General features: G+C 44.0%; 3 protein-coding genes across 6 annotated transcripts; 1 reads left to right on the top strand and 2 right to left on the bottom strand.

Moving 5' to 3' along the window:
- Positions 1-24,616: 24,616 nt before the first annotated feature.
- WDR83OS (WD repeat domain 83 opposite strand) lies at positions 24,617-35,140 on the bottom strand. The gene is made up of 4 exons (XM_063449595.1): positions 35,033-35,140; positions 27,983-28,088; positions 25,010-25,107; positions 24,617-24,826 (listed from the first exon to the last, which is right to left on the bottom strand). Exons 1-4 carry the CDS (start codon positions 35,080-35,082, stop codon positions 24,760-24,762), a joined length of 321 nt encoding a protein of 106 aa, XP_063305665.1. The 5' UTR covers positions 35,083-35,140; the 3' UTR covers positions 24,617-24,759.
- Positions 35,141-35,148: 8 nt separating this feature from the next.
- WDR83 (WD repeat domain 83) lies at positions 35,149-69,075 on the top strand. The gene is made up of 10 exons (XM_063449594.1): positions 35,149-35,225; positions 50,628-50,784; positions 52,945-53,065; positions 59,933-60,038; positions 60,121-60,169; positions 60,340-60,466; positions 61,451-61,518; positions 62,186-62,294; positions 67,619-67,733; positions 68,824-69,075. The coding sequence occupies exons 2-10, from the start codon at positions 50,682-50,684 to the stop codon at positions 68,992-68,994; spliced, it is 969 nt and encodes a 322-aa protein (XP_063305664.1). The 5' UTR covers positions 35,149-35,225; positions 50,628-50,681; the 3' UTR covers positions 68,995-69,075.
- A 7-nt stretch (positions 69,076-69,082) lies between these two features.
- On the bottom strand, positions 69,083-81,985 carry DHPS (deoxyhypusine synthase). Of its 4 annotated transcripts, none has more exons than XM_063449592.1 (11): positions 81,911-81,985; positions 77,243-77,270; positions 76,514-76,723; positions 75,755-75,868; positions 72,436-72,557; positions 71,386-71,482; positions 71,208-71,294; positions 70,625-70,730; positions 70,202-70,305; positions 69,955-70,080; positions 69,083-69,610 (listed from the first exon to the last, which is right to left on the bottom strand). In XM_063449592.1, exons 2-11 carry the CDS (start codon positions 77,243-77,245, stop codon positions 69,512-69,514), a joined length of 1,068 nt encoding a protein of 355 aa, XP_063305662.1. In that variant the 5' UTR covers positions 77,246-77,270; positions 81,911-81,985; the 3' UTR covers positions 69,083-69,511. The 4 variants fall into 4 exon arrangements, with proteins under 4 accessions (XP_063305662.1, XP_063305661.1, XP_063305663.1 ...); XM_063449591.1 differs by lacking the exon at positions 81,911-81,985 and adding an exon at positions 78,416-78,506; XM_063449593.1 differs by lacking the exon at positions 77,243-77,270 and having other exon boundaries at positions 81,911-81,976.
- Positions 81,986-135,908: the final 53,923 nt, after the last annotated feature.

Genomic DNA, 135,908 nt, shown 5'->3' with positions numbered 1-135,908 from the left:
CCGCAATGTGCGCTCTGGTTGCGGCATGTGCTTGCCGCCATAGCGCCCCGATGTCCATGCTCTGCCGGGGTTTGTCAGCTTTCGCTTTTTTAGTTTTTCGACCCATTGAGGTTGTGTGGGTCTCGATGGGTATCTGGAGCGGGTTTGGGTCGTGTCTGCTCGCTCGTATAAGGGGTTTGTTGGCTCAATTGTCGGGAGCCCCGCAACCATGCGACCGTCTGCTTTGACCGCTAAGCTCCGCCTCATTTTATATTCTTGATACTAATAGAGTTTAATCTGCTATCTATTAATGGTTGTATCAACACATATCTTCTAATTAGACAAATTACTCTATGAATTAATATCTATTTTCCCCTTTGATACATGGAGGTTACTCATTTTTATATTTTGGGGCAAACCTTTGTATGTTCCAATCATCAACCCATTTATGTATCTTAACCTGATTTGTACGCCTCTTATATATAGGTTTGGGCTATCATACCCCTTATGTTATGGAGTGGCATTGTTATGGTTAACCTACCTTGAATCTGGTCTCCTTGCTACATTTTATGTGCCTTACTGTAGGAATGCATTTGTACTGTGTGTATATTCACACACTAGTATTCTGCTTTCTATCCAGTCGGCACTGTCTGGACCACTGTACTTTAAAAATGTGTAATTACTATAATTATTACAAACATTGTGAGTTTACTTATTTTGACACCATTACTACTAACCCTCAGTGTTTATGTATTCGACTTGGTTTATCCTATACGCCGTGATTTTACTCATCCGGCATATTTACATCTCACATGCAGTTTATTAATTTATTTAATTCTTCCGGACTCGATCGCGGTCGGTCTTGCTAGGGTTAACCTAATCTAATTTACTTCAAGCTGTGCAGTTATGAGATGATTTGACGATGATTATTGACGTCACGCTTAGGGGCGTAGCTCTAAGTAGCTTTAAAAAGAGGCGCCATTCATTCCGCAAATTGCTCTTGATAAAGGCGACTTGTTTTGCCGAAACGCGCGTTGGGCATCTATCTAAGCGGATGATTTTAGCTTAGGACCACCTTGGTTTTCGTTTGACTCATTTTTCATTTACTTTATGGAGTGATACACCTGATTACTAACTACATGCTAGGCACTCCTTCCCCCAAATCTCCTAAAGCATTATAGTTTATCTGCTACATTTGGGATGTTGGTTAATTTATTTTTCAATGTCACAAACTTATTGTGCTATTAACCTATTGGTGCACTTATCTATCTAGTTCTAGATTATATTTATTTTTGTACCTATTAGGTTTTCCAGTTTGTTACATTTATTTAACCTTATCCTTTTTGATCATAGATTCTTACTGTCTATTACCATATTTGGCAATTTTGTTGCATGATGCTTACAGTTATCTCCCTGATCATTTACTTTAGATGAGTCAGTAGATTATACCTGATGGTCCTATTTTAATCATTTATGTTTGTTTAGTTATTCTTGAGTTTTCCCCCAAGAGGGACTAATAAAGAGTCTTTTGTTTTTGCTCTCTGCGTTCCACTCTGATATTTATCATATAATTGCAGAGCAGCTCTCTCTCCATTAGGATACTAGGTCTTTTTGTGAGGCAGATTGTCTATATCTGCCACCCATTAGTCCAATTTTTTTCTTATTTCATACCTATTTAGATGGTGAGAAACCACAGACCACAGAAACAATTTAACTCTGGTTAGTTAACCCCCTAAGGACCAAACTTCTGGAATAAAAGGGAATCATGACATGTCCTTAAGGGGTTAATAGCACAGGCCTCCCAACTTTGGTAGGTCAGTCACAATTTTCATGTCCTGTCCCCTTGTCCTGACTTTGTTCCCTTGTGTCCCCGGCGTCATTCACAACAGGCTAGCATGTCAATTCTATGGGCGGACACAGTGATGCGAATCGCTACACTGGTCAACCACAGTTTTACTAAATGCTGAGACAGTTACCAAACTGAAGTGTTTTGCAAATAAGCCGAATTGTTCTGAGCTCTTACAAAGGGCAGTTGTGATGGCTTAATAGTTCAGACCTGATGTCACAGTTAATGCCCTTGTATTTCTTTGGAACTGCTTAAAGAGGAACTGTCATTTTTCTATTTTACTCTTTTAACAGTAGAAATGTAGTACCACAGTAGAAAATAAATAAATAATCATAATATCAGTGTTTGCCGGTTTGAAGAAGTAGAAATATTTTTTTCTTGTGCCCATGCATTGGGTAATGGGAGCTTCAATCATATGTGATTCAAAAGGTACAGATTGGCATTCATTACAAATTCCCCGCTCACTCCCATGATTCTCTTGGCACAACTTTCGTCGAGAATCATGGGAACAGACTCAACCATACATGCATCTAGGGAGCTGTAGTTCTGTAACCGCTGGGGATCTTTTGTTTTTGGCTGTCCCTTGTTTATACTAATAATATGAACAAGAACCTTTAACTGTCTAATTAATTTAGTTAAAGGAACACTATAGTCACCTAAATTACTTTAGCTAAATAAAGCAGTTTTAGTGTATAGATCATTCCCCAGCAAGTTCACTGCTCAGTTCACTGTCATTTGGAAGTTAAACGCTCCTCCTCTGTATTGCGTTGGCCGGTGGGCGAGACTGATCCCGCCCACCGGCCAAGGAGACCTAATGCGCATGCGCGCCAATTCCGCGTATGCGCATTAGCGCTCCCCATAGGAAAGCATTGAAAAATAATTTAAATGCTTTCCTATGGGGAAATGAGCGACGCTGGAGGTCCTCACACAGTGTGAGGACGTCCAGCGACGCTCTAGCACAGGTTTCCTGTGCTATGAAGGAGGAAGTGACCTCTAGTGGCTGTCTAGTAGACAGTCACTAGAGGTGGAGTTAACCCTGCAAGGTAATTATTGCAGTTTATAAAAAACTGCAATAATTACAGTTGCAGGGTTAGGAGTAGTGGGAGTTGGCACCCAGACCACTCCAATGGGCAGAAGTGGTCTGGGTGCCTGGAGTGTCCCTTTAAATAATTGTATCTCAATCTCTAAATTGAACTTTAATCACATACAGGAGGCTCTTGCAGGGTCTAGCAAGCTATTAACATAGCAGGGGATAAGAAAATCTTAATTAAACAGAACTTGCAATAAAGAAAGCCTAAATAGGGCTCTCTTTACAGGAAGTGTTTATGGAAGGCTGTTCAAGTCACATGCAGGGAGGTGTGACTAGGGTTCATAAACAAAGGGATTTAACTCCTAAATGGCAGAGGATTGAGCAGTGAGGCTGCAGGGGCACGTTCTATACACCAAAACTGCTTCATTAAGCTAAAGTTGTTCAGGTGACGGGGGGCGGGGCCGGGCCGCCGAGCTGAGCGGCAGCCATCCGAGCTAGCTCCGGCAATGAGCAGCATAAATATAAAGAAATAATGCTTTAAAAGCCCACCTGGACCCGAGACAAATATGGGCATCGAGTGTGAGGTGGAACGGGAACACATCAGCTGGATCATGATCAAAATATCCGCCCGACTTGCAGGTTAAGCCCACGGGGCCTACGCACATGTGGCGACGAGAGATAGCACGCAGAGGGAGAGAGGGGGACCCGGCCCCGCTCCCCCCCCTCAGGCCGGCGGGGGTGATTCCGGCCCACAAGTCACATCTCCGGAGCCTGGAGGCGAAGGGCCCACATAATGGGGAATCCTCCCCCATGAAGAGCCAAGATGGCCGCAGAATATGCTAGCTGCAGGAAGGTACGCGGGGTCGCCTAGGCCTCCGGGGTGGCGGATCCCACAGATAGACCCCTCCAGGCGGCAGAATGGATGGCGCGGAGCCGGCCCCTACCCCAGGATTTGGTGGTAGTCCAGGGAAGGATGCCCCCAACTTTGCGAGCCCTGTGTCGTTGGGGCGAGCTGGACCCCCGGCGTACCGGTGGCCGGGGAGACGAGCGCCAGTGACATGTATGTGACCGGAGAAGGGTGAGGCACCATGGGGCTGGAGCTCCGACGGGGTACTGCAGGAGTTGGGGAGGTGCAGGGGATGGGGGGCCGAGGACTTTTCAGGGGTGGGAGTCTGCCGGACTGCCGACATCCCTGAGTGCCCACAGCACTGCAGTGTTCCCAGTTGCACGACCAGAGCAGGCCTGGATGGAGAAATGGGGGGGACGGATACACCGGAGGTGCTGGGGAGACCCTGCAACGACCGACCGACAGGACACATAGGAGCACCCTTGGCATGAGCATACCAGAGGCCAAGGTGAGGAGCGGCCTGCACAGATGCACCATATCTTACCAGGCACTGCTATGCCACCTCCAGCGGAGAGACTTACCTATTGTTATTCGCTTCACCTGAGCACTGTCCCAAGCAAGGAATAAATATCGCAACGAAGGACAGATAAGGATAAAGGGACAGTATCAAGATAATACGTTTGAGAAACCGTTCTTTATGCAATTTTAGGTTTTCCTTGCTTTGATTATTTCAACATGATGTAAATTAAAATGCTAACATATCTTTATATGAAGACGCACGTACACGTGTAGCTGCACGTCAATAGCGATTCATATTTTGAAAGCCCCTATGGGCCCCCGCTAAAGGCAATTTATTCTTGTTGACTGGATAGCAAGACAGTTGTCAAACATGATGTAAGTTAAAATGCTAACATATCCCAATAGGAAGACGCACGTACACTTGTAGTTACGCGTCACCAGCTATTTATATTTTAAAAGCCCCCTAGGGCCCCCGTGTCAGGATCGGGACAGGGATCCAACACGCAGAGTACAAACAGGTGGTAGGTACGTATACCGGACCTTAGAATGGCCGGACTTAACGTAAGGAGTAAGTAGAGAATGGTCTAGGGACAAGCCGAGGTCGAGGGAACGAGAGGACAGGTAAGCGAGAGACAAGCCGAGTCAAAGGGTAACAGAGAAAAACAGGGTAGTACAAACAAGCCGGGTCAGAACCAAAGAGACAACTAGAATACAAGAGCACTGAGTGACTAGACAGGCTAGAACCACGACAGGGCAATGAGCAGATGCCGAAAGCCTTACTTTATACCTTGATTCTAGAGGGTAATCACGCCCCCGACGAGTCCTGATTAGTGCTCGGGAATTGACTGACAGGTCGACCCGGGTTGGCGTCATGACGTCGACTACTGAGCGTCGCGTCATATAAGGAAGTGGATCCCTCGCGGTCGGCTTGTAAATGGCCGAGAGGACCGCGAGGAACGGAAGAAACAATCCCTCTGGGAGGATAAACGTCTAAGTCTCTCACCTCCTCTGAGGTAGAGACTACAGGTACCCTGACAGTACCCCCCCTCTCAGAAACGCCCACCGGGCGGAAGGAACCGGGACGAGATGGAAAACGGGAGTGAAAAGCCCTGCGGAGGCGAGGAGCATGTACATCCTCCTGAGGTACCCAAGTCCTCTCCTCAGGACCATATCCCTTCCAGTCAATAAGATATTGTAACTTCCCCCGGGAGATTCGAGAATCGATGATGGAGTTGATTTCATACTCCTCCTGACCCTCAACCTGAACAGAGCGAGGAGAGGATATAGTGGAGGAAAATCTGTTACAGACTAACGGTTTCAGTAAGGAAACATGAAAGGAGTTAGGAATGCGTAAGGCAGCTGGAAGAGCTAGGCGATACGCAACTGGGTTAATTCGAGTCAGAACCCTGTAAGGGCCAATGTAACGAGGAGCGAATTTCATAGAAGGAACCTTTAAACTAATGTTTCTTGTACTCAACCATACCCTATCACCTGGAACAAACACCGGAGCCGCCCTTCTGTGCTTATCAGCGTGTTTCTTGAACAACATGGAATTATGTAGGAGAATTTGTCGAGTCTGATCCCACAACTTCATCAAATTGGCAACATGAACATCAACCGACGGTACCCCTTGGGAAGGAGAAACCGAGGGAAGAATGGAAGGATGAAAGCCATAATTCATGAAGAAGGGGCTGGAACGAGTAGAATCACAAACGAGATTATTGTGTGCAAACTCCGCCCAAGGAATCAAACCGACCCAATCGTCCTGGTGTTCAGAAACAAAACAACGCAAATATTGTTCAATCTTTTGATTGGTACGTTCAGCAGCTCCGTTAGACTGAGGGTGATAGGCAGAAGAAAAATTCAATTTGATGCCAAGTTGAGAACAGAAGGATCTCCAAAAACGTGAAACAAATTGGGAACCTCTATCGGAAACAATTTCGGAAGGTATCCCATGTAAGCGAAAAATCTCTCTCGCAAATATCTCCGCCAATTCAGGAGAAGTCGGGAGTTTAGTTAAGGGCACGAAATGAGCCATCTTAGTAAACCTATCAACCACCGTGAGGATCACAGTCTGTTTTTTAGAAACAGGCAAATCTACAATGAAGTCCATAGCCAAACAGGACCATGGTCTCTCTGGAATGTTCAAGGGATGTAACAAACCACATGGAAGCGTATGAGGTTGCTTAGTCTTCATACAGACCTCACATGCTCCGATGAAATCCCTAATATCCTTCCGTAAAGAAGGCCACCAGAAATCTTTAGAGATCAAGGAATATGTCTTGCGAATACCCGGATGCCCAGCCGCCTTACTGTTGTGAAAACACTGTAAGAGTTCCAGTTGCAGTTCAGGAGGAACGAAATGCCTTGCCCCAGGAGTCTGTCTAGGCGCCAGATGCTGCAACTTCATGATCTGACCAAGCAACGGAGAGTGAATCTTAAGACTCGTGTTGGCGATAATATTGCACCTGGGTACTATAGAAGACAAAACCGGCTCAGATATCGCAGAAGGTTCATATTGGCGAGACAAAGCATCGGCTTTAGAATTCTTAGAACCAGGTCTATAAGTGAGCACGTAATTGAAATGCGTGAGGAATAAAGACCAACGAGCTTGCCTGGAGGACAAGCGCTTGGCCTCCCCAATATAGGACAAGTTCTTGTGGTCTGTCAAAATAGTAACAGGATGTAAGGTGCCCTCCAATAAATGTCTCCACTCCTTTAAAGCCATGATAACTGCTAGTAGTTCCCTGTCACCAATGTCATATCTGCTCTCAGGACCTGATAGTTTCTTGGAAAAAAAGCCACATGGATTTAAGGGCTTATCCACACCTAACCTTTGGGACAGGATAGCACCTATACCTGTCTCTGAGGCGTCTACCTCGAGTAGGAAAGGCAGAGTCGTATCAGGGTGAACTAAAATTGGTGCAGAAGCAAACAGTTCCTTGAGTGTTTTGAAGGCAAGAAGGGCTTCAGTAGACCAGTTCTTAGTGTCAGCCCCCTGTCTGGTCATATTGGTAATAGGAGCTATAATTGAAGAGTATCCCTTAATGAAGCGCCTATAATAGTTGGAGAATCCAATAAACCTCTGAATGGCCTTGAGGCCCCTGGGTAAAGGCCAATCCAAAATGGACTGGAGCTTATCCGGGTCCATCTTAACCCCTTAAGGACCAAACTTCTGGAATAAAAGGGAATCATGACATGTCACACATGTCATGTGTCCTTAAGGGGTTAAACCCTTCCCCAGAAATCACATAACCAAGAAAGTTTATCTGGGATTGGTCAAAGCTGCATTTCTCCAATTTGCAGTACAGGCCATGTTGAAGAAGCTTGCGCAATACCCTTCTGACTTGTCTGTGGTGAGTCTCAATCTCTCTAGAGTGTATAAGTATATCATCCAGATATACAATAACGCAGTCATGTTGAAATTCCCTAAGAACTTCATTGATCAGGTCCTGAAATACTGCCGGTGCATTACAGAGACCAAAAGGCATTACTGTGTATTCATAGTGCCCATAACGGGTATTGAACGCCGTCATCCACTCGTGTCCCTGCTGAATTCTCACCAAGTTATACGCCCCTCTGAGATCTAACTTGGTGAAAATCTTGGAGCCTTTTAGATGATCAAAGAGCTCGGTAATCAAAGGAATTGGGTAGGCATTTCTAATGGTTATTTTGTTCAAACCTCGATAATCAATGCAAGGTCTTAGTGTACCATCCTTCTTCTTAACAAAAAAAAACCCAGCCCCGGCAGGGGAGGAGGATCTCCTAATGAATCCTTTTTCAAGGTTCTCACGAATATACTCCTCTAAGACTAAGTTCTCTTTAGTGGACAAAGGATATACATTACCCCTGGGAGGCATAGTACCAGGTAGTAGATTAATCTTACAATCAAAAGACCTGTGTGGAGGTAAAGTATCAGCATTCTTTTTGTCAAATACTGCCTTTAAATCCAGGTACAGGGGCGGTATTTGTACCTCTGTAGAGTAGGTAGAATTAATCGGTGTGTTAACTGCGCAAAGCGGTGACACTGTCCGTAAGCACCTGTCCTGACAACCCTGACCCCATGAGACTATCTCCCCTAATTCCCAATCAATAATAGGGTTATGTTCTTTTAACCAAGGATACCCCAGGACTATGGGAACAGAAGGAGACGAAATAAGCAATAAAGATATGTCTTCCTCGTGTAAGATACCAACAGTTAATTTAACGGGTATGGTTTCACGAAAAATAACAGGCTCAACTAAAGGTCTACCATCTATGGCCTCAACGGCCAAGGATGTCTCCCTTAACTGGGTGTCAGGGTACCTGAGGTCTCTACCTCTAAGGGAGGTAGAGATTTGGTGGTTTGCCCGTCCAGGCGAGCTGTTTCCTTCGTTCCTCGCGGTTCATCCAGTCACTTAAACACCGGCCGCGAGGAATCCACGTCCTTTTCTAGCAGGACGCTCAATACGTGACGTCATGACGCTATCACGAGCGACCTGTCACTCAAGTGTCCGATATCCAATCGGTACTTGTCAGAGGCGTGATTACCATCCAGAGCCAGGGTATTTAAGCTTACTTCTCTCTTCAGCTCATTGCCCTGTCGTGGTTCTAGCTTGTCTAGTCACTCAGTGCTCTGGTATTCTAGTTTACTCTATTTGGTTTTGACTCGGCTTGTTGTACTACCCTGCTTCTCTGTTCTCCCTTGACCCGGCTTGTCTCTCGCTTATCTGTCTTCCCGTTCCCTCGACTTCGGCTTGTCTCTGACTATTCTCTATTACTCTCGGTACGTTAGTCCGGCCATTCTAAGGCCCGGTATACGTACCTTTCCACTCTTTGTACTCTGCGTGTTGGATCCCTGTCCCGATCCTGACATTACGACAGGGCCAATGGATCCTGCAGGTACAAACAGTCAGCTTGGTTCTTCTGATCCCAGGTTTGACGCCATGGAGCATAGGATGGATCAGATGGCTCTAGCACTACAGGCACTTTTGTCTCGTGCTAGTAACCCATCTGAGGAGACACGTACTCCTTCTATTTCTCCTGCAGTCTCAGGTCTAGAGGTAGCCACTGTAGGTGCTTCTTCCCGTATTACCCCACCAGTACGTTATGGCGGGTCACCGGAGAAGTGCCGTGGTTTTCTGAACCAGATCAGCATCCATTTCGAATTACAACCCCGCTCTTATCCTACAGATAGAGCGAAGGTTGGATTTGTTATTACTTTACTCATTGAGAAAGCTCTGAGATGGGCCAATCCTTTATGGGAGAATGATAATCCACTAGTCTATAATTATAATGCCTTTGTAGCTGCATTTAGAAGAACTTTTGACCCTCCTGGTAGAAAGGTCAATGCAGCTAGATTACTGTTGCGCCTTAGACAGGACAATCAAACACTTGTGGACTATGCACTAGAGTTCAGGTCCTTGGCGGCAGAAGTTAAGTGGAACGAACAGGCTTATATAGATGTGTTTCTGAATGGGTTATCAGATGTAATTCTTGACGAGGTCGCTACTAGAGAACTCCCTGAGAATTTGGAGGATTTAATTTCTTTTATATCTCGTATTGATGAACGCATAAGAGAGAGGCAGAACACTCGAGATAGGACCCGTAGACCCTCCTTTAAACTAGCGCCTACCTTTCAAAATTCTGAGTTCGAGGACTTACGTATTTCTGAACCTATGCAGATAGGCAGTACTCATCTCACAGAGAGAGAGAGACAGTACAGAAGAAGGGAGGGTTTATGTATGTATTGTGGAGTCAGAGGACATTTACGCCTAAATTGTCCTAATCGTTCGGGAAACGCTCGCACCTAAGTTTCTCTAGAGGACAGGCCTTGGGTGTTTCTACTTTGTCCTCTATTCACAACTACAAAGAGTTCAGGCTTCTGTTACCCGTTTCTTTGAGGTGGGAGAAGGGAGTAGTAAAGACTATGGCACTAATCGATTCTGGAGCTGCTGAGAGCTTTATAGATCAGGGTTTTGTTGCCAAGCATGCTATCCCATCCCAGTTAAAAGAGACACCACTGGCTGTTGAGGCCATCGATGGTAGACCGTTACTTGAGCCTGTTATTTTCCATGAGACCATACCGATTAACTTAACTGTTGGCATCCTACATAAAGAGGATATATCCTTAATGCTCATTTCTTCTCCGTCTATTCCCATAGTCCTGGGGTACTCCTGGTTGAGGAGACACAACCCTATTATTAATTGGGAGTCAGGGGAGATAGTTTCGTGGGGAAAGAATTGTCAAGAAAAATGCTTGCGGAAGGTCTTACCTCTCGGATTAACTAACACATCGACTACCTCTGACAATCCTACAGAGACACAAATTCCGCCTCAGTATCTAGATTTAAAGGCAGTATTTGACAAAAAGAAAGCCGATACCTTACCCCCACACAGGTCCTTTGATTGCAAAATTAACCTACTCCCTGGTACCATGCCTCCCAGAGGTCATGTATACCCATTATCTACGAAAGAGAACTCAGTTCTAGAGGAGTATATTCACGAGAATTTAGACAAGGGATTCATCAGGAGGTCCTCCTCCCCTGCCGGGGCTGGATTTTTTTTTGTTAAAAAGAAAGATGGTTCTTTGAGACCTTGTATTGATTATCGAGGCTTGAATAAGATAACCATTAAAAATGCCTACCCGATTCCCTTGATCACCGAACTCTTCGATCGTTTGAAGGGCTCTACAATTTTCACCAAGTTAGACCTCAGAGGGGCATATAACTTGGTGAGAATCCAGCAGGGACATGAGTGGATGACGGCATTCAATACTCGCTATGGTCACTATGAATATACGGTTATGCCTTTTGGGTTATGCAATGCACCAGCGGTATTCCAAGATCTGATTAATGAGGTTCTTAGGGAATTTCAGCAAGAGTGCGTCATTGTATACCTAGATGATATACTTATACATTCTAGTGAGATTGAGACTCATCACAAGCAAGTCAGGAGGGTTTTGCACAAGCTTCTTCAGCATGGTTTGTACTGCAAGTTGGAGAAATGTAGCTTTGATCAAACCCAGGTAACCTTTCTCGGCTATGTGATCTCTGGGGAGGGATTTAAGATGGATCCGGATAAACTCCAGTCCATTCTAGAGTGGCCTTTACCCAAAGGTCTTAAAGCCGTACAGAGATTTATTGGTTTTTCCAATTATTATAGGCGCTTTATTAAGGGCTATTCTTCAATTATCGCACCTATCACTAATATGACCAAACAGGGGGCTGATACTAAGAATTGGACTACTGAAGCTCTTCTTGCGTTCAAAACTCTCAAGGAGCTTTTCGCTTCCGCTCCAATTTTAGTTCACCCCGACACTTCCCTGCCTTTTCTGCTTGAGGTAGACGCATCAGAGACTGGTTTAGGTGCTGTCCTATCTCAAAGGTTGGGTGTTGATAAACCATTACATCCATGTGGATTTTTCTCTAAAAAATTGTCCGGTACTGAGAGCAGATATGACATTGGTGACAGAGAATTACTAGCGGTTATCAAAGCTTTGAAAGAGTGGAGACATTTATTGGAGGGTACTTTACATCCTGTTACCATTCTAACAGACCACAAAAATTTGTCTTATATCGGAGAGGCCAAGCGTCTGTCCTCCAGGCAGGCTCGTTGGTCATTGTTTCTTACCCATTTCAATTACGTTCTGACTTACAGACCTGGCTCAAAGAATTCTAAAGCCGATGCGCTATCTCGCCAATTTGAGCCTTCTGCTTCAGTTGAACCACTTGTGTCCTCCATTGTACCCAAATGCAATATTATTGCTAATACCAGTCTTAAAATTCATTCTCCGCTACTTGACCAGATCTTGAAGTCACAACATCTAGCTCCCGGAAACACTCCTGAGGGAAGAAACTTTGTTCCTCCTGAACTTCAACTGGAGCTCTTACAATGTTTTCACGAAAGTAAGATAGCTGGTCATCCTGGTATTCGCAAGACATACTCTCTGATATCCAAGGATTTCTGGTGGCCTTCACTTCGAAAAGATATTGAGGAGTTCGTCGCAGCTTGTGAGACTTGTGCCAAGACTAAACTACCTCATGCTTCTCCATGTGGCCTGTTACACCCCTTGGACGTTCCTGAGAAACCTTGGTCCTGTTTGTCCATAGACTTTATCGTTGATTTACCTGCTTCCAAGAGACATACTGTTATTCTCACGGTAGTGGATAGATTTACTAAGATGGCTCATTTCGTACCATTACCTAAACTTCCGACTTCTCCTGAATTGGCGGAGATTTTTGCGAGAGAGGTTTTTCGCCTACATGGGATTCCTTCGGAGATTGTTTCTGATAGAGGTTCTCAATTTGTCTCACGTTTCTGGAGATCCTTTTGTTCTCAGATGGGTATCAAATTGAACTTCTCCTCTGCCTATCACCCTCAGTCTAACGGAGCTGCTGAACGTACTAATCAAAAGATCGAACAGTATCTACGTTGCTTTGTTTCCGAACACCAGGACGATTGGGTCGGTCTGATTCCTTGGGCGGAGTTCGCACACAATAACCTTGTTTGTGATTCAACTCGCTCTAGCCCTTTCTTCATGAACTATGGCTTTCATCCTTCGATTTTTCCTTCGGTTTCCTCTTCTCAGGGGATACCGTCGGTTGATGATCATGTCGCCAACCTGAAGAGATTATGGGATCAGACTCGGCAAATTCTATTACATAGTTCTTCGTTGTTCAAGAAACACGCTGACAAGCATAGAAGAGCGGCTCCTGTTTTTGTTCCTGGGGATAGGGTATGGTTGAGTACTAAGAATATTCGCCTAAAAGTCCCATCTATGAAGTTTGCTCCTCGCTACATAGGTCCTTACAGGATTCTCACTCGTATCAACCCGGTTGCGTATCGCCTTGCTCTGCCACCTGCCTTACGCATTCCTAACTCTTTTCATGTCTCCTTGTTGAAACCTCTTATTTGCAACAAATTCTCCTCTAAGGTTTCCTCTCCTCGTCCTGTTCAGGTGGAGGGTCGGGAGGAGTACGAGGTCAGCTCCATCATTGATTCCAGAATTTCAAGGGGAAAATTGCAATATCTGGTCAACTGGAGGGGATATGGTCCTGAGGAGAGGAGTTGGGTACCTCAGGAGGACGTTCATGCGTCTCGCCTTCGCAGAGCATTTCACCTCCGCTTCCCATCTCGCCCCGGTTCCTTCCGCCCGGTGGGCGTATCTGAGAGGGGGGGTACTGTCAGGGTACCTGAGGTCTCTACCTCTAAGGGAGGTAGAGATTTGGTGGTTTGCCCGTCCAGGCGAGCTGTTTCCTTCGTTCCTCGCGGTTCATCCAGTCACTTAAACACCGGCCGCGAGGAATCCACGTCCTTTTCTAGCAGGACGCTCAATACGTGACGTCATGACGCTATCACGAGCGACCTGTCACTCAAGTGTCCGATATCCAATCGGTACTTGTCAGAGGCGTGATTACCATCCAGAGCCAGGGTATTTAAGCTTACTTCTCTCTTCAGCTCATTGCCCTGTCGTGGTTCTAGCTTGTCTAGTCACTCAGTGCTCTGGTATTCTAGTTTACTCTATTTGGTTTTGACTCGGCTTGTTGTACTACCCTGCTTCTCTGTTCTCCCTTGACCCGGCTTGTCTCTCGCTTATCTGTCTTCCCGTTCCCTCGACTTCGGCTTGTCTCTGACTATTCTCTATTACTCTCGGTACGTTAGTCCGGCCATTCTAAGGCCCGGTATACGTACCTTTCCACTCTTTGTACTCTGCGTGTTGGATCCCTGTCCCGATCCTGACACTGGGATGGGATAGCGTGTTTAGTAACAAAAACTTGGTCGATAAAGCTCTCAGCAGCTCCGGAATCTATCAATGCCATAGTTTCTAGTACTCCCTTCTCCCAAGTTAAAGAAACGGGTAGCAGAAGCCTGTGATCTTTATAATTATGATTAGAGGACAAAATAGAAACACCCAAGGCCTGTCCTCTAGAGAAACTTAGGTGCGAGCGTTTCCCGAGCGACTAGGACAATTTAGGCGTAAATGGCCTCTGGCTCCACAGTAAATACACAGCCCCTCCCTTCTCCTGTACTGTCTCTCCTCTTCTGAGAGACGAGTATTGCCTATCTGCATAGGTTCTGGAAGAAGTGAGGTTGTGGATTCAGAACTTTGAAATGAAGGAGCTAGTTTAAAGGAAGGTCTACGGTTTCTCTCTCGAGTGTTCTGCCTCTCTCTTAAACGTTCATCAATGTGAGAAATAAAAGAAATTAAATCCTCCAAATTTTCAGGAAGCTCTCTAGTAGCAACCTCGTCAAGGATTATGTCTGATAACCCGTTTAAAAATACATCTATATAAGCCTGTTCATTCCACTTAACTTCTGCCGCCAAGGACCTGAACTCTAGTGCATAGTCCACAAGTGTTCGGTTATCTTGTCTAAGGCGCAACAGTAATCTAGCTGCATTGACCTTTCTACCTGGAGGGTCAAAAGTTCTTCTGAAAGCAGCTACAAAGGCATTATAATTGTATACTAACGGATTATCATTCTCCTACAATGGATTGGCCCATCTCAAAGCTTTCTCAACAAGTAATGTGATAATAAATCCAACCTTCGCCCTATCTGTAGGATAGGAGCGGGGTTGTAATTCGAAATGGATACCTATTTGGTTTAAGAAACCACGACACTTCTCTGGAGAACCACCATAACGTACAGGTGGAGTGATACGGGAAGAAGCACCTACAGTGGCTACCTCTAGACCTGAACTCACAGGGGAGATAGAAGTATTACGCATCTCCTCTGGTTGATTACTAGAACGAGATAGTAACGCCTGTAGTGCTAGAGCCATCTGGTCCATTCTGTGATCCATGGCGTCGAACCTAGAGTCAGAAGGACCAACCTGAGTGTTTGTACCTGCAGGATCCATTGGCCCTGTCGTAATGTCAGGATCGGGACAGGGATCCAACACGCAGAGTACAAACAGGTGGTAGGTACGTATACCGGACCTTAGAATGGCCGGACTTAACGTAAGGAGTAAGTAGAGAATGGTCTAGGGACAAGCCGAGGTCGAGGGAACGAGAGGACAGGTAAGCGAGAGACAAGCCGAGTCAAAGGGTAACAGAGAAAAACAGGGTAGTACAAACAAGCCGGGCCAGAACCAAAGAGACAACTAGAATACAAGAGCACTGAGTGACTAGACAGGCTAGAACCACGACAGGGCAATGAGCAGATGCCGAAAGCCTTACTTTATACCTTGATTCTAGAGGGTAATCACGCCCCCGACGAGTCCTGATTAGTGCTCGGGACTTGACTGACAGGTCGACCCGGGTTGGCGTCATGACGTCGACTACTGAGCGTCGCATCATATAAGGAAGTGGATCCCTCGCGGTCGGCTTGTAAATGGCCGAGAGGACCGCGAGGAACGGAAGAAACAACCCCTCTGGGAGGATAAACGTCTAAGTCTCTCACCTCCTCTGAGGTAGAGACTACAGGTACCCTGACACCCCGCTTGAGGCTGATTATTATTATTTTTGTTGACTAGATAGCCAGGAGGAAGTACAACATGATGTGGGTAAAAATGCTAAATATCCCAATAGCCGTCCTGCCATTCTATAGTCCGCATTTCTTTGTTTTTCTTTACTTTATTGTTTCCACGCATGCATTTAATCTTTACACAGAAACATTGGAACACAGCACCAGAACACTGCAAACACAGGTTTGTTCTAAGCCAAGACATATCAACTCTCGCAAAGTTTATGTATGTTTAATGATAAATCTAACTATGCAAAGCCTACGTATACTCAAACTTGGTCATCGCTTGATAACTATGACATACACGCCTCTGCGCAGGCAACCGTATGCTACTTTGCTCAATTCGCAATATGCAAGCTCTCATGTCATTTGCAATTCTGATAAGCATGCCTCTGCGTAGGCAACTGTTTGCTTTACCAGTAATATGTTTGACAACCGCATATATACTAAGACGACAATAAAAATATAAAAAAAATAAAATAAGAATGGGTCAATTCCTGGGTGGAGTGTCCATGCAAACCAAGCGCCTCCATCTTGGCTTCCTGTCAAACAATATACAAATTATTACAGGTGAATAGTTGAAGAATTAAATGATATCCCTTTTGTATAAACCAACTTGAAATGTATACACCCCTTAGGGCTTTAAAAACCATGTCAAAAACAGCAGAATTCCCTCGAACAAGCCAGTTTGTATCTGTAGTGACAATTAGCCCGCTGTTCCGTATTATGAGATTACTTTCCTGTCAATTCTTGTCAAACATGCACCGGGCCGTCTGCATAGAAAAAGCATACACAGAGGACAAGAAATTAAACAATGTGTTTCATCTTCATTTTCAGTTTTTGCCCTAATTGTGCCTTCTCTGAACTGGATTATGATGTGATTTTCTAAACCTTTAATATAAATTCAAGAAAAAAATTGAGCATCATGTAAAAATAAAACTGTTTACACAAAAAGTTGTTCAGGTGACTATAGTGTCCCTTTAAACCAGTATCAGATTTCTCCACCCTAATGGATGAAGATCCCCTTTTCATTACCGATTTGGAGCTTTGGGGAATATCAGGTCCAATATAAAGGGTTTGGAGTCAATATATTATTCTAATAATTTAATCATGCAAGTGACATAATAGTCAGAAAGGGCAGATAGTGTCTATGAAACAGACTGGTTTAACAATCAAACCCTGTACTGCCAAAAGTGTTCAGGCTTGTTCTTCCTCATTTTTATTCCAGGATATTATCATAGTAATTAAGGTTTTGTTAATCCAAGATGCAAAAAAGAAAGAAGCACTTTGTGCGATGACTTATATTCAATACAAAGCATAAGAACAAGCCTGAATTATGTGCATTATATCAGCTATGCATATTGTAAAATAATTACTAGAAAGTATTTTCTGCAATTTTCACTACGATTTTAGACATAAATAAAACAATAATGCCTCTTACATACTGTTTAGAGAAAAAAAAAACACACATAAAATGTAATTATATATGTATACCTAAGCTCTTCCATAACATCTGGGACCAGTGCTTACAGCTCTCTAAATTTAAAGGAACACTATAGTCACCAAACCTTTATCTTAATGAAGTCGTTTTGGTGCATAGAACATGCCCCTGCAGTCTCACTGCTCAATTATCTGCCATTTAGGAGTTAAATCATTTTGTTTATGCAGTACTAGCCACACCTCCCTGCATGTGACTTGCACAGCCTTCCTAAACACTTCCTGTAAAGAGTCACCAACTTTTAAAGTAAGTTACATCTGATAGTATTTCCCTGGACTGTAAAGAAAGACATGACTGCTGCCTAGAAGTAAGCGGGAAACAAATGCTGCAAAGTTTGAGGGGAATAAAAAGGAGGGACAATGTAGGGGACTCACCAGTCGTCCAGAAGGAGAGTAAGGGACCCTGAATCTTTCCCTCCCCGAGTTTCTTGTTTGGATGGTTGGCTTGTTTCTGGTGTTTGTTTGTGGTTCTGGTTTTGTTTGTTTCTCGGCGATATTCCTGGCCAGCGCAATGGAAAGTGAAGTAAAATGATGAGTCGGCTTGGGGAGTCGCAGCCTGCCGAGGGCTGATGGTGGTAGGCAGGCTGGTATTAACTCTGGACAACTCTGGACTGGGATCTGTCTGTTGGGGGAAACCACCCGACAGTTGGATGGAATGCTGGTCTGTTAAAAGTTGGAAAAAGTTAATAAAGCTGTGGCGGTTGCCTGTACTCAAAATTTTGGTCTCATGTGTTTTGTTGGGGGCAACAGGCTGTGGGGATTGGTCTGCAGTCATGAAAAAGATTTGTTTTTTTCATGCAGGCTGTGTCAGTCACAGCCAGGGGAGGTGTATCCAGTGTTGCATAAACAGAAACAAGAGTGATTTATTATTAAATGGCAGAGAATTGAGCAGGGAAACATCAGAGGCATGATCTATACACCAAAACTGCTTTAGTAAGTGAAAGTTGTTTTGGTGACTATAGTGTCCCTTTAAAATGTGTTCTCACAGAGGGTACATTTATCCTTTGAATGGCAAATGGTAAGATACCCGACAAGCAGGATCTAAATGTGTCCACAGAATCTTTGTTAGGGGATAACCCTTCAGTATAAGATAACTAAGTAGATAGGTGGTGGTCAAAAGGGCCCAAGCAGGCACATGAACACCGGTAAAGATTCTGTGATTCTACCCTTGGCGAACAGAAAATAAAAAACACCTTTATTGTAGGGTATAAATTCCCTGAAAAAATAAAGGAAACTTATAACTAGTAACCACATCTAACGAAAAAAGGGGGAGATAGTGCTATATCAATATGAGATAGGAGTGGATAGTATGGTAGTTCGTGATAATGTCATCAGACCCTTAGGATATAGTTATGATCTGCATGCGGGGTGACTGATGCATATTGATCATGGTCTAAGGATCTTGTATAGAATGGTGGACGTTGTCCCCTGTATAGAGAACCCTTGCTTAGTCTATGATAGGTGAGGGGATTATTGCATTTGGAATGCCTCAGTGTTGACAACAAAGTGTCAATTGTACTCGATGACTCCCAAAATCCTATCCGTACGTAATGGATTAACCGGCAGGGGAGTATCTAGACCACACACTCAGTAGACTTGTTAATAATAGACTTATCTAGAGCTTACTGTCGGACAATATATGACCGTTTATGACAGATAACGCCTGGAAGAATGTCTATCCCAATTCACCTAGCAGTGAGACTGATAGTGAGTCGCTTAATTTAGTGGGATAAGAGGTTACTGCTGTATGGACACCTAGAGCGTTGCTAGACTGTCCATTTAATACCGGCAGACCCTCTGGATCCTCTTTGGAATAAGCGTGGAGCAGACCGTACTCCTATTCAGTAGCCTCCAAGCAGAGCAGTGTCGGTGAGCTGCGGTACACTGTAGTAAACAGATAGACGCTGCAGGGCAGATATAAAGTCTATTTGTCGTACTATTCATCAGGTGTACAACATATTGAGGAATCTGTAATATAGTCTTTACAGCCTATGTCTACACCGCTGAACCCTAAGGGTTATTGCTGCTCACACTGTTGCAAAGTACGCTAAATACAAAGTATCATGCTGAACTGACTGCTAGAACTGAGAGTAGTAATTAACTGACTATTAGAACTCCAAGAAACTCTAACCTAGTAGAAACTTAAACTTCTCTGTAAATCTCCTATTTATCTCAAGAATCTCCCCCCACCTAGTGAACACACAAAAGTGCTAGTGAAAAAATAATAAAAGCATAACCTAACGCACGTTTCGGCGCTATGCAAGCGCCTTTCTCAAAGGTAAGTATGACACTGACACGGGTGCTTCTTTTATATTCAGTTACCTTAGATTGATAACCAATCCCAAAGCGCCTCTCGTTCATGCCTCGCGCGCCAAAATCCTGGATGGGCGGGCACCGTCATTTGGTGCCGCCCCTCCACGTCATTTCGGGGGCGTGCTTGGAAAGAATGAGTATGTGGATGAAACATACCCACATCCCGATACTGTGCGCTACGGTGATTGCTGGAGCCTATTGACATAAATTGTCCATGATCGGCGGATAGGATTGTTTATGTCATGTATCTCCGAAATCTTGGAACACCGCAATGTACTGTTAATATAGGGCATCGTAACGGCCCTGTGTAAAACTGACCAATGGGTGAAGATTGTGTTTAACCATTTAAGGAGATATGAACATAGCCCCTCCATAGAGCTGGAAAGGAGAGAGAAGGGAAAGGATTAATATAGAGCTAGCATAAGTGTTTATTGCCTTATTCACTTCTTTCCTTATTCTCAGATGGATGGATCAAAAAGCTGTCCCTGTCACATCTTAATCTTCATATGCTGTCATGTATCTCCGAAATCTTAGAACACTGCAATGTACTGTTTGTATAGGGCATCATAGCGGCCCTGTGTGAAACAGACCAATGGATGAAAAATTATCATTTAAGGAGATATGTAACATAGCCCCTAAATAGAGCTGGAACGGAGAGATAAGGGAGAGGATTAATATAGAGCCAGTAAAAATATTTATTGCCTTGTTCAGTCGTTTCCTTATTATCAAATTGGTGGATCAAGACGCCGTCTCTGTCATGTTTTAGTCTTCATAGGCTGTCCGGTACATATATCATTTATCGGTGAATATTAGAGCTAGTGTCATTATAAAGTGTCACATTGGATGTTAGCCTATGTAGATGTTATATCCTTGTTACTTTTATGGTGTTTGGTTTAAAGAATTACGTTCGGGTAGATAAACTCTTATATATATACATATTTACATATATTACATTAATACAATTATGGGATTCCTTAGCCAATGAAGGGGGTAAATGTGAACCCCTCATTGAGTCCTTTTGGTGATAGGGTGTCTAATTTGTGGATCCAGTAGCATTCCCTTCTTTTAAGGGTCTGATCTAGGTCTCCACCTCTCTTCCCCATCTGGATCTTCTCAATGCCCGCAAATTTAATGCAGCGAGGCGTGTCGCTGTGTTGGGACCTAATGTGTCTTGCGACTGGTGTATCTCTGTGTGATGTCACTGAGTGGACATGTTCCATTATTCGTTTTTTAAAAGGACGTATGGTTTTTCCAACATACTTTATGCCGCATTTACACGTCAATAGGTATACCATGCCGGACGTATTGCAGTTAAAAAACTGCTTTATGGGGATTGTAGTGGTGTCTGCAGAGTCTGTGATTGTTTTTGACCCTTTAGCAATAAAGGTGCATGCTACACATCTCCCGCACTGGTATGTGCCTTGTACTGTGATCCAATTTCTTGATGCCTTCTTAGACATAGCTAAGTGACTGGGTACTAATATATCTTTTATATTCTTCCCTCTTCTGGCCGTGACTGATACCCTGGGGGAGATGGTATCCTTTAGGTGAGGGTCCTGCGTCAGTAGTGGCCAGAATCGGTTTAGAATTCTTTTTGCTTCTTCCCAGCCAGCGTCATAGTTGGCTATGCATCTGATTTGTTTGTCCATGTCTGGTTTAACATTTTGCAGGAGAGTCTCCCGATCACTGTCAAGTGCTCTTTGGTATGCTTGTTTCAGGCATCTGATTGGGTATCCTCTTTCTCTAAACCTTTGTCTCAATTCTTTAGCTTTTATCTTGAAATCCTCAGTTGATGAGCAATTTCTTCTTAGCCGCAGATATTGCCCTACTGGGATACCCCTCTTGAGGGGGACAGGGTGATAACTTTCCCATCTCAACATATTATTGGTTGACGTGGGCTTACGGAAAAGGGTAGTCTTAATCTCAAGGGTTTCTGTTATAGTGAGAGTACAATCTAGGAAGTTGAGTGTTTGGTTTCCAAATTCCATGGTGAATTTCAAATTTAAATTATTCACATTCAGGGATGTTACAAACTCCTCAAACACTTCTCTGGTACCTGTCCATATCACTAGGATATCATCTATGTACCGTTTCCATACATAGATGAAATCTGTGTATTGTGAATTGTTTTCAGAGAATACCACCTTACTTTCCCACCACCCCAGGTGCAGGTTGGCATAAGCTGGGGCACAAGATGTCCCCATAGCAGTCCCCTGCACCTGGTGGTAGTATTTGTTCTTAAATAGAAAGAAGTTGTGGGTAAGGATGAAGCGTAACAGCTTCAACACGAACTTAGTATGGGTATCATGTTCTGGGCCTCTTTTTTCCAGGAAATGGCCAACATGGTCCAGCCCACTTGTATGGGGGATAGACGAGTACAGGGCTTCAACATCTAAGCTACAGAGTACTGATCCACTAGGTACCTTTAATGACCTCAGGCACTTCAATGTGTCTTTTGTATCTTTTAGGTATGAAGGTAGGGTTTCCACATACGGTCGTAATATCCTGTCCACATATATGCTTCCCTTGCTAGTAAAGTTGTTGGACCCTGAGACTATGGGTCTAGCTGTTAGTGTCTCATACTGTTTGTGGATTTTTGGGAGGCCATAAAATGTGGAAATTGTCGGGTATTTTATAAAGATACTGCCGTATTCCTCTTTGGTCAGGATGCTGTCATCATACGCTTGGTCTAGGAGTGTTTTGTACTCCATTTGGTACTTGGTTGATGGATCATTGGTAAGTACACTATAGGTCTTATCATCAAGGAGCATATTCTCTATTGTTTGTATATAATGTGCTCTATTCATTATCACAATGTTGCCCCCTTTATCCGCAGGTTTAATGATAATGCCATCATTATCCTTTACATTTATCCTTTAACAGTCTGTGACGGAGCTCCCATACTCCTGCGCCAGGTCAACCTCCTGCTTGCTATCAAGGACCCTGGAACGCTTCAGGCCCAGTCGCCGAAGCTTGACTGGGTTCGCTGTGGACCTCTTCCACCATGCTATGCTACAGTGAATATAGCTCTGAACACAGAGCTTCCCCCACACATTTGACGAGTCTGAATGTATGGGGTAGAATGATTTGAGCAGGGCCATTGTCTATGTGCAGGAGGCTGGGCTTCAAGCCTCTCCAAAAAAAGACATGGCACAGGAGCTCCCATCACAGAGTCCCCCTCATTCTTCCTTGATCTAAGGATTTTTCACTTAGCATCTCCATGCATAGAATTGTTACTTATTAGTTCTATTGCTTTATCATGCCGACATGCCCCTCTGTATAAGCCTCTTTCTTTAATTTATAATATATAACTAGGATGTCTGGCATTATAACGCTGTATTCTTGTCTGTAAATCCCACAGAAAGGTTATTTGTGTAGAAGAACACATCACTTTTAGAACACATAGTGTTATATCAAAGATCTTCAATTGTTATTGTTGACTTTAAAAAGGTGCTCCAAGCACCACAACCACCCCTTGTAAGTATTCAAACCATTTTAGAATGGTTCGACTACTTACTTGAGGTCCACCGGGCACCATTCTCTGCCTTCACTACATCCAACAGAGCCAGATGCACTCTAAGTGAAGCCCGGCAATGCAGGGTTTAGCTCATTGGCTGAGAGCAATCATATGACGCTCACAGCCAATGAACTAGATTCTGTGCACTGTAACTACAATTAATCCCAGCCAACCCCAGCTTCTAACTACATGTGTTTATATAGAAGTGTATGCTCATTTGGCACAGCATTACAGCACTGTGCAGTTCAGATGCACTACTATTTAATTTAATATATTGTGAGTAAGATTGAAATAATGGTAAAATCAGAAAATCACAATAATAACCTTTTCATGGATTTCAACACCAAACGTATCTTTGAGAAAATCATTTTTCATGTTAAAAACCAAAGTGTTGGCCAGTTTTAAATTTGCACAAGGTATAAGTTGCTGTGTAAAAGATCAAAGAAAACATCTGACCACTGATAGACAGAAAAGCCTTTCTCAATAACCATTCATTAATCTAAGAGTTCTTTGGAATTAATGAAATAAAAAAACAAAATGTTATGTCTAGAAGGTGCTTAAAGGAACACTCCAGGCACCATAACCACTACATCATACCATAGTAGTTATGGTGGCAGGAGTCTCTAGCAACCTCCCAGTGTGAGCACTCAAAACAAATTTCCCAGTACAGGGTGGATGGCTATATATGTGGGTGCATACACTAGGGGAAAATTAAAAAAAAAACAAAAAAAAAACTGAAACCAGGCACTCACATTTAAAATTCATGCAAATATCTAGACTTTGCAGCATCTTAGATTATATAAACATTTTTAATTTATTTCTAATTAGCGAGCTTATCCTCAAGAGTTTAAAATACGTATTATTAAAAGGGATCAAAACCAATTCCTTAAGATGATGTGGTGATGGTGCGTAGACACGGGCCCTGCATTCTAGCATTGTTTAAATTTGGCCATAAACACTCCTCGGGTGTTTGTTACGCTGAGACACTTTACATTTGGCATCACGCACAAGCGGACGCCACCGGATGCTGTGAATGCATCTCTCACAGATCTCAGAAGAGTTGTCCTAGCACTGGATTACAGATAAGTTTAAAAGCTTGTAAAAACCTTATTTTGCAGTGCCAGTACTTGTGAGAAGCAATTATTATGTTATTATTTATATAGCGCCAACAAATTCCGCAGCGCTTTACAGTGGGTGGACGAACAGCAATGATTGCATTCTGACTCTGCAGAAGAATCTAGTGTTTTAGAGATTTTATTTTATGCCCAAGGGGACACATTACATTTGTAGATATTTGCCATTTTACACTGACCACGGCCATGGTTGGGTGATGGCAGACCTCAGAAGTTACTACTAAATATATAATGTAACATTTTGTTTTGGTGTGACACAGAATGGAACCAGTAGAGTACACTTTATTGTTTCATTCCCTCTACAGAGTGTGACCTCTATGAGCATTTGTTTATTAAATAATTTATTTTAAAGGGGTAAAAATCCACAGAACAAAGAAAGATGGCCTTTCATTGAAAATAGGAGTTAAATGGTCCCAGAGAGACTGTGGACTACCCTCCTTCAGAAGCAGCTTGAGTTCGTCTTTTTTCAATTAAAACACACAAAGCACAATTTAAAAAGTGTCAGTCTTTTTATTAAATCTGTGACTAAAGGCCCTTATTCCTGACCACATTGAGAAGATGGATGTCACTCTTAGCTGGTAGGACAGGAGACAGGAAGTGTGGAACAGCAGACTATCAGTCATCCAATGAATGTTACCAAGGAGGAGACATGGGCTGTGGGTTCTGGAGATAGGACATCACTACAGCAGAAATTGATAACCTGGAAGAAAGAGGATATACATTAGTTTATATAGATAAACATGGTTTCACCTTAAATGAAAAAAAAAATGAAAAAAATAAAAAGGGATAAACAATTCTTAAAAAGACGTCATTTATTTTTTATTTTTTTATCTACACAGTTTTGACATGTACATTTAGTATACCCAAGAGATCCCATACTCACATAAAACTGCTCATCATTTGTTTGGTGTCCTCTGAGCTGCGGGAATTTGCAAAACTGATAAAAGAACAATAAACCGCAATCCACGCACACCACTTTAGCTGTGAGATGGGAAAAGAATATTAAAAGTATATGAGAATGGAAAACATATGCAAGTCTAAAAATGTTAATTCTCTCAGACAGTAAAGGTTATTGGCGCTGGTGACAAGCGATGCTATAAAAGACAGTCAACTAAAAGGTGTTTTTTTTCCTCACAGCTTTTTGGCCTGGCGTGAAGACAGAAAAACCCATCAAATGATTAAAACATACATCAAACCTGGAATCCACATACTTAATGCAATTTTTACTTCACACATGCAAGATCTGAAGCACAGCTCACGTCCTTTCTTCCTACCACCAATACCAACATTTCTCCTACAGACCCCTCAGTTGTGCTAGTGTAAAAGCCAAGGATCTAAAACTAAAATTAATAAAGATGCCATATCACTTAATGTGATTAAATCTTAGGTGGAAGATGTTATTATCCAACTTAATGGTCTTCATTTTATTAACCTTGAAAGAATAAAAACTAAGCTGAGACTACTAGAAATCAAGTCTGGGATCCTGACTATGGCTGGAGTACTAACCACTGAGCTAGCAGACTGGTTACTGCGAAATACATTGATGGACGAGATACGAATGTGTGGCCAGAAGCTGCACTCGCCCAATCAAATGCTGCTATGCACGAAATTTGATTGTAATTTCTACAAAAACGGCAATGTTTTACATGGAAGGGTTATAAGGACAGTACCAACCAGACAACTTGAATGCGATAAGGTGAGCTAGGTGATTCTAGTGGCCCTTGAAAGCTCAATAAACCGAGCAGGAGATACTAACTTCTAAAATAAACACAATGTGCTGTAAGATCTCATTATAATATTAAACCTTTTTTTCCCATGCAGGCTGTGTGAGTTACAGCCAAGGAAAGGGTTACTAAGATTGCATTAACAATGTAATTTAGCCCCTAAATATCAGAGAATTTAGCCGTGATACACCAGAGGCATGAGCTATACACCAAAACCACTTCATTAAGTTGTCCTTTTAAAGCTCTTGCTATAAAAAAAAGATATTCTGAATGTAAGTGTTCATGACTGGTCACTATTTTTTTTTTTATTATAATTCTTTCTTTTTGTGTGCACAGATATACAAAAAGGTATGCTTAGCCACATTAGCCTCTGCAAGCACAAAATATCACACAAGGACATTGTCATGGCTTTGGTAAACTTGCACACTTTTAGTTTAACAAGAGTAATACAGGCTATGTAATTATGTCCCAGTAGTTAGGGTGCGTTTAAACTGACAGGTTAGACAGGTAAATTGGACTTAACTAGGTAAAACAGTATGAGCTGTTGACAACTAACGCTATTATGGTGGTTTAGAGGGAGTATGACTGTCTAATCTATCCATCTGACTCCACATATCTTTTCAAGATGGGGAAGCTGAGCATGCGTTAGTGGTTGCAGACAAGATGGCCTCCGTAAAACATGGGGGGGTTCAAATTAATACTGGGTAAGCTATGAGCCCACTGGGTTCCAGGATCTCAGTAGGAGGGTGTCGCTTAGATATTAAAATAACATAAAAAGACAATAGGTAAAACAAGCAATCGGTTAGTTATAGAGGGAGACTACAATATCTAGCCCGGGCTCTTGTGATCTCTCCCACCCTGGCATCCCAGCTCTTCATCCGATACCCATGCTGGTTATCTGAAACATGTTAGGTGACAGTGTCTCGGTTGTCCAATACTGGCCTTCCCGTCTGCCCCAGGCAGGGTTCCGACCGCTTCAGTGCCTTCCAGCTAAGCAGCTCGCAGGGAGATCGGCCGCCTCACCCCTGCCCGCCTCTATCGGTAGGCCGCACTTTGTCGTCAAGTTTAGGTTGTCCGCTATGACACGGAAACCCCACAAATTGAGTCTATGGGTTACACTTATTCTTCCAAGCTTCGAAGTTGGCAGATTATTTGGAATAAATATCCTTTAAAGAGCTCAATAGTGGATTCTCACACGGAGCACACGCTTTGTGCGACCAAGCATCTTGGCGGTCAGGCCACTGGTCACTATTTTAACTTTTACAACAGTACAGTTTATTAACAGGAAAAAAAAAAGAGAGAGAAAAACCAAAACAGATATCAGATGTATTTCAGATGTTCACTTAGAGATTACAGTTCTTCCTCTTTTGATGGTCTTATCTCCAGTCACTTGTATGACACACACATACACACATGTAACATGAAAAGATGGCTCAAATAATAACCCAAGTAATACTGATGGGTAAAAAAAAGGACACAGAGTTTAAAGTGCTAAGACATTTGTAAAATAAATGTATAACCAACTACTAACCGGCTGAGACAGAAACTCACCGGCACCAATAAGTAGCAAATGTTTAAATCCATATGTGAGCATTTACAATAGATAAATGGAACAGCATTGTATCATCTCCTAAAATAAAATGTATGGCTACAGCTAGTAGCTAGACTTTAAAAGTCATTCACCACCTGCAAGCCTGGAGGGTGCATGGCACATTCACCAATGTTTTATTAAATAAATTAAAGTACAAGTATCTGTTAAGCCTGTTTTATTCTGCATGACTTTTTTCCCCAGTTAACAGCATTCATTCTGATAAATAAAAGCCTCACCCTTCCCAACCCCCCCCAAAAATAAAAAGTTGCCAGACAGATACTTACTCACAGCACAAGAACCAAAAGGATCATCTATTTACAAAACCAATTTAAAAATTGCCTACTGTGCTCATTATCTTCTGCTCTGTTACATGAATTTTACTCCCACATCGGAATCTTCAACACGGCTCGAGTAGGAATTTAACAAAGTAAGAGTTAATAAATGTTAAACTAAACACACTGTATATAATAAGGGAACTAAAAATGTAGACTTCTTTTTTTATGAAGTAATGAAAGGACATTTATTTATTCAAATGTCTCACCTTAAGCATAAGGCCACACATACTGAAGATCATGCCCAGGAGATTCATATAGTCTGGAGTTGGATCATCTAGGGTCGGGGAGTTCTCGGTGGTGGGCGGTTTGTACCTAGAAATCAAAGGAAAGGTTTTAACAAATCATGTATTTTATTTTAATGAAAAGATAACTGAACACATCCATGAGTCCCGCACAGTTAATGCTGAGCGGAGGCAGAGGTAACACACTAAGCCATGGGTTGGCAAGTTTGGATGTATACTATTAGACCACCTCTGTTCTCTACCTTGCAACCAATTCTCTGTTTCCTGCACATATAAGGCACACCAGGTGCTGCCGGCAAGGGGATAAACCCTAAACCCCAGTACAACTACAATTTGCAAAATCCAATTTGGCACCCCTCTATTTAAAAGGTACCCCATAGGCAGCCAGACCACTTTATCTCAAGGATTATCCCTGTAATGTTTATATTACTGTATTAAGACTGCCTCTAGTGGCACTTCCTGCCATTTCAATTAGTTTAACTCAGTGAAATGACGCTGTATGTTCTCAAACTTTGCATGAGTCAAGCAAATTCAATGCTTTCCCATAGGGAAGGCCTAATGCAGGAATTGACAAACTTGTTTGGAATCTAGAAGCCATCTAAAAAAAGTTAGGAGGCAGTTTTTTTTTTTTTTTTGAAACTAGAAAAGTTTAAGTTACGAGAAATATACAATTCTTAAAGGGACACTATAGTCACCAGATCCACTACAGCTTAATGTAGTTGTTCTGGTGCCTATAGCCTGTCTCTGTAGCCTTTTCAATGTTAACGTCTACATTGCTGCCTAGTGACACCTCTAGTGACAGTCATTCCGATGGCCACTAGAGAGCCCTGTGCCAGTGTTATACAGTACCTTTGTTCAGCGTCTCCACGCTCTGCATGGAGGTGCTGAATGTTACCCATAGAGAACATGCGCAGTATCCTCCCAATGCTTTTCCTACAGGAAAGCATTGGTTTAGCCGAGATCTTAAAGACAAGTCGCGGCAAAACAGGCACGGTGTGGGAAAGAAGGTGAGTAAAAACACCTCTCTCATGATCGGTGGGGTACAGGTACCTAAACAGTCACAGAAAGACATTTTGTGGGGGCATGGCCTGGACGCAGAGCCGAGCGGGTGCAGGACAGAGCTGCTCCCGCTCTAAACGACAAATCTGTCAGGAAAAACGCCGAAAATCAATCTCAAAACCCGACAAATGGGCCACCTACAGAAGGCTGCTGATAAGGGCTACGCATTGGTACCACACATCAGGTACCGATCGCAGAACGCCCGACAAAGCGACCCGAGGCCTACAAGCATGGCCGGCGTGGAGGAGGCGGCCGCTCCTCCGTCGCCAGCGACGGCTTCCAGACGGAGACTAATCCCACGTTCCCCCCCCTATGGACCGGTGGGGGTTATCCCGGTCCCAGCTCACCCTTACCTGCTGCCAAACGACGACGGGGCAACCCGAAAACGACAGCCACTCTGTGCAGCTGCTGCCAAGATGGCGGACTCCACCACATGGGACCTAATGGAGCCGCTGGAGGTCCGCATCGACAAGCTATTCACAGCCTTCTGGGCGAGGCTTGAGAGCAGACCACGAAACGTGCAACCACCGCCCGGCCCACCGCACTCTCCCCACCATGCACCAAGCCTGTTCTGCCGGACAGCTCCCGAGTCACACACCGACAAGCGGCAGAGAAGACGGGTGAAGCCAAACACGCACTCCAAACCACCTCACCACGGCGGCGGAGTCTCTACCAGGCCCAAAGATGTGCCTCAAAGCCCAAAGCTCGACCAACGACAGAGACGCGGTCCTGAAAGCCGCCCACGATGCCTTCCCAGGCTGAAGACCACATGGAGTCAAACTCCAAAACACCGACCACACCGTCGGAGGCTCACCCGCCGCTGGCGGCGGCAGAACACCAGAGCCCCACATGACGCCCGCAGAAGGGATGACCCGGCCTCCTCGAGTAACCATGTCAGTGGACCACAGGTGAGGGCCTTCACAGAGGCCTGGGGCAGGCAGTCGGCTGCCATCGGTCCGCACCCCTATGGATCTCGCAAGCTGCTGGAGACATCTTTCCGACTCCTCAGACGTGCGCGGCTGCACCACCCAGCAGCGGTATAGGCTGAACTAACCTCTAGCAGACAGTCTTACTACCATATTTGGCTATGGACTATTGGGACATTACCTGCTCGGCTACACGACCTCTTTTTGCTGGACTTCTGTTTGTAACTTAACCTCCAAGTTGAATGTTAATTCCCATGTTTAAATATGTCATACATACAAATACAACGGCTAGGCCACGCATACTGTCGTACACCCTCACACGCATAGATGAGATTAGGGGATTGCAATATACCTGCTTGTCTCCCTAAACTGTATTTGAGAGTAAGCCCCAACACGAAGATCTACCACCAACATACACGGTACATGTACCTTTCATGATGTTGCTAACTACTGTCTTCCACCAAACCTTACACACGCCAAGCGATCTAGATGCAACAATTAAGGTTTGGAGCTATTGCATACACAAGATGTCCTGCTGATTGTAACTAACCATAATGAACATACTCTATGTGTACCTCAATAACTTAAAGCCTACCTATAGATCCCACGGCCATGCTACCGCAGGTCCAACGAGGTCCTCATAGTCACTAATCTTATACCTGCATCTATCTTGACTCATATGTCGCCTTACGCAGCTATTTAGATTAAGCAACTTACTCGAACATACAATAAAGCTGTCCAGCATGGGGGAAAAGGTTAAGCTATTGTATCCGCCCTATCTAACTACGCTAGCAGATTATGTTCCATAAGCAATGATCACTAGCATGTTCTTTTTAATATGTATTTCGTTCTCCAAGCTTGTATAAACCTGTTTACACGACGTTCTAAAAAACAAAAAATATGGCAGTCTTTCTTGGAGGTGTCTTGCCCACCACCTTGCTACCGCAAACTTGTGTTACCCTGCAATGCCTCCTTTTTTCTCTTCTGTACCCCATAACGCATATGCCATAATAAAAGAAAGATTTACAAAAAAAAAAGAAAGACATTTTGTGACACAGACACACACACAATTTGACGTTTTCCACTTTAATTGAAATCCACCCAGCCTCCCTACCTTTGGGAGAGCTGAGTGGATGTTTCCCTGGGGTCCGGTGGGGCTGCTCTCATGCTGTGTGTGAGGGAGCAGTAATCTACTTGCAGCTCCTCTTTGCTCCCTGTAGTGATGCCAGGGCCAGAATTACGTCATATTCCGACTCCTGCCATCAGTATACAATGCGAGGGAGCAGAGAAGAGCTGCAGGTAGATTACTGCTCCCTCATGCGCTGCCCCAGCCTGCTGCCTCCTCCATGGTCCACCTGCACGCTCCCTGAACCAGCCACCTCTATGCTGCTCAGGGTCACCAGCTGGCTCCATTGTTCCCACATCCTGAGGCTTTAGCTAAAAGGCTTCAAATCACAGGCGCCAGGGCAAAATTTCTGGTCACCATGGCGACCTGGCACCTGGGATTTGTCGAGCCCTGGCCTCATGCGCTCAATAAATAAGTGATTATTGCTGCCAAGCATGTCTTTGATTTACATCAGGACTAATGTCACGGTGGTTACAGCTAGTCTACTTAAAGTTGCACCTCCCATGCACAAGCTTCTAAATTACCAAGCACACACAAACAAATGAAACACCCTGCAGGATAGGGTAGCTTTTACTTAAATCTCAGTGGAGGGAAATCACTCTATCAAGAAACATTTAAATGATTTAAGTGGTTTATCCCGAGATAGAATACAGCTCCAAAAGATTCTGTAGCGCTTTACAATATTATAAGGGGGGGGGGGGGGGGGGGGGGGGGGGATTTAACTATAAATAGGACAATTACAAGAAAACTTACAGGAACGATAGGTTGAAGAGGACCCTGCTCAAACGAGCTTACAGTCTATAGGAACAACATCCCAGTGTCAAAATAAAATTTCTAATTCTAGAGGGAGCAAAATCCCCCTTAAAATGTATGCATTGGTCCCCTGCTAGCACAGACAGGGTTAAGGCTTTTACAAGCCATCCGTGAAATGAAAACGGGATAACAAATCCATGGCTTATGTCTAACAGCTTGGATCATGGAAACATATGGCATTGGGGCCCTGGTGAGTAATCTAACCTGATACATTAATGTATCACAGAGGAAATCAGTCATTGTGACTCAAGGTGAGGACCTAGTGTAAGTTGATCTACACTAATTGTACGTTAGGTGATACTACGGCTATTCATAATGAAGAAGCCTCCGTTTTCATGGCCAGGATATAATTAAAACATCCTCCCGGCCATATGAGGCTCTAAATAAAATCAGACCTGCATAACCTTGATAAATAATCTCACATCACTGCTTTCTGAAAATGTACACTTTTAGATAAGTCTCCCAAAGTAAATGCATAGTTTACCTTCATTTTAGGATGGAAACCATCATTAAAAAAAGGCAGAAAACTATCATGACAGTCCTAGGTTATCTACCATGGAGGGGCGAAAATACGAAAAAAGAAATAAATGATATACCAGAGTATTGCAGTATGCAATTATACATTTTTTATTGGACTAACATAATATTTAAAAGACAAGCTTTCAAGACTTTTCCTCTCTTCCTCAGATCTGAAGCAAATTGTATTCTATTTTTATTTTTCTAACATTTCCTTGAAGACAGACAAATCATGTACAAAAATGAGGGGGGCACAGGTATACTGCCCAAGCCAGGATTAAGCAAAAGGAAAACACCAGCACACGGCAATTTTGGTGTAATGGTGGTTTTATTGCGCAATCAGAGAAAGGCACAGGCAGCCAAGATTGGTGTTTTTAATTTCTGCTCTACACACGGTTTGTTTAAATGTAGAAGAGTAGTCAGGGCTGCAAGGATTAGATCAATAATGGAACCTGTTCCGAGGGTCCCATATCCCATCGTTTTCTTTTTCTGGTCTGGTGTAAGGCTTGATATCAATTCATACATGTATTGTGGGAAGTTTTGAGTGCAGCTCCATTTGTGTGGGGACAACCAGACTCTTCCAATGTAACACAAATACTTTCATGGCGGCTATAACAACATGTATAGCCAGAGCATGCAGAAGGAATAGCGTTGAAAGTGGAAAGACCATAAATAGAAATATCTCCAGGGACGTAGGAAAGGATCCTAAATCTAAAGTATTGAGGAGGTCCCTAACTCTAACCCAGTAGGAGCTCAGCAGCCCACACACCTACCAGATATGAGAAGGGGTTCTACATCTCCAACAGGTAGGACGAGAAGAGTCCTATATGTTATGTACTTTTTCTGGAGTAGAATACCATTTGTATAAGAATTTCTAATGGGCTTTTTAATATTATTATAACACCATGTCACTCCCTTCATCCCACTGAGCTACTTCTGCTGTGATAAACTTACATTACAGTTCCACATCCAATGCATGCATGCATAAAATGGGCTTTAATTCCATTTACAGGCAACATTAACGCATTGTAACATAGTGATAGTGTAGGCAACATTTGAGACTCCAGATTTTATGGACTTCATCTCCCATAATGCTCATTTAGCCATAATGCTGACAAAGCCTCATGGAAGATCTTATCCACAACATTGGAGTGCCGAACATTGTCTACCTGTTAGGGTTTTATACTTCCTTGGAATAGACCGTCACTGACAGAAGACAAATCAATCATGGATTGGTGCCAAGATGTGACTACATCTTTCATGGTTACACTAGCCATCTTAAAATATAGCAAACCAAAGAGTAAGTCCATACCTTCTCTGTAGAAAGCCAAAAGGAGTTATTATACAACCAACAAGAAACGGTTATGTAGAATAAAGGCCATATGAGGCCCAGGTTGGCATTTACTCTCGATTTCCCCTGTCTTAAATCAGCACGGCCAGTCTGCAGAATTGACAAACATTGCCTGGGAGTCCAGTGGGCGGGCAGATAAAGGTGAGTTCTACTTACCTGGACCTGTCCCTCGCAAGCATGGCCATATTCTTCCAATGGGTCCGCTGACATCACACGTGAGAGGACAGAACTGAGGTCTATGGAGGATTCCACTAGACTGCGGGATCCTCCATAGACAACGTAAATTCCCTGCAGCCAGTCTCCCAGTGTCAGAACCAGTATACCTTCTGCCATTCTGTATTACGTTTCTGTTCACGCTCTTAATTGCCCGGATCCTCACTCCCAGCCCCCACTCATGCTCTGAAACTCCCTGAACCTCAATCCCAGCCCCCACTCACTCCCTGACCCTCACTCCCAGCCTCCACTCACTCTCTGACCCTCCTTGACCCTCACTCCCAGCCTCCACTCACTCTCTGACCCTTCTTGACCCTCACTCCCATCCTCCACTCACTCTGACCCTCACTCCCAGCCTCCACTCACTGTCTGACCCTCACTCCCAGCCTCCATTCACTCTCTGACCCTCACTCCCAGCCCCCACTCACTCTCTGACCCTCACTCACTCTCTGACCCTCACTCCCAGCCCCCACTCACTCTCTGACCCTCACTCCCAGCCCCCACTCACTCTCTGACCCTCACTCCCAGCCTCCATTCACTCTCTGACCCTCACTCCCAGCCCCCACTCACTCTCTGACCCTCACTCCCAGCCCCCACTCACTCTCTGACCCTCACTCCCAGCCCCCACTCACTCTCTGACCCTCACTCCCAGCCCCCACTCACTCTCTGACCCTCACTCCCAGCCCCCACTCACTCTCTGACCCTCACTCCCAGCCCCCACTCACTCTCTGACCCTCACTCCCAGCCCCCACTCACTCTCTGACCCTCACTCCCAGCCCCCACTCACTCTCTGACCCTCACTCCCAGCCCCCACTCACTCTCTGACCCTCACTCCCAGCCCCCACTCACTCTGTGACCCTCACTCCCAGCCCCCACTCACTCTGTGACCCTCACTCCCAGCCCCCACTCACTCTGTGACCCTCACTCCCAGCCCCCACTCACTGTCTGACCCTCACTCCCATCCCCCACTCACTGTCTGACCCTCACTCCCAGCCCCCACTGACTCTCACCTCTGCACCTTGCCCGGTCTCCGGGGGTCGCTCCCGCTGTTCCCAGTCATTGCTGCTGACGACTCTCCGGCTGATCAGATATACTTCCGGTTCAGGACCGGTGTTCTGCTGTGCGAGAACACGTGACCTCCCGGGACCGGAAGCAGCGCTGTCAGACCACGTGGGGGGATGTTTATATCTGTGTAATATGGAGGTCGGTGTGAGGACTGGGTATAGCTCTATCAGTCACTAATATAATAATAATAATAATAATAATAATTAATAACAACAACAACAACAACAACATGTATCTATAGCTCTGTGTTATCTATCAATCTATCTATATATCACTGTGTAATAATAATAACGTATCTGTATTATCACCCATGTGTTACTGACAGTCACTGTGTAATAATAATAACATGTATCTGTATTATCACCCATGTGTTACTGACAGTCACTGTGTAATAATAATAATAATAACATGTATCTGTATTATCACCCATGTGTTACTGACAGTCACTGTGTTATAATAATAATAATAACATGTATCTGTATTATCACCCATGTGTTACTGACAGTCACTCAGTAATAATAATAACATGTATCTGTATTATCACCCATGTGTTACTGACAGTCACTGTGTAATAATAATAATAATAACATGTATCTGTATTATCACCCATGTGTTACTGACAGTCACTGTGTAATAATAATAACATGTATCTGTATTATCACCCATGTGTTACTGACAGTCACTCAGTAATAATAATAACATGTATCTGTATTATCACCCATGTGTTACTGACAGTCACTGTGTAATAATAATAATAATAACATGTATCTGTATTATCACCCATGTGTTACTGACAGTCACTGTGTAATAATAATAATATGAATCTGTATTATCACCCATGTGTTACTGACAGTCACTGTGTAATAATAATAACATGTATCTGTATTATCACCCATGTGTTACTGACAGTCACTGTGTAATAATAATAATAATAACATGTATCTGTATTATCACCCATGTGTTACTGACAGTCACTGTGTTATAATAATAATAACATGTATCTGTATTATCACCCATGTGTTACTGACAGTCACTCAGTAATAATAATAACATGTATCTGTATTATCACCCATGTGTTACTGACAGTCACTGTGTAATAATAATAATAATAACATGTATCTGTATTATCACCCATGTGTTACTGACAGTCACTGTGTAATACTAATAATAACATGTATCTGTATTATCACCCATGTGTTACTGACAGTCACTGTGTAATAATAATAATATGAATCTGTATTATCACCCATGTGTTACTGACAGTCACTGTGTAATAATAATAACATGTATCTGTATTATCACCCATGTGTTACTGACAGTCACTGTGTAATAATAATAATAATAACATGTATCTGTATTATCACCCATGTGTTACTGACAGTCACTGTGTAATAATAATAACATGTATCTGTATTATCACCCATGTGTTACTGACAGTCACTGTGTAATAATAATAACATGTATCTGTATTATCACCCATGTGTTACTGACAGTCACTGTGTAATAATAATAACATGTATCTGTATTATCACCCATGTGTTACTGACAGTCACTGTGTAATAATAATAACATGTATCTGTATTATCACCCATGTGTTACTGACAGTCACTGTGTAATAATAATAATAATAACATGTATCTGTATTATCACCCATGTGTTACTGACAGTCACTGTGTTATATTAATAATAACATGTATCTGTATTATCACCCATGTGTTACTGACAGTCACTCAGTAATAATAATAACATGTATCTGTATTATCACCCATGTGTTACTGACAGTCACTGTGTAATAATAATAATAATAACATGTATCTGTATTATCACCCATGTGTTACTGACAGTCACTGTGTAATACTAATAATAACATGTATCTGTATTATCACCCATGTGTTACTGACAGTCACTGTGTAATAATAATAATATGAATCTGTATTATCACCCATGTGTTACTGACAGTCACTGTGTAATAATAATAATAACATGTATCTGTATTATCACCCATGTGTTACTGACAGTCACTGTGTAATAATAATAATAATAACATGTATCTGTATTATCACCCATGTGTTACTGACAGTCACTGTGTAATAATAATAACATGTATCTGTATTATCACCCATGTGTTACTGACAGTCACTGTGTAATAATAATAACATGTATCTGTATTATCACCCATGTGTTACTGACAGTCACTGTGTAATAATAATAACATGTATCTGTATTATCACCCATGTGTTACTGACAGTCACTGTGTAATAATAATAATAATAACATGTATCTGTATTATCACCCATGTGTTACTGACAGTCACTGTGTTATAATAATAATAACATGTATCTGTATTATCACCCATGTGTTACTGACAGTCACTCAGTAATAATAATAACATGTATCTGTATTATCACCCATGTGTTACTGACAGTCACTGCGTAATAATAATAATAATAACATGTATCTGTATTATCACCCATGTGTTACTGACAGTCACTGTGTAATAATAATAACATGTATCTGTATTATCACCCATGTGTTACTGACAGTCACTGTGTAATAATAATAACATGTATCTGTATTATCACCCATGTGTTACTGACAGTCACTGTGTAATAATAATAACATGTATCTGTATTATCACCCATGTGTTACTGACAGTCACTGTGTTATAATAATAATATGTATCTGTATTATCACCCATGTGTTACTGACAGTCACTCAGTAATAATAATAACATGTATCTGTATTATCACCCATGTGTTTCTGACAGTCACTGTGTAATAATAATAATAATAACATGTATCTGTATTATCACCCATGTGTTACTGACAGTCACTGTGTAATACTAATAATAACATGTATCTGTATTATCACCCATGTGTTACTGACAGTCACTGTGTAATAATAATAATATGAATCTGTATTATCACCCATGTGTTACTGACAGTCACTGTGTAATAATAATAACATGTATCTGTATTATCACCCATGTGTTACTGACAGTCACTGTGTAATAATAATAATAACATGTATCTGTATTATCACCCATGTGTTACTGACAGTCCCTGTGTAATAATAATAATAACATGTATCTGTATTATCACCCATGTGTTACTGACAGTCACTGTGTTATAATAATAATAACATGTATCTGTATTATCACCCATGTGTTACTGACAGTCACTGTGTAATAATAATAACATGTATCTGTATTATCACCCATGTGTTACTGACAGTCACTGTGTAATAATAATAATAATAACATGTATCTGTATTATCACACATGTGTTACTGACAGTCACTGTGTAATAATAATAATAACATGTATCTGTATTATCACCCATGTGTTACTGACAGTCACTGTGTAATAATAATAATATGAATCTGTATTATCACCCATGTGTTACTGACAGTCACTGTGTAATAATAATAATAATAATAATAACATGTATCTGTATTATCACCCATGTGTTACTGACAGTCACTGTGTAATAATAATAACATGTATCTGTATTATCACCCATGTGTTACTGACAGTCACTGTGTAATAATAATAACATGTATCTGTATTATCACCCATGTGTTACTGACAGTCACTGTGTAATAATAATAACATGTGTCTGTATTATCACCCATGTGTTACTGACAGTCACTGTGTAATAATAATAATAACATGTATCTGTATTATCACCCATGTGTTACTGACAGTCACTGTGTAATAATAATAATAACATGTATCTGTATTATCACCCATGTGTTACTGACAGTCACTGTGTAATAATAATAACATGTATCTGTATTATCACCCATGTGTTACTGACAGTCACTGTGTAATAATAATAATAATAACATGTATCTGTATTATCACACATGTGTTACTGACAGTCACTGTGTAATAATAATAATAACATGTATCTGTATTATCACCCATGTGTTACTGACAGTCACTGTGTAATAATAATAATATGAATCTGTATTATCACCCATGTGTTACTGACAGTCACTGTGTAATAATAATAATAATAACATGTATCTGTATTATCACCCATGTGTTACTGACAGTCACTGTGTAATAATAATAACATGTATCTGTATTATCACCCATGTGTTACTGACAGTCACTGTGTAATAATAATAACATGTATCTGTATTATCACCCATGTGTTACTGACAGTCACTGTGTAATAATAATAATATGTATCTGTATTATCACCCATGTGTTACTGACAGTCACTGTGTAATAATAACATGTATCTGTATTATCACCCATGTGTTACTGACAGTCACTGTGTAATAATAATAATAATAATATGTATCTGTATTATCACCCATGTGTTACTGACAGTCACTGTGTAATAATAATAACATGTATCTGTATTATCACCCATGTGTTACTGACAGTCACTGTGTAATAATAATAACATGTATCTGTATTATCACCCATGTGTTACTGACAGTCACTGTGTAATAATAATAATATGTATCTGTATTATCACCCATGTGTTACTGACAGTCACTGTGTAATAATAATAATAACATGTATCTGTATTATCACCCATGTGTTACTGACAGTCAGTGTAATAATAATAATATGTATCTGTATTATCACCCATGTGTTACTGACAGTCAGTGTAATAATAATAATATGTATCTGTATTATCACCCATGTGTTACTGACAGTCACTGTGTAATAATAATAAAATGTATCTGTATTATCACCCATGTGTTACTGACAGTCAGTGTAATAATAATAATAATATGTATCTGTATTATCACCCATGTGTTACTGACAGTCACTGTGTAATAATAATAATAATATGTATCTGTATTATCACCCATGTGTTACTGACAGTCACTGTGTAATAATAATAAAATGTATCTGTATTATCACCCATGTGTTACTGACAGTCAGTGTAATAATAATAATATGTATCTGTATTATCACCCATGTGTTACTGACAGTCACTGTGTAATCATAATAATAATATGTATCTGTATTATCACCCATGTGTTACTGATAGTCACTGTGTAATAATAATAACATGTATCTGTATTATCACCCATGTGTTACTGGCAGTCACTGTGAATAATAATAATAATATGTATCTGTATTATCACCCATGTGTTACTGACAGTCACTGTGTAATCATAATAATAATATGTATCTGTATCATCACCCATGTGTTACTGACAGTCACTGTGTAATAATAATAACATGTATCTGTATTATCACCCATGTGTTACTGACAGTCACTGTGTAATAATAATAACATGTATTGTGATGTAATTCCAGTAAAATACAAGTTTAGCAGGCTAAGATTGCCACAAGGCATATGTATGTATATGTGTTTGTAGTATCAGTTAGTTAATTACACATAGCTAAGATACTGTTATCACTGTACTGACCAGGTGCAGGAATGTAAGAACTGGAATTACGCGTCCCTCTCCTTTGTATCAGATGAGCCACGTGGTTAGACCGGATGGATGAGTTTAGACTCTATTTATTAAATAGGTTAAGGGTATGTGTGGGTGTAGTTAATTGTGGGAGGAGCTACAGTGCTATATAAGGAATGTACTCTATGTATTCAGTACTCAGACTTTGCTGTATTTTGGTGACGCTAGTCCCTCTGAGTCCCGATCGGTGATCCAATAAAGAATCTCTTCCTTCCTGAAGAAACCTGTGTCCATCTCTCTGTGCTTGGCTTCCGTCAGTTTCTCCGGTATCATTTGGTGCATTGGCCGGGAAACTCATCGTTCAACGGTAGCTGAGAGGCAGAGGCGTGAGACGGTCTATCTTTGCCCACGTTCTCTACGGCTGCACCCCTGAACTTCTGCGTGGACCTCCCTTCGTCTCGGCGCCACTGGTCTGTTGTCCAGGAGATCATCGGCCTCTACGTGAGAAGTGCTGGGGTGTCCCCGTCGATGAGTGTGAACTCAGGTTCAGGAACGAGGAGGTAAGACAACTGCTGTTTTAGACGGCAGGACCCACTAGGGGTATACCGATTGTGCGGTAGGCCCAAAGGGGTTTTGAATCTGTGTATCTGCCCCCTCTGTCGGAGGGAAGGAGCGAAGGCGCACCGCTCGATCGAACGCTCTTTAGTCAGACCGTTTGATTTGGTTAGTCAGGCGGGGTCCTGGTGTAAATAGCCCTAGCCGGACACCGGTGTCTTGTCTAGACTAGCGTTCTAGGGTGTATATTACGTTCGCTAGGTCGGAGGGACCGGGAGACTAAGCGGCGCCTGTGTAAATTCGGTTCGCTAGTTCTCATCCTATCTGGGCTAAGTGGGAAGGCGTGTAAATTTGGAACCCACTAGACTTTTGATAGTGCGACTAAGAGGCGCCTGTGTAAATTCGGTTCTCTAGCTCGCTATATATGTGGTGATTGGGCAGTGTGGCTAACCAAAACGGGTGTATATAGTTTTAGGTAGTCCATTCAAGGTACTGGCCAATAGTTTAGTTGGGAATTGTAAATGTGTTAACGATTGTTTTAGTAAAGTGTATATCTTGTTAGATAGCGCGAGCTCAGCCGTCTAGCGAGAGTGTTAATAGTGTGTTGCTGTATTATAGTGCACGGTACCATAACCCTGTATATTTACTGACATTATATAATAAGTACTAATCATTGTCGTCCATTGCATGTTTAACACCATAACCACTAATAATTGTATTGTGACCTTAACTTGTGCTTTGACCTATGCTAACCGTACTGTAACCGCTATTTGTAAAAGACGATGTTACTGGGGTGTGTTATAGACGGGTAATTCGTATATAGAGAATTATAGCGTGGGTGACTGTATAGTTACGCCAAAGGGCATAATATTGATTATATAGTGACTGGTGTAACAGCTGTGTGTGTACGGGAATTCCCTGAGTGTTTATTGTTATTGTGTACGTTTCACTTGGTAACCGTACCACGTGGTGCTGTTGCCAGAGGAAACGGGTGTGACTGTTGAATAGTACGCGTGTATAGTATTCGTTGTCGACGACGTTCCATTGTTAAGTATGGGTGCGTCGCAGTCAACGATTCCGGATCCCTTAGGATGTATGGTTAAGAATTTTAAAAAGGGATTCAAAGTTTGTGATTTTGGGGTAAAGATGTCTCCTGTACGTTTGGTCACTTTGTGTACTAGGGAGTGGCCTACTTTGGTTGCGGCATGGCCGCCACGTGGCAGTTTGGATCCAACTCTGGTACAGCGCTTACACGTGGCTGTATCGGGTAGGCCTGAACTTTACGGCCAGTTTCCTTATATTGACTGTTGGAGACAGGCCGTAAATGACTCGCCAAAATGGCTCCAGACATGCCACGAGGAGCAGTGTCGCCTCATGGTAGCTAGGACTTGCTCGTCCACTAGGACTGGTGTTAGGCCCATTTTGGACACGCCCCCTGAGTCCGAGATCCCTTTGCCGCCCCCTTACTTTCCGTTAAGAAGAAGTGACGCAAACGCAGGAAGTCCTGCACCCCTCCCCTCATTACCCTCATCCACTTCCGCTTCCTCCTCCAGTACAGGATCCACCCCCCCTCGTACTAAATCTCCCCTTCCGGAACCAGAATCCACCCCCATTAGAAACGAATATCCTGATTTGGCGCCACTTCAGACTTCCGGTCAAGCTTCATCTAGCTCGGCTCGAAGTGTTTTATTTACGACCTTTTCCCAAAACCGACCTCCCACATCCCCATACCCTATCTCTCCCCGACCGGAACCCATGACTGACGCCTCTCTACGTAGCCCCATCCAAACCCGACAGTTGACTGGTGCCCAACAATTAAAGCACTATCAGATGCCTCTTCGTCTGAATCCCGGGTCAGCTTATATCGATGCCGCAGGTCAAATGGCACACGCTGACCCAGTCTTCGTATATGTCCCATTTACCACAACCGATCTTTTAAACTGGAAGACCCATAATTCCTCGTATACTGAGAAACCACAAGCTATGACTGATCTGTTCACCTCAATAGTACAGACGCATAATCCGACATGGGCTGATTGCCAGCAGTTACTAATGACTTTATTTAACAATGAGGAAAGGACAAGAATAAATCAAGCAGCCATTAAAGCATTAGAGGATAGAGCCCGTGCTTTGAACCAAGCCAATCCAGCAGCATGGGCCGCGACACACTATCCCAACACCGATCCCGATTGGAACGTAAATGGTGCTGATATGGTTCAACTCAGAGCCTATAGAGACGCTATAATTGCTGGCATGAAAGCCGGAGGAAAGAAAGCCATTAACATGTCGAAGACAGTTGAGGTGATCCAGAAAAGCGATGAAGCGCCCAGTGTCTTTTATGACCGATTATTGGAGGCATACCGCTTGTATACCCCCTTTAATCCGGAAGACGCAGACAATTCCCGAATGGTTAACTCCGCCTTTGTCAGCCAAGCATACGGAGATATTAAGCGCAAGCTACAAAAGTTAGAAGGGTTTGCAGGTATGTCCATCACCCAACTAATGGAGGTAGCAAATAAGGTCTATATGAACAGGGATACAGAAAGTAAGAAAGAGGAAGAGCGCAAGATGCGTAAAAAGGCTGATATGCTAGCGGTAGCGATCGCAGGCGTAGATAAACGGGGCCCAGATAGAGGCAATAATAGATGGAGTAGGGAGCCTTTGAGTAGGGATCAATGCGCGTATTGCAAGGAAGAAGGGCATTGGAGGAACGAATGTCCGCAAAGAGAGCAGTACGAGAGAGACCAACCCAGGGCAGGCTACGGAAACTTTAGAGGTAGAGCGAGAGGTAGAGGAGGCCCCGGAGGGAGTAATGGTTATAGAGGGAGTAATGGGAACAGAGGAAGTGTTAGGGAAGACAGGTATATTCCAGCAGCGCAAAGGTCCCGCGATAGAGAAGGTAGGGACTTTGTAGGATTGGCTGACACTGTCATGGAGGACTATTGATACCGACCGGGCTCCATCCCCCTTGGTCGAGCGGAGCCTATGGTCGATGTATCAATAGGGGGGAAAAGGAGTGCGTTCATGATCGACACTGGTGCTGAACATTCAGTGGTGACTAATCTAGTTGCTCCTCCATCTGGAAGGACTATTACTGTGATAGGAGCAACTGGAAGAAGTGCTGAAAAACCGGTTCTTAAAAGTCGACTCTGTACATTGGGAGGCCACGTAGTAAAACACCAATTCCTTTATATGCCTGAATGTCCAGTCCAATTGCTGGGACGTGATATGCTATCAAAATTACAAGCGCAGATTACGTTCCTACCAAATGGAACAACATCCTTAAAGTTTAATGGACCTTCAGGTATTATGACTTTATCCGTACCAAAGGAAGAAGAGTGGCGACTTTATACAGTGTTGACTAGCCAAAACCCTAGGAGTGATGAGACATTGTTTAACATACCAGGAGTTTGGGCAGAGAACAACCCACCAGGACTGGCCCGCAATATTCCACCAATAAAAATTGAACTGAAACATGGGGTTTATCCAGTGAGCCTAAGACAATATCACATTCCGCAGAAGGCTAAGAAGAACATCCAATCCTATCTGGATAAGTTCATACGGTATGGTATCCTAAAATTCTGTACTTCCCCCTGGAACACCCCATTGCTGCCTGTTCAAAAGCCCGGTACAGATGAGTATCGACCTGTACAGGACTTAAGAGCAGTCAATGATGCGGTTGTTAGCATACATCCAGTTGTACCCAATCCATATAACCTGCTTGCTTTAATTCCGGGCGGGGCTACTTACTTCACAGTCTTAGATCTCAAAGATGCCTTCTTTTGCCTCCGAATTGCCGCAGAAAGCCAATGTATTTTCGCTTTCCAATGGGAGAACGCTGTAACGGGCTCAAAACGCCAAATGACTTGGACAAGACTGCCCCAAGGGTTTAAAAATTCACCTACCCTATTTGGTTCAGCTCTAAGTCAAGATCTACTGGATTTCGAGTCTATCCCAGGAGAATGTGTATTGTTACAATATGTAGATGACTTGTTGATAGCAGCAGTTACAAAAGAAAAATGTCAGCAAGCAACGCACGATCTACTACATATTCTCTGGAAGGCAGGATACAAGGTGTCCAGGAAGAAGGCTCAGTTGTGTTTGCCAACTGTCAAGTATCTGGGATTCCATATCTCTGAAGGTCAAAGGATTATGGGGCCAGAGAGAAAAGAAGCTGTCTGCCAAATACCAATACCCAAGAATAGAAGACAAGTGCGAGAATTCTTGGGGGCAGCAGGCTTCTGTAGGATATGGATTCCCAGCTATGCGATACTGGCAAAACCTCTGTACGCAGCCATCAAAGGTACAGAGCACGACCCCTTCTTATGGACCCAAGAACAGCAAACGGCATTTGAAGATGTGAAGAAGGCTTTGATGAGTGCCCCAGCATTAGGTCTACCTGATCACACACGACCATTCTACTTATATGTACACGAGCAAAGAAGAATGGCTGTGGGAGTATTGACACAGTACTTGGGATCATGGCAAAGACCTGTTGCCTACATGTCTAAGCAACTGGATGCAGTGGCCAGCGGACTTCCACCTTGTCTAAGAGCCGTAGCTGCAGCCGCCCTGCTAGTAGCTGAAGCCGATAAACTCACTCTGGGTCAAGAACTTTATGTACGAGTCCCACATGCAGTACAGACGTTGTTGGATTACAAAGGAAATCATTGGTTTAGTAACAGCCGTATGACCAAGTATCAAGCAATGTTGTGTGAAAACCCAAGAGTGCATTTAGAGACTGTAAACACCTTAAATCCAGCTACCCTTTTGCCGCAACCTACTGAAAGTCAACATGATTGTTTGGAAGTAATGGATGAAGTATTTTCAAGTAGACCAGATCTTCGTGATTTTCCCATCCAGAACCCCGATGTTCAATATTACACCGACGGCAGTAGTTATGTGAAAGAAGGGATCCGCTATGCAGGATATGCAGTGACAACAATAGACAAGGTGATAGAAGCTCGGCCACTGGCGAAAGGAACATCAGCACAAAAGGCAGAATTAATAGCACTAACACGAGCGTTACAATTGGCTGAAGGTTTAAGAGTAAATATCTATACGGACTCTAAGTATGCGTTTTTAACCACTCATGCCCACGGAGCTTTGTATAAAGAAAGAGGACTACTGAATTCAGAAGGCAAAGAAATCAAGTACGCAGCTGAAATCCTACAACTATTGGAAGCAGTGTGGGAGCCGAAAGAAGTCGGTATCATACATTGTCGAGCGCATCTGAGAGGAGATGGTGATGTAACCAAGGGAAATCGGATGGCAGATAGTGCAGCTAAGCGTGCTGCTGAATCAGGAAGACAGGAGTATGTGGGGCATATAGCTGCTCTTATACCAACTCCACTGTCCCAATGGACTCCAGTTTATACAGCTCAAGAAGAGGAGTGGTTAAAGACTGAACCGGGAAAGTATTTGGAGAACAAGTGGTATCAGCTAGAAGATGGAAGAATAGTCATACCAGCATCACTAGCGGTAGAAATTGTCCAAAATTATCACAACGGGACACATTCTGGGAGAGACAGTACTGAAGAATCTCTCAGGAAACATTTCTACATACCAAGATTGTCCAACTTGACTCAGGCCATTGTACGCAGATGTGTAACGTGTGCTAAGAATAATGCAAGACAAGGACCAGTAAAGCCACCAGGAGTCCAGTTTATGGGGGGACTCCCCATGTCCGATCTACAAATAGACTTTACAGTAATGCCTAAATCGGGTGGACATCGTTACCTGTTGGTAATTGTGTGCACCTATTCAGGCTGGGTAGAAGCATGTCCTACTCGTACAGAGAAAGCAGGAGAAGTTGTAAGATTCCTGCTACGAGAAATAATACCCCGATATGGACTACCCTGTTCTATAGGATCGGACAATGGTCCAGCTTTTGTTCATCAGTGCCTACAACAACTGACTCATATGCTTGGTATAAAGTGGAGGCTTCATACTGCATATAGACCCCAGAGTTCTGGTAAGGTAGAGAGAATGAATAGAACTATAAAGAACCAGTTGGCTAAAATGTGTCAGGAAACCCAACTTAAGTGGAACGTTCTCTTACCCATAGCTTTATTGCGAATCCGCAGTACCCCTACCAGAAGGATGGGCCTCTCTCCTTTTGAAATCATGTATGGGCGACCACCTCCCGTACTTGGTAACTTAAGGGGGGACTTGAGTCAGTTGGGAGAAGGAATTACCCGGCAGCAGGTTGTAGAGTTGGGTAAGACTATGGAGGAGGTACAGAAATGGGTACAAGATAGATTACCTGTGAATATTTATCCCCCTGTTCATAGTTATCATCCAGGAGACCAAGTGTGGATTAAAGAGTGGAATAATGTACCGTTAGGGCCCAAGTGGAGAGGTCCTTATGTTGTTCTTTTGTCTACCCCTACAGCGATAAAAGTAGCCGAAGTAACTCCGTGGATACATCACTCCAGGGTTAAACCAGCAGCAGTCGATTCTTGGCAAATTACAGCAGATCCAGAGAATCCCTGCAAGATCCGGTTGAAACGCACTACTCAGTCGGAGTAACGAGGAATTATTGTGGATTACAAATTTTATTGTTACAGGTGTGAGTGAGAAGGCCATAATAAAGCCTGTCCGCTTACCAACACATAGTGTATAAGCCAGGAAAGTCTCGAAGGGACACCTGTGAAGACGAGCAGAACTCCATTCCCTGCAGCCCTCACATCCTGGAAGCTGAGGTTCCATCGCACGGACGAAGACTGAGGATGACGGCGAAAGATGTGCTTTTGATTGTGTTTATTTATATGTGTTTTTATATTCAGGAAGGTAGAGGTACCGACACTCCTAGCTGTGAGGTATGCATTAAGACTACGAGAACAGGTAACCATATTTCCCAAACCCTAATTTGGCATTCACAATACGAATGTAAAGGAGAGGTATCAAGATGTAGATACCTAAATATAGACTATAGTGTGTGCCATTTAGGAGTAGGAGAACCTAAGTGCTTCAGTCCAGAGTATCAACCTCGTACAATTTGGTTGACTCTCAGGAATGGAGATCCTCAGGGGACCCTAATTAATAAGACGGTGTTAGAATCCGTACATTCTTCGGGTGTTCTGCTATTTGATGCATGTAAGGCGATATCAAGTGGTAGAAAACCGTGGAATGTATGTGGGGATCTTAGATGGGAGAGGACGTATGGGTCTAATGATAAATATATTTGTCCCAGTAGTAAAAATAAATATGTGAGTCCTAGATGCCCAAATAAAGACTATAACTTTTGTCCATATTGGTCTTGTGTGGGGTGGGCGACTTGGGGACAGACAGTAGATAAAGACATGATAGTGACTAAGTTGCCGACTAGCCCTTATTGTAAGTCTATGGAATGCAACCCAGTCCATATACTTATTAATAACCCCGACAAGTTCCTAGATAAGTATGGAAATTTATTTGGGTTTCAGATATACGGGACGGGTTTAGATCCTGGGACATTATTGTTTATAGGAATAGAGACTGATACGGTATCCTCCCAGACTCATCAAGTATACCATTCCTTTTATGAAGAGATGAGTATAGATAATAAGATCCCCCATAACGCTAAAAACCTGTTCATTGACCTAGCTGAAAGTATTGCCGGTAGTCTTAATGTTACCAACTGCTATGTGTGTGGAGGTACTAACATGGGAGACCAATGGCCTTGGGAAGCAAAGGAGGTAATGTCCGGTTCTGAGGCAGTTGACCAACTAATATCTACACAAGCCGATTATCATTTGAGTGTTAGAGGTAAATCTGAGTGGAGATTAAAGACCTCCATCATAGGTTATGTTTGCATAGCAAGGAAAGGAATAATGTATAATACTTCTGTAGGAGAATTAACTTGTCTAGGGCAAAAAGCTTATGATGATGATACTAAAAATACAACTTGGTGGTCGGCTTCAAATGTCTCAGAACCATCTAACCCGTTTGCTAGATATGCCAGTTTAAAGGATGTGTGGTTTGATTTATCCATCACATCTACCTGGAGAGCCCCAGCAAATTTGTACTGGATCTGTGGTAAGAAAGCCTATTCGGAGTTGCCACAGGACTGGGAAGGGGCATGTGTGTTGGGTATGCTCAAACCATCCTTCTTCTTGTTACCGATTGAAACAGGTGAGACTTTAGGTGTTAAAGTGTATGATGTGAATCATAGGAAGAAAAGGGGACCCTTAGAGATAGGCACCTGGGAAGATAATGAATGGCCTCCCCAGCGTATCATAGATTATTATGGGCCAGCCACGTGGGCAGAAGATGGTACCTTTGGTTATAGAACCCCAATTTATATGCTCAACCGTATTATAAGATTACAGGCGGTGGTTGAGATTATTACTAATGAGACCTCACAAGCACTCAATCTTCTAGCGAAGCATAATACCAGGATGAGGACAGCAGTGTACCAAAATAGATTAGCCTTGGATTACCTTTTGGCAGTAGAGGGAGGTGTATGTGGGAAGTTTAACCTGAGCAATTGCTGTCTTCAAATAGATGACGAAGGGCAAGCAATAGCTGAGCTTACTAGCCATATGGTTAAACTAGTGCATGTGCCTACTCAGGTATGGAAAGGGTACAATCCAAGTAGTTGGTTTGGTAGCTGGTATGAGTGGTTTGGAGGGCTTAAGGCAGTGGTAGGTGGAGTCCTACTGATTTTACTGTTGTGTCTACTCCTACCGTGTCTTATACCCTTAGTAGTTAGGTCTGTGCAAAGCCTGATAGGAAGTATAGCAGAGAGGAAGGCTGCTGCACAGATAATGGCGATATATAAGTATAAGGCTCTAGATCAAGGAGAACCAATGCAGGAAGATGAGTGTTAAAAGATTCACATCATAAGATAAGTCTGGTCTGGTTCATGGTAACCTGAGGTATATGCAAACCAAGGTTAAGTGATGCCTCAAGTAATTGTGAAATATCAGAGGCATCAAAGGGGGGAATGTGATGTAATTCCAGTAAAATACAAGTTTAGCAGGCTAAGATTGCCACAAGGCATATGTATGTATATGTGTTTGTAGTATCAGTTAGTTAATTACACGTAGCTAAGATACTGTTATCACTGTACTGACCAGGTGCAGGAATGTAAGAACTGGAATTACGCGTCCCTCTCCTTTGTATCAGATGAGCCACGTGGTTAGACCGGATGGATGAGTTTAGACTCTATTTATTAAATAGGTTAAGGGTATGTGTGGGTGTAGTTAATTGTGGGAGGAGCTACAGTGCTATATAAGGAATGTACTCTATGTATTCAGTACTCAGACTTTGCTGTATTTTGGTGACGCTAGTCCCTCTGAGTCCCGATCGGTGATCCAATAAAGAATCTCTTCCTTCCTGAAGAAACCTGTGTCCATCTCTCTGTGCTTGGCTTCCGTCAGTTTCTCCGGTATCAGTATCTGTATTATCACCCATGTGTTACTGGCAGTCACTGTGTAATAATAATAATAATATGTATCTGTATTATCACCCATGTGTTACTGACAGTTACTGTGTAATAATAATAATAACATGTATCTGTATTATCACCCATGTGTTACTGATGTTGCTCTCTGATGTTGGTATTCTCAGTCAATGTATATATAGTAATCTGTGTCTCTGTATTTTTAGGTTTGCGCTCTCCATGTAAGACCCCATGTATGATTAACCCCTGGTATTGCTGTCATGGCCTTCCCTACCCCGAAACCTAAACCCCCTGAACTACCCCGGGTGCTGAGGCGCAGACTGGACTGTAACCAGGGAGCTGTGCGTGCAGTAAGGTTCAATGGTGAGTGTACAGGAGCTTGCAATCTACAGGGTCAATACAGGGCTTGCACACTTCTGTTTTTACACATTGAAATTAGCCAGACTGGTTTGCTGGGCTTATGTCACCTTTCAGACAGTGTGGCAGTGCAGGAAAGAAAATTACCCCCACAATGTCAAATCATTTTTAAAGTAGACAGCCCAGGGTATTCCAAATGGTGTAATTTGAGTCGTTTGGTCTAGCCACTTTATCACAAATGCTGGCCCTATTTAGTGGTTTATGTTTTCTTTTGTGTTTTTTCACACACATGAATTTTATTTTCACAGGAGATTTCATAATCATGATATGAGTTAGAATGAAAATTGCCCCCATAATAGCATGTAATTTTCACAGGTATTCTAAATGTAGTATGTAGAGTTGTTTGGTGTAGCCACTTTATTAAGGATGGACTCAGGCTTGACAAAGTGTTGCCCCAGTAACACTAAACCGCGCGCTAGGGAGCAGAGCAGGGAAATGACAGCAACCCCACTGGACCCCAGAGAAAGCCAATTTACACTAGCTCTCCAAAAAGTACGGAGGCTGGGTGGATTTCAATTAAAATGATGATTTTTTTTAATTATAATTTCTGAGTATGTGTGTCTGCCACTGACAGACAGACAGACACACTCTCTCTCTCTCTCACACAATCTCTCTGTCTATCAGTATGTGTCTGTCTGTCTGTCTGTCAGTGAGTGTGTCTGTGTCTTTGATCGCATGGGAAAGGGGATTTGACTCCCACCTTTTTTCTTACACCATGCGGGTCTTGCCGTAGCTGGCGCCGCCTTCATGGCTGAGATAATAAATCCTGATGATCTCAGCCAATCCAATGCTTCCCAGTAGGAAAGCATTGGAAGGTATTGTGCATGCACCAATTGGCATCTCCTCTTAGAGATTTAATGAATCAATGCATCTCTATGAGGAACATTCAGCACCTCCATGCAGAGCATGGAGATGCCGAACGTAGGTGCAACATTGGACTAAGAAGCACCTCAAGTGGCTATCTGAGTAAAGGCCACCAAAGATGTTACTAAGCAGCAATGTAAACACTGCCTTTTCTATGAAAAAGTGTTCACGTCTGTTGCCAGCACGCCGTTGACAGATGTAAAATATGCACAGATTTGACATTAGGTAGTCCAGAAAAAACGTCCAGGCTTCGTAAGCCATGTGTGCTGGAAGTTCATCTAGCCATGGCACAAAATGAGAAATGATTTATTATTATTTATAACATATTTTACCAGGAAGGATACATGGAGATTTCTCTTGTTTTCAAGTATGTTCTGGGCATGTGCTGTGTTTAACAGAAACACTCCACATTCAGATTCCTACCACCACGACCACTTCAAATCACTGAAGTGGTCATAGTAGGCACTGCAGACTGCTGAAGTGCTTTATGTGTAAAGAGTTTGTCCGCTCTTTTCAATTTTACTAAAAGTGCAGATTTCAAAAGAAATTAGGACCTTTATGACTAAACCTTGTTATGCCCCCTCGCTTTCAATCAGACAACCGTTCCTGTTACTTCCTGGTTTAGTTCGCTCAGTGGAGCTAAATTCAAGAGGCAGCAATTACACAGAGCTCCTGCCTTCCAAAGACTTCTCATTGAGCTGCATTGGGAAGTCTGTGATTGGACAGCCACAGAATGTCTGGGCTGTGCTAAAAGGGGAAGAGCTTGCAAAAGCTGCAGACAAGATATCTGCAGCATTGCAAGCTGTTTTTAGCTATACCTTTATTAAAAAAAAATGTATAGATGTTTTTATTGGGGGTGTATCTACCAAACTATATATCGGGTTTTTTTTTGTGTGTTTGGGCATTGTTGATTGTCACTTTTAATATGTTGCTGATTTTGATAGAGGCAGCCGTATCCTTGGACGCTTCGATCCCTGCTGGTATGTCCTAATGTAACCACCTGTGCCCCGTCATGGTAGCGCTGTTCCCCAGTGAAACTCTGGCTCATGTGCCAGCAGAGAGGCCTCCGCAATCCCAATGTGACGTGTGCCATTGGTCAGCCATCCACACTTTATTGAATAATACTGTATGTGTTTAAAAAGTAATTGCAGCAGAACAATGTCCAAATAGAAGAACCTGGCATGTTTCGCAGCCTCTGGTACTCCCTCCTGGCGATTCCTCGCTTTACTGTCTTTCTTTCAGCTGACGGTAATTACTGCATGACATGCGGCAGTGACAAATCCCTGAAGCTCTGGAATCCTCACAAGGGTACAATGCTGAAAAGCTACAATGGCCATGGCTACGAGGTCTTGGATGCGGCCGGGTGAGTATGTCTATATTGACATAAATATGCAATGGTTTACTCACTTATTTTTACATATAACGCCAGTTATCACCAATCACGTGCTTGCTGCCTGTGTTGTGCAAATATTACAAGATATATCGTATACAGTATATCCCATCACTGTCTATATAACACCACCAGCCCCTCATTTCTCATACACCCTCATTTCTTGTTAATCTCACTATTTATCTGTTGAGTTCTGTAGTTTGAAGCTGCGAATACTTCTGTCTTTCTGAAACGCACTGTGCGATCTGATTGGAGAACTTCACACCTTTTACCACGTATCACTTTGACACCTACATAGAAACAGAAAAATAGGGGTGTAGGAAATACCTCGAGAGTTGGAAAGTGTTTTTATATTATTATTATTAATATGAACTGTTTGCTGCCATCTTCTGGTGAGAGTTTATAAATTCATTTTGGGCTATTCAGCTCCCATTCAGGATAAATCACTTTTTATCTTTTTTTTTTTTTTTTTTTTTATAATTCTTTATTTTTGTTGTGCATATATATATCACAGGCTGGTAAGAGGTGCCCCAAAAGCAGTCCTCCAACTTTTCCCACGCTCAACATGCGGGGCACAAGATGAACATGCACATTTTATAATAACAACAAGTAGAAAGGTTGCAGGCTAGGGATACTATATAATAACAGATACATATTATGAACATTCTATCAAACCGCGTGTAGTGTATGGTTAGTGGCCATTTGGCCGCAAGCAGTTACCGCCCTATTGTCTAAGATTCTCAAACTTTTGATGGCGGCTGGGGAAGTACTGTGGCTGGTCTAGCCGATATTGCTTCAAAAGTTTGAGCAGCTAAACTTTTGTGTAACTAAGCGTGGAGTACAACAAGCCCTGAAGGTTAGGTCTATTTGTATATAGCATAGTAGTGCATAACTCAGAGGGTTAATCTGTGTAACTTGCGTGAGGATGAGCGGGGTTATACCCAAATATGCTTAATGAGTAGTTATAAGGTACTATTGGTACCAGGGTGCACCTGTGAAGCTAGGTTCGATACATGCATTAATAGTGTGGGCGTAGCATTTTGACTTTATAGTACCTATTCTCACTTGAGGGGAAACATGTTGAGAACCTTGTTGTATTTGTGAGTTGGCTATAAGAATATGCCTACAGTACAGGCTAAGCTTATTAATTATATGGTCAAACTTGGCTTTAAAATAATAAAATAAAAGCAAACTAAACAATCGTGTAGAGTTCCTGTCATGGTCTGGTTGGACAGAAGCTGTTATTAACCTCGGGTGATTGTGCTTTGCTGGTCTACCTTACGGACACACAGAATGACAGTTGTGGAGTGGGTGCAGTCCATATGCGGATGTCCGTGACACTTTATTTTTTAAATTGTCACGGTCACCTGAAAATGAACTTCCATAAATCCGTTTAAAATGATGATTGCTGATGAGATCAAGATCTCTGCAATTCACAGCTTTTCACTGCGCATTAATTAGGAAGAGTTTTTTTTTTAATTCTCTGATGACGTTCTGTTGCCAATATGCCCAAAGTTAGATGTTTAGAATATTGGTAAAAAAAAAAAAAAAAAATCATCACAAAGAAAAGACACAGTTTTTGACTTGCTGTAGGATGGTGCAAAAACTTTGAAGGAAGAACCATCTTAAATCTAATCTTAGATACAGTTATTTACAATTATTTACAGCTAAATTGAAATATAATGGAATTGCATCAAATTTGTAAAATCAGATGTTAAGTTGTGATCCCTGGAGTTTAGTAAATAATCCGTCTAGAGAAATAGTCTCAGAATGCCATCTCAAAGGGGCCCCTCTAAAGATGTTAATGCTGTCTGAAGCCATCTTTCCTGGCTTAACCGTGATAGTTACAGCATAGAGGTGTATGTCCAAATTCCCTGGACAACCTCTGTAACCCAAATTGCTGGTGGCCTTGATCAGGTCCTAACTTAATGTGCTTGAGAAGGATGGCTTGCTGGGCATTAGTTTTGGGCTTTGCAGGGAATAGCCTCCAACGAGTGTTCGCCAATACAGTGGGGAATGTGTGTGTGTGTGTGAGAGTATGGATCTGTGGGTAAGAGCAAATCTGGGAGTATACATCAGTGACCCCTGTGGCAGAAGACAACTTGGCCATTGTGGAAATTACCTTAAGACAGCTTTTGAGACCTTTTGATGAATCTTAATTGTGACTAGTGACCTAAAGCAATTACGATTTGCCACTGACTGTGTCCATGTGGTCACTGCATGGTATGTATTCATGGTATTTCCTTAGCCAATCTATGTACACAAGGTCTATTTCAGATAAATTGGAGACTTTCTCTCAATTGAACTGATAAATTATAAAACCTTTAAGCTTACCTACTTGTAACACACTATTCTGCTAAGGCAATCTGGCTACACGAGGTGCAGTTAACAAGCTACTTCGCCCTTGCTAGCAGAGACCTCCATGCGGGACTGGAAAGAGCATTCTACTCCGCATTTGAAGCTGCATGTGAGCGGTTTTGGCAACGCATATCCAGACATGAACCCCAACTTACCTTAATTGCCAGTGAGTCGGATTGCCAGTGAGGCAGTGTTTTGGCCCACTGCTCTCTATCTAGGCCAGGGGTTCAACCTGTTCAAATTGCACAACATCTGGAGTATCTCCAGGGGACCTTGACCCTGTCACTTGGCTTGAAGAGGTCAGTGGAAGTTATGTACCTGTTCCTGTAACAGTCTGGGCCTGTAGGAATGGAGTATGATGGAACTATTGGGCCGAAACCAACAGCCCTCTCTGCAGCAATGGCTTTCTATGCCTGTAGAGTGCGATCCTTGGCACTTTGGCCCACGAAGAGACCATGGCAGGCTGTATTCTCGCTCCCTGAAGGCCCAGGGGCAGATGGGCTGCATTCTACCAGCAAGATGATATCACTGCTTCATGTGAAGATCTGGTGCAAGGGGGCAGCCTCTGTTTTATTCTGTTCTATTAAGCAATATTATGCTATTTCTTTATATTTCCACATTATTCCCCGTTCCACTGGTTTATATTTGCTTGATCCATTTATAGTGTTGTTCATATAAACAATTACTTTTGTCTGATATAGCTATTACACATTGTGTTAATTCTCTCTCTACTATTTAAACAAAAACGTATGTAGTTGTGTAGCTCTTTTGAAAGTCATACTTAGCATCCTCCTGCTATATTTATCTTTTTTTTTTTTTTTTTTTTTTTTAATTCTTTATTTTTGTTGTGCATTTTATACAAAGTATTGACATACTCCACAACAGCGGGTCTGAGAATAAACTAACAGTAATCAGTGGTATGGATTCTTGCACATTTTTATATAATTCTAAATATTCATCTGGTAGGCTAGACAGTAGAAACATTTAAACCAAATGTTAAAGATAAAATTAACGTTTAACTGTGTCAGGATAGGTAGGTTAGCATGGATGTCCACAATCTGGGTCTGCTAGGCTAGGGTGTACACTGCGTAGGCATCATAGATGTATTAATATAGTAGTGACTTGTTCAGCATCAGCATGCCTGGGGATATACTTACAGTGAGCAGTGGCATAAAAGCATACAAAATTAAATACAGTTCTATTAGTTATCCGATAGGCTAAACAGAGAGGGTATTTATATAAAATAAAATATTAATGAGAGGTTGACACTTAACAGTTCTAGGGTAGGTGGGTCATTCCAGTTGTCCTTATTCTGAGTCTGCTGAGTTAGTGTGCTTACTGTGCCGGCCTCATGGGCGTATATACTTAGTATTGACCCCCTCCCCCGCAGCATGTCTGTGAATGAACTTGTAGTAATCGGTGGCCTGGAAACTTGCAATTGTGTACATAAGTCTACTAGTCATCCAATAGGCTAAACGGTAGAAACTGTTAAATAAACTGGAATGACACGGAGAAGGTTGACACTTAACCGTGCCAGGGTAAGTGGGTTATCTCAGTTGTCCGCATTCTGAGTCTGCTAGGCTAGTGTGCGTACTGTGCAAGCCTTATTGACGTGTATACTTAGTATAGACCTGCTCCATCTCAGTGTGTCTGGGAGTAAACTTTCAGTGCTCAGTGGTATGAAGTCTTGTGAATGTATATGTGTATCTATAAGTCTAATAGCCAACCGCTACGCTAGACAGTGGAGACAATGAGTTAGAATAAAATAATAATAATACATTTGACGTTTAGCAGCGCTAGTGTAGGTGGATTATCTTGGTTATCCACCTTTTGAGTCTGTTAGGCTAGGGTGTAAGCTGTGTAGGCATTATAGGCGCACATACTTAGTAATGACACATGCAGCAGCAGCGTGTCTGAGGATAAGCTAAGTAATCAGCTAAGTAATCAGCGGCCTGCGATCTTGCACATTTTGTATAATTCAAATAGTCCTCTGATAGGATAAACAGTGAGAACATTTAAACACGAGAACAGTGATAAGGTCTACGTGTAACAATGTTAATGTAAGTAGGTGAACACGGATGTCCACATTCTGCTGCAGCTAGGCTAGGGTGCTGACTATGTTGGCAAAATATGTACGCTTGTTGATTGTTGCCGGGGAGCGATAGCCTGTTTAGGAGGCTGCAGTGGCCCGCAGTATCTTACAATATAGTATGCCCATGTTGGGATGCTCGACTCTCCTCTATCAGGTGGTGACTATACTGCCCTGCATGTTATTTAAAATTTGCCAGCTAGCACTGCGAGCAGGGTGTGGGAAGATATATAAGCGTAGACAGGCTGGATCTGTTCGGTGGGTGAACTAAGTATTCCAGCTTCATTCAGCTATGCCGGTCTACTACCATTATACCCAGTCAAGGACGGGGTCGATGGTTATTAGTGTACCTCTGGCACAATCTGATTTGTAGCTGTGAGTGTGAGTGCTGATCTACAACATATAACAAACCCGACATAAACCTATTTTACAAGTAGTGTCATATGCGGTATAGTGTATTATAATCACATATCATATTTACGAGTCGTTTCAGGGGAAGGGACAGCTTCGTGTCCGATAAGTCCTGGTACTTATGCTGTGGTCCGTGAGCAAAGCAAGGATTAGATATCCTGTCCAAGGGGTAGTAAAAGAGGCTGAAGCAAAACTTTAAACCGCCTCAGGCACGATGATATGGAGCGGCAATGTTAGTGTGGCAAGTTCGGAACTGTGTACTCCGGTGGTAAGGTATCTGCAGCCTGGATAACAAAGCTGCGGTAGGTTGTCTTGCCGTCCACAGCCGGTACCTGTGTTGTGTGCTAGTCCCGGGCGTGGGGGTTCGAAACTGTGGAAAACCGTAAAAAATTTGAGTGTCGCTGGTGAAGTGTGGGAAATGTCACTTGAAGGTCTATGGTCTCAGGCGTCTCAAGTCGGCGGGTTGGTCTGTGTCGGTCCCAGAGGTGTTCTCGGGGTGAACTCACGTACGGTGGCTGGGTTGATCGTGGACAGTCCTGATCCTCTCGTGGGTGCAGCCTGGAGTATACCCGCGGATTGCAGAAGTGCTTCCAATTCCTGGAAGCTCTGCGCTTTATGTGAGGTCTCGTTGAGGGTGAGTAGTACTGCTCGCGGGGTTCCCCAGCGGTAGGACAGGTTTCTTGTACGGAGGAGTTGCAGTAATGGCTGTAGAGATTTTCGCCAGACAAGCGTGCTCCTGGTGATGTCCTGGAAAAAGGTTAGTTGGCTACCTTCAAACGATAGGGGTGTTTTGTCTCTCAGCGTAGCCTGGAGAGCCGCTTTGTCCGACACGCTCTGGAAACGTATAATAAGGTCCGCGGATGCGGTCAGTGGGGCCCGGGTCGGCTTCGGTAGTCTAAACATCCCGTCCAGCCTCAGGGATTTCGCCTGTTTTGGAGGGAGCAGGGCACCTAGTAGGCGTCTAATATAGTGGGGCGTTTCAGTGAGGCTCACCGAGTCAGGTATCCCCCTGATTTTCAGGTTATGTCGTCGCCTTTGGTCCTCCAGTGTATCAAGGCGATCTGCTGTGGTCTGCTGCTGCCTTGCTAAGTCAGCCACTTGTTGCTCTACCACCGTTAACCTGGTGTCCTGGGTGCTCGCACAGGCCTCTAGTTGGGTAATCTTCGACTGGGCCCCTTCTATGGCTGCTTTGTAATAGGCCATATCTGCGGATAGGTCCTTGCGTAGGTCGGCTAGCATTTCTCTAAGCTGGCTTGCAGTGACCGGGTCTCCGGGTGAGTTGGTCACCGTGTTTTGTTTAGTCGATGGTCTGAAGGACGCTCCCTCCATCAGGTCTGATGCAAAGTCCTCTGAGGAGTACGAGGGGGGGAGGTTCGTGGGTAGAATTTGCTGTTTATGGGTCTGTTTAGGTGAATTGGAGTCGGAGCTCGGTGAGATGCGACCGCTTCGTTGTGCTGCTGGCTCCGCCCCCCTGCTATATTTATCTTGAGCAAGGGACCTTTTCTTAATATTGCTTGTCTTCATTTGCAAACCTTACTCTGTTTGTAATCTAATCACGACAATATGGCAATAAAAAATTCTAAAACCTCACAGTTCTGCAAGTTCACTTACAAAATGGCATCTCGCAGGGTTATCTCTTCCAGCCCTTGGAGTGTTATCTCTGCAGTGAGAGATAAAAAAAGGTGTTGGTGTTTTCATGTTATTTGACTCGAATGGCTAACTTTGTACACGTGATTCTCAGACAGAATTTTGCTAATGATATAGAATGCTGCAGATGTTTGAAATATAACGGTTATAGAACATATTCAATAAAGATGCTTCACGTGATATGCGTTTAAAATGACTAGAACCAACTGATTCTTACTTGTGTAGTCAATTGTTTTTGTTTACAATGATGGAAGCAAATCACCCGTATGATAACAATTTACCCCACCGTATACCATGTCATGGCTATTTAAAGATGGCGCTTTATTCTCCCGCAGGTCATGTGATAACAGTCAGCTGTGTTCCTGCAGCTCAGACAAGACTGTCATTTTGTGGGATGTGGCTCAGGGGCAAGTGATAAGGAAATTTCGTGGACATGCAGGGGTAAGCACGTTCACGCCCCTTTTCTGTCTATCAGTATTTACTTGTGCAATTCATACTACACTAACAGCCCTCCCCTTTGCAGAAAGTGAACTGCGTGCAGTTTAATGAGGAATCCACAGTAATAATGTCAGGTAAGGATCACCCTGGATTCTTTAATAACAGGTCAGACCTCAAAATCTGGTCCTCGAATAGACCTGTAATCAATAATTATGAAAGAATACTTTGAATTTTATTTGTGATAAGTTTCTTTTTAATTTTTATTACATATTACTGGCCATTAATTGTTACTGTTGCGCTCTAGGCTCCATTGATTCTTCTATAAGGTGTTGGGACTGTCGTTCACGTAGACCAGATGCGATTCAAATTATGGATGAAGCAAAAGATGGGATTTCCAGCATCAAAGTATCTGACCATGAAATCCTATCAGGGTTTGTTTAACTTCATAGTAAGAGGGGCAGACTCCATGTCCCATAGCTCCCTCCTGTCTGTGTCACTCTGTGCTGCGAGGGACAGACTCCGTGTCCCATAGCTCCCTCCTGTCTGTGTCACCCTGTGCTGGGATGGGCAGAGCCCATGTCCTATTGCTCTCTCCTGTCTGCGTCAACCTGTGCTGGGAGGGACAGACTGCATGTCCCATAACTCCCTCCTGTCTGTGTCACCCTGTGCTAGGAGGGGTAGACTCCATGTTCCATGGCTCCCTCCTGTCTGTGTCACCCTGTGCTGGGAGGGACAGACTCCATGTCCCATAGCTCCCTCCTGTCTGTGTCACCCTGTGCTGGGAGGGACAGACTCCATGTCCCATAGCTACCTCCTGTCTGTGTCACCCTGTGCTGGGAGGGACAGACTTCATGTCCCATAGCTCCCTCCTGTCTGTGTCACCCTGTGCTGGGAGGGGCAGACTCCATGTCCCATAGCTCCCTCCTGTCTGTGTCACCCTGTGCTAGGAGGGGCAGACTACATGTCCCATAGCTCCCTCCTGTCTGTGTCACCCTGTGCTAGGAGGGGCAGACTCCATATTCCATAGCTCCCTCCAGTCTGTTTCACCCTGTGCTGGGAGGGGCAGACCCCATGTCCCATTGCTCTCTCCTGTCTGTGTCAGCCTGTGCTAGGAGGGACAGACTCCATATCCTTTAACTCCCTCCTGTCTGTGTCACCCTGTCCTGGGAGGGGCAGACTCCATGTCCCATTGCTCTCTCTTGTCTGTGTCAACCTGTGCTGGGAGGGACAGACTCCCTGTCCCATAGCTCCCTCCTGTCTGTGTCACCCTGTGCTGGGAGGGGCAGACTCCATGTCTCACAGCTCCCTCATGACTCTGTCAACATGTGGAGTGAGGACAGACATATTCCAAGTCCTATGACTTCTTTCACCGTGTGTTTTTCCACAGACATGAATGCCAGTGTCTCTTTCTTTAGGTCTGTAGATGGGCACCTACGTTGCTATGACCTCCGGAAAGGGGAGATGTGTGCAGATTATGTTGGCAGTAAGTCCTTGTTAGTACAGATTATTTAACTTGTCTCCATGGTGCAGGAGAACAGTCAGATGGTCTCACATCAATGTCTGTGTTTTTGTGTATTGAAGCATTAAAACATCTCTCTAATGAGTTCATTAAGATCCTGACTAATGAAACTGTGTTCTTCGGATCACAACAGAAAGCGGTACCTAGCTGCTCAGCGGGGATACTCATAAGTATTATATAATGTAGTAAGTTCATTACAATATGTTGATACTTTCCATAATTATACACTGCAACATGTTTATTATCAGTGTATTATATACTGTGACATATACAATGTTGGAGTTCATTATCAACATATAGATGTTCTGCTACATTATGCAAGGGGGAGGGGGTTGTGGACTCCTGGAACAGTAGACCAGCAGAGACTGCAAACATTCAGGGAACACATTTAGAGATATCTCTCTGCATGATTATTTGAAATCATTAAAATATTCTACACGGGCAGCAATAGGGATTGGTCAAATGTATGAGAGCATTGATTCTTTGCAGACAAATAGAGTGGTTCTATAAATATGCCATGTGTTGTAGCAGATATTGATCTATACGGAGTCAGGGGCTTCCATTGAGAGAACGTTAAAGCGACTGCACGGATTGTACCCTGTGTCACTGTTTGCTGTCTGTCCCTGTGCAGGTCCCATCACGTGTGTAAGCTTCAGCCAGGACGCACAGTGTCTCTTGGCATCGTCCTTGGACTCCGCTCTGCGCCTTCTGGATAAAGACACGGGGGAACTACTGGGAGAGTAAGTGACGCAAACTGAGCGATTGACAAATGGTAGTGTTACCCAAACATGCGTATTTTAATTTCAGTGCTACCGCAATGTGTGAACAGTCCTGCTCCATGCTATCCAACTTGTTTCCATTTAAAACATTACCAGAATTCTGAATCCAGTAAAAATAAAAAATCATGGCAGCCACAAAATGCAAAAGATGGGGAAAAAAACAAAACAAACAAAAACTCTCATTGTTGCTTACGGTGCTGGTGTGACTTTATTATGAGTTCATTGTGACATTTATGATGGGAGTTTTTTTTTCTTCTTGTCTTCTATTTTTGGCCATTGTGATTTTTGTATTTTCCACTGGATTTGAAATACGTTGGTGTTTTGTTTTGTTTTTTTTCTAAATGGAATACGTTTCTTTTGGAATTTTTGGAGAAAGTTTTTTTTTTTAATTTTTGTTTTTATATGTACGTTTTCATTTATTTATTTTGCCATGTCGCTGCGCAAGTTAACTAGGAGTAGCCAAACTTCCAGTTGATGTAGAAAAGTTGTGATCCATTACAATTAGGACTCTTTGGTATAATGTTCATTATGTAAAAGGTGTCTTTGGGGCATCTCGTACGAAGTGTACTTCGTTTCCACAGTGAAAGCGTTAAAAGTGAAAGAGTAAAACACATTTCAGACTAGCTGGGCCGAATGGTTCTTATCTGCCGTCACATTCTAGGTTTCTATAAGCCATTCTGTGTTGATGGTTTAAATGTGATCTGGTCACACACACACGACCAAGTCTCCATAGCTTTTATTTGAAGAGTTGTTTACACGCAGCCTTAAAGGGACAGCTTCTACTACAAGGAGGTGCTCATTTGTTTTATATAATAAATAAACAACATGGCTTCCAGTTTCCTTGTTGCATCATAATTCTGAATATTAAAGAGTGCCATATAGCTCTTGCTTTTCACCCGTTTGTCCGACATATCATTCTTTTAACGTTTGGCAGTTTTGTTAGGATTTAGCAGGTTTAATCACTAAAGTGTTAATGGTTGGGGATTTAAAGGGAGTTTCAAATTCAAAGGCAGAATAGCCTAACTTGAAATTTCTATTAGGAGGCTATATGTTTTCATTCTTGCAGAGCATTTATAAGTAAATTTACTCTAGGTTTTTCATAGTGATGAACGCTATGTAAACTGCATTCTAATGGCACTTAGAAAAAGTGTGGGTCCTTTAAAATCTTACTGTATTGAAAAGGGAATAAAAATGATGATTACGATTCTCTTTCTGATATTCCTCTTTAAACTGAATTAGAGACTACTGGTGTTAAAATTCTAACTCCACAAATGACCACATGGGGGTGTATACTAAAGTGACCCCTATTTCATGCATTCTGAATTTTTTTATTTTATTTACAAAGAGCATTCATGCTTTAAAAAAAAAAAAAAACATTTATTGAAAGTGTCACAAATATAAATAATATTTATAATTAATTCAATCTACGCAAAGCTGACCAAATCGGTCATTTCGGATGCATTTCTGGAGAGCTCCATATATTTTCTTGGATTTTTTTTTTTTTTTAATATGTGGCACAATTTCACATCATTTCTACAGTCACTCCAAGAAATCTGTCTTATGTCGTGGAAGGGAATACCAGCGATATCTGCCTTCTGATTTCTCAACAGAAGGTCAACAAATGAATACAAACCTAATAGCGGATTCCCTTTGTGGCTTTAAGTTGGCCTCAGATGATGATGAGCTGGATATAACAGAGGCCCAATCCCAACCCTGAGCAGCCAGGCCTTGGTCGCAAAGCAACCTGAAACAAATTTAGCCACTAAGAGCAATATTTTTACTTAATTGGTCCTTATGATCTTAAAGGGACACTGAAGTCACCAAAACCACTCCAGCCTAATATAGTGGTTCTGGTGTCTGTAGCCTGTCCTTACAGACTCGGCAATGTAAACGGTGCCTTTACAGAGAAAAGGCAGTGTTTACATTGCTGGACAATACCACATCTAGGTGCAGTCATGCAAACGGCCAGTAGAGGTGTTTCCTGGGTCAGTGATGCACAGTGTACAACACCTACACTGTGTATAGATACGCTGAACGCTTCCCATGAACGATAATTCAATATATCTCTATAAAGAGACACTGATTGGCGCAGCGCTGCTTTTGCTGTGCATGCGCGTTACCTTTCCAATAGGAAAGCGTTGGAATGTTTGGAGTCATTAATATTGATGATATCAGCCATGGTGGGGTGGCCAGCCGCTGCGACAAGAGAGCGGCGATTGAGAAAATGAAAATGCAGTTCTCCATCTTATGGTTCTCTGACCGGGTAGCACTTGTCTGTATGGCTGACTGCGAGTGCACTGTTGCCCGCAAGCCTCTTGGCACAGAGCTTTACCGAGGCTTTGCGGATAGCACTGCCCAGCTGCAAGGCACCAAACTCTGCTAGTAATATCGCGAGCATCCAATAATGTTCCGGGTGGTGTGTCGCTGACCCCTGGAGATTGGAATACTTGTACTTTACAACATAGGTAGCTAACAGTATACTCTATCTAGAGGTGCCCTTAGGTTGAGGGAGCTCCTCTACAGAACGATCTCCTTTTTTTTTTTTTTTTTTTTTTTGGTTGGCCCAGTATATACATAGGGACTTGTTCCCCTCCCTCTTAGCCATTAGCTCGGCTTAGCCCAGACACCTTGGCACCAGGGATGGGTATGTGCCCAGCACTCTGGCTCCCGCTGTGTCACTGTTGTCTCCAACCAGGTCCTCTTATCAGGTCTGGATCCAAAGTCAGGGATCGTCACCATGTTTCTGTTACACACAACAAACTGCAAACTTGGCTACGTGTAGCTTCGCCATGAACAGCTCCAATATATCGAACATATAGCACAAAACTATGAACATTCAGGATTCCCATTTCATAGAAAAGGGCTAAAATTGGGTCATTGTGTTGTGTCGTTCAGAAATTCAGTACGCTTGCAAATAATGAGTGAGAATCCACATTGCATTTTAATTTTCGCACCCGTTAACATTTTTCTTTAAAGAAGAACGGTTATTTTCTAAATTTTAGCACAGCGTAATAGCTAAATATTATCTATTGGTTGTGTTAAAAATAAATAAAATTCTATTGTAGTGTATTTTATTTTGATTTATATGCTTTAACAGGCAACATTTGCAAAATAGCAAACTCTTACAGTGCAGCACTGCTGGCAAAAATACCAGGTACAAACGTGGTCGTATTGCAATTCTGTGTGCAATGCCCGAGGCCATGTCGGACAGTAACGTCCTAACAACACAAAAGTACAGCGGATGGGATATTTAATTTTTTATTTTTATGTAATTCTATATTTTCGCTGTGCAGGAAGAACAAACACCCACTATGCCACAACAGCAGGAGTAAACACAGTAATAACATTTAGAAACATAGGTATGGCATAAGAAATAAAAGCACATTTTTTAAAGTAGTCGAAGCAGCAAGGGATATTTTATTTTTAACCCAGAAACGGTTAAATTAGAGTTTCCGGGGATGAGGAAAAAGGGAAGGAAGCATCACTTTTCTGGAAGTGAAATTTAATTTCTATCTATTATATTAGAATAATGACTTCTAAAAATAAAAATAAACTATTTTGTGTAGTTTATTGTTATGTCTCCTACCAGGGACTTGTCAAATAACTATTCATATTTAATGGTCATCTATAAATGATGTGGAACCTCCATTTCTGTAGACTTTACAGGTATGTCAATAGAATAGCTAAAAGGCAGACAAGGACAAACCAATGCATAGCTGAATACCTTCACAATGTACAGGGTGACGCCAAGTATGTCATTAAAAGTGAACCTTGAACAGCTCTGTTACCGTGGGGCTAATCATTCTAGAATTATGGGTAAATTCAGATTATATTGTGCCACACTTTACCCGTCAGCCATCATTCTCTTGTATGCCACTCCAGTCCAGCGTCCACTATATTTTTATATATAGCCAGGTCCAGATGTTCAAACTAGATATTTGTTTTGTTTTTTGTTTTTTACAAGAAAATGAAAGCTAGAGGTTTACCAAGAGAAGGCTTCTTGGCCACCCGCTGTCAGACTCAATTCCTAGAATTATGTTTCGCAAACACCAGCTGTTGGATGTGGGCCTATATTTCATCATTAGGGTGTAAGGAAAATTTGTATGATCTGTCATAATGTCCTGTACGAAAAGGGGCTGATGCATTGAAAGAGAATGAGCACATACTGTCTGTCAAGACCTGTCTGTTACAAGAGGAGTTATGTAATATCTGTGAAATATTCAATTGGCAGGTGTTTTGTAAGACGGTGTATCAATGGGAGAGTGTTCTTTCCAGGGGTAGGCAACCTTCGGTACTCCAAATGTTTTTGACTGTGCCAGCATTATGACTCTAAGAGCATTATGGGGGATGTAGTCCACAACATCTAGAGTGCCGAATGTTGAGTTCCATAGCTGACCCTGTGTCTCTTCAGAATATAAACTCTTTGAGCCCTATTCAAAAGGGTAGGCAACCTTCGGCACTCCAGATGTTGTGGACTACATGTCCCATAATACCTATACAGCTATAGTGCTGGCAAAGCATCAAGGGAGATGTAGTCCACAACATCTGGAGTGCTGAAGGTGGCCTATTCCTGCTGCAGCACATCTGCCTCCACTCAGGATGGTAAAATCAATTTACCTTATCAGGACTTTCATTTAAGTCGTGGAGCCATACTTTCTGTGAAAACTGAACATTCTAAGTGAATTTACAATTTTGGGAGAAAATAGAGGAATTTAGTTTTTGGTGTAAAATTTAAAATGTTCAGGGTTTTTTGATTTCATTTTTCTCCCAGCTGTCAGTCAGTGCCTCGGCAGACACTGAAGGTGGAGGCATTGACTGACAATGGAGAGCAGAAAAGAGGTCCTTCTATTCTCCCAAGCATAGCAACCACAGCGTTTGCTTGCTGTTGCTATGGAAACTCCCTAGCCAGCACAAGAAGACATGACATCATTCCATTCTGATACTGGCATCGAAGCAAGTATGCCGATAAGGTGCGTCCCAAGAAGGGCAAATCAAAAAAAGAGTAAGAGCGTATAACTTTTTTTTTTTGTTTTTTTTTTACTCCCCAGAATAGTGTACTGCAAAATGCCTGAAGGGAATGTTTCTACTCACCAGAACAAATACAATAAGCTGTAGTTGTTCTGGTGATTATAGTGTCCCTTTAAATTAATTTTAGAGCTTGACATAGTCTGCTATAAACCGTGTGCCTATGTGAGACTGCTCACTGACTCAGTCCCGGAGACATGACTAGTATGATAATTCCACCCATAGTGTGTTAATGTTTCAATGTTCTGGTTTCTTGATAGATACAAAGGGCATCAGAACCAGAGCTATAAACTGGACAGTTGTCTCAGTGAGAAAGATACCCACGTTGTGAGCTGCTCAGAGGATGGCACAGTATGTTTCTGGGACCTGGTCGAGGTAAGGATTGGACAGATCTGGGGATGGACTAACTGCTGGGTAACAAGTAAAAATGTCTTCACCCTCCATCACAGGACTGCAGTGACCTGATGGAATATTATTTTTTTTCCCAGACACGCAAGTACTAATTCCAGCTAAATAAAATATTGTTCTATTCCATATTCTTGTGCCTAATCATGCTAAAGCATCCGCTTTTTTTATGGCATTAATATATTTAGACGTGTATCCATTAGCTATAAAAATAAATATAATTTGCTAACGTGCAGTCCCTTTTGTCCTGGAATGTAGAAGAAATGATTTAAGGCAGTCTGATCTCACTTTTTACTAGGTGCTGGATATATTGCATGTTCTAGAACTGCCCTGCAGGATACCTCTTTTAGAAGTTGGAGTTTACTGATGTCCCTATTAGATATAAATTGATGTAAACCCCTGACAGCAGCTAAATCTCTAATCCAATTTTTTGTGGAACAAACAGTCTGCCTCCAGCAATGGATGGTGAGAGTCAGGGACAAATACGATGGGAGTCCCTGACTGTAACACTGCAGGGTACCTCTCATAGATACTTCCAGACTTGGACACCGTGGCTAGATTAGGTATCCAGTGATACACAAATACTGGCTTTGGTACTTAAGATTATCATATCACTGAACTTCCAATATATGATGAGAGAAGATGGGAGTGGTGTGGGATAGTTATTTTTTCCCCCCATTTCTCTATTTTAGCAGTGACCATGTGGCTTTTCAAATTTAAAAACCGAAGTTCTGTTAAACAGTAGGTTATTAAAGCAATTTGGTCACTAAATTTGAAATTGACTTTAATGAATAACCCTGTTAGTCACCCTGTGGTGGGATGAACAAACTATGCACCATAGCTTCCTCTCTGCCTGTCGTTCTTACTTTGTTTTTTATTGATGCTCGATCTTGTTGGCAAACGAGATGTGACCAAAAAAAAAATGCAAATCTGTTTTACTCTTTTGAAAAATGTATATGACTGGATAAATTTAAAGATGACCTAAAAGCTAGGCTTGAGAAATACTGTATTGGGGAGTATGGAACTTTCTTAGTTAAGCTATGTTTCTCCCTTCCTGCAGGGGTCACTAGTTCTCAAACTCCCCGTCTGTAAAGGAGTTGTTCAATCTCTCTCATTTCATCCTACGGAACCGTGTCTGCTGACGGCAAGCGAGGGTGGATTCCAGGTCTGGAGCGGAGAATCACATGAAGACGCCGGTAGCAGCAGAGAATGCTCAAACACTGTTGTTTAATTAGTTGAACTTTATTGCCAACAAAGTTGTTGTTTTTTTTATCCATTAGCAAAATAAAATACGTCCTATTTTGGAAATCTCTGCAATGTTTCTTGCAGAGCCTTTCATCCACCTTCAGCCAAGCATCTGTCCCATTCCACCCACTGGCTCCATACACAAAAACATCACAACTTAAATAACTGACAAAACAGGGAAATGGACAAATACATCTTTTACAAGGAACGAGAGGCATGGAGCAATTGGAAGGTATAGCTATATTTACACTTTGTTTATATACATATCTGTATGCTGGAGAGTTATGATCTATTCTACAATCAAATCTTTATCCACACTGTACATGCTGACTGTTAATCTTCAGCAGAGAGTACCACAGGGTTCCGGTGAGCAGCCGGGGATTCTAGCACGGGCAGAAAACAGTTGGGCTCACTTTTTTTATGTGAGAAGCAGGATGATTAGTTCCAATCGGTGTTTACCTCTCCATGCAACCACACTTCCCAACTGCCACAAGGGTGTGAGCTCAGTCCTGTTCCACTTTCTTAGAGGAGAAATCAGAGTGTTTCTGAGCAAAGGTCTGTGCCACTAAAATAGGAAATACCAAAGTGGCGTCCGCATAAACCTGCAGGTAGAGAGAAGGAGAGAGGTATTAGATAGAAAGCAAGAGAAACACTTATTATGTACCAAGTATTTTCACTAAATGGAGTTCTGTGGAATGTGAGGGCCTCCAATGGAAGAAGGGAGTTTGATACGAGATAGTCCATACCCAATTAAAGTTATCCTCTCTGATTACAGAACATTTTTTTTTATAGAAGTCATGTCCCTTTTAGCTTATGCATCACACTTAAGGAAATTACTTATTTTCAAATGACAATGGGGTAGATTGATTTTAGGCGATATGAGCGTGAAAGAAAAGCAGTCAATTTGAAAAGTAGTAAAAGAACATTTTTCTTTTAGAAAACTGACCTTGACGGGATTGGCGTCCATACGGATCTTTCCCCATGATACAGCTTCATCTGGTCTAGCTCCAGAGTCTGAGCCATCAAACTCTTGAGCAGTGTTAACATAAACGGCGTAATCTGCACCATTCCTCTGGAACAAAAAATTAAATAAATGAAATTAAATGTAGGGTTTCAAGAGAAGGGTGGAAAATGAACAGCCTGGAACTGAGATCATAATGGTAAACTGATTAAGCAGCCATGTTCGCACTCACCATGAGGTTTGCATTAGCAATGTGGTGCTTGATGAGTCCGCCACCCAGAATGATCATGCCACTCTTCTTAGCAAAGATTACAATAGAATTCAGACGGCGTATATCTGGAGAGAAGAGTCACTTGTGAAAAAGATACGCACTGCCCATACACAGTCATCACTGATATTATTTAGTAACTGTACATCAGGGTTGTAGTAGAAAAACTGTAGCAGAGGTCTTTCAGAGCCTTGGTTTTATGATATTCTCTTATGTAAGAACATCGCTGTCTTTGCAGACCAGCTATAGAATGTTGACCTTCACTGCTGTTGTGGACTGTTTTCCCATGGTGCTCAGTGAACGGAATGGCTTGCTAAGTATCATGGGGAAATAGCTTGGCTATCACTGGTACAGAGTTGCAACTCACAGCACAATGATGATTCTCACCTTCTACAATGTCCAGCTTCAGGCCAGGGTTCTTGTATGAGTGGAAATACATCATGTCTCCAAGAGACCCATCGGTAAGAGCCGGGCTGAACACAGGGATGTCATTCTATTTACAAGGAGAGGGTAATAATGTCACATACTAATAAATACATTTTTAAAAGAGGGCTGCGTGAGAGATTAGACGCCTGTTCGCATTATTCTTGTCTGTGTCACCCTGTGCTGGGAGGGACAGATTGAATCTTATACCTCCCTTAAGGAAAGCTATCCATCTCCCATAGCTCCCTCCTGACAGTGTCACCCTGTGCTGGGAGGGACAGACTCCATGTCCCACAGCTCGCTCCTGTCAGTGTCACCCTGTGCTGGGAAGGACAGACTCCATGTTCCACAGCTCCCTCCTGTCTGTGTCACCCTGTGCTGGGAGGGACAGACTCCATGTCCCATAGCTCCCTCCTGTCTGTGTCACCCTGTGCTGGGAGGGACAGACTCCATGTCCCATAGCTCCCTCCTGTCTGTGTCACCCTGTGCTGGGAGGGACAGACTCCATGTTCCATAGTTTCCCATATGGATATTCTAAAGTACATACCTTTTGCGCCCAGTAATATACAGAATCTGGGTGATTGATCTCTTTTCCCAGCCGAGCAATCATTTTAGATGGAGTCCACTTAGTACCCTGCAGGGGTTAAAGCAAAAATGAAAAAACATTTTCCAATAAAAAGTATTCTCAGCAAATGTCCCAAACATAATGTCTGCATAGTGCTCACCTCTGTGTCTTGCTCCAGCACCATCTGATCCAGTATAGGTGTGACCCAGTCCTCAAAGAGACAGTAATTATTATTGGGTACTAGGAGGTTTCCAATCCTGCAGAAGATAAACAAGATATGAGCACTCAGTACTAATGATGCTATAAAGGAGATAGATCAACGATCTGAAGAATATGATCGGTCATCTTTAACACCATGTAATTTTCTGTTTTGAAAAAAATGTCCATTTGTGTTGGATAAGTTCCATTTTATTTTTGTTATTTTCTTTTTTTTTTTTAACTGAAAGTAAATTCAACACCTTGCCCCATAGCCCTCAATAATTAATCAATTGATGCTGTAAACAATGTGCAAGGCATAGGGTAAAAATCTGGAAGCATTAAAATTCTTTATTCTGTAACTTATTATTCGTCCCATTCATTTAGCTGAACCAGGGATATAGTCAGGCTCACCTACAATTAATTAGAAGAATAAGCATGAAGCACAGATGTAAAATTTGCTATTAATATATTTGACATAACATTTAATGTTACAAAATATATTTTTTAAATCTTTACTGAACGTCCATATGCAAACTCGCAATGCAACACGGCAAACTATGCACTTCTTTTAGATTAAAACAAATACACTAAAAGAATGTTTAAACACAAATATAAGTAGGAGACGTATAAATCCATCACAAGAGGAGCAGATAATGCTTGGACATAAATATACAGACAAAAAAAAAATTGCAGAGCTATTGAGACTAGGTGTCTTCTCGTAGTAGGCCAGGAAATTGTATAACAGGACAGCAAGTCTATCCATGAACTGGTTATCACTGATTTTGAATAGGACATCAACAGAAGGTATGTTGTTATGCAACCATTTTGGAGATAAGGCTGTGAGGGCAGCTAAAATTATTCTGGTATCTAGCCTTTAAAGATGGCATTGAAACCATCCAGAGGTCTGGATATCAGAATCACTATATTTATACTATTTATACAGTTATGTCGTTTGCAAACACTTCTCCAGTTTAAAGGATAGTATGAAATCTGAGAGGCACATTGTGCTTACCTGTTAATACCGCGTGGTCTAAGATCAGCCCCTCTCAAGCTGAAATCGCCTAAGAAGGTGGGTGCCAAACACTTAATAAAGTCTTCTTCAATACCTCCAGCTGTGGTCACAATTGCATCAACCTGTATGGAGACACACAAATATTTGTATCACCCAATAATTGACACCATAACATTCACTGGTACCACTCTGTATTATAAATAAGAAAACATGAGATTATAAAGAAAAAAACAAACACACACGAAAAAAAAGGGCTGGGTCACAAATGCAGATATATAGGACTTTGTTGCAGAGGATTACAATACACAGTTTCCTTGGCTATACTTTTCAAAGGCCAGATGGGAGCCATTAGAATGAGTCAGACATTGGAGAACTGCCCCTATGGCTGCTCACTGTAGCATTAAAGGGTTACGCTAAACACCACAACCACTTCAGTGTTTTGAAGTGGGCATGGTGCAAGAACCCTGTATATGCCATGTTTTACGCTGCACATATATTAGACATAATGTGGCTACCAGAAGTGTTATACAGATCTCTGCCGCTTTCACTAGCCAGCCCAGAACAAGAGTTCCGGAATGCTAATGTGAATTCTTTACGTATTCTACGCACAGAGCTTAATTTATTGGCCATATTATACCATGTCTCAGCCAAACGGCATTACAGGGATTTCTTATGTATTACAATAGACATTACTTAAAATTATTGACTTTAGGTGGAAGGAATTTTCATTCACCTTTTACCCCACCATAACTATTGGTTTGTGCTCCCAAGTAACACCAAGCCTCAATAGCAAGCCAGTAACCAACCTCATGCCGATCAGTAACATTAACAAAGAAACAGCTGTTCATGAGTGGATCACTGGCTTTGTACCTCTTCCCGAGTAGCGTTTAAAAGCTGTTGGGTATAGCAGACATACTCCAAGGAGTCTATGTATATAGTGGAATTTATGAGGCAAAAAAGGTGATTCTTTGTCTTACTCATTTGCATATGCCCACCCAGAATCCCTTGCAGTAGTAACAGCATTGCAAATGTGAGATTTCTGTGGGAAAGCAAATCTCATGACTTGTTTGGTGTGTGCAGATCTGCTGTGTTTAACAAAGTATTGACTATCGACTTAATGACAATTCTAGTATGAAAAAATAAGGGGGGGGGGGGGGGGGGGAGTATTGTTTGAGTTGAAACATTCACTATATCTTTTAAGGCACAAAAATAATGCAAGAAGCTATTTAAAAGATATTGCTTGCAATAACAGAACAGTTTGCCTGGAGGTAGGGTGTACAGGCCATTCTTTTTAACTGTCAGGCTTTGTTTTACACTACAGCTAAAATAACAATGCAGGTATTACTGGTATACAAGAATGTTTAGATATCATGCCCTTTATATCCAACTACTAAAGATGAGTTGTATCAGAAAACTTAAACATGGATGGGACAGGCAAATGGCTATCCTGAGCACCGTGCCCTTATTATTCTCTGAAAATCGAACCAGAAACAAGTGAAACTCTAAACAAGAAGCTGCCACCCTCTAGGTACACTCCAAAACCTATAGAGCCAAAAGTAGAAAAAAAAGTTTCAAAACGCATCATTTTAGCTACGCATGCGCATCGGTCATTTCCTGATAGACATTGGGGGCGGGCACACTGGTGTTGTGTTTCCGGCAACAATCCTGACGGAAGCCGGTGTCCTTTTGCACGTGCGTAATAGCTTAATTGAGCGCGAAAATTCAGAAGATAAGAAGAGACCCCGGAAGAATTGAGGACATCCACAGCTCCTGAGGAAGTCCCGAATAAAGCGGGACGAAACGCGTTGAGCCGTATCTATCATCCAGCTGAAGTCCAGAGACCACGATACCATCACCACTGACCCAGTTGCAAGTATATTTCAGCCTTGGAAGTCGCGACCAGTGATTGTTCATTCCATCTTTTTACTCATTACTGGCTTATTTAGTGGTTGATGCCGGGCATTTGTTCCCAGGTCTCACAATAGGACTATATACTGTAATCATCTCTGTACTGGATATTATGCTTTTTTTTTTGTAAATATGATTTTTATTAATATATTCGCAATGTTTTTCAACAAGAAGAAGGTGTTGGACTCGCAGGTCCCTGGAATCAACAACATCAAGTATTTGCATGTGGGCTCGCAGGCCCCAATGAGCTTTGAGGACTCGCAGGTCCCGCGCATTCCAAGCAGATTATATTGAGTGCCTGTGTCTCACGTGTTGCCCTCCTTGTTTTTTTTTTTAATTTTATTTATTTTATTGTTTTGTTGAAAATTTGTCAAAATGTTCGTGACAACATGTGAACAGGTTGGTGAGAACCCGCAGGTTTTTCACCTGCTATGCATTATTTGGTCTTATAATGTGCCTAGATTCCCGAGAGGAAGGCGTAAAGTAACTGGGATACAAAGGCATCCTAGTCAGGTGACCCATAACATAAAAACATAAACAATCTCAAAGGAACTAGTCTTGAATGGAAAGAAAGAAGAGCACAGAACATTCTGTTCCAACACAGTAGTGCCAGTCTGTCGTGTAGCATGTTGTGCTAGTGAGATTACGGTCGTCAGGCGGTCCCCAATCCTGTTTAGTCGTTTGCCGGAGTTCAGGTGGCGAATACAGTAGTGTGCGGGCATCCCAAACCGTCTTATGTTGGTGTGTGTGCATTTTGTTTTTTAATAATTCTTTTTAAAAGACTTTTTTGCACTGTGATGCAGAATAAATTTCACTTTTAAGCTATTTATATTTTCTTAGTTTTTATAGAGTATTATCTCTTGTATGTTTAGTTTCCCATAGGACACTACTTATCTCTAGCGTCTAGCGCCCCCATTAGGTGGGATTCTTTTTCCTTATTATTCTCTGTCTTTCTATTGCTCACGGCTCCTGTCAGTCATCGACTGGTTCATGCTACCTGTTAATTCATTCAATGCCGTAGGCACATTTACAAAGCATGCCATTCCAGTCTGCACGGTTCACACAGCACGTCTGACAGGTAAGACTGAATAAACGCTCTATTTTGTCACAAATCTTGCATCAGAATGAAAGATAGATAGACACAAAAAACAAACATTGGGCTGGTGTAATACCAGAATATAATTAGCAATGTCACAATAGGTCTCCCACACAAAGCCAGTGCCTACGATTGCTTTTTTAAATAGGTGACAAATTGTATCAATTTTTCCAGAGCATCAAATCAAAAGGGTGTTCTAAGCAGAATTGTGTATATTTAAAATAAAATAAGGCCAATGCCCAATGACTGAGTGGCTCAGTGAAATTGCTTAATAATACTGCAAACAGTGATTAATTTGTCTAATTTGTTCCATACCATCTTGTGCTGTACGAGGTATCGGATGCTCTCCCGGACACCAGAGCTGATCAGGTTTGAGGTGTATCCCAAGAAGATGGTACAACCACCAGGGGAGGACAGCTTGCTGTCGATCTGCATAAAGAACAGTGCGTATTTAAATTAAACTCTGAACAGTTTAGTTGTCTCTTCCAAATATAACCACATTCAATATAATGAAGGGATAACACAGCGGTGCAATGCTCTACATTACACTCCTTATCAATGACAATCAGTCCTTTTCTCCTCTAGCCTGTTAAAATGGCTTTCTATGGTATGTAGTGGTTATGGTGCCAGAAGTCCATTGTTAAGAGTCAAACCGTTTTTTAAATGGTATGACACTTACCTGGGTCCGTCCCAGGAACTGACACTCATCGGTCAATTAATTATTTTCACACAATTACGAAATTGATGTGGAAGTTTGAACTTTAGCAATGTATGTGAAGAGGGAGCCTGGAGGGCACATGCACAGGGCACACACATAGGTGTGAAACAGTTCCACACTTAATACTAAAATGGCACCAAGGAACTACGGTCACCACAACCACTACAGTAAACTGTAGATGTTACAGTGCCCCTTTAAGCACTCAGTTATATAAACTAATAAAAACCCTCACCCCATCATTACTGAGACACTAACTCGGTTATTGTCACTCACCCCATTACTCCACATTAGTTCTTAAAACCTTCCTCGGCATTACCATCCCTTACCCACTCCTCCTTACAATTCCCACATCTCACCATGTTGTTGACCTCTCGCACTGCTTGCCCGAAGCATGTGGCTTGGAATCCTGTGTACATATAGCTCTGCAACAACTGATCATAGTTGATGCCTGCATTGAAGTCGTACCCTCTGACTTGGGGAGTGCCCTCAGGGAGAGAGTCACTGGCCATCAATACGGCCCCCTTAGCATCACTGGGCTGTCCCTCAGCCATTGTTTGAACTGGAGCCTGAAGGGTACAGAGAAAGATGTAATAAAGGCACAGTAATACAATAAACGCACATACAGGTATGTAAAAGTATAAACACGTGTACAGTGTGCTAGGAAGACTTTTATACAAGTCACATCCGCTTTCTGACATATACGGCCATTATAAATAATGACCTGGGCTACTGGCCAATATCTAAAACAATGTCAGAAGTAATTCAGGGCACATAAGGCGTGCGCAGACATCAGAGGCTCGGATCTGAGGTACAACTGAGCTTAAAGTTCTAGGCTGTCAGTGTCATATGCCATTTCAATAGTGATTTATATTATATTTACATTCGCTGGGTTATTCAGGCTTGTATATGGTGTCAGTGTGCAGGCATTGCATTTTCTATGAAAAATATATTACTGTACTCCACCATTACAGATAGTCACCGTGTACTCTTTTACACGACACACTTACGCACATAACATTATAGACTTGTTGACAGCCCTCAGCCCACACCCTTATACATACCAGCCATCGCTGGGCCTAACCTACCATAATTTACGTCTGCTTTTTGCTGTACCTAGAAAATAAAATAAAAAATCCTAAGTCTATGAGCCTCATATCAAATTATAATTAGAGTTTTTATCAAGGGCAGGCATAGCTGGCCATTCTGTTATTGCAAAAGGCTGGAAGATGTTCATGGGAGATGTAGCCCATGGCATCTGAAAGGGCATAGTATGCCTGCCCCTGGCTTAACGGTAAGAATTGATTCACGGGTGTAATAAATGCACAAGTGCTATGCCTTTTGTTGCTCTTTAAATTAAGTTGTAAGTTTCTAGTTAAAAATATATACATTACAATAAATTAATTAATAAACATTGGTTTAAGAAACATTACATTGCATAAGGGGAATCCAGCATGCTTATATTATACCAAGTGTGAATTTTCCAGTTATTAAAAGTGAATTTAAAATAATAGCCAAATCTTCATGTCTGCTATTTTGTCCCCAAAAATAAAAGTCAGTTTTAATTTCAGACAAAATTGACACAACAGTATTGTAACACAACATACAAGGGTGGTAAACAAATGGTGTTAATGTGATGTTCTCTAATTTAAAGGCTGACAGTGGTGTATAGTGATTTTGGTTTTTTTTTTATAAACAGAACTGTCATGGGCTGTCAAACTATTTGAAGCTAATAAGCTGTCATATCAGTGCATCAATGATAAGAAATGTACTCTGTATTAAAGGGACAGGCACCCCACATCTCTCACCCTCCCCATTTAGCCTCACATATAAGGCCATGTACTCTGCATTAAAGGGACAGGCACCCCACATATAAGCCATGTACTCTGTATTAAAGGGACAGGCACCCTGCAATACCCAAGGCACACAACATACGTCACCTCCCCATTTACTGATCAGCCATGTGCTGCCTATTAAAGGGACGGGCACCCTGCAACATGTGACCTACTGTACACTACCTCCCCCCGTCCCCGGCTGCCTTTAGTATAGCCCAGGTATTATTATTATTATTATTGTTGTTGTTATTATTAGCTAGTTATGATCTCTGTGATGCTCTCCCACTGTTCTGGCTGAGCATGATGGGAGAGATAACCCACGTGGTGAGGCATGGATGGCCCCTGATACTCAGCCACACTGTATACCCCAAGCACAGCATGGAGAGCCAATGTGAAGGCCCCAGGCAGCACACGCGGTATACATACCGGTATTATAGGTAGGTACATCCTGCCATATCCACAGCCCCAGCTCGCAGAGGAAACCAGGCACTGACTACGGAAGCCGGAGAGGGACAGAAAGACCCAGACTACAGAATGAAGTGGGCGTGTCCGAGTGCAGTTGGAGGAGTGTCCCCGCCCTCAGCATGGAATCTGGGCGGGGCCTTGTGACTCCTGCTGGCATTATAGTAGAGCAGCAGTGACTGGAGTCCATGGGAGGGACTCCCAGCACTCTCAGCCTACACTAGAGGGCCTTTTATATAGGCGCCATTTATATATCGCCAACAGATTCCGTAGCGCTTTACAATATATGGACAGACCCTTGTCAATCCAACCGATTGGGAAAAATAATAAAACAGACATTTCGTCAATTTATTGATAAAAGTTCGGGGGTTTATAAAGTATAGCTTTGATAGGTCACTACGAGGGGCACCGAATCCGAATAATACTAAGAATTCATCGGCTGCGAAGTTACCTTTCAACTTCCAGACGTACGCCATATGTTATTCCTGCCAAATTATGGATACGGTGTAACGCTTAACCCCTTAATTGCCGATCACCAAATAAGCTCTTAATACTCTGATATGTTTATTATTTTAACAGTGAAAACGTATCGCCCTGCGCTGCAAGCAGTCTGCTCTGTCTTGAGATATCTATGTATGTTAATGGTATCTATGTGATACCACTTAATTTACCGGTTATTCACGGCGTAGGCCTCGATATGATGTGGCGCTGGCTGTGGTTGAATGTTGTGGCAGATGGGTACAAGATAAAAAGAGAAAAGCAAGTTTATCAGTGGTTATATGAGTGTATGTCCCTCGGCGGCTGGATGTGACTCGGCATGGGTTAACATGTTTACTATTTTAACTTGAAAACGTATTCCTGTTTGTTAATGCTCTTAGAGTGGGATCATTTTAAATATGGCTTCCTAGCATCCGAAATGTCTGTATCAGGTTTATATGACAACAACTATTGTATTCTGCATATTATATCTACTCTCCATTCACCTCTCTTTGATAGGGACACCATGTTAGCGCTGTCTATAATATCCCTTTAAATGTAACAGGGGTGATGCAGGTATTCACTCTAAAACTCCAAGCCAGGGATTGGAAGAGTTAATTTCTATTTCAACATATTCACTCATATTGTGAAACTAATATAATACCTGTATTTCCAAAGACTCCTGTTGGCTGTAAGTAAGTGCAGTACATACTTGCTCTACCTCCCTCTACTGTAATTTAACCAGTAAAGTGCTAAGTGCACCTGTTAGTGCTATATAAATAAAACAATTATTTACATACACTGTATATTTGCAGTACCTCTCTCTGCTGTAATATAACCTGTAAAGTGCTAAGTACACCTGTCAGTGCTATATAAATTTACATACATTGTATACCTGCTGTACTTCCCTCTGCGGTAATATAACCTGTAAAGTGCTAAGTACACCTGTCAGTGCTATATAAATTTACATACATTGTATACCTGCTGTACTTCCCTCTGCGGTAATATAACCTGTAAAGTGCTAAGTACACCTGTCAGTGTTATATAAATTTACATACACTGTATACTTGCTGTACTTCCCTCTGCGGTAATATAACCTGTAAAGTGCTAAGTACACCTGTCAGTGCTATATAAATTTACATACACTGTATACTTGCTGTACTTCCCTCTGCGGTAATATAACCTGTAAAGTGCTAAGTACACCTGTCAGTGCTATATAAATTTACATACATTGTATACCTGCTGTACTTCCCTCTGCGGTAATATAACCTGTAAAGTGCTAAGTACACCTGTCAGTGTTATATAAATTTACATACACTGTATACTTGCTGTACTTCCCTCTGCTGTAATATAACCTGTAAAGTGCTAAGTACACCTGTCAGTGCTATATAAATTTACATACATTGTATACCTGCTGTACTTCCCTCTGCGGTAATATAACCTGTAAAGTGCTAAGTACACCTGTCAGTGCTATATAAATTTACATACATTGTATACCTGCTGTACTTCCCTCTGCGGTAATATAACCTGTAAAGTGCTAAGTACACCTGTCAGTGTTATATAAATTTACATACACTGTATACTTGCTGTACTTCCCTCTGCGGTAATATAACCTGTAAAGTGCTAAGTACACCTGTCAGTGCTATATAAATTTACATACACTGTATACTTGCTGTACTTCCCTCTGCGGTAATATAACCTGTAAAGTGCTAAGTACACCTGTCAGTGCTATATAAATTTACATACACTGTATACCTGCTGTACTTCCCTCTGCGGTAATATAACCTGTAAAGTGCTAAGTACACCTGTCAGTGTTATATAAATTTACATACACTGTATACTTGCTGTACTTCCCTCTGCGGTAATATAACCTGTAAAGTGCTAAGTACACCTGTCAGTGCTATATAAATGTACATACATTGTATACTTGCTGTACTTCCCTCTGCGGTAATATAACCTGTAAAGTGCTAAGTACACCTGTCAGTGTTATATAAATTTACATACACTGTATACTTGCTGTACTTCCCTCTGCGGTAATATAACCTGTAAAGTGCTAAGTACACCTGTCAGTGCTATATAAATTTACATACATTGTATACTTGCTGTACTTCCCTCTGCGGTAATATAACCTGTAAAGTGCTAAGTACACCTGTCAGTGTTATATAAATTTACATACACTGTATACTTGCTGTACTTCCCTCTGCGGTAATATAACCTGTAAAGTGCTAAGTACATTACAGTTTGTGCTATGTAAATAAAAGTACTACGCTACCTGTACCTCCCTCGGCTGTAATGTAATCTGTAAAGTGCTAAGTACACCTGTTACCTCTATGTAACTGACACATCTATGTATGTAATGTATCAATACTGGTTTGAAAATCTACTATTTAGGCCACACAGAATACACTTGGTGTGTATTTTAAAGAATGCACGTAAAAATAATCCCTGAATAATTCCCCTGCTTTGTTTCACAATGACTCCTGAGTATTGTCTTAACCTGCGAGGGATAAAATGTAATTTCTCGATCCCCTTTAAATTGCAATAAATCTTTCTATCCAGTATCACAGAATGGAAACCATTCCCTGTTTAAGTAGCAGTATACATAAATGCATTTGTTTGTTACAAAATAGGTGTATATTCACTAAATACTGAATTGCGTTGAATTGAAAACTCGATTTGCAAAATTTGGGCAAAAACTGCTCATTTGGAAAAAGAAAAAATCTCCAACTCAACTATTGTCACAGCATGCTAGCAAACTATACCTTATTATTATTATTATTATTATTATTATTATTATTAATATTTCTGCACAGGTGCAAATCCCAAGAAATCTGGAGACGCACCGCAATGCGCTTGCTCACACGTTCTCTGCTCTCCCTGTGGTCTGTTCTAAGAGGATCTCCTGACTCAGATTATATCCCTTCAAATAAACCCCTCCCCAAGCAGATGAAAGAAGAATTGAAGAATTTTGTATATTCCAACCTTTTTGCAGTGATCGGGCTGGTCTTGTCACCTCTGCTGTGGTCTGAGCTTGCAGTGAACTGTGACATTCAGGTCTCAAATTAAATACCCCCTAGTCATCCTCCCCCCTCCCATTCTGTGCTTTGTCCCAGATTACCCCTCCTCCTCCCTGAGGCTTTTGGAGAATAATTCTGAAAAGATGAATACCAACGAGAATGGGGAAATTTGTGTGCCTGCAGAACAAGCCAGAGGCGATGATGTGCTGAGCACTGCGCTGCAAATTATTGATAACAAATGTTAGATTGAAAATACCTTCCTATAGTGTTCGAGTATAAATTGTAGCCGTATTAGTCCAGTGATGGGGATGTAAAACAAAAGATGAAGTTTGTATCTTTTAATACCTTTTTTGCATTTCATTTTAGACTTGAGAAAGGGAAATGTTCCCGAAAGTTTGTCATTCCAAAATTCTGTTAGTCCAATAAGGGTTTTATTACAATATATAAATCCCATCTGCTATTTTACGTATATTTATATATGTATCATGTATTATTTGATCTGCATTTATTTTTATTTAGCAAATCATGTCTCGAACCCCACACTATATTCTGGGTGACGCTATCTGCGTATTATTCGCTGTAATGCGCTGTTAGACTGGCACGTCGCAATGCGCCATTTTAACAACAGCGGGGCAGGGATGGAGCAGACAAAAACAGCATCCCTCAGTTTACCCATCTCCTCTGCCGACCGATCATTATCAGGAGAGAAAGTGACTTAATTGCGACAATTGCAAATTACAGCTCCTTCCTTGAGAGTATAACTCCCATCAGTCTCAGGCAGAAAGAGACATGCATATCTCAAACCTACTCTACGGTTAAAGGGACACTGTAGGCACCCAGACTGCTTCAGCTCATTGAAGTGGTCTGGTTGCAGTGTCCCTTTTGCAACTAGTGTAATGTTTACATTGCAGCTCTAATTCTGCCCACAATGGTCCGGTATCTGACTCTGGACAGCCTCATGCTCTGCATGAGGACCTCCAGCATCAGGTTTTTCCCCATAGGAAAGCACTGATTCAAAGAGGGGGGGCATAGGGAGCTACAGTGCCAGGAATACAGCTTTGGACGTCTGACATTATAGTATCCCTTTAAGGGGCAGTAACCATAGCCTTACAATAACCCTACAGCTAACTAATAAACAATCATGCTAAATAAAAGACACATAATTCTGTATTAAATAAAATTAACCACTTAAAGATTCTGGATAAATTCATAAATAACAATATTTATTAGTATTGTAGAGAACTGACCGTTGAAAATGTTGGTAAGGAGACATTGCTTATAATTTACTTGGTCCCAAGTCACAGTCATCAGTTTCCATGGTTACTGCTCATAATAAACAATTTTCTGTAACAGCGTTTAATGTCCCAATATAACATAGATCCCATTAACTCTGGCAAGAGTCTAATACGAGAGAGTTCCAAATTTATTTAAAGAGATAGCATATAACTAATGAACAATAGGTGCTACAAACCGTCATTATTTTGATAGAAAAATCATTGAACTCATTTTTGAAGAATTGGCCGTAACGTACCTAGATGAAGTCCCTCCAAAAAATAATAATATATATATATATTCTCTGTTATGTGCACCCCTGGCATAATGTAACAATGTTTCGTTTTTTTTATCAGCACTAAAATCATATAAATGGAGAGATAAAAGAAAACGCTGTGCAGGTGATAAAATGGATTCAAAGTGATACCCTGTGTGGACTCTCAGTGACCGACAATATCTTTCAAGGGGCAGCAACTCTTCGTCAGTAAAAAATCCCCCGGATATTTTTACTAAGGAACAAGTACCGTCCTTGAAACATTTCTGTCAATCATTCTACCAATATAATGGTATATCATTTTTCAACCCAGTGTGTCATCTTTTATGTCTTTTGAATCTATATTATCTCTCAACATCCTTTTGTCTCGATGTACAATTCCCCTCTATATCCCTTGCTTGTATAATTCCGAATGTTATTTTTGCATTCATTGTAACGAGCTCTGTAACTTACTTTGATGCGGATAGGGAGGACAGGTCTGGGCCCCTAACTTTGCAAAACAGCATGTTACTGGAGGGACAACACCTTTTCATTTCAACGCATATCTGTACACGACAAGGGTTATGAACTATCAAACAAGGTTTCGACTCACCCAAAGGAACCTTTATATTTACACACAGGGGTAAATGTAGCACAAAATGGCCAGTAGATCGACTATTGGTTGTGGTCTTTGCGTTCCTATCTCCAATCTCTAACCAGAAAGCACAGTAATTCGTTGTTCACTTCTTGGAAAATTGACCCTGACATAAAAACCTTTAAATACTAACAAAAATAATGAAAAATCCAAATTGGATAATTTTATCAGTCAGACAGGTTTTTCCTAAAGTTTGACCAACGATTTGGATAATTCTCTGCAATTCATGGTTTAGAGTATCTCTATCACTTTGCAGGTTTTGCTTTTGAGTTAGACCTTTATCGTCCCGAAGTTTAAAGGATAATTCACATGTGGACCCTTTGCTCACTGTGCCTAGAGGTATTGACTCATTCATGAGGCCTAACAAGGTTGAAATGATCGTCTGGGCTTTTGCTGTATTTCTCTCTTGCGGAGTGTACTGGCCTACATTTGGAATGGCAAAAGATGAACCAAAACTAACTTGAGACCTGAGCGGGGCACACCGAGGGACAGGCTATTTGAGTTGTTCTGCATTCTCAGTATTCTCTTGCACCCTGTTTTATTGCTCTCCATTTTTAGTTATAGCTGCAAGCCTCCTGGAGCTCTGAGTCGGATCAGAGGATGGGAGCGGCCCGGCTAAACTTTAATCCATGATTACTTGTGCTAGACACCTCCGATCTGTACTTTTTTCACTGTTTGTCAACCTAGAGCTATCCCGTAGTGTATAAAACTTGGGAATAACTGGGGGGAAACACATTGTTTTGGGGTTATTATTGTTAGTGCCCTGGTCTCTGGCACCTTATTAAATTATCTGTCCTGTGGTGAAGTTAAGTCCCAGACACTCAAGTGCCAGGATGGAATTGTATTGTTTTGGTTGATGACCCCCGGTTGGGAATGTGTGTATAAATACCTGTGAGTTTCCTAATAAAAATGGTACCTGTTTTATCCTTCATCAAGCCTCAGCTGATGTTTGGTACAAAGCTAGTATTACTCTAGCTGGCCAGGGGAGAGGGGATACTTGGCAGAGATACCCAGTCTGAGTATTGGAGCTCCATCACACACGATCACCATCTACAGCCTCTGGCCACACACATTACAGCCTCTAGCCACATGCCACAAACACAACACAAATGAAACACAAAACACCACACCACAGATAGCTCACTACACACACAGAGAATACCACAAACAGCCACCAAATGCATGCACAACACTCTCTCCTGGCCCGTTTGTCCTGTGGTTTTAAACTTATAAAGACACCAGAGACAAGTCACAAACAGCGCAACCCATTACACAGGGCCTTATTCCCAATCAGGAGCTTTCTAGCGGGGCTCTGTGCATGGGCTGCCCTGGAAAGGCACTAAACTAACATGCTCGTTTTGGTGGGATGTGCTTGTCATTGGTTATTACACAACACCCCCCACTTCCCTCTGGTCCTACCTCCTATCACTGAACCTCTTTGATTAGAAAATGCTCAAGCCATATTTTCCCCCAGTCCGGCCATAATGGGGAGTGTTCTGTTTGGCAAGTTTTGGCAATGGGTGCAGGTTACACAATGTTCCATCAGTCACAAGAATCCCGCAGAGCAGCAAACTGCAGACATCATGGATGGAGGAAAACAAAATGGAGGAACACAGGTATTAGGTTCTGACACAAGGAAACAACGGTAGCTGAGGAAGCATGATGTAATATACGCGAAACGCGTTATGTCATTAGAGTTTAAGATTTTCTTTCTGTTTCAACTCTCTCTGCTTTGTTCAGGTGTATGAGGATGTTTCTTTTTTTCTTATTTTGTATTATTTAATTTTTATTACTTACACCGATGTGGTCTGCACACTGCCATGTATGTTGTCTTTCATGTAATAAACCATCACCTTGATGGAAAAGTCTCCATTATAATTTGCTAGTAGTTTCAAGAGTTCGGTGTGGATATACGTCTTTTGCTTTGTCTCATTGCTCAGATTACAGGGATACCAGCACTAAATACTTCCAATGTATGCAGCCAAAAAGAACGACTGAAGGCACTGGATTGAAACACACTAAACCATGTTCACTTGTGTAACCACGACAAAGATGCGCCACAAGCCTAACAGAGGTTAAGTGCGAGCAACTGAATACGCTTATATCAACTGTATCACACCAGCATTAACCAACCGGCCTCTGCGTAGGCGACGAAATGCAAACTAATGTATGTACGAATCCATGCGCCCCTGCGTGGGCAACCTATGCTTTATTATCCACAAAGATGCTACATGCATATATGCTACGACAACAATAAAAATATTCAAAACAAAAAGAATGACTGCTAGGAAGCTATCGGCTTACCCTGCGAGGCTCAGTCAACAAGTGGGTTTGGAATGAGGGCGCTCTTTGGGGCTGTGTCTGGTGCAGGATAAGGGAAACTCAGGGATTTTGAGAACAGCTCTCAAGAAGAGAAAAATGTCTGTTCATAGTGACAGAACTGTGGTTCTGTCACAGCAGTGGAACGTCATTGAATTTCCATTACAATCATAACCGGACATGGAACCCTTGCTCACGGTGCCTAAATGAATATAAGCTATACCTCACTGACAAGGCCAAAACTATTGTCTTTTGGCGGGGCCTGACAGCCAAGATGGCCAGACGTGTTTGCTACTAGCTCCTGCTAAACTACACTAAAAAAGCTAAAAAACTGCGGCAAAACCTGAGAAACTCGGCCCTAGGCAACCATGGGAGCACCCTCACTACACTCAACTACTCCCTAAGCTTGAATTTGGGTGACCCGATGGAAGCACATGGAGCCTCAGCTCGCGGGCTATTATGGTCGACGGTCAGGGTGCTTGGGGAGACGGCCGATCTCCCGACCCCGGACTCCAGGCGACCAAAAGAGTCTGCACAGCCCTGTTCCCCCCCCCCCCTGGACTGGCGGGGGATATCCCGGTCCCCTCTGAGTGCCACCTCACCTCAGCAAGGTCGACAAGACGGAGTAACGACCCTGGAACTGCATGGTCACCAAAGATGGCGGATAATCTAAGGGGTAATCAAGAAAAAGAGCCCTTGGAGACTGCCTTTGAAAAGTTCTGGCAGGCATTCTGGCTCCGCACGAAACTCCAGGCACACCAACCAACCTCTCATGCAAAACGCGAAAGCCCAATGACAACAGAGGCTAAAGTACCTCCACCCAGGCGCAAGGCCTGCTCAACGCTGAAGCCAGCCCGACGTCCTCTAGCCCAGAGAAGCCCCCGACTTACCGTGGCCCGATCCCGACGACACTCGAGGGCACCTCTCCAAGTGACAAAGCCCAACCCAGACCCACAGCGAGATATAGCCACACCATGGTCACACAGGCGAGACCGAGGTGCAACACGGCAGGGAGAGAGACAAAAGCACGAACCTCCGCAGCAACACCACTCCCGAGGACCGGACCCGGCAGGAGTCCGGGAGCGATTAGCACTACAGCTCAGGAGGGGTCGCCCACATACCCACGACTCACACCCACAAAAGGACTTACCTCCACGAGCACCTCAGAAGGCACATACTCTGGCACGTGTGAAGCCCCACACTCATCCCCGACAACGAGTCATGCACATAGAGCCGTGACATGGGATGTAGGCAATACGGACTGCCATGGGACTCAGGGTGGGGGTCTCGAAGGTACGATCTTGTTACCTGGGGCAGACCGGATGCCACTGTTAGGCATAGGGTAAGTAGTACCTGGAAGAAGCAGCACTCCCCTCACTAGGGAACCTAGCAGTATCTCTCTAAGTCAAGGTTGATATATGACACTGCACCTAGTTATAGTGGACAATATGCTTTTAAGTTTAAATGACATTACTGTCTCTGTTTTCTATTATTATTTGGCTATACATCTAATTATCAATGTGCTTACATGTTAGTCAGGCTGGAACGACAGGCTACTCTTTGCCCATTACCGGCTCATGCCAATACCTAACATGGAAGAGCCTTTGCTAGTCTGCCAACTAGGTTAAGCTTCCTAGGTCAATTGTAAACCCAAAGCGCGGTTTTCCCTTACCGGAACTTACATGTTATGCTGATTTAGACCATGTCAGGGTACCTGAGGCCTCTACCTCTAAGGGAGGTAGAGATTTGGTGGTTTGCCCGTCCAGGCGAGCTGTTTCCTTCGTTCCTCGCGGTTCATCCAGTCACTTAAACACCGGCCGCGAGGAATCCACGTCCTTTTCTAGCAGGACGCTCAATACGTGACGTCATGACGCCATCACGAGCGACCTGTCACTCAAGTGTCCGATATCCTATCGGTACTTGTCAGAGGCGTGATTACCATCCAGAGCCAGGGTATTTAAGCTTACTTCTCTCTTCAGCTCATTGCCCTGTCGTGGTTCTAGCTTGTCTAGTCACTCAGTGCTCTGGTATTCTAGTTTACTCTATTTGGTTTTGACTCGGCTTGTTGTACTACCCTGCTTCTCTGTTCTCCCTTGACCCGGCTTGTCTCTCGCTTATCTGTCTTCCCGTTCCCTCGACCTCGGCTTGTCTCTGACTATTCTCTATTACTCTCGGTACGTTAGTCCGGCCATTCTAAGGCCCGGTATACGTACCTTTCCACTCTTTGTACTCTGCGTGTTGGATCCCTGTCCCGATCCTGACATTACGACAGGGCCAATGGATCCTGCAGGTACAAACAGTCAGCTTGGTTCTTCTGATCCCAGGTTTGACGCCATGGAGCATAGGATGGATCAGATGGCTCTAGCACTACAGGCACTTTTGTCTCGTGCTAGTAACCCACCTGAGGAGACACGTACTCCTTCTATTTCTCCTGCAGTCTCAGGTCTAGAGGTAGCCACTGTAGGTGCTTCTTCCCGTATTACCCCACCAGTACGTTATGGCGGGTCACCGGAGAAGTGCCGTGGTTTTCTGAACCAGATCAGCATCCATTTCGAATTACAACCCCGCTCTTATCCTACAGATAGAGCGAAGGTTGGATTTGTTATTACTTTACTCATTGAGAAAGCTCTGAGATGGGCCAATCCTTTATGGGAGAATGATAATCCACTAGTCTATAATTATAATGCCTTTGTAGCTGCGTTTAGAAGAACTTTTGACCCTCCTGGTAGAAAGGTCAATGCAGCTAGATTACTGTTGCGCCTTAGACAGGACAATCGAACACTTGTGGACTATGCACTAGAGTTCAGGTCCTTGGCGGCAGAAGTTAAGTGGAACGAACAGGCTTATATAGATGTGTTTCTGAATGGGTTATCAGATGTAATTCTTGACGAGGTCGCTACTAGAGAACTCCCTGAGAATTTGGAGGATTTAATTTCTTTTATATCTCGTATTGATGAACGCATAAGAGAGAGGCAGAACACTCGAGATAGGACCCGTAGACCCTCCTTTAAACTAGCGCCTACCTTTCAAAATTCTGAGTTCGAGGACTTACGTATTTCTGAACCTATGCAGATAGGCAGTACTCATCTCACAGAGAGAGAGAGACAGTACAGAAGAAGGGAGGGTTTATGTATGTATTGTGGAGTCAGAGGACATTTACGCCTAAATTGTCCTAATCGTTCGGGAAACGCTCGCACCTAAGTTTCTCTAGAGGACAGGCCTTGGGTGTTTCTACTTTGTCCTCTATTCACAACTACAAAGAGTTCAGGCTTCTGTTACCCGTTTCTTTGAGGTGGGAGAAGGGAGTAGTAAAGACTATGGCACTAATCGATTCTGGAGCTGCTGAGAGCTTTATAGATCAGGGTTTTGTTGCCAAGCATGCTATCCCATCCCAGTTAAAAGAGACACCACTGGCTGTTGAGGCCATCGATGGTAGACCGTTACTTGAGCCTGTTATTTTCCATGAGACCATACCGATTAACTTAACTGTTGGCATCCTACATAAAGAGGATATATCCTTAATGCTCATTTCTTCTCCGTCTATTCCCATAGTCCTGGGGTACTCCTGGTTGAGGAGACACAACCCTATTATTAATTGGGAGTCAGGGGAGATAGTTTCGTGGGGAAAGAATTGTCAAGGAAAATGCTTGCGGAAGGTCTTACCTCTCGGATTAACTAACACATCGACTACCTCTGACAATCCTACAGAGACACAAATTCCGCCTCAGTATCTAGATTTAAAGGCAGTATTTGACAAAAAGAAAGCCGATACCTTACCCCCACACAGGTCCTTTGATTGCAAAATTAACCTACTCCCTGGTACCATGCCTCCCAGAGGTCATGTATACCCATTATCTACGAAAGAGAACTCAGTTCTAGAGGAGTATATTCACGAGAATTTAGACAAGGGATTCATCAGGAGGTCCTCCTCCCCTGCCGGGGCTGGATTTTTTTTTGTTAAAAAGAAAGATGGTTCTTTGAGACCTTGTATTGATTATCGAGGCTTGAATAAGATAACCATTAAAAATGCCTACCCGATTCCCTTGATCACCGAACTCTTCGATCGTTTGAAGGGCTCTACAATTTTCACCAAATTAGACCTCAGAGGGGCATATAACTTGGTGAGAATCCAGCAGGGACATGAGTGGATGACGGCATTCAATACTCGCTATGGTCACTATGAATATACGGTTATGCCTTTTGGGTTATGCAATGCACCAGCGGTATTCCAAGATCTGATTAATGAGGTTCTTAGGGAATTTCAGCAAGAGTGCGTCATTGTATACCTAGATGATATACTTATACATTCTAGTGAGATTGAGACTCATCACAAGCAAGTCAGGAGGGTTTTGCACAAGCTTCTTCAGCATGGTTTGTACTGCAAGTTGGAGAAATGTAGCTTTGATCAAACCCAGGTAACCTTTCTCGGCTATGTGATCTCTGGGGAGGGATTTAAGATGGATCCGGATAAACTCCAGTCCATTCTAGAGTGGCCTTTACCCAAAGGTCTTAAAGCCGTACAGAGATTTATTGGTTTTTCCAATTATTATAGGCGCTTTATTAAGGGCTATTCTTCAATTATCGCACCTATCACTAATATGACCAAACAGGGGGCTGATACTAAGAATTGGACTACTGAAGCTCTTCTTGCGTTCAAAACTCTCAAGGAGCTTTTCGCTTCCGCTCCAATTTTAGTTCACCCCGACACTTCCCTGCCTTTTCTGCTTGAGGTAGACGCATCAGAGACTGGTTTAGGTGCTGTCCTATCTCAAAGGTTGGGTGTTGATAAACCATTACATCCATGTGGATTTTTCTCTAAAAAATTGTCCGGTACTGAGAGCAGATATGACATTGGTGACAGAGAATTACTAGCGGTTATCAAAGCTTTGAAAGAGTGGAGACATTTATTGGAAGGTACTTTACATCCTGTTACCATTCTAACAGACCACAAAAATTTGTCTTATATCGGAGAGGCCAAGCGTCTGTCCTCCAGGCAGGCTCGTTGGTCATTGTTTCTTACCCATTTCAATTACGTTCTGACTTACAGACCTGGCTCAAAGAATTCTAAAGCCGATGCGCTATCTCGCCAATTTGAGCCTTCTGCTTCAGTTGAACCACTTGTGTCCTCCATTGTACCCAAATGCAATATTATTGCTAATACCAGTCTTAAAATTCATTCTCCGCTACTTGACCAGATCTTGAAGTCACAACATCTAGCTCCCGGAAACACTCCTGAGGGAAGAAACTTTGTTCCTCCTGAACTTCAACTGGAGCTCTTACAATGTTTTCACGAAAGTAAGATAGCTGGTCATCCTGGTATTCGCAAGACATACTCTCTGATATCCAAGGATTTCTGGTGGCCTTCACTTCGAAAAGATATTGAGGAGTTCGTCGCAGCTTGTGAGACTTGTGCCAAGACTAAACTACCTCATGCTTCTCCATGTGGCCTGTTACACCCCTTGGACGTTCCTGAGAAACCTTGGTCCTGTTTGTCCATAGACTTTATCGTTGATTTACCTGCTTCCAAGAGACATACTGTTATTCTCACGGTAGTGGATAGATTTACTAAGATGGCTCATTTCGTACCATTACCTAAACTTCCGACTTCTCCTGAATTGGCGGAGATTTTTGCGAGAGAGGTTTTTCGCCTACATGGGATTCCTTCGGAGATTGTTTCTGATAGAGGTTCTCAATTTGTCTCACGTTTCTGGAGATCCTTTTGTTCTCAAATGGGTATCAAATTGAACTTCTCCTCTGCCTATCACCCTCAGTCTAACGGAGCTGCTGAACGTACTAATCAAAAGATCGAACAGTATCTACGTTGCTTTGTTTCCGAACACCAGGACGATTGGGTCGGTCTGATTCCTTGGGCGGAGTTCGCACACAATAACCTTGTTTGTGATTCAACTCGCTCTAGCCCTTTCTTCATGAACTATGGCTTTCATCCTTCGATTTTTCCTTCGGTTTCCTCTTCTCAGGGGATACCGTCGGTTGATGATCATGTCGCCAACCTGAAGAGATTATGGGATCAGACTCGGCAAATTCTATTACATAGTTCTTCGTTGTTCAAGAAACACGCTGACAAGCATAGAAGAGCGGCTCCTGTTTTTGTTCCTGGGGATAGGGTATGGTTGAGTACTAAGAATATTCGCCTAAAAGTCCCATCTATGAAGTTTGCTCCTCGCTACATAGGTCCTTACAGGATTCTCACTCGTATCAACCCGGTTGCGTATCGCCTTGCTCTGCCACCTGCCTTACGCATTCCTAACTCTTTTCATGTCTCCTTGTTGAAACCTCTTATTTGCAACAAATTCTCCTCTAAGGTTTCCTCTCCTCGTCCTGTTCAGGTGGAGGGTCGGGAGGAGTACGAGGTCAGCTCCATCATTGATTCCAGAATTTCAAGGGGAAAATTGCAATATCTGGTCAACTGGAGGGGATATGGTCCTGAGGAGAGGAGTTGGGTACCCCAGGAGGACGTTCATGCGTCTCGCCTTCGCAGAGCATTTCACCTCCGCTTCCCATCTCGCCCCGGTTCCTTCCGCCCGGTGGGCGTATCTGAGAGGGGGGGTACTGTCAGGGTACCTGAGGCCTCTACCTCTAAGGGAGGTAGAGATTTGGTGGTTTGCCCGTCCAGGCGAGCTGTTTCCTTCGTTCCTCGCGGTTCATCCAGTCACTTAAACACCGGCCGCGAGGAATCCACGTCCTTTTCTAGCAGGACGCTCAATACGTGACGTCATGACGCCATCACGAGCGACCTGTCACTCAAGTGTCCGATATCCTATCGGTACTTGTCAGAGGCGTGATTACCATCCAGAGCCAGGGTATTTAAGCTTACTTCTCTCTTCAGCTCATTGCCCTGTCGTGGTTCTAGCTTGTCTAGTCACTCAGTGCTCTGGTATTCTAGTTTACTCTATTTGGTTTTGACTCGGCTTGTTGTACTACCCTGCTTCTCTGTTCTCCCTTGACCCGGCTTGTCTCTCGCTTATCTGTCTTCCCGTTCCCTCGACCTCGGCTTGTCTCTGACTATTCTCTATTACTCTCGGTACGTTAGTCCGGCCATTCTAAGGCCCGGTATACGTACCTTTCCACTCTTTGTACTCTGCGTGTTGGATCCCTGTCCCGATCCTGACAGACCAGCTGTCATAGTATAAAATGCATGTCCCTCTCTTAAGCATAGATAAGCATAACCGGGGCGGAGCCTAGCAGCCAAGCCGACCGGTCGCACATCAAGTGTGCTCCGTGCCAAAACCTCTGTTAAAGTACAAATCGAGGGAAATAGTCCCCCAAGAATCGACTGCCCACAAGCCCCAAAGACGGGAGACTGGCACGGCATCACCCAGCTGCAGAATACAAGACGGCGACCGGTGGCTTAACCAAGAGAAAGACCTAAGGCCTACAGGAGGAGTGCACAGACGGTGCAGGGGAGGCGGCCGACCCCCTTTGCTGACTGCAGCGTGCACACCCGGTAGCCTACAAGGCATATTCCCTTCCCCCCCACCGGTGAGGGACATCCCGGCAACCACAGACCGAAGGGCAAACCAGAACACAGGTACTGACTCATCTGCACCATAGGACCAGAATACGCAATATGGCGGATGCCACGCGTCACTCCACACCCGCCTCTTCACGGCCCTCGCTGACTGAGCGACTGGATCGCTTGTTCGCGGCCTTCTGGGAAAAGCTCGCCCACCACGGGGACACCTGTGAGGGGGCTCCTCCGGCAACAGCCACACGAGATACAGAGCAGCCAGCCGCAGCTCCCGAACGAGGCCCGATTGCAGCACGAAGGGCGGGAAGGAGGAGAGGGTCGGCCCGACGAAAGCCACAGTACCACGATTTCGGACCAGCAAAGAGCCGACCTCTCCCCAAGCAGCAGCCCATCTTGGGACCAACACCCCCGGGCGTCTCTCCCCCACGGGAGCTCGCCACCCAACCAGCACGCCGAAAACCGGATGGTCCCCGAGCTCTGAAATCACACTGTCGGGGGACCGCTGGAACAGGCATTCAACACTGTGCCTCTACGCATAGCTCACGAGAGCGGAGGATCACCCTCAGGAAATGGCGTGCACCACCCAGACCCTCTGTTTACCCTGAACGGGGAACAGACTGGACTCTACAAGGAACTCAGATGCAGGCCCCCACACAAACCTGGGGCTGGGGAAGCACGCTGCCCTGCAGAGATGCGGAATCCTTTTACAGAGCTACAGTGCCCTGCCACCGACTAGCCACACTTCATGCCAACTTCTACGCTCCCCCAGCCCAGGGCATTGGTTAACCCTGGACTTTCCACAGAGGGCCAGTGGCCTAACAGGCCGAGAGGATTGTCTCACTCTAGACACCACAACTTAAGCTACCTATGCCTATAAATAATGATGCCCACCATGTTTTATTTTTCCTGTTTTTACACACTACCTATGGTTTACTACCCTTCAATCACCCAAGATGTTAACAATTTAAGCATGTACTACACTGTATTTCTGATGTTTGAACCCTATAACTAGACCAAGCTTGTTTCCTTTAAATCACATATTTCTTAACGTGTACCACGCATAGAGCAACATCGTATGTTCCTATATAACTAACACTTAGCAAAGTCTTAGCCATGAAGAATGATTTGCAGTTAGATATATATACCTAGCTTGTTTACCATTGTATGAATATAAAAATGCGCTGAGAACGCAATGCTCTTTAAGTGAATTAACCTATAATATAAAAATTGTGCAAGTACTAACCTAAACCCTAATGTTCTATTTGTGTCTCGAAAAGCATGAGGACTGCCATTAGGGTACCACATGCCCGCTTGTTATATCTCAATGCACTGAAAAAATAAAGAATTTAAAAAAAGATAAGCATAACCAAACCAATATCGAGAAACTGAAACGATGACACTCAACATGAACACTAATCTTAAGCTACCGAACTAAACGTGTTTATAATTTACAATTGCATTGAACAATCAAATGTTTACGCTAATCAAGCACCTAAACTATTGCAATTCTGTTATTTCTAACTAAAAAATGTGCCTGACACTCGATTACCACAACCTGTAACGCAAATGTTCATTAATGTACCCTGATGTCGCTGTTGTGGCGCACCAAGGCGTATTGTTACTTTTGTGCACACCAAAAATAAAGAATAAAAAAAAAAACTATCCTTTTTGCCTGAGATACTGGTACATTTTTGTTTTTGTATTCTAGCTAATTCTTGGTCTGTTGTATCATGAATGCAAGCCATTTGAACATACTGTCCCCCCGATAACCTTTGCGTTATGCATGTCTGCTATTTCTTTATGAGATTGTTGGGGTGTGTTTGAGAATACTGCAGGGCAGAGAGTTTTTTGCTCATCTTGTTCTGTAGCCGAAGCACAGGATTGTCAAATTAGGGTAGGAGGGGACATGCCATAGTGCCAGAATAACAGGCCTGACTGCTTCTCACTGTCTTTGATTCTACTGTCATTATCTACTTGAAATTCTCATGTCTCGTACACATGAGCTAACGTTTTTAGATGGAAAGTTTTTTGTTTATAAAGAAGTCGCCAAGGCAGCAGTGGAACTTCAATGACATTCTATCACAATCAAAATATTTCATATGATAAAGTAGAGATTACATTGTCTTATACAAGTGTCGATTTTTGGTAATATGTGGAAAAGTATGGCGTATCATGCAGTTTTTTTTGCCACCACATCTTGCCAATTCCCATCGGACATCACTCCGGAGAGCTGGTGGGAACACAAATTTAATTTCCCCATTCCCTCTAGCAAGTAAGCTCATTGAGCAGGACCCTCAATCCCTCTGTTCTTTTGCGTCCAAATTGTCTGGTTACAAATACATGTCTGTTAGTCCACACTTTATACAGCGCTACGGAACTTGTTGGCTTTTTATAAATAATAATAATAATAATTGCACCGTGCTAGAAGATTCACAGGTTGCTATCTCACACTGGACCTACCCTGTTCTACGACCTCGGATACCATATTACAGTAATCCTTCCCTGCATGTCATGCAGTCACTGGTAAATCCTCTCGGCCCCCGATGTACTACACTGCGCTCCTAGTGACAGCGAATCCCCAAGGCGATACACTGGGACGGTTTCTCCCATCACTTTGTTTGTTTGTTTCTATGTTTAAGTACTTGTTTACATATATATTTAATTTAATTAATTTTGTTGTGTGGGTAGGTACAAGATTTCAGCAAACTCCACAACAGCGTACATCAATATATATAAAGGTTAGACAGTGGCATGAGTAATCGCTTTTCAGTATATAAAAACGAGCTTAACTGAACTGATACATTTCCATAGTGAAATTTAGTATGTATGTGAGGGAGGAATGTAGTGCAATAATGTAGTTTAGTTCAGGCTAGATACAAGCTGAGCGCGAGTAACAGGTTTGGCTGTCGTTTGGCTTAGGCAATTATTAATTATATTACTTGCCTGTTAGAAACACATAAGATCAGGCTAAACAAGGCAGCGAAGGTTAATGACAAGATAGACCTAGGATGATCGAACGAGCTCATGTAGCTTTCCAAATGCACATAGTGGGTTCACATGAAAGATCCCTCGATATTAAAGAGAGTGTAATAGTCGCATGGGCAAAGGCTTGTGTAAGGGAACTATCTCTCAGAGCAGAGAAGCGTGTGCGTGAGCTTGCGATGCGTGAGTGTGAGGTATACAATGCATAGGTATGATTGACATTTAAGCATTGAGCATAGAGTGATACCCTTCGATCCTCTGATCTGCCAAATAAGATCAATAGATTCACTGTAGCTAAAACTAAACACTATGAATAGACGACTTAACAAAATTAGAGAAACTGAGGGGAAACTTAAAGGGTCGAGAGCCTCTTCCAGCCCCAGGCCTTTGTGGCTTCGTGAGTCTGAGGCTTTCCCGTATCGGGCGCAACGAAAGACCCAGGTGGTCATCCGCCGCCAGCGGCGGGTGGGCAATCTTCCTGCAAGGTGGACGATGCTTCAGAGGCTTTCTCCTTAGGACCCTCAGCCCAGGTAGGCGAGTAGTAACGGTAGCTGGTATGGAGGTATAGGTAGCGCCTGAGAAAAGTCATCTCTGCTCCCCCTGCCTGTGCCTCTTCACCTCCCTCTCTGTATGGACCGTTTTCGGAGCCATGTGCTTTTCCAGTGATGCCCAGAAGCGTTGAAAGCTCTTTTCAATCCGCGTGAGTATACGCTCCACCACAGAGCTGCTGTCTCCGCCGTGGCATGGTGGGTGTAGAGGGTGGTGTAGGCCCATCCGCCATCTGTTAGTGTCACCGCGTGAGGTGGAGGAGCTGCATTGGGCTACCGGGGGCCACAGAAGTGCTCACGTGACGTCATTGGGGACCGGGATAACCCCAACTGGTCCAAAGGGGAGGAGGGGAGAACAGGCCCAGTGAGACAGTCCATCGGGGAGCTTCACCAGGCAATCGGTAAGAAAGTGAGGCGGTTGCCGTCCGCCTCACTTGTCGCTTTAGTAGGCCGCAAGCTCCATTTGTACAATCTCCCAGCAGGGCTTCACAGCAACCTGAGTTCTGCAGGTTAAGCAGTAAGTCTTCGGCACCGGCCCTGGGGGCGCAAAATCAGGCTGACCGGAAGGAGGGAAGTGCACTGCGCTCCCCTCCAACCGACGACCTATTGTAGCGTGGCCGAGCGCCCGGTTCTGCGGGCGCGCGAGGGAGCACTCTCCCATGTGTGCTTCCTCTTCAGCTCCCTCGCGCGCCGCATACTGATACCGGAGCCGAAAGATGACGTCATCTTCCGGCGCCGGCATCCCTACGCGGTGCGCGAGGGAGCTGAAGAGGAAGCACACATGGGAGAGTGCTCCCTCGCGTGCGTGCGTGCCTGCCCGCCAGCCTGCCTACCCGCCCGCCCAGGAGCCCAGCAGCACCACTGAACCCCAGGGAATCCCTTCAGCACTCCAAAAAGGTAAGGAGGCTGGGGGATTAAATAAAATAAAATAAAAACATGTGTTAGTGTGTGTGTGTGTGTCTGCTAGTGAGTGTCAATGAGTGTCTGCTAGTGAGTGTCAGTGAGTGTGTCTGCTAGTGAGTGTCAATGACTGTCTGCTAGTGAGTGTCAGTGAGTGTGTCTGCTAGTGAGTGTCAGTGAGTGTGTCTGCTAGTGTCAGTGAGTGTGTCTGCTAGTGTCAGTGAGTGTGTCTGCTAGTGTCAGTGTGTGTCTGCTAGTGAGTGTCAGTGAGTGTGTCTGCTAGTGTCAGTGAGTGTCTGCTAGTGTCAGTGTGTGTCTGCTAGTGAGTGTCATTGAGTGTGTCTGCTAGTGAGTGTCGGTGAGTGTGTCTGCTAGTGTCAGTGAGTGTGTCTGCTAGTGTCAGTGTGTGTCTGCTAGTGTCAGTGTGTGTCTGCTAGTGAGTGTCAGTGTGTGTCTGCTAGTGTGTCAGTGAGTGTGTCTGCTAGTGTGTCAGTGAGTGTGTCTGCTAGTGAGTGTCAGTGAGTGTGTCTGCTAGTGAGTGTCAGTGAGTGTTACTGTGTGTCTCTTACTGAGTGTGTTTGTGTGTGTATTAGTGAGTCTGTTTGATGTCTGTTAGTGAGTGTGTGTTTGTCAGTGAGAGTGTATGTTTTGTAAGTGAGTGTGTATGTATGTCTGTCGCTGAGTGTGTCTGTCAGTAAATGTGTGTCTGTTAGCTGGTGTGTATGCATCTGTTCGTGAGAGTGTGTGTGTTTCTTCAGCACTTACCTTTCTCTAGCGCCGGACTCCCTTGGCGCTGGGGATCCCTCCGCCTCTCAGCTCCGAATGCTCTTGCCGCGCACGCATTCAAACCGCCCATAGGAAAGCATTACTCAATGCTTTCCTATGGACGTTCAGTGTTTTAGAATAGCGGAAGCTCCTCTAGCGGCTGTCAGTGAGACATCCACTAGAGGCTGGATTAACCCTCGGTGAAACATAGCAGTTTCTCTGAAACTGCTATGTTTTCAGCTGCAGGGTTAAAACTAGAGGGACCTGACACCCAGACCACTTCATTGAGCTGATGTGATCTGGGTGTCTGTAGTGGTCCTTTAAGTGTGTGTGCATCTGCATGCACTGGCGTACATACCGCGGTCGCAGGGGTCACAGCCCTGCAACCCCTGCGACCAGGTGCCCGCCGCCATGTGTTGCGGCCCCGGCCCGCGCAGAGTAAGTGCTAGGGGGGGGGGGGGCACGGATCAATTTGCGCACTGGGGCCCCATGGGTCATGTGTACGCCACTGCACCTACCCTGGTGTCTGCCACAGGCTGTGTGGAGGGGGCGAGGATATTAATGACATAATATCCCTGCTCCCTGTGTACCACACAGCGCGGCTGGCGCCCTGTGATGGGGCTGGGCTGCAGGACAGGACTCCAAGGAGCCAGACAGCATGCATCCAGGGGACAAGATTGAACTGATGTAAGTATGTAATTGTGTATGTCTCTGTATGTATGTATGTATGTATGTCTCTGTATGTATGTATGTATGTATGTAGGTCTCTGTATGCCTGTATGTCTTTGTATGTATGTTTCTGTATGCCTGTATGTCTCTGTATGCCTGTATGTCTCTGTACAAAATTTATGTGTCTGTATGTTTCTGTATGCCTGTATGTCTCTGTATGTACAAATGTATGTGTCCGTATGCCTGTATGTCTCTGTATGTACAAATGTATGTGTCTGTATGCCTGTATGTCTTTGTACATATGTGTCTGTTTGCCTGTATGTTTCTGTATACCTGTATATATGTATGTGTCTGTATGACGGTATGTCTCTGTATGCGTGTATGTCTTTGTATGCCTGTATGTATGTATGTGTCTGTATGCATGTTTCTGTATGTCTATGTATGTATGTGTGTATGTATGTGTCTGTATGACGGTATGCCTCTGTATGTATGTCTTTATATGCCTGCATGTCTCTGTATGCATGTATGTCTCTGTCTGTGTCTGTATGTCTCTGTATGATTATTTCTGTGTTTGTATGAACCTTATTTTAAACGAAGGTGGGGGGCACCAAAATGCATCTTTGCCTGTGTAACTAAAAATCCTAGCACCGGTCCTGGTGACAGCAGGCAGTTTTTTTTTCGAGAAATTGGGCAGGTTTTCCACTTAATTAGAGCTGATTAGGTGAGAACAGGCAGGAGCTCATCAGACTTGCGACCAGCCAGCATGGCGGTCCGGCACCGCCCCCTTGTTTACATATATATATATATATATATAATACAGAATAAGGAACAACATACACATAAAAATACATTTTGCTAATTTGATAAGGCTACTTTAAATCACCTTATTCCGCAAACAAATATGGGGATTCAGTTCCACCATGTCGCTATACGATATTATGCACCACAGTACCCCAATATCGGTGGGCCCTAATTTCAACGTGGGAGACAAATTAAATAGCGCTAGGGCTAAATAAACTTAAATGTATTATAATAATCAGTTGTAAGAATGTGCCCTGGCCTCCAGGGCACATTCCCCCCTTGTTTTATGCATATAATGCAAAATTAATGAGATAAACACAATTAGTGGCAAGAATAAACCATTAAAGTGATAGTGCTCTGATGTATATACTCACAACGCGTATCATATATCTGCTCTATTAAAATTAGAATTGAATTCAAAAAACACGTAGGTCCAGCCATAGAGAGATGGGAAGAGTATAGGGGAAATAGCAAGGTAAAGGATCGAGGTGGGTCGTAAAAGACAGGAGGGGCAGATAGTTAAAAAGGGAAGAAGGTGGAGGGAAACATGAAACGCATAATACATAACGCTATACTAACGTAGATGATAACCCCTAAGTCCATGAGAACCCTTAAGGAAAAGGGCACGGACCACAACAACAGGAATAGAGCTAGATAACAGCTGGTCATCACACTTAGCAGAAAACATAGCGAGAGACTGTAAGGGGCATGGAATGGTAATGTCATTGTATTAATGTATTAATGTATAAAGTTAAGGTATAACACTTCTGCCTGTCAAAGCATGGTATATCAACACTCTAACCCCAAACAATTTTCCTTTCTGTAACCATGTAAGGATTGTAATATTAATGTGTTATTGTACAATGTTAATGTAAAATACTTTTGTTTGACAAGACATGGTATGTCGAAAACTTGACCCCTACCCCATTTCTTTTCTGTACCCCGTTGTTATTATTTTTTTTGTCGAGAAAAAATTGAAAAACAATAAAAATTGTCAAATTGAAAAAAAAAATTAGAATTGAAGTGATATTACTATGCAGAACCTCCTCAGATATACACCTGTGGTCACCTCCGATTTTGTATATCTTGCTTTTCAGAAAATGTAAATAACTTTAGGGATTTATGAGAAAAAAATATATAAAGCAAATTCCCTCAATATTGACAGTGTACATTTTTAGCACCAGGTTTTAACACATTATTTAACTTTATTTAAAGGGTTTTCATAAAACACTGTTTTGGGCTAGACTCGAGCAACCCTTGTTGTGCTGGTTCACCCCACAATTAAAAACATATACGAATTTTAACTAAAAATACCTTTGTTCCAGGCCAAGGCCAAGTTCTCATAGCAGCCAGAATCTACACTGTTGTCTCCACTTCGCTACAAGTGTACGGAGGTCAGAGAGGGCAGGGGGAGAGGAGGTCATGGGTGACTGCATGCTGTGCGTGTTGACACCAGAGGCCCAATTTGTACACATTTGCCCCAGTAACTCTGCCCCAGTGATGCCACCAGACATGTAGTTACAATCCCGTCAGCAGTGGGTTAAACTCTGTACGTGCAGCAATTCATAGTGGAAAAACTGCCACACAGACTCCAGCCACCATGACCATGGATATGGTTATGGTGCTTAGAGTAAGTCTTTGAATGTACGTTTCCTGTGGTTTATATCTCTTAGAATGGCAAACTCTGATCCCTCACAGTACTAAACACCAAGTTAATGGCGAAATTAATAAATTAATAAATTCTATACCAGTCCCATAATGCATCGCGCCAGCATAGTGTGCAGATATGGAAGTGGGGGAAAAACTGAAAACTATCACTCAAACGTGAAAGAAAGATCTCATAGGGCTTCAAAATAAACAAGAGCGGATTTATTGTAAGCAGACGTACATTTGCATATAATCAGTGTTTCAGTCCAACTACCTTGACATATTAAAGAAAGTTTCGTAATTGGACTGAAATTGTGAATGTATATTATTGCACAGCAGTAAAGAAAATTATGTTATCTTGCTCATTTTGAAGTAACAAGAGTGTGCTCTTCACTTTGACTGACAACTGGATGATCTCAGTCAACGCCATTTTAATTCCCATAGGAAAGCATTAGGAGACTACCGCGCATGACATCAAGAACCTCCCATGGCACAGATTAAACATTATCCCAGATCTAGACTGTGCTGTTGAATTCTTTCATTCTGAACTCCTACAAATTTGGAATTTGCATGCCCCGCTGTGTAAGGTGAGGGTAAAAGGAGCACATATGAACTGGATCACAGCTGACCTCATCCTAATGTACCAGTTTCGGGATTCTTTGTGGTCAAAGTTTAAGCGTACTGGCTCTATGAATGATCACTGTGCGTATAGACATTGGCGAAATATATGCACAAAACAAACAAAATTGGCCAAGGACCAATATTTCTATGAAAATCTGAACAATAACATCTAAAACCCTAGAAACTTTTGGAAAGTCATAAATAAATTACAAACTCCCCCAATCCACTCCCAACCCTCCACTGTCAAAGTGGATAACCAAACCCTGCAACTTCCCTTAGATGTAGCAAATGCCTTTAACAATTATTTTCTCGGATGCTCTACTGCCCTGATTGCCAAGCTAATCAATGACACGCATCCTGAAACTACAAAAGTGGATCAGGTTTTACTAAATTTGCAAAGTCCCAATATAGACAAGTTCATTTTTAGACCTGTACCCATTAGTGTAATTGAAAAACATCTTAATAATCTAAAAATGAAAAACCAGTCCGGACCTGATCAAATCCCAGCAAGGCTGTCGAGTGCGCCGGCAATTGCTAAACCCGTCGCAACTCTAATTAACGAATCCTTGGTGTCTGGATACATACCCAAACTTTGGAAGACTGCGAGAGTAGTGCCTATCCATAAAGGTGGTGACACTACTTTGGTGTCTAACTATCGCCCAATATCATTGCTCCCGGTAAAAAATCTTAGAAAAATGTGTCCATACGCAACTATGTGAGTACTACCAACAATCAAACTATCTGACCCCTGATCAATCGGGTTTTCGCCAGAATCACTCCACTACAACTGCCCTCTTAAAAGTTTGCAATGACATCCAAACTGGCATGGAACAAGGAGACCTAACTGGAGCTATTTTCCTTGATTTTGCAAAGGCCTTTGACATAGTAGACCACGAACTCCTACTGCACAAACTCAAAAACTCAGGTATTGGTGATCATTCGCTAAACTGGTTTTGATAGTATGTATCAGATCACTCGCAATATGTGTCCATTTCTGACAGCGACTCCCTCCCTCTCCCAGTCACGTGTGGCGTTCCCCAAGGTTCCATTCTCGGCCCCCTACTATTTACATTATTTATAAATGATCTGCCTAATGTCTGCAAATTCTCAAATGTACACATGTACGCAGATGACACGTAATCTATGCAAGCAATTCAGATCTACCGCAGCTTGAGGCTGTGCTCCAAGACCAGTTTACAGAGGTAGAAAAGTGGATCGCAAACTGTTCCTGAACACTGACAAAACTGTCACAATGATCTTTGGAACAGTAACTAAATTACACAAACTACACAACTCCCACCTATCCATCAAAACAAATTCAAATGGCACACTGACCACAGTCCACTCTTTCAAATACTTGGGTATGATGTTAGACCCCAATCTATCTTTTGGCCTCCACATAGAAAAACTTAAACCTAAACTTTATCCAAAACTAGGTGCCCTGTACAGAAACAAATCCTGCCTAAGCCCTACAGTAAAGGAAAAGATTGTACAGCAAATGCTGATGCCAATCATTGATTACGGGGATGTAGTATATGCATCTGCATCGCAAACCCACCATAATAAACTCAATACATTGTATAACTCGTTCTGCCGATTTGTGCTGATACCGGAGAAACTGACGGAAGCGAAGCACAGAGAGATGGACACAGGTTTCTTCAGGAAGGAAGAGATTCTTTATTGGATCACCGATCGGGACTCAGAGGGACTAATGTCACCAAAATACAGCAAGTTCTGAGCCCCGGACAATAGTGCAGGCTCCTTATATAGGCACATAACTCCTCCGATATTAAGCTCCACCCGCACATTCTCTTAACCAATCAACACAAATAAGAATTAACTTCCTGCTTGACCGCATGGCTTGTCCAGCACAATGGAGGAGGGGAATACTATATCCTGTATTCTTGCACATGCTCCGTACACTACTGATCGTATCTTGCCTCGTGCAACCAACTGATCGATACGTCAGCATATGCACGTACACATGCCACGTGGTAATCTCGGCCTACTAAATTTATTTTTACCGAGATTCCACCACATTCCCCCCTTTGATGCCTCTTGATATTTCACAATTACTTGAGGCATCACTTAACCTTAGTTTGCATACACCGCAAGTTACCTTGAACCAGACCAGACTTATCTTATGATGTGAATCTTCAACACTCATCTTCTTGCATTGGTTCTCCCTGATCTAGAGCCTCATATTTATAAATTGCCATTATCTGTGCAGCAGCCTTCCTCTCTGCTATATTTTCTATCAGGCTTTGCACAGACCTAACTACTAAGGGTATAAGACACGGCAGGAGTAGACACAACATTAAAATCAGTAGGACTCCACCTACCACTGCCTTAAGCCCTCCAAACCACTCATACCAGCTACCAAACCAACTACTTGGATTATACCCTTTCCATACCTGAGTAGGCACATGCGCTAGTTTAACCATATGGCTAGTAAGCTCAGCTATTGCTTGCCCTTCGTCATCTATTTGAAGACAGCAATTGCTCAGGTTAAACTTCCCACATACACCTCCCTCTACTGCCAAAAGGTAATCCAAGGCTAATCTATTCTGGTAGACTGCTGTCCTCATCCTGGTATTATGCTTCGCTAGAAGATTGAGCGCTTGTGATGTCTCGTTAGTAATGATCTCAACCACCGCCTGTAATCTTATAATACGGTTGAGCATATAAATAGGGGTTCTATAACCAAAGGTACCATCTTCTGCCCACGTGGCTGGCCCATAATAATCTATAATACGCTGGGGAGGCCATTCATTATCTTCCCAGGCGCCTATCTCTATGGGTCCCCTTTTCTTCCTATGATTCACATCATACACTTTAACACCTAAAGTCTCACCTGTTTCAATAGGTAACAAGAAGAAGGATGGTTTGAGCATACCCAACACACATGCCCCTTCCCAGTCCTGTGGCAACTCCGAATAGGCTTTCTTACCACAGATCCAGTACAAATTTGCTGGGGCTCTCCAGGTAGATGTGATGGATAGGTCAAACCACACATCCTTTAAATTGGCGTATCTAGCAAACGGGTTAGATGGTTCTGAGACATTTGAAGCCGACCACCAAGTTGTATTCTTTGTATCATCATCATAAGCTTTTTGCCCTAGACAAGTTAATTCTCCTACAGAAGTATTATACATCATTCCTTTCCTTGCTATGCAAACATAACCTATGATGGAGGTCTTTAATCTCCACTCAGATTTACCTCTAACACTCATATGATAATCGGCTTGTGTAGATATTAATTGGTCAACTGCTTCAGAACCGGACATTACCTCCTTTGCTTCCCAAGGCCATTGGTCTCCCATGTGAGTACCTCCACACACATAGCAGTTGGTAACATTAAGACTACCGGCAATACTTTCAGCTAAATCAATGAACAGGTTTTTAGCATTATGGGGGATCTTATTATCTATACTCATCTCTTCATAAAAGGAATGGTATACTTGATGAGTTTGGGAGGATACCGTATCAGTCTCTATCCCTATAAACAATACTGTCCCAGGATCTAAACCCGTCCCATATATTTGAAACCCAAATAAATTACCATATGTATCTAAGAACTTGTCGGGGTTATTTATAAGTATATGGACTGGATTGCATTCCATAGACTTACAATATGGGCTGGTAGGCAACTTAGTCACAATCATGTCCTTGTCTACTGTCTGTCCCCAAGTTGCCCACCCCACACAAGACCAATATGGGCAAAAGTTATAATCTCTATTTGGGCATCTAGGACTCACATATTTATTTTTACTACTGGGACAAATATATTTATCATTAGACCCATACGTCCTCTCCCATCTAAGATCCCCACATACATTCCACAGCTTTCTACCACTTGATATCGCCTTACATGCATCAAATAGCAGAACACCCGAAGAATGTACGGATTCTAACACCGTCTTATTAATTAGGGTTCCCTGAGGATCTCCATTCCTGAGAGTCAACCAAATTGTACGAGGTTGATACTCCGGACTGAAGCACTTAGGTTCTCCAACTCCTAAATGGCACACACTATATTCTATATTAAGGTATCTACATCTTGATACATCTCCTTTACACTCGTATTGTGAATGCCAAATTAGGGTTTGGGAAATATGATTACCTGTTCTTGTAGTCTTAATGCATACCTCACAGCTAGGAGTGTCGGTACCTCTACCTTCCTGAATATAAAAACACACATAAATAAACATTATCATAAACACATCTTTCGTCGTCATCCTCAGTCTTCGTCCGTGCGAAGGCACCTCAGCTTCCAGGATGTAAGGGCTGCAGGGAATGGAGTTCTGCTCGTCTTCACAGGAGTCCCTTCGAGACTTTCCCTGGCTTATATACTATATGTCGGTGAGCGGACAGGCTTTATTATGGCCGTCTAAACACTCACTTCACCAAATCTCTGTAACAATAAAATTTATAATCCACAAGGTTCCTCGTTACTCCGACTGAGTCGTGCGTTTTAACCGGATCTTGCAGGGATTCTCTGGATCTGCTGTAACTTGCCAAGAATCGACTGCTGCTGGTTTAACCCTGGAGTGATGTATGCACGGAGTCACTTCGGCTACTTTTATCGCTGTAGGGGTAGACAAAAGAACAACATAAGGACCTCTCCACTTGGGCCCTAACGGTACATTATTCCACTCTTTAATCCACACTTGATCTCCTGGGTGGTAACTATGAACTGGGGGATAAATATTCACAGGTAATCTATCTTGTACCCATTTCTGTACCTCCTCCATAGTCTTACCCAACTCTACAACCTGCTGCCGGGTAATTCCTTCTCCCAACTGACTCAAATCCCCCCTTAAGTTACCAAGTACGGGAGGTGGTCGCCCATACATGATTTCAAAAGGAGAGAGGCCCATCCTTCTGGTAGGGGTACTGCGGATTCGCAATAGAGCTATGGGTAAGAGAACGTTCCACTTAAGTTGGGTTTCCTGACATATTTTACCAACTGATTCTTAATAGTTCTATTCATTCTCTCTACCTTACCAGAACTCTGGGGTCTATATGCCGTATGAAGCCTCCACTTTATACCAAGCATATGAGTCAGTTGTTGTAGGCACTGATGAACAAAAGCTGGACCATTGTCCGATCCTATAGAGCAGGGTAGTCCATATCGGGGTATTATTTCTCGTAGCAGGAATCTCACAACTTCTCCTGCTTTCTCTGTACGAGTAGGACATGCTTCTAACCCAGCCTGAATAGGTGCACACAATTACCAGCAGGTAACGATGTCCACCCGATTTAGGCATAACTGTATAGTCAATTTGTAGATCGGACATGGGGAGTCCCCCCATAAACTGGACTCCTGGTGGCTTTACTGGTCCTTGTCTTGCATTATTTTTAGCACATGTTACACATCTGCGTAAAATGGCCTGAGTCAAGTTGGACAATCTTGGTATGTAGAAATGTTTTCTGAGAGATTCTTCTGTGCTGTCTCTCCCAGAATGTGTCCCGTTGTGATAATTTTGGACAATTTCTACCGCTAGTGATGCTGGAATGACTATTCTTCCATCTTCTAACTGATACCATTTGTTCTCCAAATACTTTCCAGGTTCAGTCTTTAACCACTCCTCTTCTTGAGCTGTATAAACTGGAGTCCATTGAGACAGTGGAGTTGGTATAAGAGCAGCTATATGCCCCACATATTCCTGTCTTCCCGATTCAGCGGCACGCTTAGCTGTACTGTCTGCCATCCGATTTCCTTTAGTTACATCACCATCTCCTCTCAGATGCGCTCGACAATGTATGATACCGACTTCTTTCGGCTCCCACACTGCTTCCAATAGTTGTAGGATTTCAGCTGCATACTTCATTTCTTTGCCTTCTGAATTCAATAGTCCTCTTTCTTTATACAAAGCTCCGTGGGCATGAGTGGTTAAAAACGCATACTTGGAGTCCGTGTAGATGTTCACTCTTAAACCTTCAGCCAATTGTAACGCTCGTGTCAGTGCTATCAATTCTGCCTTTTGTGCTGATGTTCCTTTCGCCAGTGGCCGAGCTTCTATCACCTTGTCTATTGTTGTTACTGCATATCCTGCATAGCGGATCCCTTCTTTCACATAACTACTGCCGTCGGTGTAATATTGAACATCGGGGTTCTGGATGGGAAAATCACGAAGATCTGGTCTACTTGAAAATACTTCATCCATTACTTCCAAACAATCATGTTGACTTTCAGTAGGTTGTGGCAAAAGGGTAGCTGGATTTAAGGTGTTTACAGTCTCTAAATGCACTCTTGGGTTTTCACACAACATTGCTTGATACTTGGTCATACGGCTATTACTAAACCAATGATTACCTTTGTAATCCAACAACGTCTGTACTGCATGTGGGACTCGTACATAAAGTTCTTGACCCAGAGTGAGTTTATCGGCTTCAGCTACTAGCAGGGCGGCTGCAGCTACAGCTCTTAGACAAGGTGGAAGTCCGCTGGCCACTGCATCCAGTTGCTTAGACATGTAGGCAACAGGTCTTTGCCATGATCCCAAGTACTGTGTCAATACTCCCACAGCCATTCTTCTTTGCTCATGTACATACAGGTAGAATGGTCGTGTGTGATCAGGTAGACCTAATGCTGGGGCACTCATCAAAGCCTTCTTCACATCTTCAAATGCCGTTTGCTGTTCTTGAGTCCATAAGAAGGGGTCGTGCTCTGTACCTTTGATAGCTGCATACAGAGGTTTTGCCAGTATCGCGTAGCTGGGAATCCATATCCTACAGAAGCCTGCTGCCCCCAAGAATTCTCGCACTTGTCTTCTATTCTTGGGTATCGGTATTTGGCACACAGCTTCTTTTCTCTCTGGCCCCATAATTCTTTGGCCTTCAGAGATATGGAATCCCAGATATTTGACAGTTGGCAAACACAACTGAGCCTTCTTTCTAGACACCTTGTATCCTGCCTTCCAGAGAATGTGTAGTAGATCGTGCGTTGCTTGCTGACATATTTCCTTTGTAACTGCTGCTATCAACAAGTCATCTACATATTGTAACAATACACACTCTCCTGGGATGGACTCGAAATCCAGTAGATCTTGACTTAGAGCTGAACCAAATAGGGTAGGTGAATTTTTAAACCCTTGGGGCAGTCTTGTCCAGGTCATTTGGCGTTTTGAGCCCGTTACAGCGTTTTCCCATTGGAAAGCGAAGATACATTGACTTTCTGCGGCAATTCGGAGACAAAAGAAGGCATCTTTGAGGTCTAAGACTGTAAAGTAAGTAGCCCCGCCCGGAATTAAAGCAAGCAGGTTATATGGATTGGGTACAACTGGATGTATACTAACAACCGCATCATTGACTGCTCTCAAGTCCTGCACAGGTCGATACTCATCTGTACCGGGCTTTTGAACAGGCAGCAATGGGGTGTTCCAGGGGGAAGTACAGAATTTTAGGATACCATACCGTATGAACTTATCCAGATAAGATTGGATGTTCTTCTTAGCCTTCTGCGGGATGTGGTATTGTCTTAGGCTCACTGGATAAACCCCAAGTTTTAGTTCGATTTTAATAGGTGGAATATTGCGGGCCAGTCCTGGTGGGTTGTTCTCTGCCCAAACTCCTGGTATGTTGAATAAGGATTCATCACTCCTAGGGTTTTGGCTAGTCAACGCTGTATAAAGTCGCCACTCTTCTTCCTTTGGTACGGATAATGTCATAATACCTGAAGGTCCATTAAACTTTAAGGATGTTGTTCCATTTGGTAGGAACGTAATCTGCGCTTGTAACTTAGATAGCATATCACGTCCCAGCAATTGGACTGGACATTCAGGCATATAAAGGAATTGATGTTTTACTACGTGGCCTCCCAATGTACAGAGTCGACTTTTAAGAACCGGTTTTTCAGCACTTCTTCCAGTTGCTCCTATCACAGTAATAGTCCTTCCAGATGGAGGAGCAACTAGGTTAGTCACCACTGAATGTTCAGCACCAGTGTCGATCATGAACGCACTCCTTTTTCCCCCTATTGATACATCGACCATAGGCTCCGCTCGACCAAGGGGGATGGAGCCCGGTCGGTATCAATAGTCCTCCATGACCGTGTCAGCCAATCCTACAAAGTCCCTGCCTTCTCTATCGCGGGACCTTTGCGCTGCTGGGAAATACCTATCTTCCCTAACACTTCCTCTGTTCCCATTGCTCCCTCTATTACCATTACTCCCTCCGGGGCCTCCTCTACCTCTCGCTCTGCCTCTAAAGTTTCCATAACCTGTCCTAGGTCTGTCTCTCTCATACTGTTCTCTTCGCGGACACTCATTTCTCCAATGCCCTTCTTCCCTACAGTATGCGCACTGATTTCTACTTAGCGGTTCCTCATTCCACTTACTATCGCCTCTATCTGGGCCCCGTCTATCTACGCCTGCGATCGCTACCGCTAGCATATCTGCCTTTCTACGCATCTTGCGCTCTTCCTCTTTCTTACTTTCTGTTTCCCTGTTCATATATACTTTATTCGCTACCTCCATTAGTTGGGTGATTGACATACCTGCAAACCCTTCTAACTTCTGTAGCTTGCGCTTAATATCTCCGTAAGCTTGGCTGACAAAGGCGGAGTTCACCATTCGGGAATTATCTGCGTCTTCCGGATTAAAGGGGGTATACAAGTGGTATGCCTCCAATAATCGGTCATAAAAGACACTGGGCGCTTCATCACTTTTCTGAATCACCTCAACTGTCTTCGACATATTAATGGCTTTCTTTCCTCCGGCTTTCATGCCAGCAATTATAGCATCTCTATAGGCTCTGAGTTGAACCATATCAGCACCGTTTACATTCCAGTCGGGATCGGTGTTAGGATAATGTGTTGCGGCCCATGCTGATGGATTGGCTTGATTCAAAGCACGGGCTTTATCCTCTAGCGCTTTAATGGCCGCTTGATTAATTCTTGTCCTTTCCTCATTGTTAAACAAAGTCATTAATAACTGCTGGCAATCAGCCCATGCCGGGTTATGTGTCTGAACTATTGAGGTGAACAGATCGGTCATAGCTTGTGGTTTCTCAGTATACGAGGAATTGTGGGTCTTCCAATTTAAGAGATCGGTTGTCGTGAACGGGACATATACGAAGACTGGGTCAGCATGTGCCATTTGACCTGCGGCATCGATATAGGCTGACCCGGGATTCAGACGAAGAGGCATCTGATAATGTTTTAATTGTTGGGTACCGGTCAGTTGTCAGGTTAGTATGGGGCTACGTAGAGGGGCGTCAGTTAGAGGTTCCGGTCGGGGGGTAATAAGGCATGAGGATGTGGGAGCTTGGTTTTGGGAAAAGGTAGTAAATAAAACACTTCGAGCCGAGCTAGAAGAAGCTTGACCGGAAGTCTGAAGTGGCGCCAAATCAGGATATTAAGATCTAATGGGGGTTGGCTCTGGTTCCGGAAGGGGAGATTTAGTACGAGAGGGGGTGGATTCTGTACTGGAGTAGGAAGCGGAAGTGGATGAGGGCAATGAGGGGAGGGGTGCAGGACTTCCTGCATTTGCGTCACTTCCTCTTAAAGGAAAGTAAGGGGGCGGCAAAGGGATCTCGGACTCAGGGGGCGTGTCCAAAATGGGCCTAACACCAGTCCTAGTGGACAAACAAGTCCTAGCCACCATGAGGCGACATTGCTCCTCGTGGCATGTCTGAATCCATTTTGGCGAGTCATTTACGGCCTGTCTCCAACAATCAATATAAGGAAACTGCCCGTAAAGTTCAGGCCTACCTGATACAGCCACGTGTAAGCGCTGTACCAGAGTTGGATCCAAACTGCCACGTGGCGGCCATGCCGCAACCAAAGTAGGCCACTCCCTAGTACACAAAGTGACCAAACGTACAGGAGACATTTTAACCCCAAAATCACAAGTTTTGAATCCCTTTTTAAAATTCTTCACCATACAACCTAAGGGATCCGGAATCGTTGACTGCGACGCGCCCATACTTATCAATGGAACGTCGTTGACAACGAATACTATACACACGTACTTTTCAACAGTCACACCCGTTTCCTCTGGCAACAGCACCACGTGGTACGGTTACCAAGTGAAACGTACACAATAACACAATAAACACTCAGGGAATTCCCGTACACGCACAGCTGTTACACCAGTCACTATATAATCAATATTATGCCCTTTGGCGAAACTATACAGTCACCCACGCTATAATTCTCTATATATGAATTACCCGTCTATAACACACCCCAGTAACATCGTCTTTTACAAATAGCGGTTACAGTACGGTTAGCATAGGTCAAAGCACAATTTAAGGTCACAATACAATTATTAGTGGTTATGGTGTTAAACATGCAATGGACGACAGTGATTAGTACTTATATACAGTGTCAGTAAATATACAGGGTTATGGTACCGTGCACTATAATACAGCAACACACTATTAACACTCTCGCTAGACGGCTGAGCTCGCACTATCTAACAAGATATACACTTTACTAAAACAATCTTTAACACATTTACAATTCCCAACTAAACTATTGGCCAGTACCTTGAATGGACTACCTAAAACTATCTACATCCGTTTTGGTTAGCCACACTGCCCAAGCACCACATATAGCGAGCTAGAGGACCGAATTTACACAGACGCCTCTTAGTCGATAACTATCAAAAATCTAGTGGGTTCCAAATTTACACGCCTTCCCACTTAGCCAAGATAGGTTGAGAGCTAGCGAACCGAATTTACACAGACGCCGCTTAGTCTCCCGGTCCCTCCGACCTAGCGAACAAAATATACACCCTAGAACGCTAGTCTAGACAAGACACCAGAGTCCGGCTAGGGCTATTTACACCAGAACCCCGCCTGACTAACAAAATCAAACGGTCTGACTAAAGAGCGTTCGATCGAGCGGTGCGCCTTCGCTCCTTCCCTCCGACAGAGGGGGCAGATTCCATACACAATTCAAACCCCTTATGGGCCTACCGCACAATCGGTATACCCCTAGTGGGTCTGCCGTCTAAAACAGCAGTTGTCTTACCTCCTCGTTCCTGAACCTGAGTTCACACTCATCGACGGGGACACCCCAGCACTTCTTACGTAGAGGCCGATGATCTCCTGGACAACAGACCAGTGGCGCCGAGACGAAGGTAGGTCCACGCAGAAGTTCAGGGGTGCAGCCGTAGAGAACGTGGGCAAAGATAGACCGTCTCACGCCTCTGCCTCTCAGCTACCGTTGAACGATGAGTTTCCCGGCCAATGCACCAAATGATACCGGAGAAACTGACGGAAGCGAAGCACAGAGAGATGGACACAGGTTTCTTCAGGAAGGAAGAGATTCTTTATTGGATCACCGATCGGGACTCAGAGGGACTAATGTCACCAAAATACAGCAAGTTCTGAGCCCCGGACAATAGTGCAGGCTCCTTATATAGGTACATAACTCCTCCCATATTAAGCTCCACCCGCACATTCTCTTAACCAATCAACACAAATAAGAATTAACTTCCTGCTTGACCGCATGGCTTGTCCAGCACAATGGAGGAGGGGAATACTACATCCTGTATTCTTGCACATGCTCCGTACACTACTGATCGTATCTTGCCTCGTGCAACCAACTGATCGATACGTCAGCATATGCACGTACACATGCCACGTGGTAATCTCGGCCTACTAAATTTATTTTTACCGAGATTCCACCACAGTGCTACAATGTAATTACAGGACCCACCATTGTGACATGCTAAAAGAACTAAACTGGCTGTCGCTGGAATCCAGACGCACCATTCATCTTTCCAGCCTTGTGTTTAAGAGCTTTTCTGGGAAACTCCCACCCTACCTGAACACAATGCTCTCCCTGGCTGTTCCCACCTCCTATAACCTCCGATCCAGTACCAGCACTTTATTTAGTCTACCTCAATACAAAAAGAAAGCAGCCCGATCCTCCTTCTGCTACAGAGCGCAGCTTTTATGGAACGACCTCACGCACAAATTAAAATCTTCCCTAAGCCTAAAGTCCTTTAAGAGATCCCTCTCTACATACCTCAAAACAGAATGCACGTGTCATGGTTGATTACATATTTCCTACCTGTTCTATGTTAAATTTTGTATATATTGTGTATTAATATTATTTTTGTATTTTATTGTACACTAACTGTAACAATGCAATGATTTGTGGACACAGGACATACTTGAAAACGAGAGAAATCTCAATGTATCTTTCCTGGTAAAATATTTAATAAAAAAAAAATAAAATGTGTGGCAAAACGCTGAGCTTCATCAATGCATTTTCTACGGGGAGCGCTCAGCGTCTCCATGCAGAGCGTGGAGATGCTCAATATAGGTGCTGCACACTGTGCAGCCATTAGACTAGGATGCAGAACTAGATGTTCCTAGGCAGCAATGTAAACACTGCCTATTCTCTGAAAAGGCCGCATTTACAGCGCACAGCACACAGACACCAGAACCACTACATTAAACTGTAGAAGTTCTGGTGACTATAGTGTCCCTTTAATATGAAGTATTTCTGTCACCAGTCGACTCTAAATTACAGGGAGAGCAGGAGACACATGTGAAGATGCATTTTGTTTGTGTCTCCAGCCCTTCGTCTCTTTCTCCCCTTCCCTAGCCCTGTTAGTCTCTTTCCCAGGCCCCAGCACCTCTGTGTGTCTCTTTCCCCACAGCTCCTCTATGTGTCTCATTCTCCCCTTCCGCAGCCCCTCTGTCTCTTTCTCCCCAGACCTGTCCATATCTTTTTTCTCCCGAGCTTCTCTGTGTCTTTTTACTCCCCTGCCCCTCGATGTGTCTCATTCCACCCCATCCACCCCTTCGTGTGTCCCATTAGTCGTCCGCTCCCCAGCTCTCCCTGTGCCTTGCTGTAGTGTGGCCAAGCAGGCAGACCGCGGTAGAGGAGCTTCTGTTCCCCTACCCGGTCTGACAGGACGTGCTCCCTGGGTAAGGGAACAGAAGCTCCTCTACTGCAGTCAGCCTGCTTGGCCACGCTACATTCTGTGACCGGCAGGAGGGGAGCACATTACCTCCTGCTGGTTACTCTTTAATTGCGCCGTGTGGCATGTGGGAATGTTCCCACCGGAAAATTTCCGGCCCTGCTAATATTTATAGTGCACGTACGAAGCATCAGAAATCAGTGGCATGTGTTGAGATGTGATAAGATCCTCTGTGTAGCGGTACTTACCCTCTCCAGGGGCCGGCCGGGGTCCTCTCTTCTCGCCGCGCGCGGTCCTGCTCCTGCACGAGCCGCGCGCGGCTCAGCCAACGATAAGATCAGTCAGGCGGGCAGTGACCGCGAGAAGCGGTCACATGTCCCGCCCGACACTAAGAGCGCGCCGCGCGTCTCGGGCGCGCTCTTAAAGGGACAGTGGGAGACTAAATTAGAATCAGTCTCCCATTGGCCCCTGTCATGCCACGTTCCCCATACACTCACGTTTTGGGGGCGTGGATATGACAAGGGCCAATCAAAGTGAACATTAGGGTATTTATACTCACCTGTTTCCTTTGCTCCTTGCCCTATCGTGGTTTCTGTCCAGTTCCCTTTAGTGCTTGTATCGTTCAGTTGGTTTTTTGGTGCTTGACCTTGGCTTTGTTCCTGACTCCGCTCTCTCCTTATCCTTGCTTGCTTATCCGCTGTTTTGTCCTCTGTGTACCAGTCCTCGGCTTGTTCTACGTTACGCTGTCTCTCAGTTCCCTTGACCTCGGCTTGTTCTAGACTCTGTCTTTCTTACTCGTCCTAGTCCGGCCATTCTAAGGTCCGGTAAGACGAACCCTGGTTTCTTGTCTCTTGGCTATATGAACTATTCCTGCGTGTTGGGGTATATTACCGTGACACTCTGTGAAGGAGATGGAAAGGAGCTACATACACAAGGGACGGCTATTTATCTGTGTTAAGACAAGGGGGGAATGTGCCCTGGATGCCGGAAAAGGGGGCCTCCGGAGCCCCCCCTTCGAAGCAGCAATCGCCACCCTCACCCATAAAGGTAGGACACTGTGTGAGTGTCCCTATAACAGTGACTGTGACTATGTTTGTGACTGCGTACCTGCGATTATATGTGTTGTGTCTGAGAGTGACTGACCGGTCGGGCACTTCGGACATGGTCCGAGGGCCCGGCCGGGAGGGGGCCCGCCATCAGGGGGCCCGGCCGCCCCTTTAAATGGTGCAGCCGCCTGAGCGCTCTCTTAAGAGCCTCAGGCGGCTGCAGCTTCTCACCTCCCCTGTAGCGTGGCCGAGCTGCTCTCCGGTCCGCGGTGCCCAGCCGGAGTGATAGGAAGGTGCACAAACACTGTGCACCTTCCTGTCAGTCCGGCCGGGTACAGGAAACAGAAACTCCTGTTCCGCGCGGAACAGGAGTCTCTGTTTCCTGTACCCGGCCGGACTGACAGGAAGGTGCACACTCAGTGTGCACCTTCCTATCACTCCGGCCGGGCACCGCGGACCGGAGAGCAGCTCGGCCACGCTACAGGTGGTGGGGGGGGGGGTGCGGGGGGGGGGCAAAAAGAGAAAGGGAGGGGAGGGGGGCAAAAAGAGAAAAGGAGGGGAGGGGGGCAAAAAGAGAAAAGGGGGGGGCAAAAAGAGAAAAGGAGGGGAGGGGGGGCAAAAAGAGAAGGGAGGGGAGGGGGGGGCAAAAAGAGAAAGGGAGGGGAGGGGGGGCAAAAAGAGAAAGGGAGGGGAGGGGGGGGGCAAAAAGAGAAAGGGAGGGGAGGGGGGGGAAAAGAGAAAGGGAGGGGAGGGGGGGCAAAAGGGGAGGGGGGTAAGAAGAGAGAGGGGGGTAAGGAGAGGGAGGGGGTAAGAAGAGAGATAGGGGGTAAGAAGAGAGGAGGGGGGAGTAAGAAGAGAGGGGGAGTAAGAAGGGGTAAGAAGAGGAGGAGGGGGGAGTAAGACAGGGGTAAGAAGAGGGGGAGGCGGGAGTAAGAAGAGGGGGGAGGGAAGAGTAAGAAGGGGGAGGGAAGAGTAAGAAGAGGGGAGGGGGTAAGAAAAGGGGGGTAAGAAGAGGGGAGGGGGTAAGAAGAGGGGGGGCGGGAGTAAGAAGGGGGTAAGAAGAGGGGGAGGGGGGAGTAAGAAGAGGGGGAGGGGGTAAGAAGAGGGGGGAGTAAGAAGAGGGGGGAGTAAGAAGAGGGAGGAGTAAGAAGAGGTGGGAGTAAGAAGAGGGGGGGTAACAAGAGGGGTAGGGGGGAGTAAGAGGAGGGCAATTGCCCCCTCCCCTGTCCGCAGGCACCGTGCGGGCAGTCGGCAGGGGAGGGAGGAAGAGAGGACCCGGGAGCTCAGCCTGCAGCTCCTCTGGGTCCTTCTTGCGCGAGCACAGATCGTTGCCGCGGTTACCACGGCAACGTTACGGCTCTGGCGAAAGTAAACTCTAGCCCTGGAGCTACGGGCTAGAGTTCACTCTCAACACTGTGACCACCAGGGATTCCTGGTGGTTGCAGTGGTGAGAGTGAACTCTAGCCCCATAAACACACTACCCCCACACACCATACACATTCACACACTGCCCCCCATACACACACACTGCCCCCACACACACCATACACATTTACACACATTGCCTCACACACACACACATACACTGCCCACCCATACACACACAGCCCCCCATACTAACATTGCCACACACATACACAGCCCCCTCATACACACATTGCCCCACACACCCTACACATTCACACACTACACCCCCTCACACACACTACACCCCCTCACACACACTGAACCTTTCACACACACTGCACCCCTTACACATTGCACCACTGCTCCTATACCCTACAACAGCCTCATATCCCAGCAGACCCCAGGTAAGTTGTCAAACTGTTCTAAAATGGTTTGACTACTTACTCTGGGAGGGGGGCCCGGCCCTCCTTGCACCATAACGACTACACAGAGCAGTAGTGCTTATTGTGCATGGATTATTTCTTTAAATAATCTCCAAGTGCCCCAGTAGCCAGCAAGCCAGCCAGCCCACAGGCCAGCCAGCCAGCCCACAGGCTGGCCGCTGGCCAGTAGCCAGCCAGCCAGCCCACAGGCCACCAGTTAGGCTTACAGCCAGCAAGCCCACAGCCTGCCAACCGCAGCCAGCAAGCCACAGCCTGCCAGCCAGCCAGCCACAGCCAGCAAGCCAACAGCCTGCTAGCCGCAGCCAGCAAGCCCACAGCCTGCTAGCCGCAGCCAGCAAGACCACAGCCTGCTAGCCACAGCCAGCAAGCCCACAGCCTGCCGGCAGTAGCCAGCAAGCCCCCAGCCTGCCAGCCGCAGCCAGTAAGCCCACAGCCTTCCAGCAAGCCCACAGACTGCCAGCCAACAACAGTAATTAAGGTAAGAGGAGCCAACTTGGCCTAGGTATCAGCGAGCTATGTTGTGTTGCTATATTGTGAATAGGAACCAGAGTGTTGGAGAGACCCCCCTCCAGGCCCCATTAGAATCCATTGTAGTCTCGAATGGGACCTGGAGGAAATTCTTTCTAACACACTCTCTAAAGGACACTGAGATAGCCTCTGCTAGAATACTCCCCACCTCCATGGCCCATTAGCCCTCAATTGTAGTCTCTACTGGGGCCTGGAGGCGACTGTTTCCAGCAGGGACACTGAGATGGCCTCTGTTAGAAAGACCCCCTTCCAAGCCTATTAGACTCCATTGTAGTCTCTAATAGGGCCTGGAGGGGATTCTTTCTAACACACTCTCTAAAGGACACTGAGATAGCCTCTGCTAGAAAGACCCCCCTCCATGGCCCATTAGCCCTCAATTGTAGTCTCTACTGGGGCCTTGAAGGGATTATTGCACTTTTGTTCCTTGTGTCTAAAGATTGTGTAGGGTGTGGCTGGAGGCGGTGCATGGAGGCGGGACATGGGTGGCGCTTGCTGCGGAGTATGGGTGGGGCCTGTAAGGGGGCCCTTGATTTATTTTGCCCGGGGGCCCTGAGGGTTCTCAGTCCGCCCCTGTATGAGTCTGACTGTGTGCACCTGGCATCTGTGTGACTGTGTCAACCTGACTACGTGTGTTTCGATGTGTGACTGTGTGTGTGCAAGTTCGTATGTGAGTGCATGTATGATTGCATATCTATGTATACATGCATGTCACTGTGTTTGTATGAAAGAAGTAATGTGGGTTAAGGGACACAAAAGGTGGATGTAAAATTAGGAGTAACTTACGATCAGGAGTTATTCGTAAAGGGATGAGTGGGTGTGAAAGCAACACACAAAAGTTTGAAATTCAGGGAACAGAGTGGGAGCGCCAACATGGATTTCTACTGCCAATAGTCTGATTGAGCAATAGGATTGCTTCGTCTACCTCTGTAAGCGAGGACTGGCACTCTCTGGAAACCTTCTGTAATTAATTTACTCTGTTAACGCTCCCCGACAGTCTCTCACCATTGCCAGCTGTCAAACCCACAAAATGCAATTAGAGAGGACTGGGTTTCAGGAAGTGATGCTGGGTGATAGAAAATCACAAACTGAGCTGACTGCATTACAGAAGGTGACATTCACAGACAATAAATCATGAGGTTGTGTTTCGGATTGTGTATCTGAGTGTATGTTAGCAGCATTGATGGCATAAAGATCGGGGTTCAGCCCAAGGGTAGAATTTATGGCGCCTCGTGCCTATATCTGAAAAACTGCCTTTTACCGCATCCTATATCAAACCCTAAACCTTACGTGTTCTATAAATCACGTTGATCTTTAAATAACGTTCTGTGATTGAATTCGGAGAATTGCGTGAATATATATTTATAAACTGTAAATTCCACGTCTTTTGACCCAAAGCAATACCCCCACCTGTGCTGTATAATTAACTACAAATATGTTGCATTAAGGTGGCGCTGTCACAGGTGTTATTTCTCTTACAGGCGGCTCAGGGATAACAATGAAATAGTACCAAAATTAACCCCCCTCCAGCAACACAACTGGTGTTTGTATCTGTGAATGTGAGTATGGATATGTCTTCACTAGGTCTGCGTGTTTTAGTGTATGTATCTTTGGGTGTGAATTTATCTGTTTGGTTCGTAGTTAAGTGTTTTGTTTATGTATTTATTTTATATTTTATTTTATATATTTGTTATTGTAGCATAACAGCCGGGTATATCTAAAAGGTATGAAATGTATTGGCATTGTACATTTTCGTCATGCAATGCTGGTCTATAATAAGGAAGCTTATTAAAACCACCTGCCTATTATCACATAGGTCCCCCTCGTGCTGCCAACACAGCTCTGATGCATTGAGGCATGGACTCCACAAGACCTCTGAACGTGTCCTGTGGTATCTGACACCAAGACATTAGCAGAAGTTCCTTTAAGTCCTGCAAGTTGCGAGGTGGGGCCTCCACGGATCAGATTTGTTGTTCTAGCACATCCCACAGATGATCAATCGGATTGAGACTAGTACGTGTCAAAGAAACCTCCCCATGAATGCAAGGACTCAATGCTTCCAATGCTTCAATGCTTTTTTTTTTTTTTAGCAATTTGAGTATTTCTTAGCTTTTCTGTATTATTGGACCAGATCAGCTAGCTTTCTTTCTCCACCGGCATCAATGAGCCTTGAACGCCCATGACTTGCCACCTTCCTTGCACCACTTTTGGTAGGTACTAACCACTGCATACAGGGAACACCCCATAAGAGCCATTTTGGAGATGCTCTGACCCAGTCGTCCATCCATCAATATCTGGCCCTTGTCAAAGTCACTCCGATCTTTTTGCTTGCCCATTTTTCCCAATTCAGTTTTTTTACTCACTCCCTTATATCTGCCACCCCTTGACAGCTGCCATTGTAATGATATAATCAATGTTATTAACTTCACCTGTCAATGGTTTTAAAGTTGTGACTGATCAGTGTGTGTATATATACACAGGGGGTGCCTTAGATTTCTGTGCCTTCAGGCACCTGACGTGCAAACCCTGATACTATGAGCTGACCTCTTACTTTCTAATTGTTTCTACATCCCAAATCAACCCTGCCAAAAGCTCAGCAGCTTTTAAATGTATTGTTTCATTAACACTATTAAAAACAAACAAACAAACAAAAAAACGATTTACCACCTTACCAATACTATCTCACAGATCGAGGAGTTAAAAGCAAATTTGCTTGCAATGACAACATTTTTGTCGCGATCAATGACCTTTTGATTTTTTTAGCAATTTGTAAAACCCATCCAGCTTGAGACGCTTGAGGTGTAAATTGTTATTGTGCAAAAACACAGTGAATGTAGCACATTCTGTCTTTAAAACCAGTATTTCAGGAATATAGAACCTGAAGGAGAAACTCATACAATCTACGTGGAATTTCAATGGAAAATCCAACAGGATCTGAACGTATACCTGAGACAATGTCCACATTTGTTCTAGCACTTTGTCCTATTTAAGTGTTAACTTCTGGAATATTGCCGTTTCCATTTGAACTCTGAAAAAGTACTGTTACCTTGAACTCAGTTCATGGTTGTGGCAGAGCATGCGCTGGACTAGTGTATTAACCGGTGCCGGACTCAAATTTATAACATCTCCAACAAAGCTGACCTGGCCACCTCTACCCTCTCCAACCACAGACAGTGTTGTGTGCTCTGTCTCCAGGTCGTAATACTGTCCCGGGTGCCCGTGGCAGCCACAACATTTTCAGTGGGACTGGGCGCCAATTACGTGGACCTCTAAGTCGGCCTGATCCAGTACGGCTGGCAGAAGGGGAGGTAAAGGAAAGAAAAGCCGACGATCGTTAGTTAAGGGCCAGGGGGAACCAAGTTTTTCCATTCCAAAAACAGGCAACTTCAGTAAGCGACACTTAGCTGCAGTAGCCTCAAACTCCACACTGGATTGGCATTTAGCCTTAGCCCGGTCAAACTTCATTCAACGAATTCTTGGGCTAGACACAGCCGATCCGGTCGCTTTTTCGACACTTTGCTTGGACACCTGTCCGGCAATGTATTATATGTGAATACAAATTACATTTAAATAATGATTTTCTTATGTTTTATTATTTGGCTGCACTGTTATCTGGGGATTGAATAAAGTTAGCATTACTTAATTAAATTATATCCCAGAACCAGAGGCACCATGGCGGTTACCATAGTCCCAGTTTGTGACTCCATGTTGCTATTGTCCATATATATACAGCTGTTTGGCGACAAAGTTTGTTGTTGTACCCTACACTATGTGTCATCTAATATCTGGAGAGGGTTATAGCCACTGAAGAGCGACTTTCTCCTGCTTGAAGAAAACTATAGATGGAGGTACTTTGGCTGAGTACTGAGCTCCGCTACAAAGGTTAAAGATATTTTTAACACTTGACTCTCAAGCAACACAACATATAGTATTGTGTTGCAACCAACTGTGTGTCACATCACCACAAAAAAAAACACACTAATCAAAAATAATACATAAAAAAACGTGATGCAACATTTTTTTACTTAATAGGAGTTGTTTGGTCTCTTGTCTGGACTGAGTTTCTCCGCAAGCTCTCTCCATGCCATCAGGAAGGCTCGCTATGCTTAGAATCATATCACCGCCTTCGCAGAGAGAGATTCTAACCCTTTCCCCAAACCATTAGCAGAGACTTAATGGAGGAGTCAAACAAAACTGCTTTATTGAGCACACAATATCTCCCTTTCCAAACTAAGTCACCTAGTAACTTGTGTCCCAGCTACACACTGTACAAAAAGTGCTGATGGATAAAGCTGATTACTGTCGAAACGCGTCTCAGGGGACCCACAGGAGGTAAATTATTATTTGTAAATTAAACCCATGAGGCCTTTAAAACAGAGTCACAAGATAATAGTGGTATAGCAGCACTCATAGTTGATGGCAATGGGATGATCAGACACTAGTTTGCGATGAGTGGTGCTGCTGCACTCCCATGTGAGCCTGTTTGCAGTGAGCAAGGTGGGAGCCGGCGAATGAGGGTGCAGAGCGCAAGTGTGGGAGCTGGAGGATGGGGGTGCAGTGAGCAAGTGTGGGACCCGGGAGACGAGGGTGCAGTGAGGAACTGTGGGAACTGGAGGATGGGGGTGCAGTGAGCAAGTGTGGGTGTCGGGGGACGTGGGTGCAGTGAGCAAATGTGGGTGCATAGTCTAATTTAAGACTATGTCCTCTTGTTGTGGTAGTTTTTCTTTTTTTAAATATAGTCTCCTCCTTTACTGTGTTGATTCCCTTTATGTATTTAAATGTTTCTATCATATCCCCTCTGTCTGGTCTTTCCTCCATGCTATACATGTTAAGATCCTTTAACCTTTCCTTGTAAGGTTTATCCTGCAATCCATGAACCAGTTTAGTAGCCCTTCTCTGAACTCTCTCTAAAGTATCAATATCCTTCTGGAGATACGGTCTCCAGTACTGCGTACAATACTCCAAGTGAGGTCTCCCCAGTGTTCTGTACAATGGCATGAGCACTTCCCTCTTTATACTGCTAATACCTCTCCCTATACAACCAAGCATTCTGCTAGCATTTCCTGCTGCTCTATTACATTGTCTGCCTACCTTTAAGTCATCAGAAATAATCACCCCTAAATCCCTTTCCTCAGATGTTGAGGTTAGGACTCTATCAAATATTCTGTACTCTGCCCTTGGGTTTTTACGTCCAAGATGCATTATCTTGCACTTATCCACATTAAATGTCAGTTGCCACAGCTCTGACCATTTTTCTAGTTTACCTAAATCATTTGCCATTTGGCTTATCCCTCCTGGAAAATCAACCCTGTTACATATCTTTGTATCATTAGCAAAAAGACATACCTTACCATCAAGTCCTTCTGCAATATCACTAATAAAAATATTAAAGAGAAAGTACAGATCCCTGAGGTATCCCACTGGTGACAAGCCCATGCTTCGAATATACTCCATTGACTACAACTCTCTGTTGCCTGTCACTCAGCCACTGCCTTGTATGTACGTAGTGGGGAATCGCGATGCAGCCTAGAACAAAATCTAACCCCATTAAACCCCCCAGTAACGACAGACCACTTAGTATGGATGAAACAGGCCACAGCATTTATTATCACAACTAAATTACTGCATAACACATCCATAACTTTATTTCTTAAATCTCTTCTTTTCTGTAACCAAAACATTAGACATAAATAAGCATAAATTAACATATATACATATATAACTCCACCCATAGTGTTATACAGTGGCCCAACCGTCCTTGCCAATAAAAACATGGAGTGGTTCCTAATCACCACTCCCTCTCACCTCCCCCCTCGTCATAAAAAATCCTTCCAATGCCTGCCATCAGCCGACCTTATCCACGCTCGATGGGCACGAGACCTCAGGCAACCTAAAGTTTAACCTTTGGAGCAGGGGAGGTTTGAGACCTTAAAACTTGTTCATCTCATTCCATATACTTAAACGTAACCTCAAACTCAATTGGCAAGGACATACCCCCGGCTAGCTGCGACAAAATATACTATAGGGTGGGCGGGAGGGAAGCTGTTTGCTGGCCCGAATCCCAAGTGGCACTGAGGTAAGACCTCCCCCACACTGTCTTACACAGAACATAATCACACCCACAGACTCTTCCCAACCAATCCCATGCATCTATCCCCACACTCCTACATGTGCCCTTGTCCGCTTAGCTGCGCTATCTCCCCAGGGCCTTACCCATTTAACAATATTAGAATCCAAACTCAAAGATTACAGTTTATTGATAAGCTTTCTATGTGCGACAGTGTCAAAAGCCTTACTGAGGAGCTTCATTGAAAATACTCACACTGCACTCAAAGTCCAGCAAAAATCTAGACAACTTTGAGCATGCGGAGGGGCTTGGCCTGAACGCACATGGAGTAGGACGCACGGGACTCGGGCTCCTAGGCCCCAACCCGCAAAAGCCTCGCCACATAGCGATAACTGTTGAAAATCATGGGGAAAACTAAACGCCCAGCCACCCCAGGCCTGACCCCGGCTACACAGCCCAGGCAACAACCCGGCCCGATGGACGATTTCGTCTCCGCACCCCGCGGCCTACATGGTACCCGTGACCGCGGCAGCCCGGCGCCTACCTCCCCCGGCACCGAGAGCATGGCAAGCTCGACGCCGGACCTCAGAGAAGCAGGGACACTCACCCAAATCTCAGCGGAACTGGCTGCCATCTCCGCGGCCATGCTCACCCGCAAAGACAAGGCCGAAATGGTGACTGAACTTCGGGCGGCCATCAGGGAGGAAGTAGCCGCGGTGAGGAGCGACCTCGTGGCCCTGGAACAGCGAGTAGACGACCTAGAAGTCGACCGTATGCAGGCTGAGCAACACCGCCAGGCGACGGAGCTGGCAGCCACGAGACAGGGCAATCTCATCCTAGACCTCAGGAGACAGGTGGAAGATCTTGAAAATAGGGGACGCCGAAACAACATCCGTATCCGAGGCATCCCAGAAACGGACGGAGAGAACCCGCATGAACTACTAACGGACCTGTTCTCCCAGCTCTTAGGTGCTGAAGCACCGCCAGATTATGGCATTGAGCGAGCACACCGAGCCCTGCGCACCCCTAGGCGGGATGGCCTACCCAGGGATGTGATATGCTGCCTCCGCTCTTTCCCGCTCAAGGAATCTATCATGAGAGCAGCCAGAACACAGCATGACCTCTCGTTCATGGATAGCAGGGTGTCGCTGTACCAAGATCTCTCCACACTAACACTGGATGCCCGTCGAGCCCTGAGGCCAATTACACACCTCCTTCAGGAGAAGCGGATCCTTTACAAATGGGGGTTCCCGTTTAGCTTGCAGGCAAAGATGGATAACCGCTGGCATACCATCCGCTGGCCCAATGACATACCGCATTTTCTACGAGCAACTGGCCTCCCGAACGTCACCGTTCCGAACTGGATATTCGAAGGCCCTCCAGCAAGAGCAACAGGCCCTAACGAGCCCAACCACAACTTCCAAGAGACACAAGGCCGGGTAACGCAGCGGCTCAGAGGCGGTCCGGTAGGCCCGGAAGAATAGAAGCAACCGTTAACCCACTGCCCACCTGCAGGAACACCGACCCGACCCACGACCATACAACACCTGCACGAGACTCCGGTGGTACGTACTTTTTGATAGCACACACTCATAGCCCCCACACTGACACCACACGCTAACAGGGCCGCGGGACTATGAAACCAGGCTGCGATAAGACACCATGGGACCCGCAGACCGCATCCATGCCCAGGGGGTGCAGGGGTGGGGGACTTGAACCGGGACCCCGGACGAATATCCTGATCGTTACACCAGCCGGATCGAACCGGGCCCAGATAGACGCACTGAGGGCCAAGGGGTCGGTACACACTTGCCCGGCACATACTCAGGGGAACGTAATTGTTTGGGAGGGGGACGGGTGGACAACCGGGCGAGGATGGGCAACTAGCTTTGGGTGGCGGGATCGGGGGACGGGGCCTCACACACAACACGGCCTGAACTGCCGGACTGCGACCATACACAGGCCAACAACGAGGGGACTGAGCAGGTGGGAGGGTGGGATGAGTTAAATCACAGGCTGAAATGTTTTGCCACACGAGTCGCACTGAGGGTTATTGCCTATGATATGCATTGATAAACGTGCACTGGCCATGGGCTGATCCAGCGCACAGAAGGCGCCCCTCGCGCGCAGCAGCCACGACCGCCCGACCAGACCCCTAAAAGGGGATGTGCAATGTGGGGAAATGCAAATGCAATGTGGGGAACGTTGGGTGGGTTTCGCTACTAGTGTGTATTTACTAAGTATTGTATAGATCAGGTCGATGCCTCACCGGGATACACCACGGTGATGCAGGCTACGGAGGCCGAATTCGGCCTACAATGTTTCACGACACTAATTATGCAATGGCTGAAGGTTGAGAACAACAGGTAGGTTGGAAAGCCTGACATGAGTGACGCCCCTCGCCCGCGGCAGCCGACGCCACCCGGCCGTTCCTCCAAGGAGCGGGGGGTGGCGGGCTGGGGCGACCGGGGGGCGGTAGAGGTAGCAGCAAGGTGATTGTTGGTTATGTATTGCTGTTGATGTACTGTATGCCTACAATGAATCTCGCAAATCACACAACTGCAGCTTTGCGACACGCTTAAATGTAGCACGCCCATGTAAGCCAAGACTAGCCTAAACTGTAATGTCGCACATATTTAGTTGCACACCCCCACCTGTGACAAAAGGCAATAGTAGCTGGCGGCATACCGGCAGACCTTACACATAGTGGGCGCCGCCCCGCCCGCAACAGCCGATACCACACGACCGCCTGACTGTACCATCAAGGGGACGGGAGAGTGGTCGGGTGGAGCGACCGGGGGGAGGCCGGGGAAACGGTGGAGGAACTGCCAGTGGGACAAAGCTAGTGGTTTACTGCTTATTGCATAAGTACTGCGCAGATGGCGAGACCATAACTCCCCGACACATTGCAGTGTCGCATGACCATACCCACCCACGTAGGATACCACCCACCCACTGAAAACCAACTTGAGCTAGGACACAACCCATGTGAGGCAGGACGCGCACCAAAGGCTTCACCCTACCCCTGAACACCAGACACGATGCCACCCGCATTAGGCGACACCTGACGAAAACACGTCTGACTCATGCTCCCTCCCCGACTACGCTTGCTATGTTCCGACTTGGCTCCTCCCCCAGGACCCACAGTGACCGCCCTACGACCGGACCGTGCCAACTGACGAGGAGGAGGTCACGGACAATACAATAAGGAAACAGACAGAACCCAAACCCCCTCCTGAATCCCACCCATCCGAACCAGCCACGAAGGGAAATACATAAACCCCAGACCGACCGGACCCCCCCCCCCGAGCAGGGCGACCCCATGCAACACCCTCCTACAGAAGGAAGTAGCACAATCCCCACCAAGACACACCTCAGTCGCAAACAGGGACATGACCCGCGGGTTGGGAGCCAATGGAGGCAGAGACACAAACACTCACAACAGTACCTACTTTATTGTGACGGGAAGCCACTTGGCACCCCTCGCAACAGATCTCCCTTGTAGATAAGAGCGGGGTTCACTGGACAAGGACACTAATACCCAGTTGAACATACACACCCACTCCGAGATCGTAATTGCCTGTAAAAAAAACACCTACCCATTTACACCTCCCCCCTTTTTTCTCAGTTCTATCCCCTAACCAACCCTCCCCTTATTATTTTTCCCCCTACCTATTTCTGGCCTCGGGCCGCGTCTCCACCCTCCCCCTGTGTGAACATAATGGATCTTCGACCGGCAAGTCTTACGTACTGGACCAATAATGTCCGCGGTCTAAACTCCCCTGAACGAAGAGCGCACCTTCTGAGAAGACTGTGGTCAGAGAGGGTAAGCATAGCGTTCCTGCAGGAGACGCACCTCAAGGGCACGGGGGCCCCGAAAATTGGGAACAATCGCTTTCCCCAAACCTACTACTCGAACCACCCAGACGCGAAGAAGGCCGGCGTTGCGATTCTTTTTTTTTTAATTCTTTATTTTGGCGTGCGTAGTGATGACAAACATGCCGGCACTGCCACAACAGCAGGTACCGGCCATTAATTGACATAGGTTACATCTGCACATTTTTTGTTATAAGTGTCATGCTTGGTTCAGGGTTAAACTGTAGCTATGTCAGTATAACAGGCAACAGAAAACATTGAGAATCAGGATATATACTGACATTAAAATTAGGTAATAAAACAATACAAGTACTTGCTGGTCAGGCTAGCATTAAGTGTTAAGGTTAACAAGAGTGATTAACTTAGTAGTCGAAGGAGCAAGGGCGTAGGTTGTCGAGCTAGTTCAGCTGACTACATGCGTGGTATTTTCTATTCAGTAGCCTTACATAGCGTGGTATTTCTGTAGAGACTTTGCTAGTAAGTAGTGAGGGTATCATGCTAGGTGTGCTAGAAATTCCATGTTACATAACAGATATGACAGCTATATATATGTTGAGAGTTACAGTATGCATTACTATCTGACTTTGAAAAGGACAATGATACCTCGACTGTGCTGAATACATTAACAACAGTAGTAGTAGGTTTTACGGCAATGGATGGGCACATTCTATATTACAGTGGTGGCTATAGGGGCTTAGCGCGGATAGAGTTGAATGCCTTAATATATTGACCCCCCAACCGCATTAAGGGTAGGTAGATCATGCTCGCAGAGGGCATTCACAATGATAAGAGGTGATTGAGCAAGGCAAAGGCTTAAATAATAAATTAAATAATGAGCAGAGTAACTAAACAAAATAAGAAGAATGGCGTGCAGGGTCTGCAACAATAGAGGGGAGAGACTAAAGGCATAATGGCTGCAGGATTGTGTACAATTTTATATTATAGGTAAGCAAAGTGGCATTAGGGAGCATATAGAAGCTGTTGGGTCTAATAAACCTGCAGCTCTGATGCAGTCCATGAGTTAGAAAGTTCAGCCAATGCCCAGGGAAGGGGGGTTGCTTGCGGGTGGATGCTTTAGTCCCTCTCCGTTGTCACCCCTCGGCTTGCTTGCTTTGCTTCGACTGGTTCTCGGTTTGTGGGGGTTATGTTTCTCCCATCTCTCCTGCAGGGCTTCCAGTTGCGTGTCGTTTAGGGTGCCCCTCGGTCGGAATTTAGCTCTGATGTTAGACCCCGGGCTGGGCCTCCAAGTTAGGCTGCTGTGTGTCGCTGGGGCTGTGGAATGTGGGGGTGCACCGTGCTGGTTCCAGGTTCTGGCGCTGTGGGAGGTACACGCTGGTTGGGCCCGCCTGACGCTCCAGCTCCTGTGATCGTGGGAGCGAGTGTCGGCACTAATGCCATGCGGCTCCCCTGCCTGCTTCGTCGGTCGCTTTTGCCTACCCTGCTGGGTGGTCGTTTTGGGGATTCGTGGTAGGGGCCCATAATAGCGGCGCCGGGTTACCGGTCTGATCCAGGGTGCCACCACTTTCATCGCTCGTCTGCGGGTCAGGCCCTGGTTGCAGAGGATCGCCCAGAAGCTTTTGCACTGTTGATCAAAAGCCTCCAAGGGCCATGTGTTCGGCTTAATGTTTGTGTCCATTGCTGTGGTTTGCCGCTGGGCCGCCATCTTGGGTGCGGCTCCTCCGCGTGCAATACCTCTGTTTCCAGAGAGACTCCGGGGTGCCGGCCAGCGGGGACCGGGATGACCCCCACCGGTCCAGGGGGGGGGGGGTAGGAGAAGAGTGGGTCTGCTGGGCGTACTAGTCGGTACGGAAGTCGGCCGCACTTCCCCCTCGTAGCCGTCTGCAGGCCTCAACTCGCTGCCGCGGTTTCTGGTACCGTAGGCCTTGGGGAAGGGTGTCTGCCGCTTTATCGTTGTGTGCCCAGTTGTCGTAGCCCAGTGTGGCATCAGTCGCTGTGTGAAACCTGGGTTTTTTCCCCAAAAAGCCAGATCAGCGGTCGGGAGCTCGTGCGGCACACGTCCGCTCAGCTCCGAGGTCAGGCTCCGCCCCCCCGGCGTTGCGATTCTTATCTCTCAAACAGTCCCGTTCCACTGCACTGCGCAACAAGCAGACCCAGGAGGAAGGTACCTGTTTATCAAAGGCACCATAGCTGACCACGCATACACATTCGCTACTCTTTATAGCCCAAACAAAAAACAACATACGTTCCTGAGCAGGACGCTGGCCAAGCTAGAAAAGTTCAGGGAGGGACTTCTCGTGGTGGCTGGGGACCTTAACACCCCGTTAGACCCAAGCATAGACACCTCAAGGGGAAACAGCACACTCCCCTTGCATTGCATCAGAGCTTCACTGCGCTCACTACGCAGGCTAGGTCTGGTAGACTGCTGGAGAGCAATACACCCAGATGACCGAGACTACTCTTATTACTCGGCTGTACACAATCTTTACAGCCGTATAGATTATATTTTTATTTCCCAAGGCTATTTGGCAACCCTATTAGAATCGCAAATAGGACTGATTGATCACACGGACCATGCACCGGTATGTGCCATTACGACTTCCCCGCTCTGGAAGCCGGGCGAACGCCACTGGAAACTAAATGAAAGCCTGCTGAACGACACAAGATTCGTCGAAAAAGCTGCCCTCACACTCCAACGCTACTTTGACACGAACGACACACCTGACGTTGACCCACTGACTCTATGGGAGGCTCACAAGTGTGTCATACGCGGACATTTTATATCTGAATGCACCCAACTCAAGAGGGACAGGACGAAACACATGACCGATCTAACTACACGCATTGCCACACTGGAACAAGCACACAAACGCACACTAGTTTTACAGTTCCATGAAATCCGCAGCAAGAGCCGGTCTCCGTTTGCGCCTAATTACATGAAAACTACCATACGAACGTTGCAGTTGGTTATATATAAATACTCCCCTTGTTGGGTAGATTCCACCTCCCGAATTTCGGTTTTGATTCGTGGAGTGGAAAGTAGTCAGCCGGGACTTCCATGGTGACCGGGTGTTCGCGGAATTGTCATGCCGAAAACAGTTCCAGGCAATTCATGCGTAAGTCCCGCTGACCGCGTTCGTGAGATTTAAGATGGCCGCCATCCTTTGTTCTCGCCACGTGTTCGTATGCCGAATGGCGGCCACCTAGGAGCAATTAAGTTGCGGTTTTCTCAACGTTCTAAGTTCTAATTGCTACCTACGGTGGTCTCTGTTCGGTAGACGAATACATTGATCAACTACATAAAAGAAACAAACCGATTACACGAATTTACACTGCAGGGAGAAGACATAACCGAAGGCACACAGATAAGTACTTAAAAATCCTTTACAATTACTAAATGTTAACTTTTAGTTTTTTACTATTTTGGCCACATCTGCTGCGGAGTACTACAGTGGTTTCTTGAATTTTTTGCTTTTACTGACAAACCTAATGCAATTTTCTGTTGCCTTCAGCAGTGCAACTTTTAAATAATCCCATTTCTCTTGGTCTCCATTTAAGTTTCTGCAGTCTGATAATGACTCCTTTACATATATTCTAATTTTAGAAAAGTCTGTTTTTCTAAAGTCTAAAACTTTTGTTTTTGTGTGGTGTGACTCAGTCACTGTTCTTATATTAAACCACACTGACTGGTGATCACTGGATCCTGAACTTTCACCTACAGTAATATCTGATACCAAATCTCCATTTGTTAACACTAAATCTAGTGTGGCCTCTTTACGAGTTGGCTACTCAACGAATTGTTTTAGAGACAATCCCAGTAGGGAGTTTAGAATATGTGTGCTCCTGGCACAAGCAGCTATTTTGGTTCAGTTTCTTAAGACAAAGCTATGACATTGTCAGGATACTAGTTGATCCAGCATGCAAAACTGTATCACACCTAGGACTAAAGGTAACGTCTTACCGGGCATTAGAATGGCTGGACTTAACGAACCAGAGAATAGTCAGAATACTCACCGAGGTCGGGGACACAGAATGAGACCCAACGATGAGAGAAAGCCAAAAGTCAAGGATACCAGAAAACAGGGAAGTCAAACAAAGCCAAAGTCAATAACCAGAAATAAACACTCAGGAACACACTCTCGGACAACCACTAAGGGAAACCATGACAGGGCAATGAGGAAAGGCAAGAAAGGAGTTTAAATTTGTCTCCTTTAAATCCGTTTGCCCGTACCCGGCCCCACACAATATATATAGGTGGATTAGTCCCGGTCTCTAAAAAGAGGTTCCTGGATGTCTGGGGAGGGAAGCACTCTCAAGCTCCAGGTATCTTCCGATTTCTCCTTGCTTTCCTGACGCCCCCTTCAAATAGCGCTCTATTTGGAGGTCAGGGAACCGAGTGTCAGCGCACCTGTTACTCCCTCGCTGCATCTCTTCCCGTTGCCAACACCACCGAGGGGGGAGACTAGGCATCTGACTCTCTATTGCAGAGGTGCAATGGCTCTTTCCATCTCGCCGCAGCCCGCAGCCAATCCACACACCAAACAGTCACGGGCGTGTGCGTGTCTTGCGACCTGTCTCTTAAAGAGGCAGAGGACCTAAAATACAATTACCAGTTAACCAATGAAATGGGAGAGGTGTAAACCTCTCTCCTATAAAACCCCATCACAACATGTCTCCAGTGCTCAGTTATACTGTGCTTACTGTGGTGTTAACTTCAATGCATCTATTCTGCATTGTCTGATTTATCTGACCCTCCGCTAGTTTAATCGTCTGTGAACCTAAGCTGCCTGTTCTGATCTCTGGCTTTCCCTGACTAGAAGTTTGTTTATTGCTTTGGTTCCTTACTTTGGCTCATTCCTGCTATCTGGGCTCCTCCTGTCAAATACGTAACACAGATCGATACCCGCTTAAATTTTTACCAGACCTCGGCACAGTCCCGATCTGAGGAACAGTTCCATGGTGTTTCAGAGTATAAAATGAGTCCAGGCAATCATCAGTCTCTCAAATTTCTCAGTCTCACTGTCCCCGAAGCTGTCCATGTTATGTATTTTTTCTGACCCTATACTTAGAATTATTCCAAAAGTCTTTGAGACATTCCTTCATACCTAGATTTTGCCCGATAAGCTCACCTTGGAACTATGCCCAACTAAATGAGCTTGTGTGCTTAAATTAGACTGGGTTGAAGCCTCCGAGTGTAAAGAGAGGAATGTTCCAACATTTCTTTTACTCTTGGGAACTGTATATACAATCCCTAGATTTACACCAAAAATATCTTCTTCGTAAAACTTTTTATTGCATTGGCCGAATTTCTTTACAAATACTTTGTGGAAGATTTTACCACTTTAACCTGATTGACCTGTTACATTTTTGTTTATACACTTTGTTTGAAACAAGCCATGACATATATAGTGTGAATATTCGTTGTTGAGTAAAAATCTAAATAATTAGCCACTTTTTATCTGCTGTCTAGAGTGAGTGTTAAGAGTATACACCAGATTAAAGAGACACAAGTAATGCTTTGAAGAAAGGATGAGAAATTACCTAGCTGTACACAAGCTACAGGAGCAATTACTGATGGAATTCGGTGGTATGCGATGGTATGAGTTTTCATAATAATAATAGGTGAATGAAAATATTACTCTAGTTACAAAGGCCAGATGTAGTCTAGGAAATACCCAATGGTACAGGAGCTCTGAATCCTTTTTATACGAAATACACAGATAAGGATCAGCACACACAGCATATACTGTTTCAATATTATTTTATTGCATTATTGCTCAGTGTTGCGGACCACAAGAATGTTGGTGCCAAGCATTCCCTTTCCCTTAGTGTTTATAGCCCCTAGAGTAGCTTCAGTGATTATAGCCTTCCAAAATAGAGCCTTTTCTCCCCATACATTAGACGAGTCTTCATGCTAGGAGTAGAACTGGCTTGTTGTCACATAGGTCACACTTTTATACCTGGGGTCTCAACAGGAGGTCCCCAGGTAGAACAAAAGAATTGCGAAATCCCCGGTGCCTTGGTGTCTGCACCTGAGCAGGTAATTTAATTAGCGGAGAGAAACTTTGGCACTGGTGTCACAAAATACATAGTAACTTGAGTTCCTGTGCCCACATTCCCACACCCCCAGGAAGCTTGCATTGAAGCGATCACTTTATCTGAAAAGCACCCAGATCGGATATGGCTAGCCGAAGTTAGATAGAAGCCAAAGTTTCAGCTGGTCGTGGCTAGCCTCTGATCCAGCACAGAGTTCCATGGTCACCCAGAACAGCAGCACTTTCCATGAATCCTTGTAGCTCCTCCAAGTCCAGGATATCATTGTATGCCTCACCCTTTTCCTCTATCTCCCCTCCAAAAAGCGCACTGCTAGGTAGTGTTGGGCCTGAGAGTGCTCTGATTAAAGTTTTAGCAGACTGCGGCTGATCCGCGATCCTAAATAGAGTTCCATAGAGATTGGAGGTTGCTCCCGTCAGGCATGCCATACCTCTTGAGCTCCTGCGGCTGTGCAATACTCCTGAGGATCGCTATGGCCATGGCTGGGGTGAAGAATTGATAGTGATCATGGACATGGGCGTCCGCAGGAATTTTTCCAGGGGGGGCATAACTGTAATGACATCCATTCTCTGCCCCATTTGGCAGTGTTACATTTGGCCACAGCAATAGGTGGCATGAACAATACCAGCTTGAGCACCAGATTGCACCCTCAACATCATAGTACCTAGAAACATAAAAACATAGAATGTGACGGCAGATAAGAACCATTCGGCCCATCTAGTCTGCCCAGTTTTTAAATACTTTCATTAGTCCCTGGCCTTATCTTATATACACACAAA

Source organism: Pelobates fuscus, chromosome 3, assembly GCF_036172605.1.
Source record: "Pelobates fuscus isolate aPelFus1 chromosome 3, aPelFus1.pri, whole genome shotgun sequence".
NCBI classification, from domain to species: domain Eukaryota; kingdom Metazoa; phylum Chordata; class Amphibia; order Anura; family Pelobatidae; genus Pelobates; species Pelobates fuscus.
This window is presented reverse-complemented; position numbering and strand designations above follow the sequence as displayed.

Bases quoted from the DNA above. Each gene is read 5' to 3' on its own strand.
- WDR83OS (XM_063449595.1), bottom strand. From the start codon at position 35,082: ATGACTGGGAACAGCGGGAGCGACCCCCGGAGACCGGGCAAGGTGCAG. The intron at 28,089-35,032 runs GTGAGAGTCAGT...TTTGATTTCTAG, and splicing joins AGACCGGGCAAGGTGCAGAG to GTACAAACCGCCCACCACCG. The intron at 25,108-27,982 runs GTGAGACATTTG...CCCATCTCACAG, and splicing joins TGTGTGGCCTTATGCTTAAG to CTAAAGTGGTGTGCGTGGAT.
- WDR83 (XM_063449594.1), top strand. From the start codon at position 50,682: ATGGCCTTCCCTACCCCGAAACCTAAACCCCCTGAACTACCCCGGGTG. The intron at 62,295-67,618 runs GTAAGTGACGCA...GTTTCTTGATAG, and splicing joins ACGGGGGAACTACTGGGAGA to ATACAAAGGGCATCAGAACC. The intron at 67,734-68,823 runs GTAAGGATTGGA...CCCTTCCTGCAG, and splicing joins GTTTCTGGGACCTGGTCGAG to GGGTCACTAGTTCTCAAACT.
- DHPS (XM_063449590.1), bottom strand. From the start codon at position 78,436: ATGTACCTACCTATAATACCG. The intron at 75,869-76,513 runs GTGAGATGTGGG...TTCTTTATGCAG, and splicing joins TGCGAGAGGTCAACAACATG to ATCGACAGCAAGCTGTCCTC. The intron at 72,558-75,754 runs GTATGGAACAAA...GTCTCCATACAG, and splicing joins ACCTCGTACAGCACAAGATG to GTTGATGCAATTGTGACCAC.